We start from the raw sequence: 140956 nt of genomic DNA on the forward strand, positions 1-140956 counted from the left end.
TTAGTATCGAACTGATTTTGATTCTGTTTCGATTCTTAAGATTCAGCATCAGATTGGATCAATTACAAACTGATTGAACCCATTGATTTGGTTGATGTAATCGATTTTCCAATTCTTTCTTTTACACCTTAGTTGGAGTGACAACAAAAACACTTGTGAGAAACTAATCTTTTGATTTGATAAAAGATAATATTAACAATGTTGTTTCATTAATTTTAATTAGGAAATGTTAGGAATATTTATGTCTCATGAAGCTACGGGCATTGATGCTTTTTCATGCATTTTTATAAGCAGCGTGTTTGGAATCCTTCGAAGGATCAATACCCTTTCCCTACTGTCATTATCATGTCTGTCTATTCATGTGTAGTACTCATGATGTCTTAAAAACATCTTTAATTATTTCAAAATCCCTATAGGATCTATAATAGAATAATATTATCAACACTTATTTTTGTATATTTTACTAATATGATTTATTAAATCAGTTATTTTATATTAAAAAAATAGTGTAATCCATCATATTAACGGTGTGTATACAAAATACGTAAAAATGACTACACATAAAATTTTTATAAAAATTAATAGCGTTTTGGATTTGTTTGGACGGCAGTGGATGTTGAGATGAGACCACAGCAGCTGACTCATTGCTACATGTATTACTCACTCAACCAACTCGAGTTCGTAAATTAATCGCAAGTAACTTGTCTTTGTCCATCTAAAAAACAACCCAAAATAGTACAATTAATTCATGAATGTCTTTGCCACTTGCCAGGCCAGGCCGAGAATGGGAAGACTGAAAGAGTATATATATAAATAACTGTATTTAAGAAAAATTTGTTTGTCCACGTGTCAATTATTGAAATATAAAAAAATATATATTTTAAATTTTAAAATGAATTTGATAAAATAGATTTTTATAAATAAAATTATTATATATATATTTGGAATCAGCCAAAGCCGAGTCATGGGTTTTGGCTTTGGCAATTATATTTTTATATTATTATATATATTTCGATAAAAACTAATTTTGAAATGGACTGGTGAAAATATTTATTTATTTTGGGCACAAGAATAAATTAACACGTGATCATGAACGCACGCTGGATATATAAAAGGTGGAATCTTCACAGCCGGCTGTTTGTTTCTACTACTCTATTCATCTCTGCACGTGAAAATTAAACTTTTATATTTTATAAAAAATAAATTCATAAATTAATATTATTTTATGTGATATATTAAATATATTTATGTTTAGAATAAAAAATATTTTTTAAATAAAAATAATTTTATAATTTAATGTATTACATCAAAACGCATCCGTTTCTAAAATTTACTTTTCGTAAAATTAATTTGTGCCTAATGATTATCTTTGAAAATTGGACTATGTAATAGAATTGATTATCTTCGATATGTTCGTTATTAATTGCATTAATTATCCAAAAAAATAGGTGTACGAAGCCGACAGGAATATGTGAGTTATCGACTGCGACACAGCGATCAAGCGTCAACATTATACAAATAAAACAAAAGTATGATATCCGAAGAGGATAGAATGGGACATAAAAATGCAAATCTTTTTAATTTTTCGTTTGACCAAATTATTTAGTTTAAGAGAACTTACTAATTTATCCAAATTATAAACCATAATATCAACTCATAAACGGAAGAAAATCATTTTTTATTCTTTTTAAAGTAAAATTTAAATCCATAAATTTCGTTCGAAAATTTGACTATTTTCTCATATCTCTATATAAAAAAGAGTAATGATTTGTATAAATGTTAAATATATAAATATCACACATTCTATTTATAAAATAGTAGACTCCATCATGAGAAATATAGAAAAATTACTTTTTTTTAATGGTGGAATCTATTGTTTTACAAAAGATATATATTGCACACCTTGAAGTCATACCTAGCATTAATTTTATAACAAATAAAGGTAAAGCTAGAGGTTTTATTTATTAAAAAATTTAATGTTTTTTTCTAGATAGTGGTTTGAGAGAGAAAAAAGATCACTAGAAATTTTCGAACTTTTTTTTTTTCAAATTATTGTTTGAGATGTCTAAAGTTGTCTAAAAATAAAATAAAATAAAAATTTTGTCGGGAAAGAATGTCATGTTTTACCATACTTTTTTTTTTTTTTGAAGCAATTCGTGCGTGCTAATTATTAGCTTAAAAAATTGAAGATATTTTATATTTTATAAAAATAATTTTACTATATATCAGTAATTATTCATTCACATTTTATATCTGACTTTTTTTTTTTTATAGAATGTAGAGGATGGGATAATGAATAGTAAATAATAAAAAGAATTATTTTTTGAGAAAAGTTTTTCTATCCCACAATCGTATATCACATATTTACTGATATGATTTTTTTTTTAAATTTTTTTGTCTGTGATATAGGGGGAATATAGTTTTTTTTAATTTTTATAAAATAAGAAAAAATGATTTAAATTGGATATATGTGCTGAGAAATGGGAAGCGTTTAAGTGCAATCGTGTCAGCAATCCAGACAATTGGACCACAGAAAAGATGTGTAGTGCCGCACTATTCAATTCGCGTCCTCATGCCAGCAACACTTCCTTTTCAGGGGCGAGAAGCTGAAACTCTCTCTCTCTCTCTCTCTTCCAGTGGAATAAAGAGAACCCAGAACCACCGAACCCTAGTCAGCGTCTTTCATATCTGATAATTTCCAGAATTCCAGGGTAATCCTCCTTGTCTGATATACAAACTTAGCTCGTATTAGATTCATTTCAATTTCCTGGAGTAACTGGAAAGTGGTTCCATTTTTTTTATTCGTATGCTTTTGACATTTCATGTTAATCGTGTTTGTTTGATTCCCATAAATATTCATGTTAGCTTGCTTCTGTGTTGTATATAACTATTTTTGTTCAATGAAATGTTGTTATTTTGAGTTTGAATATGCTTTGACACTGCAAATCTTCTCGTGATTTTGGTTTTGTTTTTTTGGTTGATGATTAGTTCATACGATGAATGTAAGCTGATCTGAGTTGGGTATTTTGTTGTTGTTATTACTGGGTTCTAAAATGATAAAGTTGGGGCAACTGTATCATGCAAGTTTGTCACCTTTCTTGTTAGAGAAATATGGCTTTCTTTATTTCTATGGAAGAGCTAATATGCTAATAGGGAGAAAACATAGGTAAAATATTAAAATTTCTAAATTGACCGCTTTTAAAGTGCTGAATAATTTGAATTGATACGAGACAAGTTTGTTTTCATGTAATGGCCGTATTAGCTCTGTGAAATATGTGCTGACGAATAATGAATACATGAACAGAGTGAGGGCTGTTTTGGATGTACTACGAATACTTCAATTGTTCCATTGTGTATAGACATTGGGAATAGGGACCCGATTGCAATACTTGGGAACCATGGTTACGTAAGAATAATTAGAACTTTCAAAACCAATAATCAGTTGTTGATGCTTCATGATAGCAGCAGCATTGGCTGGTGGTGCAGCTCAGTACTTGTAAACACACTGGGACAAGCCAACTTAGTGCATGTTTGGATAATGAGACGAGATGAGATGAGAAATTCTCAAAACTTCTAAAAACTTTTTATAATTTCCTTCTCAACATCACTTGAACACAAAACACTTTTCAATCAAATCTTCAACCTTTTCATCTAATCATTACCTAAACATTATCCAAACACAAAACTCAGTATAACTTTTCCAAACTTCCAAACAAAACACAAAAATCAATACAATTTTTTTAAATTTCAAAACAAAAAACAATATTAAAAAATTGTATTCAAACAATTTATTAACTTTATAATATTTTTAGTCAATTTTTTCACTCATTTTCCAAAACCTAATAAAACATTTTTACTCAAACCATTTCACTACTATTCACAAACCATTTCTACTATTCACAAAATTATAAGATACTCTAAGTATCCAAACGAGCCCTAAAGAATCTTCTTGATTGAGATGGATGATAGAATCTTCTACTATATCACTGTGGTAATTTATCAATGCCAGAATTGCTATACTTAGTTCTTGGTTAACTTTTGCCAACTATATATGTTTTATATTGGTGGTGGCTAGTTTTGGCATTATACCTTGTAATTAAGAAACTATGAATATGTTGTGTGAAGGGCAGAAGATGGCACTCGCTTCCCAGACAGGCTCGTCGTATTGTGTTCGCACTGAAATAATAAGATCTAAACCTAGGAACAATTTAGTATTTAGTACGACAAAAAATGTCAAGGCATCAAAAATGAAGGAACTTTGTGCTGGTTTCTTGTCCTCATCATCTAATTCTGGCAAGAAGGAACATATTTTGCGGATAGATGGTCCTGGAGTAGGATGCAAACGAGGTCATCGAGTGATTGTCACTGCAAGCCCTCCTACCGAGGATGCTGTAATTGGTACTGGGCCATTGACGAAAGAGGATCTTGTACAATACCTTGCCTCTGGATGCAAGCCTAAGGAAAAATGGAGGTACAGTTACAATTTTACTATATATTTTAACTGGAATTGTATACTCGTATTCTTGTGCCATGTACCCTGCTCAAACATGTTGCATGATTGACTATGAATCCAATTCCCTATATCTTGCACCACTATGCTGCCTTTTCTGTTTGGAATGTTTCATAAATTTCCCTTTGGCCTAATACATGTGGTCGTGTAGGTTCTTCATGTGAGTTGCATAATTAGTAATTTTGGACGAACTTAATCAGTTGGAAATTCTTATTATGATAAAATTCAGTGATATTTTGGTGATCTGTGGTATCAACTATGTTCTTACATGAGTTTCTTAACGAATTTACCACTTGTTCTGTTCCTAATGTTTTCATTCATAGCTTTTCTTCATGCAATATTTAGGAAAAGTAATTTAACTCAAAATTTCCCAGTACTAGGTTCTATTTAGGTTTTCTGTTTAGTAAACCTTGCTTTGAATTCATTGCGCTTAAGGTTGTTGTTATTATATATGGTTCGTGATATCTTTGATTGCCATGTCTTATTATTTTCTTCTTTCACATCTGATTAATTATTTCAATACTTGTAACTTATTAAATTGTCATATGGTCATTGCAGAATAGGAACAGAACATGAGAAGTTTGGTTTTGAGTTTGGTACTCTACGTCCGATCAAGTATGAACAAATAGCGGAGTTGCTGAATGGGATTGCTGAGAGATTTGATTGGGAGAAGATAATGGAAGGTGAAAACATTATAGGACTCAAACAGGTAAACTGCTTATCCTCTGTACGTTTATCATGTCTGAACTTCATTCATGTTGTTGGCTATTTTATCTTATGAATGGTAAAGCTTGAGATTTATTTTGGAGAAATCCATATAAAGATGAAAAAATGAGAATTTTCTTATCAAAAAAAATTTTGGAGAAGCAACAGTTTTTAATGTTGATTTCTCAGATGAATCCCTGTCAAGAAACTTTTTTGACTTATAAAAAAAAAAAAAAAAACTTTTCATTTGTTGATAGTGAATTTCTAACTAAAAAAAATAATAATTACAAGTTACATTAATTGTGGGCCAGGGAAAGCAAAGCATATCACTGGAGCCTGGGGGTCAGTTTGAGCTTAGTGGTGCACCTGTTGAAACTTTGCACCAAACGTGTGCTGAGGTTAATTCACACCTTTATCAGGTTGGTTGACATAATAATACTTGGTTATATGCAAGAAAACGCTTGTGGCTAATTGTTGTGGCTAATTGTTAAGTCATGTTATGTGGTGCATTTGGAGAGGGAAATGCTCAGATTTTTTAGGGCCATAAGACATCCTACCGAATCTAAAATTCCACTTTTTGAGAGTATGTTTCTCTTAAACGACTTGCGCAAACTCTTCGTCTTTCTCGAAGTTGTTGAATACACTGAATTCCGTAATCTTAGGAGAAATATGAACTATTTTTCTCTAATATTAGTACGACTTGCTGGAAAAGGTGACAGGAGGAAGTTACACAATTGATAAACTTCTATGCCTTTTTGGTTGTGCTTCTCTGGTATTTGCTCTAAACAGTCATACCTTTATGTAGGCAAAGATACATGCTAATTTAGGACTTTTGACAAGCTACAAATGCAACCTATTTGATTTGTAGTTGTATGCTGGAAGCAACATCTAACATCAAAAGAAGTAATTTTAAGAAGTAACAAAATCAACTTCGTTGCTTTTTGTTTGTGTTTGAAGTATATATGTCACATAAAGCACTTGTTTCTCACTTATCCAAAAGTAATTTACTTATCAAACACAAAAACCTTTGGTGTTTTAAGGATGAGGAGAATATTGATGCTTACAGTATTGACTATGATAATTGTTTTGATAAAGCGTTCTGGCAAGCATTTGTCACTTTTAATTTTTTGCAGTCTGTGTTCTAGGCTGTTCAAATTTTATTACTGTCATCAAGACACAATATGTATATTAGGTCCACAAATGCCTTTTATACTTTTTGTCAAAGAGAAGAAATGTGGTAGAGGACTGTAATTTAGTCTGCATTGAGTTTGTGATACATTGTTAGTAAATATACCATCATGTTAGAGTGGATTCTGGACAATCTGTTTATGTTCTAGGTTTCCTTTATGTCATATGTTATCAACTTATGATATATCTAAATTTTTTTTGATAAGTAAAAATATTGTATATATCAAAAGAAGAAACCAAGTACACTAAATGTATACAAGAAAACACCTTGTCCAAAATGACCCAACAAGTCCCTAATTCCCAAAAAGTCCATAAAAAAACCAACCCAAAGTACATCAGACCCGACCCCAATCCTTGTTTCCCGTATAACTAAAACTCTACCCAAACACCAACCCCAACACCTTGATTCCCGTATTCACAATACCCTCCCTTTAGACTTCCCTCTAGTTGAACTACCATCCTTAGCGTCGTAGTTGATTGTCGAAAAGAGACGCTGTAACTCCTTGCTTTTCTTGAAGCTTGATTTGGTTTCAAATGTGCGGCTTGCCTTGATCGCAGTAATTAGTTCGTTAAATTGATCTTCACATCCTCCATGTGAATTCTCACGAACTGCTGAATCTCGTTAACTTTAGGCAGAATCCAATCCGCTATTGGAGGAAGAGAGACTAGGGGAGCCACAATATCCCCATCAACCTGCACTCCCGACTCTAGACATTCCTCTACACAAGGCACCAACGCCAAACCCATTGGTTGTCCAGTAACTCCTTTGGTTCTCTCTAATGGTATCAGAGTCCCCATTAGAGATTCTGGGGGTGACATCAAGTCCCTTTACCTTTGGGGTGATAGCGGATCCTACATCTCATTCAGACCTCGGCAGTACACATTTTTCCTTCAACTCTGACGAGGGAGCCATAGTTTCTTCAGGGACTAAGGGTGTAATACCGACTATCGATCTATCCTGTGTTACACGAGATGAATGACATTTCATTACTAATGTCTCTACGCCAATACCCGATGTAGACCCCATTTCAATAACCCAGATTTCCATTTGACCTGCCATACTCTCCTGGATCTGGTTATAGGACAGGGCCGAATCCGATCTTCTGTTTTCCTTTTTCTAAGTTTAAAGGATTCAGGCCTATCATGTTTCTTACCACCATGTTGCCTCCAGCTGAAAGCCGATCTATTTTCGTAGACAAGAAAGTTATCGTTGTCTTCAACTTGACAAGTTGGGTTTCCATCTCCTTTAGAGAATTGTGCATCTCGACAAGCTGGTCTTGAGGCGTGATTGACAGACCCCCCACACTCTGAACCCCCGAAGCATGTCCCGTCTTTAGAGTTGCCGCATAGGATTGCCTTGCCATAGAGGATGTACTTGGGTCTTTCTCCATGTTCTCCCTCCCTGCCACACCACCTTGTCCTTCCAAGCTGTCACTCCCTCTCTTGCCGAAGGAAAAATGACGCAGCACCTCCCCCATCCTTCTCCAACCATTGCCCCCCTCTTCAGGAATGAAAATAAAATTCCTCCCCCCCCCCCCCCTCACCACCATACTCCTCCACCGCCATATACCGTCCGCGAGCATTCGAGTAGCGATGCGCTGTGAAACTGCGTCGACCTTCCCGGACAGTGGAGAAAAAATCTTGTTTCTTATCCTTAGTACATGCTTCTATGGCCTTGGCCAGCCACTGCACTGTTGTCGAACCCAGAACCAACTTAGATATCACCCTTCGACTCCTTTCAGTAATGGCCAACATGCTCCCCTCCTTTACCAATGTAAAGGATTTAGATTCTATGGCCAACTCCATAGAAGAACCCATACTGGCCCACTCCCTTCTTCAACAACCATTCATCATCTCAGAGAAGCACTGCGAAGTTGTGGACTCTAGGTCGTGCTCACTGCAAGCATTGCAGAGTTGTTTCCAGCTGCAAATCGTGCTCATAGAAGACGCCGGCACACTCGCCGGAGCCTTCAGGGTTGACGGCACGACCAAGTGGAGTCTTCGGGAGGATCGCCGGAGTACTCTGAGAGGCAAATCTAAGACGCCGGAGGTTGAACCAACGCCGGACGGCCCTCAGCGAAGTCGTCGAGGTCCGTCGGCTTTATCTGTGCCGAAGGTGAGGTGTGTCTCGCCGGCGAAGGGTGGGTGGCGGCAGATCTGGTTCCTTAGGGTTTTCGCGCTTCGTATTGTTCTCTCTCCTCTGGACCGACGCCGGACGGCCCTCAGGGAAGTTGCCGGGGCCCGTCGGCTTTGTCTGTGACGACGGTGAGAGGTCACTCGCCGGCAAGGGTGGCGGCGGCTTCCTTAGGGTTTTATGTATGAGAGAGTTTTCCTTACGTACGGAGGGAGTTTTCACGTTTGACACCTTCGGTAGACGCCCTCCATTTACACCTCACATCACCCTAAATATATCTAAATTGATATATCTAAATTGATCGAAGTTTGTTGTGTAATGTTTCTAAATTAGATGATGCTCATGCACACTCCAATATATTATAATGCAAAGTTATATAATCACCTTCACGAATTAATCATTATTGCCCATTGTCGTTGGTATCATAGCCCTCTATATTGTGCTAAATTAACGCCAGGGCATTTTTGCCATTTTTGGGATGTCTCATGAAAGTATCTATTATGTGCTTTTGAACTTATTGGTTGTCTTCAAACGCTGCATTTTAATAGGTCAAAGCTGTTACAGAGGAAATGGGAATCGGATTTCTTGGAATTGGTTTCCAGCCCAAATGGGGACTGAGGGACATACCTATAATGCCCAAGGTATTTTGAGTCATCTTTCCAATCTTTTTGTTTTGAGGGAAAATTATAATTCCTCAATTGGTTAAAAACAACAAACCATAGCACTTGTTGAAAGTTAGCTCCCGAGCTGAATTAGAAGAAACAGAAAAGATGTAAGACTTGGTCCATTTAATTTATTTATGCTGTTCTATACATTTTTTCCCATGTTTTACCACCTAGGACTCATATCATGCAGAATCAAGCTTTTTGAGTAACAATCAATTTCACTCTTCTAAGCTTATTTCTTGAACTAGCTACTCTCCACCATTTCAGTTGAAGCTTCCATATTTAAAGTTGCATTTAGTGACTGACATTGTAATGTTACATATAAGGCGTAAGGAAATTCCAAAAACCATTTAGTGACTGACATTGTAATGTTACATATAAGGCGTAAGGAAATTCCAAAAACCATGTTGTCTACTTCTACTGGTACTCAGCAAAGCTTGTGACCCTGTCAACTAGCCTTTTAATAATATTGAGTTTCTCCATCTACAATTCATATTTACCTGTTGGACACTTCAATTACTTGCATACTAACAGAATATTTTGACTCAGGGAAGATACGAGATTATGAGGAATTACATGCCCAAAGTTGGCTCACTTGGACTAGATATGATGTTTAGGACATGCACTGTACAGGTGAGATTCATGTTATAATGTCATGATCAGATCATTTTAAAGTACCTAATTAAATTTTGGAAAGGTTTCATAATTTGAGAATAGAAGGAATATCTTCTCATTTGAACTCATTGCTAGTGTTGCGGCTTGAAAGTGATATACATTAATTTCCACTTTTAATAGGTCAATCTGGACTTCATTTCTGAAGCTGACATGATCAGGAAATTCCGTGCTGGTCTTGCTTTGCAGCCCGTGAGAAACTTTTGTCCTTTCTGTTATTAGTGGAAATTTGTCTAATCTTGTGGTAACTAACTATTATTATGAATAAAACAGATAGCAACAGCTCTATTTGCAAACTCACCTTTCACTGAGGGAAAGCCAAATGGTTATCTCAGCATGAGGAGGTTTCCAAAAGTTCTCTTCGTGTTTCCTTCTGTATTTACTGTTTGCATTCTCTGGGCGTCTATGCTAATTCATTTCCTTTCTTCTTTTTCTTATTTGAACAGCCACATTTGGACTGATACTGATAATAATCGCAGTGGCATGCTTCCATTTGTTTTTGATGATTCCTTTGGGTGAGTTTCCCTTATATCTCTTTCTCTCTAATGATTTTTCAACTTATGAATGTAATGGCAGATGTTGCTGCTGCTCTGTTGACTTAAATATATTCACTAGTATTCTGTTTTCAGCATTTTTGGAAAGACATATCTTGGCCTATACTGATATATTCTTGCTCATTTGGGGTGAAGGGTTGTCATAACGAACTCCTGTCCAGCGGATTTCTAATTTTATCCATCTTTTGAATTCTTTTTTTGGGATTCATGAATCTGTGTAAAGTAGTGGTCTAGTCTAGGAGACATGTTTACCTACACATGCATGAAACCTTAATTTTTTTTGTCATTTCTGAGCCATGCATGAAACCTTCTGCTTGTATCTTGGTATACAATCATTTGCATTTGTTCCCTGAGTTTTAGGGTGTGTTTGGCAAGTGAGGTACTCTCACTACTATTTTTGACTTTATTATTACTTTTTACCTACTTTTCTACTATTCATTACTTTTTACCTACTTTTTAATATTTTATTATTACTTTTTCATTACTTTTTTACTACTATTCACAAATATTCTCAACACTTCTCAAGTATTCTCACTATCCAAACACAGCCTTAGAGGTTTAATGGGTTCATGAATCATCCATTTTATGATTTGTATTTAGAACCATTATTATGATGATCAAATCTAAAATAAGGGGAAATAAAACTTTGCACACTCAAACTATGAAAACAGTCACTTTTCATCCCAAACACAACTTTTGGCAATTTGTACTCTTGGACATGTCACACAATCTTTTTTTTTTTTAATAACTAAAATGAGATTTTATTAATCCACATAATTAGGCAATACCCGAGTACATAGAAAGTATACAAGAAAGAGCCAAATTACAAACTAGCGCTACAGAAAGTAGCATAAAAGTCATTAAAACTTGTTCCATTCAATACAATAGATGAAGCCCGAAGCAACAATGTATGAAAAAAAAAGGCCCTAAAACCATCCGGAGAGCGTTCCCTATTGTCAAAACAACGACCATTTCTATCGTTCCATGTGCACCACATTAAGCATCGAGGCACCATCTTCCAAACAGCTGCAAGTGACGATTGCCCCGAGTCCCTCTCCAACATGACAATAAATCTATCACCCTCTTAGGCATTACCCATGTGATACCAAGCCTAGTGAAGATTTCATCCCATAAAGCCTTGACTACTTCACAATGAAGAAGTAGGTGATCTGCTGATTCATTGCACATGAAGCACTAATCTATTATGTAGAGGCCACACTTTTTCAGCTTGTCGATAATTAATATTTTCCCATGGGATGCCAACCAGCCGAAGAAGGCAACCTTGAGGGGAGCATTGCTCCTCCAAATGCTCTTCCATGGGAAGGCATTAGAGGAGTGAGTCGTAAATGCCTTGTAATATGATCAGACTGAAAATTTCTTGTTCCCTGTAAGTGTCCAAAGTAATCTTTCCTCCCCTTCTGCCTGTAGTTTCAGCACATATAACACTGTAAAAATCAGCAATGTCTCCCAGCTTCCAATCATGTACAAGCTCTAGTAAATCTCATGGACCATTGAAGGGAATCAATGGAGATGCTCATATTATCAGCCACAAAGGCACCCTTATCTAACGCAATCCTATAAAGAGAGGGGAAAGTGTTTTTCAAAGCAACATCACTACACCAAATATCGTGCCAAAACCTGATTCGCATGCCCCTTCCCACCTTAAGTCTAAAATTACCGAGTAAATCTTCCCATCCATTCTGAATAAATTTCCAAACTTCCACGCCATAAGCCCCTCTTACCATATTAGAGCACCAACCTCCCCAAATGCTCCCATATTTAACATCGATGATGTTCCTCCAAAGAGTATCCCCGATGATATTGCCATAACCATTTTCCAAGAAGGGCCTTGTTGAAGGTTCTCAATTTTCTTACCCCCAACCCGCCACAAGACAAAGGGGTGCAAACTTTATCCCATTTAATCAAATGGAATTTTTTCTCATCCTTTAACCCTCCCCACAGAAAGTCACGGAATATCTTCTCCAGTCTATTTGCCACCCCTGCAGGCAAAGGAAATAAAGATAAAAAGTACATTGGGAGATTAGATAATGTACTCTTGATTAGTGTGATTCTAACGCCTTTAGACAAGTAAGTTATCTTCCAACCAGTTTGCGTTCGATTTTCTCAACAATCCCATCCCACATTGCCTTGGATTTATGAGGAGCCCCCAAAGGAAGTCCAAGGTACTTCATAGGCAAGGATGACACCTTGCAGCCCAAGATGGCAGCCACTTCGCTTAAATTATCAACCGAGCCAACTGGAACTATTTCAGATTTTGTTAAATTCACCTCAAGACCAGAGACAGCTTCAAAGCAAAGTAAGAGGGCTCTCAAGGAGCAAATCTGATCAGGATCCGGATCACAATCTTGAAGGTCAGATCATGTTTGAGGGTGTAAGTTGCCATGAAATGGCATCTTGGTGTGTAAATTGATGAATTTAATAGTTTCAGATGCAAATTAAAATAAAAAATCTACTTTCTCCTTACATTAATAAAGCTAAGTTATCACTAGGATTTCGTTTATGCCAGAAACAAAACATGCTTATGCGAGACTAGGTTACGTTTGGGTAGTGAGGTATTCTCAGGTATTTTATGAATAGTAGTGAAAAAGTAATGAAAAAGTAATGATAGAATATTGAATAGTAGTGAAAAATAATAATAAAATAATGAATAATAGTGAAGTATTCTGAGAATACCTGATCAAAAGAACTGTTGCACTAGACACATTACGTCTACATGGACTATCAAGCATTTGCTCACTATTTCTAATTCTCAATTTGTTTACAGATTAAAAAAAAATTCTACTTCTCAATAACAGTGGGGAGTTGAAGTTCAGGTCTTTTGTTCTAAACACCTTTTTCATTGGATAAGGGCCCAAGATGGTTTTGCTCTCTCTATTTCTACTTAGAATTTTTAGCAGTTTTTCCTTCTATTTGTTTGGTCAATCTCTTTTATACTTCTTGTGTACTGGGGTAACACCATTTTTCATCACTAATAAAATCTTACTTGTAAATATATATAGATATATCTTTTTTCCATGAATGATTGCTGCTTTCTAATTTTTTAAGTCCAGGGTTACCTGTCGATGCATTTAGTAAAACATTTGCTATGCTTTTTATGTTTACCTGCCAATGCATTTATTATGTTTCTCTTCCTGATTGCAGGTTTGAGCAGTATGTTGACTATGCTCTAGATGTTCCAATGTACTTTGTTTATCGAAAAAAGAAATATATCGACTGTACTGGAATGACTTTCCGGGTTTCCATCTATCCTTAAAATCTTGTAACTCAAGGCTGTTTTAGTCATTCTCTTTTTTTATTCAATTTCACTTCACCATTAAACTTGATTTGAACCCATCCATTTGTTGTAATAAATAATATTGTTTCTGTTACTTGTTTTGCAGGACTTTCTGGCTGGAAAACTTCCTTGCGCTCCAGGTGAATTGCCAACACTCAATGATTGGGAGAATCATTTGACAACAATATTTCCAGAGGTTCTACATGCATTTCTTATCTACTTTCTGAATTTGCTTCTTTTTCGAATGTTTTCACCGCATTTATACTGAAGTTTACTTCCTTTCTTCAGGTCAGGCTGAAGAGGTACTTGGAGATGAGGGGTGCTGATGGAGGCCCTTGGAGGAGGTTATGTGCTTTGCCTGCGTTTTGGGTAGTTGACCTCTTTGACTGTTTTACGTAACTAGCCTGTTTCTGATTGGCTGTATTATATAATTAGCCTGTTTCTAATCCTCTATTACATGTGTGTATCAGCTTTCTTAGTGTAATCTCATTGCTTCCTTTTGGGCACAAATCTTCTGATTATTATATTATTGTCTAAGAACAATAAATATTGCAATGTATCTTTGTTAGAGTATGAATTAAATGTTTAAATTCACCTTCTCATTAGCTTAAACTTTTGGGAAAATTATTGACTTACCATGCTTGTAGAGAAGAGATTTTGAGTTTGTACCCTAACTACACACTCTGCCCCAATCTCAATTAAATATTCCATGTGTTGGGTCTACTTATAAAGAGGAGGTCGACCCACACATGATGGTGAGTCTTAAAATATAAATTAAATGATTAAATTCACATTTTTCCTTTAGTTTAAGCTTTGCTTTTGTGATTTAATAAGCTTCATAAAAATCCCTTTTTGCCCATCCTCAAGTCCCTCACAATGTCAGCCCAAATATAGTTAATGGACCCTAGCAACACGTTAGCTTCCTCTGTCTCTGACATGTTTAGATTATGTTACAAACTTATTATACTTGGGCAATGCCTGTTTACTCGTTCAGTTAAAATTTTATTTTGCTTATAAAAAAACCAAACTTATTATTTCTAGGAACATCCGTTCATTGTGATTTCCTATCAAATGTCAGGTAGGTATATTATATGATGAGATTTCACTGCAAAAAGTTCTAGACATAACAGCCGATTGGACTGCAGAAGAAAGACAGATGCTGAGGGATAAGGTATTAAAAATAAACGTCCATATTTTTTCTCTCTCAAAAAAAAAAGTAATAGTCCGTGCTGGTGCTTGATGCTCTATTGTGAGCGGCATACTCTATTTCCTGTTCTCATTTACTCTGCATGCTTAAATTCTAATTTAATCAAACATGTCTTGTGTTGGAAATGATAAGAAGTTTGGTTGGCTGGAAGAGAAACACCCTATAGAGTGGTTGACGTTACTGGTGATTCAGGATTGGGCTTTTATATACTTCTTGTTGCATCTCTTGGTATCGGACTTTTAAGGGATGACAATTATAGATGCTAACATAGGAAGTGATGGAAGCACACTGTTCAGGGTTATGAGACTTTCCCTTGTTTTCATCCCAAAGTTGAATATTTATAGCCTAATAAAATTTTCATCCATAGTACGATATGATAAATTGTATCGTATTCTATGATTGTGTTCTATGAAATTCTATGCCAATATCATCTTTTTCTGGTGTTAAGATGGCATCCTAATTCCAAAATCTACTCAGTAGGTTCCAAAGACTGGGTTAAAGACACCTTTTCGGGATGGGTTGCTGAGGCATGTTGCTGAAGATGTTGTACAGTTGGCTAAGGTATGCAAGGGTTTCTTTCTTGCTTTTTTACTTGATTTTATTGTTGTTGTAAGGGCGTCATGTCTTATTCTGCAGGATGGCTTGGAAAGGAGAGGCTTCAAGGAATCGGGTTTCTTGAAGGAGGTGACTGAAGTGGTTAGTACAGGTACTGATTCAGGCCCTTCTTTTTATTAATCTTATTTATTCTTTTTCTCTGGCATTGGGAATCATTACTTCGAAAAGGTCTAAGGTTATACTTATCAAGAAAAGGTCTAAGGTTTCTGTTCGAAAATTTTATTGAGGACTTCATATTTTTTTGTTTTATCTTCTTATTTCCCTATGTATGTGAGATTGTATGTGTGCTGGTCACACAAAGTAATGTGCTGGAGTTCTAAATTCCACGCATTTTCTCAAAACTTCTAAATATTCAATCTTTCAAATATAAACATGATTTTGGAGATGTTCTTTGCCAAGACATGCTTATGGAACAGTCTTCTTCCATGGCAATCAGATCAGTCGTTCCCATTATCATCGATGTTGATCTGGTGTCAATTTTGGATGATATTCTTGGCAGGTGTAACGCCAGCTGAGAAGCTTTTGGAGCTGTTTCATGGGAAATGGGGACAGTCAGTAGATCCTGTTTTTGAGGAGCTACTCTACTGAGGTGAATCAAATTCTTGTGGGACTTTGGTAGGGCCCTTTTGTGTGTAAAACCCTTTCTTGAATTTTTGGGTGTAATCCTAGTAAATATTTCAAGGTGGTTTATCTTTGTGGTTTTAGATTTAAGATCTCAGCTGAATACACTGTGCTGTAAATCCTCTACAGCAGGCTTCTCCTGTTACTCATTGAATAAGACCAGATCAAACTCTGGTCATCTTGTCTCATAAACTTCCAAAATGGCAACTTAGTAATGTTGCATGGTTGGTAAGAAGTATCGAAAGGTTGGAATTATATTCCACCAATTTGCAGGAATATCAACTTTTGCAATGATGCAGTTACTGCTAGCCTTTAAATATATATGGTTACATTGGGCTCTTTAACAGACATTAGAATCCAAGTGCATATACCATATCAAGCCATTTGTCTACAACCCTCCTCCCCATTCTCTTGCTCTCCCCTTTTTTTCTCAGCAACAACCACATGGAAGTGCAGCCGGTGCTACAGCACCCGGAACCCTTGAGTCCGATCCCCGGCAGCAAATTACTATTGTTCGAATTCTGATCACTAATCCTAGTACATAATTTCTTACATTTGAGTCTATGACTGCATCATTAAATCAGGGCTGGTTTGGATAATGAGATGAGATGAGATGAGATAAGATAGTTTTAGATGAGTTGAATAAAATATTATTAGAATATTATTTTTAATATTATTAATTTTTTGGGATTTGAAAAGTTGAATTGTTTATTATATTTTGTGTGAGAATTTAAAAAAATTGTAATGATGAGACAAGATGAAACTATTTTTGAATCCAAACAGGGCGTTACTCTCCCATCCAATCTTGGCTGTCCATAAGCCATGTGGCTACCAACTTGTGCCATGTGCTCCCCTTCCTGCCACTGATTCTCTGCCATTCTTTCACAATCGTATTTTCCGGGGTTTTGTTTCGTGTGAATCGTTCGTTCTTTGTTTCTTTTCTCCTAGAATATTGAAAGGAAAAGATGTAAGGAAAAAAAAATGAAAGGTATATCTCAGTTATACATGGTCCTTTTTTTATAGATTACTACTATTCTAAAGCATCTGTTACTACATATTGTTTACATAATATAATTTGATTCAGAAAAATTTTAAAATTTGAATCTTACAGAATAAATATTAATATTTAAGTGATGTAAAATGTGTGGTCAACAACTTGAGAATATAATAAGAAGGATCAAGTTAGGTGGTAATAAACCAGCATCCTTTTCGTGAATTCCTATAATCCCTATGGTGATAATGTAGATGTGGACAGCCTAACTTAAATTTATTTTACAAACATATCTTTGACGTTATGACTCCCATCACGTTCCACCTTTTTGTAGTTTTCCCTGTCACGTATTCCACAGCGAAAAAACAGAAAAGAAAGAAAAGGAAAGGGTAGTCAGATGTCACGGAATTCTTTTCATAATAAATGCTTTATCTCCATTTATTTTTTCAAAAAAAGAATAGATTACATGCATGTAATCTCGATGTGTCAAGGCTAGTTTTCTGGAATTCAACATTGGATTCCACCAGCGCAGCCAAGCCAGTTTTTGTGGGGGTGCTGGAAAGAGATGGCCAGAAGAAATCAGTCATTTGAAGACTGACAGGGGATTCCCATGACCCCCATAATTGAGGCTTTCTACCTATCTGTCTCATCTTTTACTAACCCTATTTTATATTTACCAAGATGTATCTATTGGATCCCAGATTACTGAAACAGTCTTAGCCTAATAGTCATCCGCTATATTTTATCACCTTTTCTGCATCATCTTGATTGCCAAAGTCTATTGTTTTTAATGTTTCTTTATGGTTTGTGAATCATTTTAAAACATCAACTTGCGTTCATCATTTCTACATCTGCATTTAACTTACATGGTATGGATGTGAGAGAGAGAGAGAGAGAGTACCTAGTTTAGATACGGTATTCTTAAAATACCTCATTACTATTTATTATTTTATTATTACTTTTTCATTACTATTTACAGAATATCTAATAAAACTTTACTAGCCAAAAGTTACATGTTAAATTTTTGGCATTATCAACGCCTTGTAATTAATGATAGACTCAACTCCTGATGATAATTTGCCTTCAAGTTAACGCTAGAAAGAGACAAGAAAATCATTACTGTATTGAGATTTCTCTCAACTATGGTAACCAGCATCCCAATCATTTCTCTATTACATATGACCAAATCTTTTTTGTGGGTTGTTCACCATAACTAAGATAATACAGAAGTAACAAATAACAATTAAAATCATTTCAACCGCTTAAAGATACGCTATTCTGTAATGAATTCTGTAAACTGTTGTTAAAGAAAACCCCACCATTCTGTGCAACATGGATCAAGTAGATGCCAAAAAAATAAAAATCTATACTCAATGAACAGGTAAAAAAACTAGAGCTCTGAATATAGTTAAATACATTTGATTACAGATAGCATGATATCTAGTCGTCGAGGAAAATGAGATTCGTAAAGAGGTTGAGAACCAAGCTATGGAATCTTAATGACAGATGGGAAATCAAATGAGAGGATGGCTTGGTGATTTTCAGCTGGAATGAGGCCAGAGGGACTAGTAAGCATCCTGTAGTTACCTTCCAATATCCAGCTCAGAACTCCTGTTGGAGTTTGACGTGGCATCCTCCAAACAAACCCACATGAAATGATTAATTGAACCTTATTCTTTTTCATTTTCATTCTGAGGGAGAGACAGAAATATCATAGTCCAGCTTCAAAGTCCTATATCTCTCATCGAGTCATTTATTTCCTCATAACTCCCCCTCTCTTAAGCTCTATAAATTTCTCTCCCCTTTCTTAGCGTTTTATCCAAAAATCTTCATAAAAAAAAACCCTCATTTACCCATTTCATATAAACTCACGATCCCATCAAGAAAAATGAGAGAAATTCTCCACGTTCAAGCAGGTCAATGTGGCAACCAAATTGGTGCCAAATTCTGGGAGGTTGTGTGTGATGAACATGGCATTGATGCCACAGGAAGTTATGTTGGTAATTCTCACCTTCAGCTGGAGAGGGTGAACGTTTACTACAATGAAGCAAGTGGTGGTCGCTATGTTCCTAGAGCCGTGTTAATGGACCTTGAGCCGGGTACCATGGACAGCTTGCGGACAGGTCCTTATGGGAAACTATTTAGACCTGATAACTTTGTTTTCGGTCAAAGTGGCGCTGGAAACAATTGGGCTAAAGGGCATTACACTGAGGGAGCTGAATTGATTGATTCTGTTCTTGATGTTGTTCGCAGAGAGGCTGAGAACTGTGATTGCTTACAAGGTATTCCAGCTTCCATTTCTTCATTTCCGAGCCTGGTAAAATGATAAATTCTAACATTCCAAAAACTGAATTTTAAAAATTAATGCAATCACTAAAACTCAATTGTTACATGTAAGCAGGTTCTGTTGATACATAAATGTTACATGCAGAAGCAAAAAATGTACATTTACTTTAACAGAGTGACATTGGAATGTGTCGTACAAACATAAGCTCCAAAGTTTTTGTACCAAATTTTGGATGTGGGAAGTGAGGTAGAGTATATAGCAATGCTAATCTTCCTGGATTGTATCTGTGCTTGACAGGGTTCCAGATTTGCCATTCACTGGGAGGAGGGACAGGGTCGGGGATGGGAACACTTCTGATATCAAAGATCAGGGAAGAATATCCTGATAGGATGATGTTGACTTTCTCAGTGTTCCCGTCGCCCAAGGTCTCTGATACTGTGGTTGAGCCCTACAATGCAACCCTCTCTGTGCACCAGCTTGTTGAAAATGCTGATGAGTGTATGGTCCTTGACAATGAAGCTCTCTATGATATTTGTTTCCGAACCCTCAAGCTCACAAATCCAAGCTGTAAGTACAAACTTACTGTTCTTTCTATACACGTATTTGTTAATTACCCTAAGCAATACCATGATGTTAACTATCTATTGTGCACATATTTGTATCCCAGTTGGTGATCTCAACCATCTGATCTCAACAACCATGAGTGGAGTAACATGTTGCCTCCGTTTCCCTGGTCAACTCAATTCTGATCTTCGCAAACTAGCCGTCAACTTGATCCCCTTCCCACGCCTCCACTTCTTCATGGTTGGTTTTGCACCCTTAACTTCCCATGGCTCCCAACAATACCGTGCACTCACCATCCCTGAACTCACTCAGCAAATGTGGAATGCCAAAAACATGATGTGCGCCGCTGATCCACGCCACGGCAGGTACCTAACAGCCTCAGCTATGTTCCGTGGCAAAATGAGCACCAAGGAAGTTGATGAGCAAATGATGAATGTACAAAACAAGAACTCCACCTACTTTGTTGAGTGGATACCTAATAACGTTAAATCAAGTGTTTGTGACATTCCGCCAACTGGATTAACCATGTCTTCTACATTCATGGGAAATTCCACGTCGATTCAAGAAATGTTTAGGCGTGTTTCAGAGCAATTCACGGTCATGTTTAGGCGAAAGGCATTCTTGCATTGGTATACTGGGGAGGGGATGGATGAGATGGAGTTTACAGAGGCTGAAAGTAACATGAATGATTTGGTTTCGGAGTATCAACAATATCAAGAGGCTGCTGCAGATGAGGAGTATGATGAGGAAGCGACGGTGGAGAATTAAGGGGCATGTACAATTTTGGGCATGGTCATGACTTGTGTTTTAGAATGCTATGTTTGTGCTGTGGTTGTGAAGAAAGGGTTCATTATTGATGAGATCGGCTTTTACCTGTTCATGTTTTTGAATTTATGATTGGCATAATTTATGTAACCTTGAATTGTGAAGAGACCAAAAAGAGAAAATAATCATGTAATGAGAGAGTATGAGGTTTGGAAGAATGTGAATATTTTTCATCGTATTTTCATTTATACGCTCGCATATGCTTCTTCAAATTATGGAATTTTACGAGGAAAAGGAAAAGATAAAGAGAGATCAATGTGACCAAGCCCTCTCGATCATAATGCAGAGAAGTAAGTTCAGACAATGTAAAAACTTCACATCCCTGAATGATTTTTGTCCTCTTTTTTATGTTTTTATTCTAGAATTGTTGATTAAATTTTGTAGCAATTACAAAAATCTCGTTAAAATAAGAGAGGAATTGGAATATAGAGCTCAAGTATAACTTATTGCATTGGCACTGTTCCCATAAATTCATAGATTTCAACACCGCATATCACTCAAACAAGAGCAACTCAAAAAGAGTTGAAGAGACCTAAAATGTAAATAAAATATTAATCTAGACATCAACTCCACAGTAGGGCAATAAATTTTATTGAAAGGGAAAAAATTATAGAATACAAAAACAGGTGTTTAGCCAACGTGAACAGCCATGCCAATTGGGCTGTACATAAATTACAAGCATTACGCATCTCCTATTCTCCCTTTCCTTTGAATCCAAATCAACAGTTGAATCCTTTACAAGCATATGATTTGTTTCATATCATCTTAATTATTTCCCAAGTTCTTTGTATTTTAAAAGTCAGAAACGTAAATGAGCCAAGTTGTGATTACAAAAACATGGATGGCCAATAACTCCTAGCAAACTCACTAAACCAACTGATCTAATAATGTGGCAAACGAAGGTTCCAAGATGCTGGTGACGAACCAGACATGCAAACAATTGATAGGAACCATTTCTCTCCTTCCAAACCTTAATGTTTGCTTCAGGTTGTTAAAATCTTGTGTCATTGTCCAGAAAGTGAAATGTTCGTGTCTGCTCTCTGGTGCTCGTCTTCAAGAAAAGTGATTCAACAGACAGAAAAGAGACTTTCATTAACGTCAAGCAGTTGCATTCTTTTTAGTTTCAAGGACAGAACCCTCTTTGAGCGCTACTCGTGCTTCATTCTCCTTTTCCAGTGCAAAAAGAGCAGTAGCTTGTAAATAAGAGGCAAAATGCCAGACGGGAGATATTATTTGGACTTGCAATGCATCATTAAGAGCTTCCTGTGGCATATCACTCATGAGATAGCATAGACTACGGCGTGCAAAAACCGTCGGGGAAAGCATGGTTCCAACTTCAATGAACTGCAATTAAATGAAACAAATTGTCAAGCAAATGCTGCAAATTCTCCAATCAATATGATGCACAATTGCAGAGACCTTGTTCGTTGTACATCACAAAAATCTGCCAAAACATTTTAGGACACAACTTTCTGGTGGACTGCCCAGTAATACATTTGCATAGACAAGCCCCAGATAAATGATGCTGGGTTTTTTTTTTTTTTTTTTTTTTTCAAATTCAAACAGAACAAAAGAACTTGATGTTTTACTTTGTCCATCCATGTTTGTACGCCATGAAAATAGATACAAGTTTGGTCTGCAAGCAATAAGACTGCCATTTGTAGACATTCACTCAGAAAAGTAAGCAATTCAAAGCAGCAGTTAATCATTTGACCTGGGTGTAGCATTCAATTGCAGCTCTGAGATCTTTATGCCGAAAAGCAACATCGCCCTTCTTTTTTGAGTTCAATGTTTCCTGCATATCGTTGGTCCACATCTGGAATGAGAGCTGCATCAGAAAGATGGTATGAAAGCAATCAGCAGACCATATACCACACACAACTTTCATTTATGTCCATAAGTGGTTGAGGAGAAAGCGTGGGTGTATTTAAATTCAACAGACCACAGATAGACATGGACTAATGCTCAATTTCTATGTTTTAACTAAGCAAGAAAGTACTTGCCATTGAAAACAATCATGAGGAGAATTATCACTGCTGATTCAGTGCAGCTCAGCAATGTGACAATTAAGTACCGAGTTTACCACCAACTCTTGACACCAAAATCACAGCTAAATGGTCAAGACTATGTACAGTCAAAAGTAATAAAGATATAACTTAAAACCAGAGTGGTGTATTAATATCTTAAATTGTGAAAATATTAGACAGCAGAGATGAAAATCAGACTCAACACCTAAAAGAAATTGCATTTTTTTTATAAGTAGAATTTCCAAAATATTGCCATGCTTCAAGAACAAAAGTTTTTTCCTGATTATGTACACAAGTATTAAAAGCCCAAATGATTCGTACAGATCATTCGGTAATCCCTGCCGGTGTTATAAAAACACAAACCTCAGTTGCAGCACCTTCATCATCCTTATACCCAATCTTTTCCAAGATCTCATGTATGGCGGTCAAATCCATTCTTTGGCAAGCTTCACCAAGTGGCGATAGAGGGAAAGATTCAGCACCATGGGGTACGCCCATCAATACATGAGATGGGACCTGCAGACCAATTTCCAAAAGTTCATTAGAGCTAATGAAATAGCGCCCATCAACATTCAACAAATAATAAAAAGAAAGAATTATAATCAGAGACAGATGGCAGGAAACGTTCTGATATCCTTGGCACAGTCTTTATCAGAATACTTTCATCCAAATGGTCGCGCTGTCTTAAGTTTTTGAAGTTCAAAAGGGTTTATCCAGAAGAAAAAAAAATCTAAAAGAATTTAAGTAAAAGATGGGTTGTCAAAGGTACCATATTTGATAGAATAAGATTTACAAGTGTTCACAGTTGCAGAAAGAATAATATGTGCAACTTCCTAAAAACAAAAGACAGCCAACCTCAGAGTCCTTCTGAAGAGGAATCAAAGCAGCAACTAAGGACTTTGGATTTGGACGCTCGCGGGGCTCATACTGTAAACATCTTGAAGCTAAACGTACCAATTCAGTACCCTCATCATTTGAAAATTGTCCTTCCAAACAAGAATCAGTAAGTGTTTGAAGATTCCTATCCCGTATTAGGTCAAGTGCCTGGGAAGTATTCCAGGGACAAAATTTACAACGTTAGTTATTCACATTTTCATACAGGAAAAAGCTATCAGAAGGCACAGAGTTTGTTGTATCAAAACATACTTAACTGGGATAAGACTTACCTGACTCGGAGGTATATGCTTTCCACTGAGAAGATCAAGCAAAAGAGTGCCAAAGCTATACGTTACACTTTCAGGTGTAACTCTTCCTAGAGAAAAAGATGTGTATGAATTACTACTGGTAAACATAAAGTTTAGAGCAAACAATGATCATGAAATCTATAAGAATGTGAATGGAAGTACATGAAGATGGAGAACCAATTATTAATGTAGCTAAAAAGAAAAAAAAAAGTAGCTGCAATATTACAAACTTCCATATAAATAACAACAATATAGTAAGAAGTCACCAAGTGCCTTCATCTTTGACCATATGATGGTTGTGTATGCATATAGGGATAAATGTCTCTCTCCCCCCCTAAGTTTATACGCTTGTCCGTGTACTTTAGCTAATAACTCAAGTAGCAAGTTCAAAACACCATAGAGTTCATAACCAAGCCATACTGATCCTATAACCCAAATGATGAATAAAAAGGATCATCATGTTTACATTTGTCTTGTTTGAGATGGTAAGTACCTGTCCGCAAATACTCAGGAGGAGTAAATGCGAGGTTTGTACTGTAACTTTTCCCATCTCTACTGTTTTTCATCAAACCAAAGCATGAAAGTCTTGGGTTACCGTCCTGAGAAATAATACCAATTATGAGAATGATTATTTTAAACCCCAACTTAAAAAACAAAAATAAGTGGATTGGTTATAAGATAAAACAGATACTGACATCATCAAACACGATTCTATAAGCATTCAGATCATGATAAAGAGCACGTCCTTTGCTGGTACAATATTCTAGAGCTTGCGCAAGATGCAAAGCAACCCTTAATCGCATTGCCCATTTCATAGGTTGTGTTTCCCCTGAATCATGTAGTTAAGTTTCAATATTAATTTCCAAAGAATTCACCTTCCAACTGAAAATGCAAGCAAATGGCAAAAAAAAAAAAAAAAAATAGCATGCTTACAAAGAAGCATACTCAGATTTTACCACACAGCTCCAAAAGAAATAAAGAACGAGACAGCATTATAATTTCTTTAATTAGAGTTCCATTCCTAATCTTACCGATAAAAAAAAAAAGAGTTCCATTCCTAATCAGGCGTTTCTCTTGTAGACATCATATGTACTTGGGCTATGCCTTTTGCATTTTGAATAAGATTTTTTATTACTACAAAAAAAAAAAATCTTGAATATCTTGAATTAAAACTGGACTTCTGGGGGACAAATCCAGGAAAAGTCCTTCTACGTTTCTCTTGAGCTCCTTCATACAAAACATTATTATATAAGCATGCTCCTTTATACAAAAGATAGTGATGATTATTTCTGTAGCATGTAGTTTCTGTTATGTATCACAACAGGGAAACGTTAAAAGGTGAAGGAACAAAATGGCATTGGGGGGCAAATGTATCTGTTGAAGGAAAACATCACCATCTCCCCTCTCACATTTTCCATGCTCTCACTCCCACCCCCACCCGGCACGCACACACGCACATAAGGGGAAAAAAATAGGAAAGGACCCACTCAATATCATCCACCCACCATCAAGCTGAGGTTTTTTACCAAATCACTAGAACCAACAATTACACAAGAGTTATCCATCTTCATATTCATAAGTAGTTGCAAGATAGAATTAAATATTTTTATATTTTTATAAGTAATAAAATTAGGAAATCAAGATGTCTAGCCTGGGTATGAATTAAATATTTATTTTTAAATGTTTCAACTCATGAGTAGTGGGTTTGGCTATTACTGGATCATATAGGATTTCATATAGTGTAGACTCATGCAACAACATCAAAGAAAAGTTAGTTCAACAAACTTACAATGAAATAAGTGCTTTGCTAATGTATCATTGGGCATGTATTCTGCAACAAGTAACCTCTCATCACCTTCAAAGCAACAACCAAGTAGATTTGCCAGCCTATGGTTCCGGAGTTGACCGACAGTCCTGGCTTCTTCCTGAATTAGTAAAAGTTTAAAGTTTATGAGCTCAATATGGGAACAAAAGTAGAATAATGCATTGGTCACAAATTATATATTGGACTGAACACAAGTATTTCTCAAGATAATGAGCAGAATGGTTACAACAAAAAATATTCCATACACACAAATGAATTGGAGTTTAAACTGGATTAGTAAGTCACTGGGCCATGAGTTTAACTCTTCATAGGTATTTCACTCCGATAAAATAATGGACATAAGGGTGTTGCACACTTGTGATAACCTTGAAATCCCAAATGATGTGATTCATATAATCACGATGTAACAAGAGCAGCACCGTAAATGCAAGAATCACAGGCAATAGCAGGCACGATTACAATTAATTGATGGAAAAGGTGGCAGCTCTTGAATTGCCAAAGACTAATTTAACCATCAGAAGAGAGGCTTATATTTTTTCGTGATGCTATTCAGGATATGAGTTGCGCTTGATATGCATACAGAATTCCATTAAAATCTAAGGGGTGACCAAGCATGCCCCAACTGAAATAGTAAAGGTAGAGCATTGCCGTTTCTTCTTAAATTTAAAAAGTCAAAAAAAAAAAAAAAAAGTACAAACTTATGAAGGAGAAAAATAGACAGTCCCATGATAAATAAGCCCCCCCCCCCCCCCCCCCCCCCCGGGCGGAAGGGGTTAGCCCAAATGGTGAAGGCTTTGGTCTTAGGGCATCACTCCCTTAACCTTGTGGATGCAAACAATCATTTAGGGCCACACCCTCCGGTGGAAAGTCAGCGATTTAACCAGTTCCGTGTAAGGAAACTTCCAAGGGTGCGGTGCACGAGACTGGGGTTTACTCTGTAGGGGTGGATCTGAAGGGCCCTGCCTTAGAGAGGTTTTTCGAGATAAATAATAATAATAATAATAATAATTTGTATTGTCGAGAACCAAGTCAAGATCACTGATTTAAAAAAAAAAAAAAAAAAAAAAAAAAAAAAAAAAAGGTCAATATTCAATCTCTTCTTAACTGTGAGTAAACACAATTCCAACAAAAACAAGGAGAAAAATGTGAGCGTGTAAAAGGATTAGGACAAGAATTTTGCCGGCATCAAACTTGGGATCAGAATTATAGGCTGTTTAAACATATTTTACTTACCAAAAATTGCCGGGCATCAGGCCAAGCTGATCTATTGAACCTTTTAACGGCAATCCGCATTTGATTTTCAAGCTTCCCTTTGTAGACCACATTTGGAGCCTTTTCTCCATGTTCAGAAACTATATTCTCCACCGAAAACCCAGACGTAGCGTCTCTAAGTTGATCAATAGTGTATTCAATAAATGCGGGCAAATCACCAACTTCACTCTTCCCCTCATTTTCTGCAAGCAAACACGCACTGGTATTTCTCTCTTACAACAAATGTAATTTGACAACAAAAATAAAAAACAAAAACACATTTCCACTTACCAATGCCGTGGGTCTCAGCTACTGGCCCGTCATGTTCTGAACCCAAACAACACACCGCGAGCTTGGAACACCCACAACCCATCCCAATTCCAGAATTTAGCTGCAAACACAATTAAGTCCTGAAGCTTCAATTTTTAACCAAATTCGTACACCTCGATGCTTCAAGGACTCCATCCAGCTTGACATGTAAACCCAACTTCGAGATTTCAAAAGTCCCGTGTCAAAATCTGACTCAAAGTTAACTTCAAAGCTTTCAAAAGCTTAAAATAGAAACCCAATACCAATACTAACACTGAACTCAAAAATAATTTCAAAACAAGAGATTTTAAAGCGCCCAAATCATAAACAAGCAGTACAAGACCGAATATCTAACATTAGAGCTAAAGAAAAAGTATCCCTACTGCGATTGAAGTCAACTTAGTTTGACCTTAGCTTCACAGAATTCCCAATCCCCAGATGTAGACTGAGCTGAAACCCTGCTCTGCGAAGCTCCAAAAGCTCCTTGTTCACGTCAAGCGCACCAACCCAGTAGTTAAAAAAACACTGAACTGAAACGTGCGTCTTAGAGTCGATCAAAGCGCACCTTTTAATCAAATCAAAGATCGCAACAATTTAAAAAAGAAAACGCGAAAAAAAGTACAATACGGAATTGTATTTGAATCCCCACCGAAAAAGAAATCAAGATTGGAGCTCCGAAGAAGCTAGAGTGAACCACCAAGCGATTCGCCGTTCTCGATTCGGTCAAATACTCAAAAGGCATGCAGAGCGAGCCCAGATTTTCCCTTTTTTTATTTATTTTGTGGCTTTTCCCGTGTCGTAGAAAATACACAAAACAATTGGTTTTGGAAAGCGAGCGATCTTGGATTTACTTTGGTGCTTCTTTTTTCCCGTGAATGATAAATAGAGAGCTTTTAAGATTCGAATTGGAAATGTTTTAAATATCAGATTAATAACAAGAATACTGATTTCTATGTATGAATTCGCTCTGTGGGCGTCTCTCTGTATATAATAGTTCCTTCTCCAATTGGATGTCGGAACTCAATTTTCTTCTTCCCCTTTTTTGTGGGCTTGTCTGTGACACCGTGTCCCCGTGTCCCAGTGTTTTTTGGTTCTGTTTTGTTTTACTGCCCTATTTATTTTTTCCGTTTCCACCGACATTGTTCTCTTTTAGTTTTTAATTACAAATAATAATATTATGAAGAATTATTAAATATTCATAAATATCTTTAAGCATTAAATATCAAAATAATTGATGTTGTTTAACTTTTGAATAGATTGATTATTATGCTTTTTTTTTAATTTTTCATACTCGTTTTAATCATTTTATTGATAAATTATTCATAATTATTAACTATGTTATTTCATACGTGTTTCCCTCTCTTACATGCACTCGCTCACTAACCTTCAACACGTGGACCAAAAAAGGGGCTTAAAGAATATAAATATACCTTCGATGCCAAGTCAGATGACTTCTGAGCTATTAGTTATATAAGAATGGAAGTTCGATTCACTCAAGAATAGAATGTCTTTCTCCTCTCATATATATAAAAGTTGGAGTGGGTCTGTCCTTTCTCTAGTAACAACCTTATATCTTGTTTGAATTATGTTTGAGTTAACGATTTGTATTCTCCTCCTTATCTGATCTTTTTTTATAGTTGGGGGAGTTTTTTAATCTATTTTTATCTGTATAGAATCTACAGATTTCCCCCTCGTGAGCACAGGATGAGTCATAGAGGGGAGGCTCAAATGCTATTAGAGATTTATCATGGGATCTTCCTTTTATCCCTTCCATATTTATCAAATTGATACTATAATCATACTTAAAAAGATTTTTCATATTTTACCCTTTTTATGTCAGGAGGATAGTCGATCGTCTTCATCACTTTTCCTCTCCTTTTTCGTAGCCTTAACCGCCATTATAGATAAGCGTTCTCTTCCCCCTTTTCAAATCTTCTTCTTATGCTCTTTTATTTTGCTCTTTATTTGTAGTTTGAGTGCTTTCTCTTCTCCTATCGAGACCATAAACTCCCTAAACCCAAATCTAAATGAGTCCCAAAAAACAAAAGAGAAGGACATGCCTCCTTCTTATGCTACAATTGTTGGGAACATGAACAGGGTTGAACTCTCCTCCATCCCAATATTTGACATTAAACTATTTCTGAAACAAGCCCAAACCAAACATGGCAAGCCAGCGATGCTCCACTCCTCTGAAAGTCCAACATTCAAAGGCACCCTTACAGTATGCACTGGTTGTAAAATTCTCCAAAGGGAGGCCCCAAATAGACTCAATACGAAATCACATCATCAACAAATGGGGCCTCTCGCATCCACCGATTGTTGGCGTGATTGACTCTCGGCACATTTTGATTAAGATGCAAACTACCAGTGATCTAGCAAATGGTCTAGGGACACACACTCAATGGAAATGGGCAATGTTCAGACTATTCAAATGGTCTAGGGACTTCACTCCCACAGTAGAATCTCCTATAGCGCATGTTTGGATAAGATTACATTTACTTCCTTTAAATTTTTGTGTCTCCTATGGCACATGTTTGGATAAGATTACCTTTGTTTCCTTTGAATTTTTGTATCAAATCTTACTTGAAAGCCATTGTCAATCCACTAGGCAAATTCATAACTGCCGAACTCCAAATCGACTTTATATAGCTTTAAACAGGTTGCTCCTATTGTTGAGAATAAATGGTTGCTAATTTGGACCATAATACTCTACTTACCAAAAACCATACTTTAGAACCTATCAATTCAGATAAGGAGGATGGCCCTACATTGGGGGTTATACAACCCCCTTTTTCCCCAAGCAATGGTAAGAATACTAAAGCAATTTTTAACGATTGAGCATCAATGCCCTCAATTTGAAACTGAGACTGAACCTTTTGAGGCTATCTTAGATGTTCACAAATCTGATGAGACTAATAAGGATCAAAGTTTTAGACTTTACCTCATTAATAATGATCATTTACCGGACGAGGTTCCTTTTTTAATTATTTCTCTATGCTTGCAAATGATTTGAATTTGGACTCATCCATGACTATACCAGAGGAAGAAAAACATTCAACAAAAACAACTCACTTTAATTCTAAAATTGAGGAAAGCACTGTCAAGAATAAAGGTAAAAGGATTACCCATGTAACTGATGCAATCCTCTTTCTCTATGCTTGCAAATGATTTGAATTTGGACTCATCCATAACTATACAAGAGGAAGAAAAACATTCAACAAAAACAACTCAAATCATATTTTTGTTATTTTATCTTCCGAACAACATATCACTCTAAATGTTGATTGGAATGATACTTCTACCATGGTGTCTATTGTTTATGCTAAATCCAATCCCATACTTAGAAAATTGTTATGGGATTCTTTATCTAATTTGAGACCTTTGAGCATGCCTTTGAACACTATAGGTGATTTCAATATCATAAAATCAGATAAGGAAAAAATAGGGGGCCCAACTCCTATTTCCTATGCTAAAATCGATTTTGTTGATTTCATCGACAGTAATTCTCTCTATGACCTCCCCTTTTTGGCTCTAAATTCACTTGGTAATGTTGTCGGGATGATATTTACACTGGGGAAAAACTTGGTCGTGCTCTTGTTAACCAATGTTGGCTTTCTCATTTCCCTCATGTTACTCTCACTAACTCTGAAATAAACCATTATAATCATTGTCCTATTCTGATAGAAAACAAAAAAAATCTAAAACTGGGTCCATCTTCTTTTAAATTCCAAAGAAAGTGGATTAAACACCCAGATTTTCTAGTTGGAACCAACCTTATCATTTGTTTGGTATGCACAAAATGACTTTTAAATTGAAACACCTTAAAAAAGTTTTGAAAAATTGGGATTTTTCTATTTTTGGGAAAAAAATTTCAAACCCTTGCTTCATTGAGGGACAACATACAAACTGTTGAAATTACTTTACAACAATCTAATATTAATTCTGATATCACCGCTCTTCAAAAATTAGAAAGAGATTATGATGACAAGCTCATTCAATAAGAAATCTTTCTTGAACAAAAATATAAAATACACTGGTTGTTAGAGGGGGATAAAAACACTAAATTCTTCTATCAGATGGCTATTCACAAAAAGGAGAAAAGCTAGCATTGATTCTCTCACTCTCCCTGATGGAACATCTATTTCTGATCATAATATCATTCATGATACAGTTGTTGAATTTTTTCATACTCAACTAACTGTTGAACTTGTTCAGGAGGCCATCCATTTGCTTAATCATAACCATAATCTCGTGTCTAATGGCAACAATGTTTTTTTACTTAATTCTTGAAGATGTTAAAGAAGCAATTTGGTGCATTCCTATGGATTATGCTCCTGGTCGTTATGGTTTATCATATTATTTCTATATAGCACGTTGGTAAATTTTTTACAAGGATCTTCTAGAGGTTGTGGTTGATTTTCTCCAATGGGGTTTTTCCCATTCTTACAAGTACACTTTCATCACTTTAATTCCTAAAACTAACAATCCTACCACTCTTTTTGAATTTAGGTCTATTAGTTTATGTCAAGTCTTCACTTTTTTCAAAGGATTTGTCCAAGACTTACACACCATAAAATTACAAATATCAATTTTCATAATTTAAATATTCTAAAAATTTAATCTCACTTCTAAATTTTAAAATCAATTAAGAGTGAATCTCACGACATTTATAAATACTTAGGTCACTATATGCGAAATTCATGCGGGCAGTAATATATTTGATACAAGATCTATTTTATATATTTATTTATTTGTTATTTTAGATTTTAGAAATATTTAAATTTGTTTGTGTAATAATAATGGTGATATCACATCCATAGATGCCAAGAGGTTTCCTCGTAACGAACATTAATTAATGTTGAGATTAGGAACGTCTGCATCACCCAAGCTTTTGTTTTTTTGGTTTTTTTTGGTTTTTTTTTTTTCTGATGGTCAATTAATTTAAATAAATATAATAATGGAAGAAGCTCAACAAATACAAATTAATATGATTATTATATAAACTATTAATAATATTATAGACTCGTATTTAAGGTTTAATTAAGATGATAGTGTCAATATCCACGACAAAACATTTGCGAGACCAAATAAACAAATCCTCCCCAAAGTTCAAAGTGGTTTATTTATTTACTTCGAGATAAATAAATTAAAAAATTAAAAATAAGACCAATGTATAGCAGATATCTGGTGTCTTTTTCCTTTCCAAGACCGTACCCCACTTTTATATTGTATATAACTTCTTTAAACTATCATACTTACACTGACTTAATTAAATGTTTAAATGACAACAGACATTTGTATATTGTCATTTGTCCGACCTAGGCAAAATCACTCAAAAAATAATACCATAATCATTATTTTTGTTATAGATAGAGGGAAAAAACAAATTCAAATAGACATGAGTCACATGAGTCACATGTTCAAATATAATTTATAATCAAAGGATAGATAAATATACTAGTAGAATTGGATATAACTTATGACGTGTAAGTTCTATACAGTTAATTTAAAAAACAGTGGATCCTATCATGAAAAAGTTATAAAAAAATAATTATTCTCATCAGCTACTATTCACTATCTCACATCTTATGAAAAAAACTATAAAGTATGGAATATGAAAATAAATAATGACTGATATATAATAAAATCTTATAAAAAAACCACTTTTATAATGGAGTCACGAAACTTGCATGTCCTAGACCTACACAAATTATCTTACTGCGTTGTCACTAGATATTATATTTTGATAAAAAAAAAATTGTAAGCACCAAACTATACATGAATAAATTGTCAAAGACACATTGATCTGCTTAAACACACAAGATCATTGCAGTTATAAAATAATAAAAATATAAATATTTTTATAATATTTAATATGATAATTTTATACATTCTTGATATAATTAATATAAATGGAATTAAAGAGTCAAACCCATTGCTTGTGCGACAAGATTTAAGCCAATCATCCATCCGTCGGTCCACAGTACTCTTTTTTCACGTACTGTATCATACTATCGCAAAAATTGGGCTCTTGACACGTGTAAACCAAATCCAGAACTGAGCAGGTGGTAGCCGTGGTACACAGTTTTATCGCACCGGGCGATGTGAACACACTCGCTGTCAATGAGCGTGCGTGAGACTAATCAATCGTGACCGTTCATGAAGATCATTGCAATGAGCTACACTATCAGACCAGCGCGCGTGGGATTTGGGACCAGTCGCCCCCAACGCACTGCGAAAGCGACCAAAAGGTGATGAACGCAGTATCGACGAAACTTATGGCCTATTAAAAAAGAGACATAAGAAGAGCTTGGAGGATTGCCACTTTCGTAAATTAGAGGAGCTTTAGGCCCTAATACCTAACCCTCAAATATCCACTACTAATCACGGCCGCCTTGTTCTCAACCGAATAAACTCACTCCCCCACAGTTTCCCAGAAAGCAAAGGTACGGTGCAAACCCTAGAAAAATCTCTGTTTTGCTTTTCAATACTGCAATACTGCTATTTATGGGGTATATTTCTATTGTTGTACTTAGTTGTATGAATAGATAAATGGTGTATGCATAGGTTTTTTATGTGTGTCCGGCGGAGTCAATGGGGAAAGGGAGACCTAGGGCTGTGGAGAAGGGGGTGCTAGGGCATAATTGTAGTGTTCCATCTTTTGGTTCATTGAATATACCATCTGGGCCCGTGTATTACCCAACTCAGGATGAATTTAGAGACCCTTTGGAGTATATATACAAGATCAGGCCAGAGGCTGAGCCTTATGGGATTTGTAAGATAGTTCCACCAGAGAGTTGGAAGCCCCCGTTTGCATTGAATTGTGATTCATTTACCTTTCCCACAAAAACCCAAGCCATTCACCAGTTGCAGGCGCGGCCGGCTGCAAGCGATTCCAAGACATTTGAATTGGAGTACAATAGGTTTTTAGAGGATCATAGCGGGAAAAAGTTGAGGAAGAAGGTGGTTTTCGAGGGGGAGGAGTTGGATTTGTGTAAATTGTTTAATGCAGTGAAGCGGTATGGTGGGTACAATAAGGTTGTGAAGGAGAAGAAATGGGGGGAGGTTTCACGATTTGTGAGGTCAACTAGGAAGATTTCAGAGTGTGCGAAGCACGTGTTGAGTCAGTTGTATCGAGAGCATTTATATGATTATGAGAAATATTACAATCGGTTGAATCAGAAGGCAGGTGGTGGTTATAAGAGAGCATTGCATGATGAGGGGATGAGTGAGCAGGAGGCTGAATCGTTGGGCTCGAAAAGAAGACGGAGGAATAATGGTGGTGATAAGGTAAAGGTTTGTAAGGTGAAGGAGGAGGAGCATGATCAGATTTGTGAACAATGCAGAAGTGGTTTGCATGGGGAAGTGATGCTTCTGTGTGATAGGTGTAATAAGGGGTGGCATATATACTGTCTTTCCCCGCCTTTAAAGCAGGTTCCACCAGGGAATTGGTATTGCTTGGAGTGCTTGAATTCTGACAAGGATTGCTTTGGTTTTGTGCCTGGAAAACAATACACATTGGAAGCTTTTAGGCGTGTGGCTGATCGTGCTAAGAGGAGATGGTTTGGGTCAGGACCTGCTTCACTGGTGCAAATTGAGAAAAAGTTCTGGGAAATTGTGGAGGGGATGGTGGGCGAGGTTGAAGTTATCTATGGCAGTGACTTAGATACTTCTATATATGGGAGTGGCTTTCCACGTGCAACTGACCAGAGACCACAAATAGTTGAAACTAAGCTTTGGGATGAATACTGTGATACTCCGTGGAATATTAATAACTTGCCCAAGTTGAGTGGATCAATGCTTCGAGCTGTTCATCAAAACATTACTGGTGTTATGGTGCCCTGGCTGTATATTGGGATGCTATTCTCAGCTTTTTGTTGGCATTTTGAAGATCATTGTTTTTACTCGATGAATTATCTACACTGGTATGTATCTAATTGTACCTTATGCATTGTTCCTTCATCTATTTCAATTTCTTTTCATAATTATTTAACTATGGTTCATATTCTATTTGACTCTTGTATACATCCAGTGTACTTGGCTACACCTATTGATATTAATAAATTTCAGAACTAGTATACCTGTTTTTGACCATTTTTTTTGAGTAATCGAAAATTATATGGATAAAAACAGAAGGCATAGCCCAAGTACGCAGGACTTATATAAGAGAAATGCTTAATTCGGAATAGAAAAAAGATGCTAGGAAATCATGAAAACTTAGTCCATTAAAGTCTATAGCAATTGCCCAAAGGATCTGAGTGTCGAAGAAGAAAGTTTAAGCTCATCCAATGTCTGCTCGCAGTCTTCAAAATTGCTATTGTTTCTTTCCCTCCAAATGCACCACAATATTTCTGTTTTTGACATGCATGATTGGATAACACTGGAAGTTGCTCGTTAAAATTACTTTTTACTGATAAAAAAAAAAAAAAAAAACAATGGAAGTTGCTCGTTAGTAGCATTAACTTTGGAAGGAAAAACTCACTACATAGAGGAAGATGATATGCGAACAAAATATTAGGGATTTAAAACTTAAACCAAAATAGATGTCTAAATTGGTTAAGATAGATTTGAAGTATTTACTGGACATTTTTTTAAAGGTATACTCAATTGAAAAAAAAGCTAATTAAACAATGGTGATTCTTTGATTAGTTGTCAAAAAAATTTTAAAGGATACTCTTGGGTTTAGTTTTTGATTTGTTGACTTATCAAAAGACACTTTTACACAAGTTAAACAAAACAAATGGGCCATTTCACATTGCCGGTCCCACTTAAATGGGGTATTGGGAGGTGTGTCATGGATTCAGGCTTGTCTTCCATCATTTTTACCTGAAGAATTTGCTTTCAAGACACGAATCCACACATGTGCTTGGCAGCCTGAGCCTTTTGCTTAATTTCTCCTGCAAATTAAGCAAAAGGATCAGATTAAATTTTTATTTTTATTTTATAAGTAGGAAGATATTTTATTGATATTGAAGTAGGCATAGCCCAAGTACACAGGAAGTATACATGAGATTACACCTAGTTGGGAACTAGACAGATTAAAAATTGTTGACTGATATTAGTTGGACCCTGGAATTTGTCTCTATTGGTTCAGCTTTCAGATATTTTATGTTTGTCTCAGTTTGCTTTGAACTTAATTTGGCTCCGTGGAATTCGAGTGTACCATATTCTTTTTCATTTTGAGGAGAAGTTGCGTGAGGAAAAGAAAATATTGGAGGCATTTCATCAAGTGTAATATGCAGTTCTAATCCACCTTCTTTGTGTCTGAAAAGATTGCTGCTGGTGTTGGTGTTCTTGGAGAAATCCAAGGCAGTTTAGAATTCTGCTCTAATCAAGTTGGGAAAAAGCATCTATGCATCAGAGTGGCTGACTTACCATGCCGTTTGCATTTTTAACCTCTAGGGGTTGGCTCAAGTGTAAAGGCCTTGGTCTTGGTAGTATGCTCCCTCCAGGTTTAAGGCTTGAAACCGCTTGAGTGCAAACAATTTTTAGGGGCCATCAGATTGGGAGAACTTTCCCTTGAACTACCTGAGGTGCACTTGCGGGAAACTCTTTGTCGAGGGCCTATGCACCCCCGGGATTAGTCGGGACTTTGTTCTTGGATATCCGGTGTTCAAAAAAAAAAAAAAAAATCTTTGATTTCTTATCAAAAAGAGGTTGAATTTTTTTCACACTTTTTTCTGCCAGGCGAGTCATTAAATAGACATTTGTGTTACTGAGTAGATTATTCTATTATCAGTGTATATACATTTATTGAACAAATACAGAACACAAAATCTTTTGTGGTTTGGTTTGATTTCTGCCTCTTTTATTTAGTTTTACATGAGAGATGCTCACTTCTATTGTTGTCTTAGGGGAGAGCCAAAATGTTGGTACAGCGTTCCTGGTAGTGAAGCCAATGCTTTTGAGAAGGTAGTTCTCGGATTCCTTTGGAATAATTGTGTATGTATGTATCTTTTTCGTTTCAAATTCATTTGCATCCCTCGGCTGGATATCCTTCCCGTCTCTTTTTTACAATATCTTTTTTGTCTAATCTTAATAAAAAAAATTTGTATTCAAGATAGTTTGTACTAATCATGTTTGAAAAGAAATTGTGATATATATATATATATATATATTAGTTCTTTTGGGATCCTATAAAAAAACATATTAGTTCTTTTGGGATATGTGATGCTGTGCTTGCAGAAGTAGGTTAATTCAATACCTTGATAATTATCTGGCATTGTCTCTATTATGCTGGTCAGCTCCAACTAGTGTTATGTAATGTGTTGTCCAATCCATTTCTTCTTATCAAGAACTTTTCAAGAAAACTTGCTTGTGACCAACAATCCCACTTTCGTATAGGTCATGCGGAAGAGTCTTCCTGATCTTTTTGATGCACAACCAGATCTACTCTTCCAGCTTGTCACCATGTTGAATCCATCTGTCTTGCAAGAAAATGGAGTTCCTGTCTACAGCATACAGCAGGTTTGACGTGAAATCTTATTGTCTTATGTTATTTTCTTCTGCCCTCTTCCTTTGTTCTTAACAAATTGGTAAATAAGTTATAAAAAAACTGGTAAATTAGTTTAATGATTTGATGAATGTCTCATAATTTTGCAAAAGATTATTTATGGGAAATATACAATAGAATATTTAAATGGTTTTTAAGTGTAGTTGAGTTTTAATTGGTGGGGGAAATGGTGAAGGGTCGCTTTTCAAACTTAGAAGAAATAAGAGACTGTAGGGTCCTTGTACCCTTTTTTTGCACTATAAAAGTTGTGGGTATGAGTACAATTGAGTATATGGGAATAGGTTTCATGTCCAAATTGCTGTATCGACATTTACTTTTGTAGAGCATCTCCTTGTGATATTTTTTTAATGGTACTTTGCTTTAGGTGGCTATTGATGAATTTGTCTGTATCCTTGAAATTGTTTGATATGATTTTCTTGCTGCATGTCAGGAGCCTGGTAATTTTGTCATCACCTTCCCTAGATCATACCATGGAGGTTTCAATCTTGGTATGCTTCCGTTTTAGATTTACTAGCTAGTGGTGATTATTTGAAGAAATTATTCATTCATAATGAATCATTTGTTCCATATAAAAATTTGGCCCATTGTTCGTTACAGGTTTAAATTGTGCGGAGGCCGTCAATTTTGCTCCTGCTGACTGGCTGCCTTATGGTCGTATTGGAGCAGATCTGTATAAGCAGTATCGCAAAGCTGCTGTTTTGTCTCATGAGGAACTTCTTTGTGTTGTAGCAGAGGTTACAAGTTTTAACCTGCAGCGTATTTTCTACTCAATTTTTGTCTCTAGAGTTGAATTTACCCCGCGCTGTTCTTTTTTCTTTTTCTTTTTTTTTCCTCACCTGTTATCATATGTAACCACTGGTGGTGTATTTTTTTTTTTTGCGCACTGCTTATTTATTTGGATCATGGAGTTACTCCAGTAACCTGCCTGTTTTTTCTACTTGACTATTTTTTTGCTTTTAGCAGAATGATTGCAATAGTAGAGTAGCACCTTATCTGAAGAGAGAATTGCTTAAAATACATGCTAATGAGAAAAGTTCGAGAGAGCGACTGTGGAAAAATGGAATTATAAGATCATCTCCTATGTCCCCTCGGAAATGCCTTGAATATGTGGGTACTGAAGAGGTATCAGCATATTGCATACATACACATATTGGTCTACATTTTTTGCAGTTGTTTCAAGATACACGTAGTGGTGCTCAATATCTCCTGGTTGACCTTGTAGGATCCGACATGCATTATATGCAAGCAGTATCTCTATCTTTCTGCTGTTGTTTGCCGCTGTAGGCCATCTGCCTTTGTGTGTCTCGAGGTATGTGAAATTCTTAATTTCTTTCCTTAAAACGTTCTACGCCAATTGTAGTTAGACCTTGTAGGTTTAACTTGCCAATCAGAGAGTGAGAGAGATGCATTTTAAGCTATAGCTTATTGGCAAGACACTAGGACTCGTCTTATAATTGCTTCACTTGTCTAAGGTTGAGTTGGAGTGCTCACCAATTGATTGGCACATTTTTAACCTTAATTTTTTGGAACATGTTCACTTTACCATTTTTTCAATTGTAGTCTTATATTTTAATAGGTTCTTGATTTTCAAGAACCTCTTATTTTTTTGGACCAGATAGTTTTGATCTTGTTCCTCATATATGCTTCTTGTAGCCATCTGTTTGGAGCCTTTTTTTAATCACTTTTTTTAATAGGGATTCTTATTATGTTGATTTTAATTGACTGATTGTCTCTGCCTTATGCAGCACTGGGAACGCCTTTGTGAATGCAAATCTAGTAAACTGCGTCTTCTTTATCGTCATACACTTGTAGAATTGTATGGCCTTGTGCTTACAGTTGATAAACATTGTTGTGAAGAGACTACACAAAGTAGGAATATGCGAAGGCAAATATCAAGTTCCAGTGAACAAAATGCTTTGACAAAAAAGGTTTAGTTTTTGACATTCGACTAGATTATCTTGAATTTCATTTGCTATCCTTCTGGTTAGTTTTCTTAATTACACTGTTTATAACGCATGCTACTCTAGTGCTTTTTCTCACTGTGCATTTGGTTCTGGATCATCGATAGAACGAGTCTTCTTTGTATTTTTCCTTTGATTATTTCCATTTATTTCCTCATATAAATAGTGTGATTTAATTAGACATAGGCCCCATTTGGATTGAGAAGTGATATCAACTCATCTCATCTCATCTCATCATTACAACTTTTCCAAATTTTCACACAAATATAAGAAACAATTTAACTTTTTTAAATCCCAAAATAATAATAATATTAAAAAATAATATTCTAACAATATTTTATTCAACTAATCTAAAACCATCTCATTTTATCTCATCTCTCAATCCAAACGGGGCCATAATATGGAAAATTTCCAATATACCTCTTTTCTTCTTGTATAAGTGGAATTTGTTTGTGATATGGATACTTGGTGTATGAGATGAGATGTGAAATCTGTGAATACTAGTGAAATGGTTTGAGTTAAGATGTTTTATTGGGTTTTGGAAAATGAGAGAAAAAGTTGAATAAAAATATTTTAAAGTTAAAAATATTATTAGAATATAGTTTTTTCACTTATAAAAAAAAGAATATAGTTTTTTAATATTATTTTTATTTTGGGATTTGAAAAAGTTGAATTGTTTTTTGTGCTTTGTTTGGAAGTTTGGAAAAGTTGTAATGATTAGGTAATGAGTAAATGAAAAAGTTGAATATTTGAAATTGAAAAGTGTTTGTGTTTGAGTGATGCTTGGGAAGGAAATGAGATGAGAAGTTTTGTGATGAGATGAAACTATCTCTATTCCTAAACTACCCCCTATACTTCCTAATGAATTTTGCAGCATTAAGAAGTATAAGATTGGTTGTTAGGTCTAAGGTTGAACCTTGGATGTAAACAATTTATTGGGATCACATCTTGTCAGTGTAAAGCCGATGATTTACGTGATCCATGTGATGTGAGCGTGTTACATGGGTTTGGGCTTTAACTGAGTAAAAGATATATTGTGTTTGCACCGTCTCCGGAGGTATCTCTTCATGTGATGTATACCATTAAGCATATCGGGATTCATGAGTAGGGATTATTATGTGACTATTGTTCTTTGGGATGATGTTGGATGCAGGTGAAAGGTGGCCATGTTACTCTGGATCAGCTTGCAGCCCAATGGCTTTTACGAGCATCGAAGATTTCTAAGAATCCATTTTCAAGTGAAGCCTATGTTGCTGTGTTGAAGGAAGCTGAACAGTTTCTTTGGGCTGGTTCTGAAATGGATTCTGTGAGCTTTTTTGTACTCATTTTGTTGCTAAAAAAATTGGACTTTACAACAATAAGTTCTTAAGCAAAAAAATCTTTCTTTGGACAGGTGCGGGACACTGCAAAAAATCTGGTTGAAGCACGGAAGTGGGCAGAAGGCATAAGAGATTGTCTATCTAAAGTTGAAAACTGGTCATGTCATTCTGGTGGTGATCTAGATAAAGTTCACTTTGAATATGTTCATGAGTTGCTGAGTTTCAATCCTGTTCCCTGTAATGAGCCTGGGCATCTCAAGTTGAAGGTTATTATGGTTTAATGAATGAATGTTGTTTCTGCTATGTGGTTGCCCCATGGCTGGGAACTGAACTCGTTGTTTGCTTTCAGGAATATGCAGAAGAGGCAAGGCTGTTGGTTCAGGAAATTGATCACGCTCTATCAACATGCCCAAAAGTATTTCCATATGCAATAAACTATATTTTCATTAAATTTATATTATTTTTAACATTATGCTGGAAGTAATTGTCTTCTTGCAGCTTGTGGCACTAATTTTACTTTTTTACTGTTGCTAATAGTACTAATCAGTTATACTGTAATGTTTTCCCTTTCTCCTTTCGTTTTGACTGATAGTTGTTACTGCAGATTTCCGAGTTGGAATTTTTGTACTCCAGAGCTTGTGGCCTACCAATATATGTGAAAGAGAGTGAGAAGTTATCCCTGAAAATTTCTTCAGTAAAGGTATATCCTGTTGACCCTACTTTGCGGTGAATTTTTTATGTTCTTAAATTTTCTGCTTTGATGAATTGGACTTTTCTGCAAGAAGATATAAGCTATAAACCATGTTCTGTTATACGGTAAAAGGCTTTTCTTCTCACTCTGTTTCTATTTTGCCACACAAAACTCATTGTAAGCGTTCTTTAGATTCCCATGTGGCTAAAGCCATAATATGCTAAATAAAGTTACTGTCTTTTGAATTTATTTTCTCCCATGGCTTATCTTTATGGCCATTTATTTGATTTCTAATCTGCTTTTCTTACTGAGACCCATTAGGTCTTGATAGAAAGCATAAGAAAATGCATTTCTGAGAAACATCCTGCAGCAATAGAGCTTGATATCCTTTACAAGTTAAAGTCAGAGGTGATTTGGATTTCTATATTTTTGCAATCATGATATCTTATTTTGGTCAATTTTAATGGCTATTTCTATATGCATCAAACTTTTAAGTAGTTGAATTCAATGTTCAACAGATTTTGGACCTTCAAGTTCAAGTCCTAGAGATAGGAATGCTTTTGGATCTATTAAGGCAAGCTGAATTATGTCGTGATCAGTGTGGCGAGATGTTGAAAGGTCCTATTAATCTAAAGGTTAGCTTTGTGAGTTTTCTGTTTTCACTCGTGGTGGTTTTAAGGCCTCATTTGAATAGCTCAACCCATCTCATCGCATCTCATTTCCTTCCCAAACATCATTCAAACACAAACATTTTTCAATTTCAAATATTCAACTTTTTCATCTAATCATTACCTAATTATTATAATTTTCTAAAACTTCCAAATAAAATACAAAAAACAATGCAACCTTTTCAAATCTCAAAACAAAAAAAATATTAAAAAAAAAAATTATAACAATAATTATAATTTATAATATTTTTATTCAATTTTTTTCTCCCATTTCCCAAAACCCAATAAAACATCTTAATTCAAACCATTTAATTACTATTCACAAACCATTTCACTACTATTCACATATTTCTCATCTCATCTATCTCTTGTATATCATCTTGTGTACTTGGGCTTTGCCTATCCTTATTAATAATATCGTTTACTTATAAAAAGAAAATTTCTCATCTCATCTCAACATCCAAACGATGCCATTTATCAAACTCAAGGCATACATCTTTAACAAATAATTTTTTGCAGAATCTCGAATTGCTTCTTCAAGAGTTGAATGGTTGTACTGTTAACATACCAGAGCTGAAGCTTTTGACACAATACCACATTGATGCTGTTTCGTGGATCTCCCGTTTTAATGATGTTCGCTTGAACATTAATGAACGGGAGGATCATCACAATGTAGTTGATGAGTTAAGTAGCATTCTCAAAGATGGGGCGTCTTTAAGAATCCAAGGTTTGCTTGTTGACATATGCAATTTTTCTTTTTATTATTTTTTGATATTGGATACTTTTGGACATCCTTATTATAGTCATCATTCCAGTTGTTGTACATTGTTCTAATGGTTGGTTTGTGTTGAACAGTTGATGAATTGCCTCTAGTCGAGGTCGAGTTAAAGAAGGCCTGTTGCAGGAAAAGGGCTCTTAAGGTAGTTTGATGTTGTTAAAGCTTTTGCCTGTTTGATCGTGTGTGTGTGTTTCAAGATTATGTTTGCTAATTGATTTTGGTACACTAGGTTGCTTTAGTGCTTGTTCTTCATGGATTTCTTTTAGAAATTCACTGGTGAACTTTAGTCATTTATTTGATATTGATAACAGGCACGCTGTACAAAAATGTCTCTGGACTTCATTCAGCAACTGATGGTGGAGGCTGCAGTGTATGTTTCTTGCCTCAATTCTGCTCAAAGACATATGCTAAAGGTTTTTCGATAAGCTTCTTCTTTGAACCTTCAATTTTATTTTCAGGATTCAGATTGAGAAAGAGAGATTATTTGTTGAAATGAATGGAGTACTTGCTGCTGCCATGCATTGGGAGGAAAGAGCGAAAGATATTCTTGCCCATGCAGCTCTAATGAGTGAATTTGAAGATGTCATGATGTATTGGGGATGCTTTGCTTGTTCCTTTTTTGATTTTTTAACTTTTATGGCTTGTTTTGCTTTCCAGTAACAACAGTATACTTTGAACTTCTTTAGGGCTTCGGAAGAAATATATGCAATTCTACCTTCTCTTAATGATGTCAAAGATGCAGTATTAATAGCGAAGTCCTGGTTAAAGAAGTCAGAGCCCTTTTTAATGTTTGCTACGTCTGCTGCTCCTGCCTCAAGTTCTTTGTTTGAAGTTGAGGCCTTGAAGGTTCTTGCTCTCTCCTATACATGGCTGCCTTGCTTGAAATTGGACCATTTGTATGATAATATGTTTCATATTTCTCAGGAGTTGGTTTCTCAGTCAAAGCTTTTGAAGATTTCTTTGGAAGAAAGCAGGGTGCTAGAAACGGTTTTGAAGAATTGCTTGGAGTGGGGGCACGGTGCACGTTCTCTTCTGCAAGATGCTATGTGCATATTCGATTTGAGTGATATAGGCGATGGAATGGGCAAATGCCTTATTTTGAAAATAGAATCTGTAGTTTCTAAAATTGAATCTGTCATAAAAAGTGGATCATCTCTTCATTTTGAATTTTGTGAGATTCCTGAACTTCAAGGTGCACATTCTACCCTGCAATGGTGCAAGAAGGTGCTTTCTTTCTGCTCTGGTGCTCCTGCTTTTGAGGTGATATTTCTTAAACTATTTTTTTTTTGATAAGTAATAAATTTTATTCAAAGAAATAGGCATAAGCCCAAGTACACAGGACGTATACAAAGGAAATACCCACAATTTCCAGAAACAAAAAAGAAAACTACCACCATAAAAGCTAAAACAGATGCAGAAAATTATCCGCCATTACAAAAGCTTTAGCCCAAGAACTCAAAGTACTCAAGAAAAAACCCCTAAGATATCCCAAAGAACGTTCTCTATCTTCGAAGCATCTCCCATTTCTTTCGAGCCAAATGCACCACATAAGACAAGGAGGAATCATTTTCCAAACACACATCGCGTTCTTACAGCCTTCACACCCTTCCACCCTACCAATAAATCCACCACTTCCCTAGGCATAACCCAATGTAATCCTGTCCAACTCAAAACCTCGTTCCACAAGAATCTTGTCACTTTGCAGTGAAGGAAAAGGTGATTTACAGATTCTCCATCCCTTTTGCACAAAACACACCAATCCGCAATAAACAAACCTCTCCTTCTAAGGTTTTCAGTAGTCAATACTTTGCCCAAAGAAGCCACCCAATAGAAACAAGCAACCTTAGAAGGAACTTTCACTTTCCAACTACTTTTCCAAGGGAATACGCAACTACTATGGCTTGACAAAATTCTGTAATAAGATGAAACTGAAAACTTAGCATTTCCAGCAGGAATCCACACCATACAATCCTCTCTATCTTGGACCAGTTTTGAGCTGTAAAGTTTAATCAGCAGAGCCTTAACTTCATCCACTTCCCAGTCATTAACATCCCTTTTAAAAATAACATTCCATTCAACCTTCATGTTGCTACTGCAATGCAAATCACAGACAGCTGCATTTTGATCCTTTGCAATTCTGAAAAGGGCAGGAAATTCCAGCTTAAGAGCAGTATCCCCACACCACAGAGCATGCCAAAAGAGTATACTCTTTCCATCTCCCATCTTCAATCTGAAATTATTGTAGAAGTAATCCCAACCTTTTCTAATAAATTTCCACAAGCTAACTCTGTAAGCTCCACTAGATGCTTTAGAACACCATCCTCCCCACAAACTTCCATATTTCACATCTATCACATTTTTCCATAGAGCTTTGCTCTCCAATTGATATCTCCAAAGTCATTTCCAAGTAAAGCTCTATTAAAAACCCTTAAATCTTTAATCCCTGAACCACCGTGATCCAACGGTTGACAAACCTTCTTCCAACTAACCAAATGATACTTCTTTTCCTCACCTATGCCTCCCCATAAGAAGTTTCGAAATAAACTCCCAATTCTTCTTTCAACCCTTTCCGGAAGAGGAAAAAGAGAGGAAATAGGTGGGCAGGTTAGACAGAGTACTTTTTATAAGAGTGAGTCTACCCCCCTTAGACAAAAAAATCCTCTTCCATCCAGCTAACCTCCTTTCAATTTTTTCAATTACCCCGTCCCATATGTTTACAGCTTTAAAAGAAGCCCCCAAAGGAAGTCCAAGATACCTCATAGGCAATGAAGAGAGTCTGCACCCCAGTAAGTTTGCCAAATCTGATAAATTCTGAACATCACCCACAGGAACAATTTCAGACTTTGATAAATTAACTCTTAACCCCGAAGCAGCTTCAAAACACAGCAAAAGTGCTCATAAAGCACGTATATTATCCAAATCAGGCTCACTAAAAAGTAAGGTATCATCAGCAAATAACAAATGAGAAATCTTTAAATTATTCCTTATCTCATTACCCACCACAAAACTGGACAGAAAATTACCCTCCACAGCCTTTTCAATCATTCTACTCATGGCATCCATGATCATAACAAAAAGAAAAGGGGACAAGGGATCGCCTTGCCTCAAGCCACGAGAACTACAGAAGAAACCAGCTGGTTATCCATTCACCAATATAGAAAATTTTGAAGTCGAAACACAATGCTTTATCCACGATCGCCATTTAACACCAAAGCCATATCTCCTCAATAGATAATCAAGAAAATCCCAACTTACATGGTCGTAGGCTTTTTCCATATCCAATTTAATAAGAATTCCAGCTTTTGCCAACTTCAATCTACTATCCAAACATTCATTAATAATTAAAACAGAATCTAAAATCTGCCTACCTTTCACAAAAGCATTTTGAGATAGTGAAATTATCCTCTCCATCACCCTACTCAAACGATTAGCCAGCACCTTAGAGATGATTTTATAAATGCCATTTACTAAACTAATAGGCCTAAAGTCTCTTATCTCCACAGCCCCTGCCTTTTTAGGAATAAGAGCAATGAAAGTCGCATTCAAGCTCTTCTCAAACTTTATATATGAGTGAAACTCGGCAAACACCTTCATGATATCATCTCTAACAACATCCCAACAATCTTGAAAAAATGCCAAAGAGAATCCATCCGGTTCCGGAGCCTTATCCTTGTCCATACCCTTTACCACGTCTAGAACTTCTTCTTCTTCAAACTCTCTTTCCAACCACACAACTTCAACCTGCTCTATTGAGTTAAAAACAAGGCTGTCCAGTTTCTTAAACTAATTAACATGGCCATATAGCACGCTGATGATTTTTAATCATGCATGTGCTTGTTGTTATCTTTTCTCTGAACCTCGATGGGTACAACGAAGCATGTGCTTATTTTCATATGTACGTTATTTTTGTTGTAGCTGAGTGATCGGGAAAGTTTAGCAAGTTTATCAAAACTAATGTCATTTATTTGTTACTTCAAGCAGTAATAATGAAGTAAGTCTTACTTATAAAAAAAAATAATGAAGAAATTCTAAATACTTGTTTGCACTGTGAGGCTAATAGGTTTGCTTTAGAATCGCCACCTTCCTGGTTTTCTTAATCAAGCATTGGCTTTTAATGCATAAATGTACTTGATTTGCCATTTCTTTTGCACATTGATAAAGTTTTCTTGAGATAGAATAGTTGTGACTTGATCATCTTTTTTTTTTTGGTTTGTTATAAGCTGTTCTTGTTTGTCTGCAATAACTAAAGCATGCATTTTTATTTTTAAAATCCCAATTGTATTGGGAGTTAGGTTTAGTCGAATTGTACAAAATATCTCTTCTTTACTTTTTTACTTAGTGGTGCATTTTGATGAAGGGTTTTCTTCACATTTTATGCTTTAGGATGTCGAGAGCTTGATGAAGGTTGCAGAGCAACTTCCCCATAAATGTGCCTCTGGTCCGTTGTGTAGTTCATTGATCGATGGGGTTAAATGGCTAAAGAAAGCCTTAAAGGCCATTGCTGCGCCACAAAATTTCAAAAGATGGAAGCTGAGTGATGCTGAAGAAGTTCTTGCTGACTCTCAGGTATATTTTTTTGTTCATTGTGTTACCTCTTTATATCATTTGAAGTCAATTTTTTATGTAGATCTTACTTGTAAGATTTCTCTTCTCAGTATATTAAAGTCTCCTTTCCGGTGATGGTTGGTCAACTTCAAAATTCTATTCAGAAACACAAGTGAGTGAATTGATTGTCTCATCCAATTGTCTTTTTTTGTTGTTTCTACCTTTTTCTACCTGAAATTTATCACTCGGGTTTGCAGCAGAAATATTCACACGTATAGATTTGTATACCGTCACACGCAGTGTAAATTTCAAGATTTTTTCCATATATATAATGTGTGGGTGTGTGTGTGTGTATAAAGCCTTTTCATCCATTTGATAAGTGTATATAAAGCCTTTTCATATATGTTAATATATTCTTTCATAATTTTTTTATGCTGTAAAAGGTTCAAGTGTTAGCGAAACCACTACTGTAATACCCCGAATCGTGTATAGGAAGATGGTGAATGGTATCCCACATTGTTTGGGAGGGAGAAGTTTGAGCCCTTTATAATGATTATAAGGGACTCTAATTATAACTTTTGACTAGTCTTTTCTGAGTATAGACCTAGATGTGGTTTGGGCTTTCCTCCGACATTTGTGTTTTTAATAAAATCTTTAATTACTTGTAAAAAAATTCTTTAATATTGATGAACAATTTAGGTTCATACAACTCCCATCCCCTCAGTACACATGTAGCATGTAGCTTTCTCAATTTATAAAATTAATTGAGCTTGGGGAATATATCTAATATGTTTCTTTTAATTATTTGTTACTTTTGTGGTACGTGATATGCTTATCACATTTTAACTGTGAATGTAGGCTGTGGCAAGAACAGGTGCTTCAGTTTTTCAATCGTAAGTCTGAGGATCAATCTTGGTGTTTAATATTAGAGCTCAAGGTATGCTGGGTTTATGCATGTATTTGGAAAATATTATGAATCTGTATTAAAGACCAACTTGTGTACTTGGCAAATATTATGTGATCATCTGCAGGAGCTTGGAAATTCTGTTGCTTTCAGTTGCACCGAACTTGATTTGGTCTTATCTAAAGTTGAAAAGATTGAGAAGTGGATGAAACGCTGCATGTATGCTGTAGGGACTTCAATTGGAGATGAGAAATCTCTGCTTGATGCTTTATGGAAGGTTTTAATCTTTATATGTTATTCTTTTTCTTATTCAATTATGAGGGTTTGGTGAAAATTTTGATTGTTTGGTTACATGCCTGTTCGATATATTTCCAATTTTTTTTATTGCTCAGATTAAAAAGGATCTAGATAGATCTTTGTACATATATGAAACATCACGTGCCTGCAAAGCAAGAAATTTATGTATCTGCTGCTCCAGTGATGCTGAGGATCTGGTGCTTCTTACTTGTTCAATATGCAAGGACTGGTAAGGTATTTGCTGCTTGGTCAATGTTTCTCTTCTTTAGCATGTTTATCATGGTCAAGACACCCTGATCAATAACCTATTTGCTGCAAAGTAGGTGATTTCAATTTTCATTCTCAAATTTGTCCACTAATAACTTGAGCTATTTTTTGGCAATTTTGTGTTACAAGACCCGACATTTTCCAGTACTCTTTTTATCTTGGTCAAGATTCATTCCTTTCTTTTTTCGCTTGGCAACTGAATAATGTGATTAGGATCGGTGTTTAATTGTTGTTCCCCTTATCTTAACCTTTTTCCCCCTGCTTTAGTTTTTATGTTCTCTTATCATGATGTTTTGTGTATATTTTATATGAACAGCTATCATCTGCGGTGCCTAGGACCAATGGCAACAGATTCAAATCTTGCAGAAGTGTATAGATGCCCCTATTGCCAATTTTTGCAGGGTGGATCAATTTGTCAAAATAAAGGCGGCCCTCTGGTATGCATTTATTTCTTTGAAGTGTCTTTGTTAAGAAGCTCTTATAGTCCATCTCATATCTTGTGTGGTACAGAAATTTGGAGGGAAGCGTCCTGAATTACAAATGCTCATTGAACTTCTACATGATGCTGAAGATTTCTTTGTATGGTAATAAGCTGCAACATTGAAGTACCTCTGATGAGAACTCCTTGTTTATATGTTCTTTTTCTTTGTTTGTTTTATTTCCTTGAGTAAACAATTGGCAAAAACCCCTAGGGGTTGGCTCAAGTGGTAAAGGCCAGTCTAAAGTTTAAATCCCCTTGGGTGCAAACAATTTCTAGGGGCCATTGGACTGGGGGATTTTCCCCTTGAATTTCCTGAGGTGCACTTGTGGGAAACTCCTTGTTGAGGGCCTGTGTATCCCCGGGATTAGTCGGGACATTGTTCCCAGACACCCGCTGCCAATAAAAAAAACAAATGGCAAAACTATGGCTTATATTTTATTGTTTTATTTTCTTGATTAGATGCTGAGCATGCATGGTAGAAATTTTATCTACTCCCTCAATGTGAAATTAAACATATCACTATTTCTATTTTCCTGCCCCAAATTGATTATCAGTGTTGGAGCTTAAGATTCCTGGCAGTGGTAGTAAAATAGCAAAAAATTTTCAGGAGGTTTCAGATGCAAGATGCTTTCTGTTTAAACTGACTCAGCTCTAGCTCTTTGATTAAAGACTTCAGAGAAGTACAGAGGGCTTGAAAGCTTGGGTTGTGTAAATTTAGGACGGTGAGTCTGTGAATGATGTTCTTGTAGTTGATCAAACTGCCAGCATGGTAGTTTCTCCTGCCATACAGGTCATGAATTTTATAACTTTCAAGGTACTGCAAAACTGAGAAGGTTTATTAGCAATCAAGAACTAGCTTGAGAATATACCCTGTAAAGTTGGGTGTCTTCATCTCCAACTGATAAATATATCAATCAAGGTTGGCTTGGCTGGTTCGTCTTATATTGCGCTTTTTATTTGTTTTTTGGGTCTCTGTTTCTTGTTTGACTCATGGATTGGCTGGATATGTTGTATTTTCTTCAGTTTGGAGAGAGAGAGAAAAAAAAAAAAGGTAGTTGAAGTCATTTTACCTCAAGCTGATTGGGTTGCACTTGTGTAATTGTGATGGGATTTTTTTTTTTTTTTTTATGAGTTCAAATTTTGACTGGTAATGTTTACAGGATTGAGGAAAGGGATGCATTGAAGCAACTTGTGGATCAAGCCCTGGCATGCAGATCTTGCTTGACAGAATTAGTTGATTTTGCTTTGGCTTCTTGTGATAAAGATCTCAGCATTGTCTCTGAAAAACTAACTATTGCCATGAAGGTACTTGTTGAGACTGGACCACTTACTGTTACAGTGTGCTGTGGAAGCATGTGGTTGTAGTGTTGGACTACATTATTGACTCTCTCTCTCTCTCTCTCTCTGAATTTGGTATATTTCCTTAGTGGGTATTGATTTTAACTTTTTCTTGCTAGATATATTGATGGTTAGCATAAAATGCATATAGCTGCTGTTCTGACAATATGATCATTTTCTGAGAAACTGGTATTACTGCCACAAATTTGTGTATTCTTCCTGATTGGAAGTAGCTTTGTACAGGCCATTGAAGTTGCGGGTCTCTATGATCAGCTGGGTAATCGCAACCTTGATCTAGCATTAGCAAGATTCTCATGGAGCTTTAAAGTCAACATACTATTACAGAGTTTACATAAGCCCACAATCCAACAGATTCAGCAGCATTTGAAAGAGGCATGTTTTATGGATCATTGATGATTATCTTTTTTTTTTTTTTTTGATAATTAATAAAGTTTATTGATCTTCAAAACTAGGCGTAGCCCGAGAACACAGGTGGTATATAAGTGAGAAATGCCTAATTACAGCCTACAAACGAAAAAAGACGCATACAAGTCACTAAAATTACCCCCATCTAATACAATAGTCTTAGCCCAAAGTAACACAGCTTGGAAAAATGAGTCTCTAATCCCCTCCAATGAATGTTCACTATTTTCAAAACATCTTCCATTCCTCTCATTCCATATACACCGCATAAGACATAAGGGCACCATCTTCCAAACATTCGCTACTTGACGGTTTCCCCGTGTTTCGCTCCAACAAGCCAATAGGTCCACCACCTTTTTGGGCATCACCCAAGCAATGTCCAGAATTAAGAAGACTTCATCCCATGGAGCTTTTGCCACATCGCAATGGAGAAGAAGATGGTCTGTTGATTCGCTATTCCTTTTGCACATGAAGTACCAATCCATTATGAAGAAACCATGCTTCCTTAGCTTGTCTATGGTCAAAATTTTACCATGAGAGGCCAGCCAATTGAATAAAGCAACTTTCAGGGGCACTTTGCTCTTCCAAATGCGCTTCCAAGGGAAATTTTGAGAAGAGTGGGTAGACATAGCCTTATATAAAGAATGAACTGAAAATTTCTTGTTCACGGGATGTGTCCACAACAGTGTCCTCCATGCCATGTTCCAAATTCAGTGTGTACAAGGTGCTGTAGAAATCATAATGTCTCCCACTTCCTAATCTTGAACTGCTCTGGTAAATATGACATTCCACTGCAGCAGGCCATTCGAAGAGTCCATGTAATCATCAATAGAGGCTTCCTTATGCAAAGCAATTCTGAAAAGAGAAGGAAAAGTCTCCTTTAAGGCAGCATCACCACACCAAACATCAACCTAGAATCTAACTCATCACCACACCAAACATCAACCTAGAATCTAACTCACGTCCTGCCACAAATCTAAAATTACGAATGAAATCCTCCCAACTCTTCCTAATAAATTTCCATACACCCGCACCATACAATCCTCACCCTTCATTAGAAATCCAGCCTCCCCAAGTACTTTCGAATTTGGCATCAACCACGGTCCTCAATAAAGCCTCGCTTTAATGATGGTACCGCCACAACCATTTCCCAAGTAAGGCCTTATTGAAAATACTTAGTTTTCTAATCCCCAGGCCTCCACAAGGTAGGGGAGTGCAAATCTTGTCCCATTTAATCAAATGAAATTTTTTCTCGTCCCCAATCCGCCCTACAAGAAAGCATGGAAAATTCTTTCCATCCTATTAGCCACACCAGCCTGGATAGGGAATAATGAAAGGAAGTACGTAGGTAAGTTAGATAACGTGCTCTTAATAAGAGTGATTCTTCCCCCTTTAGATAGATACATTCTTTTCCAATCCGCTAATCTATTCTCAATTTTTTCATTCATGCCATCCCATATTACTTTGGATTTATGAGGAGCCCCCAAAGGAAGACCGAGGTACTTCATAGGCAAAGAAGATACCTTACAACCCAAAATTTGAGCCAAATCTGCAATAGGATTTACCAAGCCAACCGGAACTAGTTCTGATTTGGACAAATTCACCTTAAGGCCGGAAGTAGCTTCAAAACAAAGCAAGAGAGCTCTCAATGAACGGTTTGATTAGGATCCAACTTTCAAAAAATTAAAGTGTCGTCAGCTAAAAGAAGATGAGATACATTGACGCTCCCAGAAGAAGTACCACCCACTGAAAATCCAGATAAAAAAGACCCATCCCTGGCTGCCTTTATCATTCTACTCAGTACATCCATGACTACGACAGAGAAGAGGAGATAAAGGATCTCATTGTCTCAATCCACGAGAGCTGTTGAAAAAACCCTCAGGAGAGCCATTAACCAACACTGAGAATCTAGCAGTTGTGATGCAATACCAATTGCGCCACCTCTCCCCAAAGCCAAATTTGCCAATAACATAAACCAAGAAGTCTCAATTAACATGATCAAAGGCTTTTTCCATATCTAGTTTGCAATGGATACCTGGCGTGTCAAATCTAATTCTACTGTCCAAACATTTGTTTGCTATTACTATTAGTACCGAATCCAAAATCTGCCTCCCCTTAACAAAAGCATTTTGAGGTTTTGAAATGATCGTCCATGACTGTGCTCATAAGGTTGGCGAGAACCTGGGATATGATCTTATACACTCCACTCACAAGACTTATGGGGCGAAAGTCTTTCACCTCGACCGACTTCGCCTTCTTCGGAATAAGGGCTATGAAGGTTGCATTAAGGCTTTTCTCGAATTTCATGTGTGAGTGAAATTTGGCAAAAACCTTCATAACATCATCCTTGAGAATATCCCAACATACCTAAAAAAATGCCATGGAAAATCCATCTGGTCTCGGTGCTTTGTTGCTGTCCATTCCTTTTAGCACTTTAAGCACCTCTACCTCTTCAAACATCCTTTCTAACCAACCAGCACATGATTGATCGATCGTATTGAATGTCAACCCATCAACTTTAGACCTCCACTGAAATTGTTCCGTTAGTAGGTTGTCCATCCTTTCTAACCAACCAGCACATGATTGATCGATCGTATTGAATGTCAACCCATCAACTTTAGACCTCCACTGAAATTGTTCCGTTAGTAGGTTGTCAAAAAACTGCACTATGTAGTTCTTAATATCGGATCTGTCTAAAAGGACATTACAATCTGAATGCAGTACCTCAATAGCATTAAACCTTCTATGAGAGTTGGCTACTCTATGAAAAAAGCTGGTGCACTTATCTCCTTCCTTCAGATCAGCCACAACAACAATCTTCCTTGCCTTATCCTCATTCGTGAGAACCCCGACACTCTCCTTTTCATCCAAACATGCAAGTTCTTCAAAAAGAATCTTCCTTTGATCGTTGATCCTCCCAAATTCTTCATCATTCCACGTTTTCAAGTCTTTCTTCAAGGCTTTAAGTTTTCCAGCCAACACAAAGCTGGGTGTACCAGAAAAATCATAAGAGGACCACCATACTCTCACCTTCTCCACAAAGCCGTCAGCTTTCAACCACATGTTTTCAAATTTAAAATATCTAAGTCCCTCATGAAGGCCCCCGCAATCAAGCAAAATAGGGAAGTGGTCCGAACAAAGTCTCGGGAGTCTCTTTTGGCGTAAATCTGGAAAAAGGGCCTCCCAAGACGAGGATACGATGAATCTGTTCACTCTTGACCAGACCCTCCCATTGGACCATGTAAATTCCCCCTTGCCAAAGGTGAATCGACGAAGTCAAGTTCGAAAATAAGATTAGAAAATTCCGCCATTGCCTGACTAGTACAGGAATCCCTCGACCTCTCACTCAAGAAATGGGTGACATTAAAATCCACCCCCCCCCCCCCCCCCCCCCCCCCCCCCCCCCCCCCCCCCCCCCCCCCCAATACACTATGACCCATCCCACCAGCTACATAACCCAGCAATCTCCTCCCAAAGGAACCTTCTATTGCTGTCCAGATTAGGACTGTATACACCAGCAAGGACCACTTGTAATCATCATCCACATTTTTAAAAGAGCAGGCCACCAAATGTTTCCCCGATATACTCCTTAACTGGATTAACAATTTTTCGATTCTCATATCCCACAACAGAAGAATACCTCTTGATGTCCCTTTAGAAGCGAGATAAACCCAGCTGAAGGCATCCCCACAAACTTCTAACTATACTTCTATCTATGAACTTCAACTTGGTCTCTTGAAGACATATGATATCTACCTTTCAGTTTCTTAGTAAGTTTTTAACACGGAGGTGCTTACCCGGATTATTCAGCCCCCTTACATTCCAAGATAAAAATTTTGATTTCATAAACCACAGGTATTCACCCTACCCTTACTCCTTCCTCTACTTGCACTACCTTCCCGATAATTAATAGAGCAAGCTAGTCTCTTTAATTCCTCTTTTTTTTTGGCGTAGGATCTAGCCAAGTGAGGCAATAGCGATGATGAGGGCTTTGAATTGATCGTCAAATCCCTCACACGAAATCTTTGCATTCCCTCATTTCATCCTCTTTTTGGAGGACCCAATCTGACTGAAGATTGGCCCAATGTGAACCTGGTAGCATAGAACATAAGGGGCTTGGGTCATCCCCTATTCCTTTCTCTGAGTAGGCAACACCTTCCTCTAGCTCCCTACAAGCCAACTGCATTTCATACTCCTACACAAGCCCCTCAGTCGCAACTTCCATGATATTCTCGAAAGGGGTAGGAGCACCTTCCTCAGGTAGTCTCCAAGATATTCTCATAGACCCTTCGTTGGATACATTCTGGTTAGGAATACCAAAGGGCTACACCAACTGGGTGTGAATAATGCCAAGGTGCCAACATCAGTTTGGGGTTCCATTTGAGGTTCCCGTATAGAGATATTAACAATAGGACTTCCCTCTATGTCAAACAATGTCGCTAGCTCATTCTGGCCTTCTTCCTCAGCCCGAGACCCCCTCTCACAGCCACAATGAGCATCCTCAGCTTCTTCCTCCGTCGGCGACGGCGTCTCCAACAAACCGGCCACCATAGGCCCACCCACTAGGTCGTCTGCTCTCGGCGATGAATTCTGTGTGTTCGTCGGCTCCTTCTGGCTTGCCTAGTGTTCATTCTCGGCTCTTTCCTCTGTTGGTGGCATCCACCTTGGCAAGCCGTCGACCAAGAGCGCACCCAATAGGTCACCTGTTCCCAGCGGTAGAGTCTGTGTGAGCATCGGTTCCTTCTGCCCCTCCTCCACTGCCCGAGAACCATTCTTGATTACTAACTCCATGGGCGGCCTCAATATCGGCATCCTGTCGCCCTGGGTTCAACCCATGAGGTCCCTTGCCACCGATGATGGGTTCTGTGTGGTCGCCGGCTGGTGGTTGGAAGAGGACGGCGCATCCTTGTCGATGGGGTCCCTTGTGTGAATCGTGGGTTGTTTAGCCCGCTAGTGCTTAGGCTGTGCTTGGGCTTTACCTTTCTTAGCCCGCATATAGCGCCTCTGGCGCGACCCATTTATGTCCAAACCCAGGCCCAAGCCCATAGTTTTATCCACCTGTTGAATCATAAGATTGACTAAATTTCTCAACTTCACTAGTTCTTGCTTTAAAGAAGAAAGCTCGTCAGACCTCTCCAAGGGTCCTCTCTCGGTCAGGGAGTCTTCCCATTTTGATGTTTGTTCTGCAGGCTCTAGCAAACGACACACATCTTGGTCCTTTCTCAACGGCTATCTTTTTTTTCTTCGAAAGCCCATAATTGCCCCTCACCCTTGTTACCAAAGTTGCTACATTTCCCTGAGCATATACCTCTTTACCATCCCTGTCGGCAGCAAGCCCTGATGACCGACCACCTCTGCATAGGACTTAGGAAGAATATTCATCGGCACTTTTTGGGTTAGATTTTTGGACTTTAACAAACCAACCTTGCTCCCATTTTCCAAACTGTATGCCTCCCTCAGTGCCTTCACCATTTTTCTCCACCCATTCCTTTCATTTCTTTAGGTATGAAAACAAAGTTTCTTTTGCCACTACTGCCATATTCCACCAATGCCATATAGCGACCTTGAGCATTGGAGCATCTCTGCGCGATGTAACTTTTGTTACCATCCCGTGAGGTTGCAAAAAACTCCGCCTTGTCCCCAGTCAAGCATTCCTCAAGGGCTCTAATGAACCAGTTCAACGTAGACCTCTCCAAGATCAATAATTTGTAACCTTCCAACTTCTCCATGTTAAGCGAATCCATCGACTACCTTCCTCTAACAATTCGAATACCTTTGATTCTATAAGAAATTGTCTTGTGAAGACCATGATAATCACATTATTACACACCGAGACTCATCATCAGTAAGAAAGTGTACGGAGAGAAAAAAAAAAGTGTTTGAAGTACCCTTAACTTGATGATTATCTACTAGGCTTCTACGTATATGTTTTATGGACTTGGAGTATTTGTTTCATTATCCAACACTTTTTTTTACCCATTCTTTTTTTTTTTTTTTTGATAGGTAAACAATTATATTGTATTTATAAGAATAGGCTTAGCCCAGGTACACATGGGGTATACAAGAGTTAACACCTATTTAAGAGGAAGAGAGAGAAATAAGAAAATCATGAAAGTCTAGGCCGTTAAAATCTACAGCTTTGGCCCAAAGAAACAAAGTTCTTTGGTAACTCTGAAATGAAAAGAACTGAAAAAGACATGGTAAAGCCATTCCATCAGTACCCAGTATGTATTAATGCCCATGTTCTTCCTACAAGTTTCTTGTTGTGTTGTGTCTCTGGTTCTATGGAGGAACAAGAAACTCTTGTTAGAAAGGAAAGGAAAAGCAAATGAAACTTATAGAGCATGGAGTAGGAGACCTGGCTAGCGCTGTAGTCATATAATTGATTTAGGTTTGTGAGTACTGGTTTTAAGCTTCATGAGGTGGTGCAGATTCAGTTTGAGCCTACAGGCAGTTTAGTATAGGCAGTCAATAGTAGCAAATCTTTAGTCACTCTTAGTTCGTACATAGCTCTCAGTAATCCTTCAGCATTCCATCATGCTGATGCTCTAGCTATTTCTACTAGATGTTATTGGTTTGATGTGGTCTTACTTGGGGTTTTGGGCATTCTGTTTGTAAAACGGAATTGGTTAGATGACGATATGAGAGAATGAAATTTGGTAAACATTTTTTTGCTAAGTAATAATTCATCCTCTATTAAAAGGCGGAAAAAAGGTGCAACTCAGTACATAAGCAACTTGGTAGAAGAAGATAAAGATAAAAATCCTCTATACAAAAGAGACACCTAGCTAGAAGAAGATACAGATACAAGACGAAATTTGGTAAACACTCTTTGTATGTACTTCTTTGTTGAGAGGACTGCTCTTTATTATTGGCTTTGAGAAAAATAGTTGCCGTGTATCTGTCAGTTCTTTCCTTCCCTTCCATAAGGGGTGCTTACTATCCAATTTCATCTGTTCTATATTGGCCCTACTCATATTTTAAGAGTTTACTTCAATTGATTACTCCTACCTTACTCAAAAGAACAAAAATGAACCTGAAGAGCAAGTTTATCTTCCTAAAAAATGTGCCTTGTCAGATAAGGTTTATAATGCATCATAGATGATAAACTCAATTAATAACGTGTGGCAGGGTCTGGCTATGAACATTCCACCTGAAGATCAGTATAGGCAAAGACTGACAGAAGTGAAGTGCATCGGCTTACAGTGGGCAGAACATGCCAAGAAGGTCTAGAAATTGCTGATTCATCTCTCCCTCCCTCTCTCTCTCTCTCTCTCTCTCATACACACATTCACTGGCTCTCTTATTTTATGCACAGGTTGCGGCAGATTCTGGGGATCTCAGCTTAGATAAAGTTTTTGAACTTATTGCGGAAGGTGAAAGTTTGCCTGTTTGTGTGGAGAAGGAGATTAAGGTAACAATTTCTTTTCTTTTTCTTTTTTTTTACATAAAAAAAAATAGTTGTCCTGGATTTTCGTTGACGACCTACTGTTGGGTGGAGTGCAGTTACTAAGAGCTCGAAGTATGCTATATTGCATTTGTCGAAAGCCTTATGATCAGAGAGCAATGATTGCTTGTGATGTCTGTGATGAGTGGTACCATTTTGATTGCATTAAATTACATTCCGCACCAAAGGTCTACATTTGTCCTGCATGTAAGCCTCAGAGAGGAGACTTGTCTGCATTACAATCGGTGGACCATGATAGGTAAGGTTTAAGTCACAATTCCTTCATGAAAATCGCAACCACATCGCCATGTCTTGTATTTTTGCTGTTTGCTTGAGAATATTTTGGTCTTTGGGTGTGAGTCAATACACAAAATACAGAGATTATAACGCTGTTTGGCTTGGCTTCCAAAGACGCATTTCTTATCACATGTTATAAATTCTCTTCAAATGATTAGAGCTGAGGAAAACGATGGGGGTGATTAAATCTTGCCAGACGGTGTTTAATTATGTTCGTGGAGTAATCAGTTCCTTCTTAATGCCTTGACAGATCAATCCGTGCCAAATTGGCTGTTCCTAAGACACCTTTTCCGGAAAAAAACAGGTTCGATAAAGAAGTCGAGAAAAGCTGATTCTAGCCTAAGGCAAAAGATCCTTCCAATTACAGATCACAACAACAGTTTGAGCATTGGGAATGAACATTTATGGTGGAGAACTCGGAAGCCTTTCAGAAGAGTATCTAAAAAACGTGCTGAGCTTAGTAGTCTTTGTCCATTTTTCCATATTCAAAAATAGAAAGGGACATTGATAGCTATCCATCATTCAATTCATTCAATTGATTCTTATGGTTTCAGCTGAATTATCTGTTTTCAGCCCCTTGAGAAATAATGAGGAAACTCTCTTATTTGTACGTGCAGATGAGCATATGCGAAAATTTTGAGCAGGCCCTACAATTTGATATTAAATCTCTCCCTCTCTCTCTCTCTCTCTCTCACACACACACACACACACACACACACACACATACATGGGTCATCAGACTTCAGCTTTTTCAATGGACAAAGACCCAGTAAACATTGCTTGCTCGATACCTTTTGAGACATGCAAATCTCTTGGAAACTATTGCTTTAAAGAGTTTTCTGACAGCCCAACGCATAATCCAAACAATAGAACTTCCAAACATCTCTGACCAAAATCTAAGACTAGAGGGTTTTGCTATGAACACCTCCAAACTTCCTTGCTGGATACCCGCACCCCACCCCTGTTCGCACAAATTCAAAGTTATTCCATGAACATAACCCCAATCTTAAATGGTGTGGTCATCTCAAATTTTCTCCCACAATTATTATATTCTTCGTTCCCCTTTGCTATCATTAAATTGTCCATCACAATTCACGTAAGTGAATTACTCCGACGTAGTAAACTCACTGTAACAAGATTGTTGGAAACGGGTGACGAGGAGCAGCAGCAGCTACGAGAAATTCCACTCTGTGGGGGATGGATGTCTTTGAAAATGGAGCCTCTTTCGTTGGATCAGGCGCTGCATGGTGGGGCACAGCCACACCCACTCAAACCGAGAAATAAGTTCTCGGAGTTCCAGCTAGATGCCGGGTCTCTCTGTGTGTCTTACGAGGTCATTGCCAAAATCATCGGGTGGTTTACGATGCACTCACTCTACGATCGTACGTTTGAGAATATATGACACGTCAACTTTATGGAATGCTCATCTCAAAGTACATGATTCTATATACAGGTCCTTCAAAATTAAATTTTTCTCATATTACTTTCATATTTTTAATATATCAATAATAACTGACATCGTTTTGATATATTACATGTAATTTGTTTTTTGTATAAAACTTTCGTATAGACTTAAAACTTAAAAAGAAGGAAAATAATCTTTATACTTTGTGCTGCTAACTAGGTTTCTAGTACACCTTTTTTCCCCCCTAATCAAGCAAGCATTTATCAACGTATGAATTAATTGGCAAAGGACACATTCTCTGGTCATTTACATTATAAAATATAATTTATATAAAAAATTAAAATTAAATTACCAACCAATCAAATTATACTAGCCTACTAGGGTTGAAAATAGAAATGTTCTGTTTTTAGTACAAGCTAGCATTTAAAGCACAAATACGAATGGTTTGAATTAAGAATGCTAGGATTCTATAAAGAGGTAAGAAAGATAGACTAATCCGAGATGTAAGCATCGTAGAGCAGGCTGTAGTTCTTGACAGTGCCCATTACTAGCGTATATTAAACGTGGTGTATGCATGACAGCTTACTTCTTGTTGGAGACCTATCATTGCATTAAGTGGAAATTCAGGACTTTTGGTAAAAGGTCCGTTAGGGTTGGATATGCCCTATAAATATTTGGCCTACCTGCCTTATATATTTTAATTCTAAAAAATAAAAAATAAAAAATTAAATAAATTAAAACTTAATTTTATGATGATAATTGATGTGACAGATTTTCGTATTAGATTTGTTTAGTGTGTCAATCAACATGCTTTAAAATAATTTTTTTTCCTGTTACTGTCTATATGGTATGTATTTTTTAGTCAATGTTGTATGAATTTCTTGGCCAAAACTATGCCAGATTAATCGGAACCTAAACTTTGGTCAGACTTCGGCTGTGTTTGGTAAGTGAGATTACTTCACTATTATTTATAAACTATTCATTATTTTTTTACTATTATTTACAAATTATCTGAGATCAACTCAGCATCGAAGCGTAACCCTCCGCTAGCCCCCCTTTTGACCCTACAGCTCTTCCGTAAGCGTGTGCACTTCCACTCCTTTTGGTCACCACAAAATTCAGATTCAACGAAAATTGAATCTCATTTATGGGACCAAACATACAAACAAAAGTATTGGATTTGGTCTCTACTGTTCCCCTGTAAATTTCATGACAATAAGAAACTATATTTAAAAAGTTTTAGGACTGACATGAACTCTATTTTTTTAATTATTATTTTTATCTGTCTTTTTTGGGCAAAAAGTTTGATGATATTTTAATTTATATTATTTAATCAATCACTCTGTCAAAGTTTTAATTTGTTTGAAAAATTGAAATATTAACAAAAAGGCATTTCCTATCCACCTAAGGATGGAAGGAAAGGGGAGAAAAATATACAGTGTTGCCATGCAAGGGATGCTCTCACACTTTGTGAGACATTGTGTCAAACAGTTTGTGTTTAATTGTCTTTAGGGCATGGCCATGCTGTAGAGCAAGGCACCCAATATCAATGTTGCAACCATCCAAAAGGAGCTCATAAAGCGGCCATGCCATATCCAATGGGCAGGGGTGGATGATCTCATACCCATCCACTCCTACATGATGAATTTGAACTAAAAAAAAAAAGGTTATAGGCATAAATAAATTATATAAAATAAATCTATAAAATAATGTAATTTTTTTTATTCGTTAGATTTATTTTATAATAAAAATAAATTTTTAATTTAATGTAACATATAAAATCACATTAATTTATAGATTTAATGTTATATAATTCATCTATAACAAAGTATTTCTCTTTAGAGATAAATAATAGGTTCTTTTTACGTACTTGGCATGATTTTCCAACAAGTTTCTTTGGAGTGTTTAGGGTGGCGGTGTCATGGTGCTGTAATTGCACACGGCACAACCTCCTATTATTTTTTAATATTTGAAAATCACTTTTGAAGTTTTAAATTGTGATTATTAATTCTATTAACGTACAAACTATACGTAAATTAAAAAAAATCTGATCTTGACGTGGACTAACTTGCTGTTTACTATTACAACACTGAAAAAAATGAGTGATTTGATATAAAAAATACTTAAACGTAATCTAATTGCCGTTACAATTGGAATGCCAGAAATCCTGCAAAGACCAGAATTCTATTCTTTATTTGACTTTTGATTTTGTTTATTTCCTTTCCTTTACTTTGAAGTTTGAACGCTCTATGTTCGACTTTGTTTACATCGTGGAGGTGACGGTAAACCCAAACCGGCCGAGGTGCCATCAAGACTCAAGGAGTCAAGAGAGCTTATTTGAGAGAGAGAGGAAGGGGCCACCTGTACTGAGTAATGGCAATCCGACAAGGACATCCAAGTTCGGTACTTTTTGGTAGGCCACCACTCTGTCTCTCCAATACCAAATCACTTTACCTTCTTATGGTCAGAGATACGGACCCCACCCCCCAAAGACTTGAATAGTTCCATACAATAGAGAGAGAAAAAAAAAAGCCGTTTACTCTTTCTACTATTTCACAGTCATACTTCCCACACTGACACAAACACACCCACAAAATCCCTTTAATTCAAAAGTTCATATTTAAAATCATTTTTTTCCTCCCCCAACCTCCGCCTCCTTGTCTTTTTCTCTTTTCTTTTCCTCCTCCTGCATTGTCCTGTCAAAACCCTATATTTCATTTCATACCTAGGGTTTTAATTTTCCTAGCGTGTTGAGTCATGATCCAGGACCCGCCAGCTTGTTGGGTATGAGTTCCTGTAGCTCTGTGAGCTTCTGATTTTCCTACATTTTTTCTTCCTAAGTTCTGCTTCTGGTTTCTGGGGTGTAACCGTTTCAGCTTATACCATCACTTTCTTTCTGTTTTCTGGGGGTAAAGATCGAAAATTTTGCTCGGTTCTTACACTTTCCCCATTTCAAGAAAAACCCTTGTAAAACTCATTTGGAAAAAATTTAGAATCTACAATTGGTTCTAATTTGAAGATTTAGGGTTGGTTGGGTTCTGTTTCCCTTTCTTATTTTTCGTTCCTTTTTAAGGTAAAGCTCTAAAATTTATGTTGTTTTTTATAACCTTTTCACCATTTGGAGAAAAACCATCGTAAAGCCCCCTGCTTTGAGATATCTATTTATGTTTTTATTCTGGGTTGTAATTTAGGAATCTCAAGTTTATTTAAGTGTTTCAGATTCAAAGGGGTTTAAAGCCACAATCTTTAGTCAGCAAAATATAAGCGTGTTTAACGCACCAATCAGTAAATGCATGGATGGGAGAGAAGCCATGGCCTTGTCTAGTGGGTCAGCTTCTTATTACATACATAGAGGTGGAGTTGGTGGTGTGTCTGAAACGCAGTCTGGAGTGTTACAAGCACCACCTGGGTTCAGAGCCGTGTTGAATCAGGGTATTCCCGCTCAGCCCAATATCCGGGGCAGCTCGGTTGGACAGGCATTTTCAGTGGAGCGGCCACATGCCAATTTCACTCATGGCATTAGCATAGGAGTCTCTCCTGGAGTTCATTCAGGTGAGCCTGTAAAGAAGAAGAGAGGGAGGCCCAGGAAATACGGTCCTGATGGCTCAGTCTCTCTGCGACTGTCTTCTATGTCCGCTTCTCCTACTACACCAGGTTCGAACGCGCTGACCCAGAAGCGGGCTAGGGGGCGGCCACCTGGGAGTGGGAGAAAGCAGCAACTAGCCACTCTTGGTATATCTATTTTTTCTGAATGTTAAATTAAATATGTTGTCACCATCCTGATTGTAGGTGAACCAAAATGATTCTACTATAATCATGTACCGGCGTGGTGGTGAAAAAAATTGATTTTCATTATTTGTATTGTGATAATGATTATTTATCATGCACCTTCTACACTGCCAAAGCATTGCCTGCACAATGATACTCTTTTATGTGCCAATTTGATTTTTCTGTGTCCCCTTTTAAAAAAAAAAAAAAGGAAGGGGAAAAAAAATGTTGGGTGTTAAGGGGTGATGGCTATTGCAGTTTTGCCTTGAATACCTTTGTATATGAAACAAGTGCGGTATTTATCATTGTTTTCAATAAATTCCATGGTATCTACGATAATTTGATTAAGAAATATTTTTGAAATTTTTTATTAGCACGTGCCAGTTCTTTTTTCCCTGAATTTCTCAATTTAAATTGTAAATAATATCAACCAAAAAAAAAAACAATGAAATTTTTTCTAAAACTTTGCCTAGAAGTTTTGGAAGTGAGGTAATTGACTTCAGGCTTCCTTTCTGGGGATTCCTTAATACAACTGAAAACATGACGTGTAATAGATAATTTTTAGATGTGCTTTTTGCATGTACTTTGAGGTCTGTGGATTATTTTTCAATTTGTTCTATTTTTTTGCTAGGTGAATGGATGAACAGTTCAGCTGGAGTGGCTTTTGCACCGCATGTTATCACCATTGGTGTTGGGGAGGTATGTTATGTCCACAATTTCTTAGACATCTAAAATATGCCACACATGTCGAGTTTACCAATTTTTTTCCTAACGACCTTAGGAGGCTGAGGTATTTACATCCATAAGACTGTTTTCTTTGTCTGGGTTCATTAGGTATATTCGATTTTAATACATATCCTCAACATACTTGCCTTGCCTTTGTCCCCATTACATTTGTCTTCTATGGATCCTCAACCACTGGCTGGGATTAAAAAAAATGAAATGGAATGATTCCATGGATGAGAATGGAAAGTTTTTACTAGCCCTGAAATAATTTCCTTCCATAACTTGGTAGAAGTTTGAGATTCATATTGTTTCTCTGTGGGTGGTAATAGATTCCAAGGTTCTTTTACATATGATAATCTGGAATGAAGGTGATATTATGATTAATAAAATGTGATTCTTAATTTGTTGTGACGTATAAGCTGTATTGATCTGTTCATAATAGATTCATTAGAGATGGGGTGATTACACAGGCGTATAGATGGCAATAGATCATATATATTTTTTAACATATCCTTTCTAAGGATACCTTAGAATGTATAGATGGGGAAGAAAGTTATGTATAAATGCAAATGCATTCGCATGCATACTGATCTGCCTCAAACAGAGAGGTCCTGTTTAATGTTTGTATAATGTCGAAGCTATGGTTTTGTGGCAAATAAGCATGCCATAGTTATTTCTCAGAGGCATGTTAAATCTGGTATTTAATTATTAGGGTAATTATCTCATCTTTTTCTTTGCAGGACAGTTTGTTTTCATAAGTATTTTTCTTTGCAGGACATTGTCGCAAAAATATTATCATTTTCACAACAGAGGCCAAGGGCTGTGTGCATCTTGTCAGGCAGTGGTACAGTTTCTTCAGTAACGCTACGTCAACCTGCATCCACTGATGTCAGTGTCAGATATGAGGTTGAAGCATTTGACTAATTGACTCTCTCTCTCTCTCTCTCTCTCTCTCTCTGTGTCTCTCTCTCCCCACACACATGCACTGACAGAACTAAGTATTCCATCATTATGATATCTTGAGGATTTTAGTTCTGAGACTGGGATAAGATGGTCAGAAATGCTGTTTCTTTGTTCAAAGCATTTTGTGCAGAGCCATATAGGAGCTCACATATACTGTATATTTTATTTGTATTATATTTCCAATTGCACACTGTTCCATGCCCTCATAATTTGTCTTTCTTGATATTTGGAAATACTTCTTTTCAAAATGGGAATATCTTGAGTGTAAATGCTGTAGGTCACAGCAGTCATGTCTATTTGTTACTGAAGAAAGATAAAAGTAGCAGTGTATTCATTATATACCTACTATAGCAGCTATAGGGTTCGGTCCGAACTAGTCATTTTGAGCTAAGAATTGAGAATTACGTTCAGGTGTTAGTGTGCGCATATGATATGAGCAGTTTTGTATGGATGTTTGGTTAAAGGATGTGAACTTGTTATGTGATACCCCATACGATAAGGATAAGAGTAGGTGGTGTATGAGATCCCACATTGCTTAGGAAGGAGAAGTTCTCGCTCTTTATAAAGTTCCAATGGGGCTCCAATTGTATCATTGTCTAGTCCTTTTGGAGTATAGGTCATGTGATTTGGGCCTTCAATTGGGGCGTTACACGTTACTTGCAGCTTGGTTTTGTAAAGTGTGCTTCTATGCTCCAAGGGCGAGGAGATGCAGTAGCTGGGAGAATGAGGAAATGGGTTAAGGGGGCCAAGGGGGTTAATCAGAAAAAATGGGGTCCCTTGTATTTGGGCTATGACTATTGTTTTTAATTAATAAAACTTATCAATTACTTATAAAAAAGGGGGTCTTGACTATGGTAGTTTTCAAATAACTGTGGTTTTTGCTCTGAATGCATGAACTTCCTGATATGAAAAAAATAGTGTTTAATGCTTAGAGTAGATACATTGAGTATTTGGTCTGCATTTTTTAGTAGTGTTGACCGGGATACAGTGAAATAGAGGATGCCTTATGCAAGGGCCAGGGTGGTAATAGAAGCATGATGGTTGTTCTCTATTATTAGGTGTTTCTCTTGTATACTTGGTGTGTATTTGGGCTACGCCTTTTGTGTTTTAAAAAGAAAATTTCAAGTGTTCGCATACACCCACATATTTCTATATCAGAATGGTGGTTCTGAAATATGGAGCTCATGCTAAAGTGGTGCTGCTGTTAATAGGAAAAAAGGTGGTGGGTTCAAGTTCAAAAATGTTTTTCTCTACTGGTATTTGTTACAGTTCTGATGAAATTAGGCATTTGGACATCATGACTTCTTATCAAGTCACAGAGATGGTTACAAGAGATCTTGATTCTTGGTAATGAATAGGATCAATGGTTTTGATTGCTGCTTTTGATGAGCATAGTGAACCTCAGAAATAGAGGAGGGGTAGTAACATGTTTTCAATGGCAGTGGTCATGGTGAGCAGTACAAGTTGTGTTGGAGTTGGGTTAATTTAGTGAGTAAAAAGTTAAGGCGTGAATGGGTGCTCTTTTGATACTCGAAGGGGTTGACACTGGTCAGTGCTGTTGAAACTCAGAACGTGTCAGCTTCAATACACGAACTGAAGCAAATATGCATAATGGTGAACTGACTGGTGCTATTTATGAAAAAGAGAGGAAGATAGCATGCATATTAAGGTTGGATTAGACTGTGCCAACCCAATGATGTCCTTCAGCTTTTAAATGTGAGCATTAAGCAAGGCCATTTTCAAAGAAAGGTTAAGGCAATGTAATATGTGCCGAGCATTTTAGTCGAGTTCAGTTGTTTTGTGCAGCATTGCCTATAGAGTTCAGTATAAAGGAGCTATAATGTGATAGTTATCAATACTGATATGGTGAATAATTTGACCGTTCTACTGTGCAGATACTCCTCATAGGTTAAGCAGGTTTTTGTCCGTTCTCACTCTTCTTTCATCTACTTTTTTAACACAAAAATTGTTTTGTTTTCACTTTTGTAGGGCCATTTCCAGATACTATGCTTGTCTGGTTCTTTCTTGGTTGCTGAAGATGGTGGCCCACGCAATCGGACAGGTGGTATAAGTGTTTCCATTTCCAGTCATGATGGTCTTGTTATTGGTGGTTCTGTTGCAATGCTTATTGCAGCAACCCCAGTTCAGGTATTTTCTGGATTTCCCTGACTTGTATTATATGTTTCAAGTCCTGATGATGATGTCATTTTTCATGCATGTTCGTGTGTTGTGTGGGAACAGATGTGTACAAGTGGCCTGAAATTTGAGAGCTTGTACAAATAATGCCTGGTGGCTTGGTGGGTGGGTGGGAGTCCATTTGTTTATTAGGATGCCTAATGTGCATGCTAAAATGTTGCAGGTGGTAGTGTGCAGTTTTGTGTATGGCGATTCTAAGACCAAGACCAAACAAGTGGCTGATCCCAATCAGGGTTCGGAGGCTCAGCGCCGCGATAAGTTAGCCACACCAACTAGTGCCATGCCTACTCAAAATTATGCACCCCCTGTGACAGGCATGTGGCCCAGTTCTCGCCCAGTTGAAATGCGAAACCAGCATACTGGTATTGACTTGACGCGTGGATGAACATTTGTTGCAGCAGACACATGGAAAATTTTGTATATATGTGTTGTTGTACATGAATTGAATCTGAGAGAATATGTAACTTGTTTGCCGGACTGTAGGGTGGACGGGTTTGTGCTAACATGTTCTGTAACAAAGGCATCATTTCAAGATTCTCGGGAAGCAATCTTACTGATAAGTTGATTATATCTGCAGGGGTGTTACAATTTTTGCGAGGACTCCTAGGAAAGCCTACGGTCCTACGAGGAAATTCGGTTCAAACAAAATGTCATGTATGACTGGGCAAATGATGGCAGAATGGATCCTTTTTTTATTTTTTATTTGCCTGAAAAGGAAAGCAATAAAGAAACCATTTGGACAAGTTATTTTCTTAGTCAAGGTTTTCTCGAGTTTAGTTATTTTTTTTTATTGGCAAGAGTGTTCAGGAACAGGGTCCTCATTAATCTTGAGAGTGCACAGGCTTTTGATAAGGAGTTTTCCACAAATGCATATTGGATAATTTAAGGAAAAATCCTCTATCTGATGGATTGGGATGCATATACTACTGATGGTAGTCCTATGGTTAATGGCCACAAGACAAAATTGACTAATTTTACTAAACTAATCCATGATTATATAAAATACTCGGGCAATTCTTTGGTTAAAATAAACGAAGTAAATTTAGGTCGGATACTTTGCTTTGTGGTTTTTTGGAAGAGAAGCGTTACAACGACAAATAAATTTTACTTATTCATAAATTGATATGATTTCGTGTGATACGTTAAATTTACTTTACGATAAAAGTAATTTTACAATCTGAATCGTATCAAGTCATATCAGTTTGAAAATTTATTTTTGTAAAATCTCTTTCTATCCAAAATATTTCTCATTCAAGAAATCAAACGGTTATGCTGTTTGATTGATCAAATTGTGTTGATTCTAAAATTCAACAACTGCTGTCTTTGGGTGCAAATAACTTCTTCACTTTCGAAATAATTGCTTATTCAGCACCTAACAAACTTTGGAGATGTGACTGCAATGCGTAGAAAGAGAATGATAGCATTAAGAAGTATAGCCCTGTAAAGGATCGAGTAGGACTCTGATTCAAAACTTAAAGAGGATTGTTTGATAATTTAACTGAATTTGGATCCTCTACAAACGGTTCAAACTTGGGTTTGTTAATAACTAAATGATCTATTTTTCTGTTTTTTGAGGGGCATGCAACTTCTTCACAGCATGAGTCATACAATGACATTATTGAAATATACACAGGTGCGCATACACCACCTCATCTCTCAGATCCAACAATGCCGGATGACGAGGTATGAAAGAAAAGCTAAAAAGTTCCAATGCCCATATGCTCAAGCCACATCACTATTCATCCACTCCCAACATTTTCTTGATGTCAAGCTGCAGTAATGTTCAAAGTCAGAAGAATTACATAAACTTCTAACTAATTAAACGATGATATGTTGTTATAAAGGAGCAAAATAAGCGAACTGTACTCTGAGAATCGCGGGATCATTAATGGTGAAACTGGATTTTTACCTCAAGGCTAAGAGGAGAAGTTGTGGGATAATAACGATGAACAGCTTGCCCATCCTTGTCAACCAGAAACTTGGCAAAGTTCCATTGGATATCATCCCCAAATATTCCCCATTTGCCTGCCTTCAAGAACTTGTACACTGGAGCAGCATTCGTACCATTCACTTCAATCTAAAACAAGAGCGAGCATCATATCATCTTACAGGAATAGACAGAGACGAGAAGGATTCATGTAAATTGCTTCAAATGTGTTAAGAGTTCAAAGAATTGTAGTTGCTAATTATGGTAAGATTTAGATTTAAACTGTGGTATATACATATTATGAAACTTCCGGCTAAGACAAGTGCCTGTGTGCAAATCGCTCTGTGAGCGATTATAAGTAGGAAAACATGGAATTGAAGGTCCTACCTTATCAAATATAGGATACTCAGCCTTAAAGCGAGTGCAAGCAAACTCTAAGATTTGCTCATTGTTCCCTGGCTCCTGAGCTCCAAACTGATTGCAGGGGAATGCCAAAATCTCCAATCCTTAACCAAGGTAGAAGCAAGTACATGAATTTCTATTTCTACCTTTCATGAGTTTCTAGCATTTTTCCTCTTTCTAGTTAGGTGGATCTCTTGTATACTTCCCGTGTAACGGTAATAAAATCTTATACACAAAAAAAAGCATGGGTGTAATATGATTCCACTAAAAGAAAACTTCAAATAAATAATCAAACCAATAAATAGAACAAATCAAAACATATGAGAATATAGATGAAAAATGGGCAAACCTTGATCTTTGTATTTCCCATACAACTGACTCAGCTCATTGTAGTTAGAATTAGTCAAGCCACTGCATAAAAAATGAACATTAAAACTATAGATCAAGTGTTGTGGCTAAACAGTAAGAGGCCGCAGTGGATAGAGCCACAATCGTTCTTTATCAATGTCCCTAGCTCAAGCATAATTCAAATATTGGCTGACTTTCTTTTTCAAATCGGAATATTATCATCCAATGCAAATCAAGAGAAACTTTACGCACTGAAAATGACAGAGACAGAAGCAATTTAAAAAGAAAAAGAAGATATGAGAAGCTGTGGCATACCATTTGGATGCAACATTGACGATCAAGAGGACCTTCCCCTTATACTGGCTGAGATCAACGTCGTTTCCCTTAACATCCTGCAAGCACGAAAGCTAACTGAGATGTAGAACTGGTTCAAATTTATGAAGATGGATAATATGCACATAAAAGACACAAACTGATCTCAAAGACGATAATTCACCCAAAGAAAAGCTTGAGTGCTCCTTAGGACGACTAGGGTCCTGACTTAAAGATACAGCGATAAGATATCTATCTTTCTTTCCTTCTTTGTTTTTTGGCCAAGCTTTTTTAGGGACATAATCCCGGTAGTTGGGGAGGTTTGAACCCCCAACATGGATCCAATGGTCCTAAGGACCAGGGGTGGTTCCATTCAGTCAGGTATAGATTTTGGTAGTTTAATTACTGCTGACCAAAGAATATCCTAAATAAAATCACAACTTTATAGTTCTGTTCAGGTGAATTTTCCACTCCTACGATTATTCTCTTCCTTCGTTTTCTCAGCATCCAAACACATGATCACTTTGGCAGGAAGGCACGAACCGAATTTCACTATGAAAGTATGAATCCCATTAATTTCTCATTACTCAATTAGCTTATTTTACTCGATGCACAGATAGAACCGAACCCATTTCCTACCGAACAAAATATCACAGGCCCATATTAAAATCCACCGAAAGGAAAACCCACAGAAACAATAAAAGCATACCCGAAGTTGACTAAGGAAAACATATCCCGACAAACTAACCTTGACGGTGAAGTCGTGGAGCGAGTTGCTCTGGGATTGGCTAGCCATTGCTCGAATCTCGCAAATTACAGAACACAATCTGGAGAACCCTTTATGGACTTGCGGGGGACCAAAGAAATAGGCGAAACAAGTGAAACAAACGGGTTTGCTTGAAATTAGGTGAGATTCCCTCTACCGAGACGAAGGACAAGAAAACGGGGAAGAAGGAGAAGAAAACGGGTCCCTAGATTTTATTTTTAAGGAAGAGAAAGCGACTCGTGGATTTGCTGAGTCAACTTCGGCTATATGGTAGGGAGTAGAAGTAGATAACGATGCAATTCACAAAGGGTACAGAACTACAGATACAGAGTATATTCGCTACGAATTCTGTCCATCAGTTATTATTTATTTTTATGTTTTATGGTTGGTTTGAATTTAAACTAATCTCAATTCATCATTATAATTTTTTTAAATTTTAATGTAAAATATAATAAATAATTTAATTTTTTTAAATCTTAAAAAAATAATAATATTAAAAAATAATATTCTAATAATATTTTATCATCTCAATTCAACTCAACTCAACTCAACTCAACATCCAAACGTAATTATTTTTTCATGGAGTGTAGGAACATTTTTTATAGGATGTTGAAGTATTTTTTATACAGTATAAGGTGTAGATTGGTGAATAGTGACTGATGTATAGAATTTTTCTATTCACAATCAAGAATTTCCACAATATTAGGCCAAGAAATTTGGGCTTGTTTGGAAAAATTTTTCATTCCAAAATTCTGATCTCATCTCTTTCTTAAACATCATTTAAATACAAATGTTTTTAAATTAATCATTAATATTTTTACAAACTTTCTAAAAAATAAAAAACAATTCAACTTTTTCAAATCTCTAAACAAAAATAATATTAAAAAATTATATTATAACAATATTTTAATTTTATAATATTTTTTATTCAACTTTTTCTCTCATTTTTCAAAACCTTATAAAATATTTCAAACTATCTCACTACTATTCACAAACTTGTCTTATTACTATTCATAAAATTTTCATTTCATTTCATTCCTCAAATATGCATGGTTTTATGCGTATGTGAAATAATAAAGATGCGGTGGTTTTATATATTGAAAAAAAACAGGGCTATCCCTTATTTTTCTCAATTACCTATAAAAAAATATATTAAAAATAAATAGAAAGAACCGAATCAAGACCTTTTTTTAAATGCTTTTATTCCAATTTAAAAGAGTAGTGAAAAATAGATATGAAATGGGTTAAACAAATTTAATGTTGTTTGAAAATTTACAAGCATAGTAATAAATGTTATAAGGATGATTTTATATGTTCATATTTCTTCAGATTCTTAAATTCAAATAAGAACTTAAAATGATTATCATCTGTATTTTATTATTCTTATGAGAATACATTAGAAACTACTTGGAATAGGGAGGAAAAGCCTAATTTGTATCCTTTTTGAGTCTCATTCAAGCTGTTAAAAAAGTTAATTGGTCTCCATCACTTCACACCATATCTGAAGGATAATACCATGATATTTCCCATGAAACTAAACTCTCACTTTGCGAAGGGTTGCATGGATGCGCTGCTCATAAAACAATAATGCATGGATCATGTGCTGCTCATAAAACAATGTTCGGTTTTTGGATTTGTCATAACCGCTTAAGCTTTCTTACTCTATAAACAGTAGTGCTCTCCTTATAGATAAATTTGGATATCGTCTTTTTGTTAAAAAGAAAAAAAAAGTGTAATATGGGGTGAAACATTGTTGGAATCTGTAATTATAACATCTCAATGGAAGCCACAAACCACATAGTCTATAGTTCAAAAGAACTAGTTAATGATGCAATTGGAACTCCGTTAGAATCTTATAAAGAACAAAAACTTCTTATTTTTAAATAATGCGGGATCTCATATGTCATCTACCTTTATCTTTATCACAGTAATGAAACTAGCCCCACTATGCTTTGCATATAAAATTTGGAAGAAATCAGTAACAAAAATAAAGAATCATTGCAGCCCCTATTGTGCAATTTATTCCATTCTGTTTACCCTCTCCAGCAGATTATTCGTAGCTATGGAAAACGCATCTTGAAACTTCTCAAGCTTTGAATGTGGATCCCCGTACAACAACCCGGGTAGCAATTCGTATACTATAAAGCTCCTGATATCCTCCCTCTCCCTCGGAGAAATCTTCATCAGCCTCTCCGCCACATTCAACTTCCTTTGCCTCACCTCTTCTTGGTCTATGAACACGGAATATTTACCATGATCCGGGGACAAATGCCATGGATACTGGTAGTAAGCTGTGAAAGGACAGAAGAATACAGGAATGCAACCAGACAATAAAGAATCAAACACTGATTTTCGTGTTGGGCTATCCCCAGGAGGCTGCAGGCAGAATTCAGACTCCATGAAAAGCTCAATGACTGGCTCAGGCTGATCACATGCCCCTGAACTGCAATTCAAAAACCGGCACACTTGATCGCCGGCAGAGTTGCATTGGCTGATTAATATTGACCTGATGTTGTCTGGTTGATCAGGGCGTGCTGCTCCAGCAAAGCTCAGAAGGCTTCTACGAGGTGAAGTGAGCATTTTCAATTGCCAGGAGATAATGTCATCATCTGAACGAGGATGGAAGTAGGTTGGGTGTGGAATTCCAATATCGTTTATATGCCATGGTTGGCGTTCGATCAAGAGCTTTATGGGATTTTGCATTTGATCAAGCTCTAAGAATCTAGTCCCCCATGGGGAATTATCATTTCTCCTGAAATCCCATGAAATCTTCCCCAACACAAAAACATGATCCTTACCAGAATTCCGAGCCCAAGGTCGCTGCTTTTCCATCCATGTTATGAGTTCTAATGACAAGGAATCCTTGACATCATTGGAGGCATTTTTGAAATGCCATCTTAGAATATCTAAACCGCCATAGAAAGGGACATAAAAGAGCTTGGCTTCATTCTCGTTGTAAACCCTGCATGGATGTTTCAAAACCCTCGAATGAAATATTGGCTCCAACATGTACTGATGAGTCTGATACCATCCTTCCCCAAGTTTTGGTATTGGCGGGCCCAATGCATCATTTTCAAAATACTTGCAGAAATCCACCCATGGAAACATGTCACCGCACTGACCCACCAAGTCCTTGTTGAACTTTGATGGCAAATCATAAACATATATTCCCCGCCCATCACACGCCGGGTGATTCTTCTGTGACCTCCAGGATCGATGCAGCTGCAACTGTTCCTCAACGACCTTCTTAGCGTTCGCAATCTCCAGATCTCTGGATTGATCTACTCCTCTAATAACTGGAGAGTGTTCGTTCTGAGTAATGTCCAGAACCTTCACAGCATTTACAACCTTGTCTTTATCTTTATCGACTCTATTTTTAGAAGTTGGATTTGGATCGTCCAAAGCAACATTGTCCACCTCCACAGCATGTACAGCCTCCACTTTCCCATCTTTATCAACTTTGTTTTCAGAAACAGGTTTTGGGTCGTCCTGAACAACGTTGACAATCTCTTTTATGCCGCCATCAATGCTAGGGCCAATGGCGGTATTGTTGATTACCGGAATTGGGATATCAAAGTTTGGCTGTGTACCTGCAGAGAGGCAATAGAGGTTGTTGAGCTTCCGGGATGAGACGCAAACATGAACAACATTCCCTGACATAATAGTGGTGGAGGAAGACCATAGGTAGATTAGAATCAGAAGGAAGATAGCAGCAGGAATTCGATAGAGAAAGTTGATAAAAATGGAGTAACAGAAGCAGATTTCTTTTGCTGTTACTTTTTTGGATGGTTTTGATTTCTTCTTCGACATGTTAACTGCCATTTCTTTTCTGGGTAGGATCAATGTTTGTTCTTGATTTTGTATTCTTCTCTGGCTTTGTAGTTGGGGAGGAGGTTGCATTGTCTAAGACAATAATTTTGAACATGGAAGCACGTATTATGACGGTACAACTGATATCCCGTGCACGTTGGATAGTTTAGAATACGTACATCGCCATCGACCTTATGCACGTCCGAGACATTTGTTTTTTTTTGAATTGTCAACGTTAAAGTATGTTTATTGGTTGCATTGTCCGAGACAATAAATTAAGAGATCTGTTAGTTACAAGTGGTTTGAACGCACCAACTCAGCATATCCCATGATTTTTTTTAATTAAAAATAAAATAAAATAAAAAAGAAAAATTTTGATAGAAGAAAATATCTTCTATCTCATAAAAATCATTTTTGAATTTTTTTTAATTGAAAATAAAATAAAGTAAAAAGGAAAAATTTTGAGAAAAGAAAATATCTTCTATCTCATAAAAATCATTTTCGTCTTTAATTCGTATAGTTTCATTAAATTCTTGTTGGAACTTTGAAAAATTCTTTTTATCTTCTTTGCCTAGTAGCTTTCCATTAGAACATAGGGGGAAAAACTATTTTTTATTTTTTATTTTTAAGTGGAAAGGGACTTGTAAACTAATGGGGCTCCAGATTATTTTTCTTGCAGTTGGATTATTGAGAAAAAAAAAAATGAAGGATACGACCAAAACAACAAAGTATTCTTTATTTATTCTACATTGTAGCTAGAACGGCAAGATACAAATCATCCATTGTCCAGAGCATTGGCATTGGATTATCTAAATACCAGTGAAATGTAAACTTTAACTTATTTTATATAAGATTACCTACATGGAATTATTCAAATAGAAAAATATATAACTTTTAGCTACAGTGTTAGTGTTGTGGGTCATATATGACTGTCTACTGTACAATGACCAAAGCTTATTTTTATTCGATAAACGTCAGACGCCGATTCTTTTTTGTACACTTCCTGCATCCATATCTTAAATAATTGGCGAGGTTTAGATAATTGCTGCACTTGATTGCTGATTTTTGTGGTGGGCAGATCTCTACACTCTAGTTTGATTTGTAACTAAAAAAAATTGTGAGTAATTTTGTGGGCAGATAAATGTATTTGTGAGCAGTTTGGTTTCAATTAATAGAACAAAAAAAATTGAAAAACAATATTATTGAATTTATAATATTTTATTATTATTTTCACTAATAGATGAATAATCTAATATGAAAATAAGTTTTAAATAGAATAGTTAAATATAAAATCATATCATATTATGTAAATTTTATATTTATATTTACATAATCCAATACTAATACTCTAAGTACCTCGACAATCACAACGTGCAAGGCCAAGACGTAGAAGGTATTAAGGATATTCTTCTTTATCCTCCTGATTCACAGGGATAAAGCACATGTTAGCCGAAGTCTTCTTCTTATTCATAGGGTCAATATATTAGTCAAATGTATTAACATGGATAGAGCACATGTATATAATATGAATAGAGCACATGTTAGCAATAAACTTGTTAACCTTCACTTTTATACAGCAAATGATATTTTCTTTTATTGTGCATACAAACAATTTTATATAAAAGTGAAGGACATTTATTATATAAAAGTGAATTTCATTTGCTAAATCAAGTTCTATTGTTTTATGTTAATATTTATTTTATTCGAGATTATTTATAAGCATAGTAAGATTTTATATGTATTGTTCTTTTCTACTAGAAAATATGTCTAATAGAAAATATATATCTAGATATGAGAAACTTGAAAAAAGAAGAAGAGAAGAATAGAAAAATTGATTGAATCCCAAAAATAATCTTTAAATAAATTTGTTACTACCAATAAACAAAATATAGTAGAAAATTTAGGTGAAACATTTATAGATGATCAAGAAATACACCAAATAGGATCACAAGATAACAAAATAAATGAAGAAATACATCAAAAGGGATATGGAGATAATGAAACAACACAACAAACCCAACAAAAAGGATCTAAGGATAGTGCTCAAGCATGTATTACTACAATTATTGCTGGAGAATTTAAGAAAAATATAGAAGAAAATAAAAATACCGAGGACATGTCTAATTCTATTCCTTCAAATATTTATGACCCTGCTCAATGGAAATATGTTGATATAAAATTAAAAGATTTATTAGTAGAAAATGGTTCAATTAAATATAGCGATATAAACTTTCCTAAGGATGAGAACTCTATACATTTTTCCACTACATATTGTATACGAAACTTATCAAATGGGAAGAAACATGATAGAAAATGACTAGTGTATTCAAAAGACTTGAATAGAGTATTATGCTTTTGTTGCAAGTTGTTTAATTCAAAACTTAGTATGAGCCAACTAGCTAATGAAGGAACCGATGATTGGAAAAATCTTAGTGCTAAGCTTAAAAGCCATGAAACAACCAATGAGCATATTACTAACATTACTGTTTGGCTTGATTTAGAAATGGGATTGTTAAGAAATAAAACAATTGATAAAAAAGTCCAAGAACAGATTAACAAAGAAAAAGATCATTGGAAAAAATGTTATTGAGAATTGTTGCTGTAGTAAAAACCTAGTAAAAACCCTTGGTAAAAATAATTTACCATTTCGAGGACAAAATGAAAAGATTTACCAAGAAAATAATGAAAATTTTTTAAGTTTGATTGACATGATTTCTGAGCTTGATTCAGTAATGCAAAAACACATTCGACGTATTCAAGATGGTGAAATTCATAATCATTATCTTGGGCATAATATACAAAATGAATTAATACACTTGCTAGCAATTGAAATTAAAAACCATATTATTAAAAAAATCGAGGAAGCAAAATATTTTACAATTATACTTGATTGTACCCCAGATGCAAGTCATCAAGAACAAATGTCTCTTATACTAAGATGTGTTAATATGTCAACAAATCCAATAAAAATATAAGAACATTTTCTAGAATTTATTAAAGTAGATGATACAAGTGGAAAATGTATTCTTAGTGAATTATTATATGCAATAAAAAGTTTTTAACTTGATATTAATAATGCTCAAGGACAAGGTTATGATAATGGGTCTAATATGAAAGGAAACAACAAGGGATGTAAAGAAGATTGCTTGATATAAACCCCAAAACATTTTACATACCATGTGGTTGTCATAATCTTAATCTTGTTATATGTGACATGCCTAATTCTTATCCTATAGCTATATCATTTTTTGGAATAGGCCAACGTATTTATTCTTTGTTTCCTTCATTAACAAAGCGATGACAAGTTTTGCAAGATAATGTGTCGATTTTAACTCTTAAGCCACTCTCACAAACACATTAGGAAAGTCAAATTGAAAGTATCAAAGCAATAAAATTCCAAACTCCACAAATAAGAGAAACTTTATTGCAACTAGCAAAAATAATTAAAGATCCTAAAACAAAAAGTGAAGCTAATTGTTTAGTAGCATATGAAATTGAGAACTTTAAATTCATATTAGGCATGACCATATGGTATGATATATTATTTACGGTCAATACTGTAAGTAAAAGTCTGCAATCCAAAGATATGCATATATAGATGTTGCCATTGATCAGTTAAAATGTCTTATTTCTTTTTTTCAAGATTATAGAGAAAATGGATTTAAATCTATTATTTATCGAAAGAGATTGCAATTAGTATGGAAATAGAAGCTGTATTTAGAGCAAAACGAATAATTCATAGAAAAAAAATATTTTGATGAAAATGTCAATGAAGAGACAACACAATCTGCTAAAGAATCTTTTAGAATTAATTATTTCTTATTTATAGTAGATCAAGCAGTTTCTTCAATTCAAAACAGGCATGAACAATTTCAAATATATGAAAATATATTTAGTTTTCTATTTAATATCAAGAAATTGAAATCACTTGACGATGGTAGTTTGCAAAAAAATTAGTCTTGAAAGCTTTTTGAAATATGAAATTAATGATTTAGATTTATTTTTTGAATTAAAAGTTTTAAAAGAAATTTTACCAATAGTAGAAAACACTCCTATTGATATATTAAGTTATATAAAAAGACTAGTTATAAAAAAAAAAGTCATATAAAAAGACTTGATTCTTTTACATATACATGTATCACTTACATAATTTTATTAACAATACCTATTATTGTTGCTTCTGTAGAAAGAAGTTTCTCAAAATTAAAATTGATAAAATCTTATCTAAAATTAACAATGTAGCATGAAAGATTAAGACTAGCCATATTATTAATTGAGAATATTAGAAGAACTTGAATATAAAAATTTAATTAATAATTTTATATATAAAAAAGAAAGAAGAATAATTTTTAAATAAAAAAATATATTTAAATGTAACCTAATTAATTTGATAAAAAAAAAAAAAAAAAAAAAAAAAAAAGGGGGCGGTTTTAACTCATCGCAGGTCTCAAAATCTATTGAGCTGGCTCTGCTTCCAATGATTTCATCTTTCCCTGGACCCACACGATCCTCAACGGATGGTACCAGATGATCGTCGAAGGGTTCAGCAGCAACCAAAAAAAGGTCCTCATTCCAAACAGAATTTAAAGTCCGAGCTGGAATAGTTTCTATTTTCAAAACCTGGCCTGTTACCTATTGAGCTTTAACATACACATCCGGGAAACGATTCTTCTCTGTTGCAACCAAGCCTTGCGCCTCAATAATATTAACACGCACATACCACAAGCGTGGTGCATGATATACTTTTGAACGTAACAAGGTAGAGGTAGCCGGTGTGCTATCGATAGGTGTAGCTGCATCAGAATGCCATGCATCAGAAAAGGCCTCATCTGCTTGGGTGCCTATCCAGACTGCAAGCATCACCTCACTCTTAATCTTCTCTCCTTTCTTATCCTCGAGCCGGTACCACTCAGGAGCAAGAGGGCTATCGGGTGGCACTCGCAATGGAACCTCATTTATGTCAAACCTTACAATGCACGAGATCCTTGTCCTTAACCACAACTTCCAGAAATGATGCTTGCATCCGATCCTTTGAAAAGGCCAACACCTGATTCCACAATGGATTTTGCTGCTTCTCAAAGTGTTTGTGTAATCCCCTTATAATTTCCAATTTTCACTTCAACAAATGGATCAAGACTCCCCGTAACATCCATAGCAGGAAGATCACGAGCCTTAACAACTAGGAGCACTTTCAATGATTTATGTATCTTATCTTTTAAAATACATCATCAAAATTTATTTTTTTTATTTTATTTACTGATTTTTACAATATACTATATATCAATTTATCTATTTTTTTTATATTATATTATTTAATAATTTGCTGAAAAAAAGTACAAGGAGAGAAAAACTATTATGAGAGCTAAAGTACATGAAAAGAAGATAAATAAATAAAATAGTTTTACATTTATGTATATTTCACGCTACATTTAGCTAAATACCGTAACAAAATGGAAAATAAATTTGAAAATACATGATCCGTGAGGCAATTTTGAGCAACTTTTCTTCAAATTTTATATAAAAATGGATTTGACAAAATCCACAGTGCTCCATATAGAAAATGCATCTGTTCAACAAGATCATAAATGCTAGAAGTCTTGTCTCCATGAATGACTTGACCCCCAACAACTCTTCCACCACCAAGGAAGGGGCTTGTTTCTTTCAGTGCATGCTCAACAGGCTATGATGATGATTCAGAGTACATGCGCACTAGCTTTGGAGGCTGTGGTTCTGTTTTCATTTCCTCAGCCCCATACTTGGTTGAATGATGGGTAACTGCTGGCCGGAGCAGAAGATTGATGATGCTGTTGGTGATTTGGGTTAGGGAGATGATAGAAGGTGTGTCTCGACTCGACTTTGTTGTTAGAGTGAGTGATTGTGACTGCATGTGGAACTGTTTGGGCATGTGCATTACTTAAGTTTGGATCCTTACTTGGCAATGATTCGACAGCAGGGATTGGACTAGAGGACTTTATGGATACGGCATCAGTAATATAAACTTTTAAGCCGAGCTCCCCTCTAACATGTGACAAGATGCTGCGCTTTTCAGAGTAGGGTACAAAATGACGAGCAAATATAAAATTAAATCACGTCAAATACATGGTTAAACATCATTTGCAGCAGTCAGATAGACACTTAAAAAGCAATCTAAAAGGAACTGTACAAAACTCACTCAACTACACCTAATTTCAACTAATTAGGATTGATTACATGAATCCTTTTATGATACTGGCCCTATCTACAGCATGCCTTCGTTTACCTCCCTTGAAGATGTTTCATAAGCAAAGTCCTCACGAGAAGTTCAATCAAAACCATTCTTAATCTAATAGGAGAGAGCCTGAACCATTTGTGCATGGGGCAAATTATGGGAAGCCAAGGTATGCAGGCGTGCAAAGTGCAAACTCAGACATACACCTTAGGTATCAAAACACACTTTTCACATTACCCTAAGAAAGAAAAACAAGCTTCTAATATTAACAAACTGAAAGATTATCAACTTCTTCTCGACAGCAAATCACGAAACATAGTCATCTCTAGTTCACAGATCTCGTCTTAAACACAAAAAAAAAAAAAAAAAAAAAAAAAAAAAAAAAAATACAATAAACTTGTAAGGGATGAAAGCATACAAATCAGTGACATGCCGAAAGTTAGAAAATACTAAGAGAAGTAGAGCACCAAAAATATATACGTATATAGGTGTATTTGTGTTTTGAACATTCATACGATGCACAGATTGATTTATCAGTATTTTTGCTAAAGGCTACTAGAGAGAGAGAGAGAGAGAGAGAGAGAGAGGGACCCAAAGGAAAAAAAACATTAATAACCACCAGCAGCCTACTTTGGCATCTATTATAGACAAAACAGAAGCAACATTTTTCAAAGACCAAACCACATAAATCCGAATTTCACCTTCCTCAAGAGGAACCTGAGGAAAAAGACAAACATTAGAATGACAAGTTTTGATCTTGTTGTAATTTTTTGTTGGATCTATTTAATTTTCAAACTTAAAAAATAACACGTGAAATCGATAGCTAATCCATTAACTTTTTGGAGACTATGTCCGGTTTAGATTTAGAGATGAGCTGAAATGAATTGAGATGATTTATAAATAGTAATGAGATTTGTGAGTTGAAATTTGTAAATATTAGTGAGATTCAACCCATCTCTCAATTCAAACCAGCTCTAAGAAAAAGCAAACAGGCCAATACTTTTTTAACCTCTTTATCTCTCACACAATAAACATGTGCAACGCTCCATTGTAGAAGGATCTTGTGAATGTTTGAGCAAAGTCACCATAATAATCGTGGTGAGTATTTCTTCTATATATATTATCAATTGGAGTAATTACAAATCAAGGTATAAAGACGTATTACAATAGAAATGGAAATAATTGATCTGTACAATTAAATCTCCTAAGATTAAGGACAATTGATCAAGCCGAGGATTACGTTGGTAACGTATCCTTGACACCCCCCCCCCCCGCGCGCAAGCTGAGCGTCGGATTTGAACGGACATGAAGCTTGGTACGAAAGAATTCGAAGAGAGGGCGAGAAACACTTTTGGTGAAGAGGTCGGCAACCTGTAGATGAGAGGGCACATATTGAGTGCAAAGTTTGCCAACAACAAGAAGTTCCCGAAGAAAATGATAATCTAATTCAACATGTTTGGCCCGTTTGGGAAATAGGATTGGAGTTTAAGAAGATCGCACTTTTGTTGTCACATAAGAGAATAGGCGTCGGTGAAATAGGAACCTTGAGATCATGAAGTAGATGGGCGAGCCAAAGAAGTTCAGCGACAGTGGTTGCAAGAGCGCGATACTTAGATTCACAGCTGGAACGGGAAACAGTGGGTTGCTTCTTAGCACTCCAAGAAACCAGATTATCACCAAGATAAATAGAGTAGCCAGAGGTGGAACGACGAGTGTCGAGACAGCCAGCCCAGTCAGCATCAGAGTAAGCAACGAGGGCACCAAAGGCAGCAGAAAGGGCGAAAAATAAGACCAAAGTGAAGTGTGCCCTTGACATAACGTAAGATGCGCTTGACAACAAGAAAGTGATCTGTAGTAGGGGCATGCAGAAACTGACTGACAGAGTTAACAGCATGAGCAATGTTAGGGTGAGTGATGGTTAAGTACTTAAGGGCACCGACTAGAGATCTGTAGAGAGTAGGGTCCGAGAAAGCTGGACCATCACCAGTCAGATGCTGAGAGACGACCATAGGAGTGGGAACAGGCTTGCTGTCAAGTAATTGTGCTCGAGTCAGAATATCCCGGGCATATTTCAGCTGATTGATGAAGAGACCACCAGTAGTGTAAGTAGCTTCCAGACCAAGGAAGTAGCTGAGAGACCCCAAATCCTTCGTGGCAAACTCAGAATTAAGCTTGCGAGCGAAGCTATCAAGAAGAGAAGAGTTGCTCCCAGTAATGATAATATCATCAACATACAGGAGCATATAGATAGTGTCAGACCACTGATGAAAAATAAAGAGAGAAGTATCTGCACGGCTGCAAGAAAACCCAAGAGTAAGAAGAAAGGAACCGAAACGCTGAAACTAGGCACGAGGTGCTTGTTTGAGGCCATTGAGAGCTTTCTTCAACTGACAGACATGATACGGGTACCGAGGATCAATGTACCCAGGGGCTGTTCCATATAGACATGTTCAGTGAGAGTGCTATTGAGAAATGTATTTTTCACATCAAGTTGGCGGAGGGGCCACCTGTTGGTGACAGCAAGAGAGTGCACAACATGAACAGTAGTAGCCTTAATAACAGGATTGAAAGTGTCAATGTAATCAAGGCTAGGTACCTGAGTATAGCCTTTGGCCACAAGACGAGTCTTGAGGCGCTCAATGGATCCGTTAGGCAGGTATTTGGTCCGAAACACCCATTTGGAACCAACAATATTGGTGTTGGCAGGTCGAGGAACCAGGACCCAGGTGCGATTATGTTGCAAAGCTTAAACTTCTTCATCCATGGCCGTAAGCCATGCAGGATTCTTAGCAGCAGACTTGAATCCTTTAGGCTCAGTAGAGGCAAAAAGAGCAGAGAGAAGTCTAGAGGATCCCAAAACACTGAGGTTCGCTGGATGACAAGTCTTGAAAATGCCAACTTTAGCTCATGTGAGCATAGGATAGGAACCCAACGGAGGAGCCGGAGCAGGAGTAACATCAGAATCAATATGAGATGGGCGAGGCTCCTGAGGCGGTGAAGAGGGGCCTGCAAGAGAGTCAGTAACCTGCAAGGACTCGTCCACTAGGTCAGCACAAATAACACACGGGTTAGATCTGGATGGAGTAATATGCGTAGAATGGTGCAAATGAGACAATGGAGGTGGGTCGGTATTTGGCATGCTTGGTTCAAGGAAATTCGAAAAATGAAGAGAGGAAGGGGGCTGAGCCTGAGAGCTAGGAAGGGGGATGAGCCTGAGAGCTATCTCTGGAGGGAAAGTGGTTTTCATCCAATTGGGCATGGCGGGTGATATAAAGCTTAGAGATAGTGGGATCAAGGCAGCGAAATCTTTTATGGGAAAGGCTGTATCCTAGAAAAATGCAATGGATGTTGCGAGGAGAAAATTTGTGAGACATATAATCACGCAAATAAGAATAAACACGACAACCAAAAGGATGAAAATTCTCATAATTTGGTGAGGAACCATAGAGAAGCTCAAAGGGAGACATACCTCCAAGAAGTGGTGTGGGCAAACGGTTGATGATGTAAGCTGCAGTGCTGAAGGCGTCAACCCAAAAACGAGGAGAAAGATGGGAATGGAAAAGGAGTGTCAGTCCTGTTTCGGTCACATGTCGGTGTTTTTGTTCAGGGCGGCCATTTTGGGCGGGAAAGTATAAATAACTTTATTTTGACTATAAAAAAGTCACTTTGTATTATTAATAAAAATTCACATATTTTTGGGGACTTATCTTACTTGTCACAAGCATATGTATTCTACAAATTCTCACAAATCCAAGTCAGTAACTTATATAAGTTAAGATCTGTCTTTAACTATTACGGAACATCTTTTTTTCTTAAGAATGAAATAAAAGAGTATTTTGTTGGAACGCAAGGAATATTTGATTCCGAATTAAGACAACATAAAAACCTTCGAAATTCTTTAATTAATGAATGGAAAAACTGGTTGATGGTGAATACCCGAGGTGCTAAGGTGTGCTTTAAAGCGATTGCTTGTAAACTCAACACCACCATCACTTTGAAAAATTTTGATGCGGGTGGAATATTGATTTTCCACAAATTGTTGAAAATGAATAAAAACGTCAGAAAATTTAGATTTTAATTTCAAAGGATAAAGCCAAGTGAAACGGAAATAATCATCAATGAATAATACATAATAAATAAATCCCAAATTTGACTTGACTCCCAAATATCGCAATGAATAAGATCCAACACATGAGAAGAACGGCGTTCATTACGAGAGTAAGGCAAGCGATGATTTTTTACAATTTGACATGTGTCACATAATGATGGAAAAGGCAATAATGAGGTAAGATAGAGATGACCATTTTTATTTAAAAAAGAAATAACCGAATGGCTCAGACGAGCATGCCATAAGTCATATGAGGAATGAAGAGCCTTATTTTTAAGAACAGAAATAAAAGCAGAATTTCTGCGCTCTAGCATATATAAGCCACCATCTCTTTTACCGGTTGCCACCACCCTTCCCGTTTGAAGATTCTGGATAGAGAAAAGGTTATTAGTAAATGTAACAGAGAGAGGAAAATCAGATGTTAATTTACTAATTGACATGAGATTTTTGGTTAGATGAGGAACAACTAGGACATCCAATAAATTAAGTGTTGGGGTAGGAGAGAGTGAACAATATGGGTAATGGGTAGGGAAGCACCATTTTCAACAATTACACAATCCTTACCTGTATAATTACTTGCGTAATCCAAGTGGGAGAGGTCCGGTATCATATGGGTCGAAGCCCCTGTGTCCAGATACCAATCACTGGGCTCCTGCCCATGAAGAGAACAAGAGGCGTTAAAGGCCTCAGTGAGATGGGCTGTGTTGCCAACAGCATCTCCTCCCCGTACATACCTCTGGTTGCACTTGTTGGCATAGTGCCATTTCTGCCTACAAATTTGGCAGCGCGGTGGATGGTGTCCCGACCCATGGTGGGAATGGCCATTGCCACGGTTTGAAGAGGATCCTCGTCCTTGTTGATGGCGAGCAAGATGTCTAGAATTGGAGCGATGGTGACCGCGATTTGTGGCGATGAAAGCAGCGAGTGAAGAACCAGAAGATTCAAGGGACTTCTGGAAAAGATCGAAACTTTCAGCCTTGGAGACTAGATCAGTGAAGGAAGGCAGGGGAGTTTGAGCCATTTGGGCGGTGGAAAAGCTGGTGAACTCCGAACCCAGACATCGGAGGAACTAGTGAACTTAATTAGTGCTGTCGACAGGTCTTCCGATGGCATGGAGTTGATCACAAAGGGCCTTGAATGCCCGAGCCTATTCGGTTACCGAACGCGTCCCTCGTTTCATCAACTATAAATTGTCCTTGAGACGAATTTCTCGAGCTTTTGATCTGTGACTGAAGGTATTTTCGAGGGCTAGCCAGACTTCCTGTGAGGTGGAGAGACCCACAACCTCGGCCATGGCTTCCTCTGTGAGGGAGGAGAGCAAGAGGCTCAAGAGTCGCTGGTCAGTATTCTTCCACGCCAAGTGTTTGATATTTGGTGTCTGAGAGCCAACAGGGTCAAACCGTGGAGGAGGTGCAAGAGTTCCATCCACATGTCCGAGTAGTTCTTGGCTTTCAAGAAGAGGAAGGAGCTGACTTTTTTATAGGAGATAATTGGAGGAGGATAGTTTGATGGTTACCATGTGAATCATGGTGTTGAAGGGGAGAAGGGTGGGTGAGATGTTTTCGGCAGCCATGGAAGCAAGAGGAATCGATGGAGGTTAATCCGTGCGGGCTGCTGATACCATGTGAATGTTTGAGCAAAGTCACCACAATAATCGTGGTGAGTATTTCTTCTATATATTATCAATTGGAGTATTTACAAATCAAAGTATAAAGACGTATTACAATAGAAATGGAAAGAATTGATCTGTATAATTAAATCTCTTAAGATTAAGGACAATTGATCAAGCCGAGGATTACGATGGTAACGTATCCTTGACAGATCTTAAAAAGTATGAGCTTACTATATGGCACACTACGCTTCAAAACTAGAGATCCTTAAAATCCGATACTCACGCACGAAACTTACATAGGAGATTCCACTCAATATACATATAAGAAAAACAAGAAAATCCAAGACACAGGGAAACAAAATAAAAAGAAACAGAGAGATGAGAGGGAGAGAGAAATGCACAGTGCACTCACGCAGGTTGAACAAGGTTGGAAAGCAAAACTGTGTTACAGATCCTTCACGGATTTGAGATGTTATTAAGTTTAACACTCAAACAAAGTAAATAAATAATAAAAGTACTTAAAATGCAGAGAGATATTATAAACCCTTTCCGGGAAAAAAAAAAAAAAAAATCCTGCCTTATTTTTTTCATCGAACTTTAACAAAACAATAGAAACTTAAAGCTGAGGAAATGAAAAGTGTATAAAAAACACAAAAATAAGAATAAAGAAGGTACTACTTAGCATATGAGAACAAAAACAAGCAGAATCTAAAGCTTTTAGTAGGTCGGCAATAGCATTGAGTCATAATACTTTGCAGAGAACGCAGGAATTAACCAAGAACAAAAAAAGAGTTGCCTACTTTTAGCTACAAAAAGCCTTGGGAATTGAGGCCATTATCAAGACGTCCAAAGATCTGAGCTTTATAAAACTGAAGCATCAACTGAGAGAAAAAGAGTGCGAGAGTAATCGACGCGCAGAACGAGGAATCAAACAAAGAAGTGAAAACCAGAGATGCAGCAATGGCAACGAGAGAGGTTTTGTTCAACAAAATGTAAGGACTGATATTGCGACGAATACAGTGTTTCCGTTTGTAAGAGAAATGGTAGGGTCTGCACGGCTTCCGGTTGGTAAACGTTTGGATCATGAGATGTAAATGAGATCCTCTGATTGCTCAATCGAATGGGAGAGATAGAGATATAATAAAAGTTCGAAAAGTTTATGCTTTTGTTACTTCTCTTCGAAATTACATCATGCAATCTTACATATTGAACAAGCCATTCCTTTTGGTGGGTTGCTTGAAACGACTCTGGATGAATTTATTGAAAGTGGGGGCGGCATGTTCTTGATGGGAAAATACCAGTAAATGAACGGTCAAGAACTCTTGGGATCGACAGTAATAACATTCATTGTAGTTTGTACCTTCCTCAAAATCAAGGGATCACTCACGTGGATCCGAGTCAGAAGTTTCCTCTCAGATCGATCAGAGGATCATGCATGTAATTATTAACATGCATTGTAGTTTGTACCTCCCTCAAACTCAAAGATTCTCTTCGGTAATTATTAATATGTAATTATTTTCCGAGCGATGAGTTTTAAAATTATCCTAGAAAATTGGTTGAGTTTAAATAATCGCCTCTATAGATAAGTATTCGCTTCTATAAGTCTCGTCCCTAACCAGTTTCATCCACCTCGTTACAAAAATATCAGTCCAGACAATTTTACCGCTTTAACAGCTTAAATACTCGACTTCGCTTTCTTTTGGAACCAAACCAACAGGAGTTGGAAAGCTGACAAGCTGTACACAATCCGCGCCTCCTATTCACTTAACCTCAGTGAGAGAGAGAGAGAGAGAGAGAGAGAGAGAGAGAGAGAGAAGACTACGGGAAACCAAGAAAAAAAATGAAGCTGAAAGTGTACGCGGATCGGATGTCCCAGCCGTCTCGGGCCGTTATTATCTTCTGCAAGTAATTCTACATATTCCCTCATCATCCTTTTCATTTTTTTTTTCGAGTTTTTGTTATATTATCTTCATTTTTTGGTATAGTTCTATCGTTATCTACTGTAATTGGAATCTGCGTTTTCCTCTTTTTTCTTTCTGGGTGCTATCAGGGTTAATGGTATAGACTTCGAGGAAATCAAAGTGGATCTGTCCAAACGCCAGCACTTGTCTGCAGAGTTCAAAGGTACATATATATATATGTATGTATGTATGTATGTATGTATTTATTTATCTATACATACATACATTAATACCTGTGAGCGCGCATACGTATGTACATGAATTAATCTTCTGAGTTCGGCATGATCATATTGATCGAATTCATGGCCTTGCTAACGTAATACCTATGGGCTGTTTGAGAGAAAACACGTTGTTACCGTAGGTGAAGAAAGCAACGACTGCAAGTTCAGGAAAAAAAAAAAAAACCTTTTAGACAATTGAATTGTAAAGTGGATGTGATGAAGCAGATGCATCTGTGGGTTGGGGTGGAATGAGCTCTCGGGTTTGATTCTTACTTTTGAGCTCACTTCTTTGTTCCCCCTTTTATGTATTTTCAGAAATAAACCCTATGGAGAAAGTTCCAGCTATTGTTGATGGAAGATTTAAATTGTTTGAGAGGTAATCAAAGATTTCGATTCCATGCTTCGTCATAATTTGCTAGTTTTCGCCAATAAGATTTGATTTCTTGAAGAATTGGAAGGGAATTTTCTCAGCTTTTGTAATCAATACTGCAATTGAACTATCATGGGGAGAAATTTTAATTCCAAAAGCATGCACATATTTGGTCGTTGCAGAGACGATGGTTTGCATTTCTTTTGAAATATTGTCTGTGTAATCCACCAATTGATAGTTATTTTGCTGATAGCAGTGAGTAGGTTCTCTTGGGCTTCCCTGGTTCAAGTGCTTCTCTAGGAGATTATTATCATAGCTGTGGGTTCCTTTGGATTTCTCTCTCTTATATAATATGGATATTTATGATAATTTTGTTGGATTCTCTTAAAAACAATGGTGTAGATATCTATGATGAATCATGCCAGCCTCATTTCTTATATGTATTATTCAATTTTAAGGGTCTGGAACATGCACATTGTGGCTTCTTAATGGCCATCATCTAGACTAAAGCTCAATGCTGCATATGTTGTCATGCTTCTATATTTGAGTTGTTGTCTTAGTTGACTCATCGTTCTTGTTTTCCTTAAGTAAGATCCACCCTATGTATACATATATAGTTATTTATAAATACTTGTTATTGATGCTTTTGGCCTGTGATGCTTATAACTAGACTTTCTTGAAGTTTTACTTATAATTTATGCTGTTGAAGATCTGCTATGTTTTATTCTTTCTCAATTTACCCATTGATTTGAATAATGAAACTTTTCAATTTATCCATTGATTTATCTAATGAAGCTATTTTTTTAATTTTTTTTTTTTTTTTTTTTGCAGTCATGCGATTCTTATCTATCTTGCTTGTGCATTTCCTAGAGTCGCAGATCACTGGTAAATAGAGTGGCCCTTCTTGCAGTTAGTTTCCAGGTTATATTTTATTGACAATCAAAATATGTGATTTAGTCGAAGGATGGTGCAGGTTTTGGTGAGTACATGAATATGGGTAGTGCTTTGGTCTAATTCAAGTCTCACTTTTATCCAACAAAACCAAGGAGCAGACGTCTTGTTTGCCAGGAGTCCTTGACCACAGTGATACTCTGTTTTATTCCTTAAATCTAGATTCAGGTTTTAAATTGACACCTCACCTTAGTGTATAGAAGAAGAAAACTGAGTTTCAATTAGTAGGGCATGCCCTGTGTCTTAAATTTAAAGGATAGATGTATTTGACATAAAATCACTCCAACTTAGATACCAGTGTGTGCATAAATTAGGTTAAAATCTTGTTCATATCTACGAGCATCCGGCTGCAGAAATGTTACTATTTCCTGGTGGTTTGTTGTGATCCATATTTAGTCTCAATAATTTCATTCTGCGGCCAGGTTTTTAACTTCCTTTTCTGTTCATACTATCAGGTATCCGGCTGATGTTTCCAGGAGAGCGAAGATCCACTCAGTATTGGATTGGCATCACTCTAATCTACGGCAGGCCGCAGGTGTCAACTCCAAAAGATGCTCTTAGTTATTAAGTGTTATCAAATATAACTCTACATCTCCTGATTGTACATTTATTTGCAATCTAGTGGATATACATTAATCAGCATGGAATCATTAAATATCAGTTGTTTCTGGTTATTCCTTCAAAATGTGGCAATACTTATACACATTTGGCATTTCAATGCACTTGACCAAGTTTTCTCTTTTCTGACGAGCTAGAGTTTTTTTACTTGACTTTTATTATTTCAGCCTCGTTTGTTTTTAATACCGTTCTGGCACCAGCACTTGGGTTTCCCCTGAATCCACAAGCGGCTTCTCAAGCCGAGAAACTTCTATCCTCATCTCTGTCAAAAATAGAGTCCATTTGGCTCAAGGGGAATGGACGCTTCTTGCTGGGTGGCTTTCAACCATCCATAGCGGATCTTAGCCTCATTTGTGAGATTATGCAACTAGAGGTAAAGATATGATTCAATGCTTCTGTTGTTGCCCCTAGCTAAAAAGGGGAGTTTTGTTCTTTACTAGAGTTAATTTCTATATGGTGGCATGTTAATTGGCATTTGTTGAGATCATTGACCGAGAAAACGTAAACATTAAACAAAAAGTGGTCATTATAAGGAGATTGCACGCTTAAAATGCTCTAAAGATAGCTCAGACCAGGACAAGTGGTAATTGGTGTTTGTTGAGATTAGGGGTATAAATTCAAACCGGAAAACCGGTTCGGACTGGACCGATTGTACCGGTTTTGAACCGGTCCGGTCTGGGACCGGTTCTTAGAATGTGAAAACCGGCCGGTTTCGGTCCGATTTCAGTTTTAAGATTTTTCGGACCGGACCCGTTGATAAAAAATATATATAAAAAATAATATTTGTATTATTGTATATATAAGTTTTATACAAAATATTATATATATATATTAATATATATAAGTTTTATATATTATGTATAATTATAAATTTTTATGTGAAATTTTTATATATAATATATATAATTATATATATTCACATATGAAATAATTTGTTATTATAATTTATAAATTATTACATAAAATGTTAATACTAAATCACTAAAAGTTTATAACTAATACTAATAATAAATATATAGTTTATAACTAATACTAATATATAACTTATAACTATACCAATAGTCTAATATTAATACTATTATATAGTCTAATATATTAATAAAAGTATAAAACAGATTTTTTTAAATCACTTTTTTTATAAACAAATTTTTAATGACAAATTGTGAAACTTACATTTTAAAAAAAATCGAAAAACCGGACTGGACCGAACCGGAAACCGGTAAAACTGAAAGTACCGGTTTAGGAGGGAAATCAGTGCGTAATCGGTTTTGAAAAATACAAAACCGGTATATACCGGTTCGGTCCTAGATTTTGTCCAAAACCAGACCAAACTGGACCTGTTACACCCCTAGTTGAGATCAGTAAGCGAGATAAGTTTTTTTTTTTTTATCTTTTTGAAGAAAAAATTGCAGAAGTATACTTTATTAGTTGGAGTTCTAATCTATGGTTCTGCAGAGGGATTTGTTCTTGATCTATTCTTGTTATAACTACAAGTTTGTTACAAACAAAGACTAGTTATCTAGGTGACATTATGGGTCACATTGTATTACTTATTGCCATATATAGGTTTTGGATGAGAAGGATCACAGCCGTATACTAGGCCCACACAAGAAAGTTCAGCAGTGGATTGAGGATACAAGAAATGCAACAAGACCTCACTTTGATGAAGTACATACCATCCTCTATAAAGCCAAGTCAAAACTCGCAGTGCAGCGCTCAGTGCGTGCAAACAGTGAGACAGAGCCTAGCATAAGAAAGTTGCCTTCAAAGATGTGAAAACCATGTTGCTGTTTATTAAGCATTGTAAATGTCATAGTTTACAAGATTGAGCATTGTACAAAGATAATGTAATAAAACTCTTTAGGATTTTTAATGTGGATCAAGGCTATGATTGGCATTGAAAATGTGAACTAGAAACCAGCAGTTTCGCCTGGTGGGTCACAAATGCCTGACTTATCAAGTTATCCAGCAAATTACAAGGAGTTCATGTGAAATAATGTAAAATTTATTTTAGAATTCAATTGTGTTTGGCTTTATTTGTACTTTTCTTTTTTACGTGTATAACCCGTTTCATGTTTGAGTCCGGGTGCTTTTGAAAATTGTGCAATACGTTTTTAAAGGTCTCGAACAATCTATTTCCAAAAGCAGTCATATGAAAGCAATATCATTTATCAAACATGTTTGGTATACTATGGCGTAAATTTTTATGAGGGGAGCTAGGCTACCGCTCTGTCATTATTGGCGTGCTGCCTAAGCAAAATTTATCTTTTTTATTTTTTCTTTTCACATTTTTTTAACATCTTTAAATATTTTAAAATATATATATCAATATATTAATAGTTATTTTTTTAATTATCCAATAAAAAAAATTAAATAAATAAACAGTTAAAATGAGAGGACATACTACTAGTATTATTCAATTTTTATTCATTGAATTTAGAAACAGAAAATTATTCCAACTGACACATGCATTCACAAAAGAAATAAACTTTTCATAGCCAAGTATAAGAAGGTTGGTTTACAATTTGAAGTTAATGGGTGCACAATTTAAGAGGTGATCGGTTATGAAATCAATATGTATCTGATGATCTACAGCTGTTTACATATTTTCTTCAATGAAAACATCGCCTAAATTTATTTCTATGGAGAACCTTCACTCCTAGATGCATATAGTCAGACGAAAAAAATCATTATTGATTACTCGATCGTTATCCCATGTATCTCCAGGTTGTCCAGCTTCCGGGGTCTCCTGTAATACTTCAACAAGAGGGAACTGCAAACAACACTGACAGATGAGGCTGCCATTGCTGCTCCAGCAATCCATGGTGGCAAACGAAATCCAGTAAATGGAAAAAGAAAACCTGCAGCAATAGGGATGCCAAGAATGTTATATCCCAAAGCCCAGATGTAGTTTAGAAGTATACGCGTGAAGGTTTTCCTGGAAAGATCAATGGCAGTTATAACATCCTCCAAGTTGTTCCTCATTAGAACAATGTCCGCTGCCTCAATGGCAATGTCTGTGCCAGCGCCAATAGCCATTCCGACATTTGCTACTGCAAGTGCTGGTGAGTCGTTTATGCCATCTCCCACCATTGCCACAATGTAACCTTCAGCCTGTGAAAGAGGAAAAAAAGAGAGAGATGTGTACGTTTTATCAAGACGATAAAGTCGCATTGAACTTGGTCTAGGCCTATGACTATATCCAAGTGTTAGTCATGACGTTAAAAGTAATTATGGATGTATACAGCAAAAAGATGTTAATGGAGGCGGATGTATTGACTAGGTACGTAAAAATAATTGTTAGATAGTCCCAGCATACCTACAAGTACTTGTACTCCTATCCTATCTCAAGACGATATGCCATTATAAATTAATGCTTATTTAACCAAATTGAATGACACTACATCCTTTGATATAGGAGGAGCACCATGTCATCCACACCTGTCAACTGCTTGATAGATAGAAACTGTGGAATGTATCCATATTTTCACACAATCGTGACATCAAAAATTTTTACTGACCATGTACCTGAAAATCCCTCACTTTCTTTGCTTTGTCTTCTGGTTTGGCTTCTGCAATGACAGTTTCAATTCCGACTTCACCGGCAACGGAATTGGCAGTGCCCCAATTATCACCTGTCACCATTATGCTCCTAATCTTCATAGACTTGAGAATGGAAATGACTTCTCGAGCACCTGGTTTAAGAGGATCAGATATGGCTAGAACTCCAGCCACCTCCCTATCTATAGCTACTAGAATCCCAGTTTGAGCCATCCCTTCAGCTTTTGCAAGTATATCTTCAGCATCCAATGGAATTTCAACGTTCTGGTTGAACATCAAGCTTTTGTTTCCCACAATTATTTCCCTGTTTTGAACACTGGCTTTCACTCCATGGCCAGTAATTGAGATAAAGGCTCGTGCTTCTGGCCAGGCGGGATTCTCTTTATCTTCTACGAAGTTCTTGGCATACTCCACTATGGCCTTTGCTAATGGGTGTTCACTGTTCACCTAGTAGAGATATACCAGGCCAATATTATCAGTGCCAGAGATACATAACATCACTTTGGCTTCAAAGATAGATCTCTCATCTACTAAAGAGTGATATTCCACAGAAAAAGAACAAGAAAAGACCGAGTACCTCTGTTGCAGCAATTAGTACATAGAATTCTTGACGCTCCATTTTTTTCAAGAGTTGTGTGTTAACGACCACAGGTTTCCCTACTGTGAGAGTCCCCGTCTTGTCAAACATGATGCAGTTCGCCTACAAGAGCAAACATGCACACAGAAAGCAAGTCTGAAGAATGCTGTCGGGCAGACACCTAACAGTATCTATGGATATATAGAAAGAATATTGGTCCAGATTAGGGACAAAAATTCAAGAAAGATCTACTGAGTTTGAGTTTTAACTTCGTCGTGTTCCTATAAAGTTCTACCAACTAAAGTAGTTTTAATATAGAAACCACCAAAAGATAAGAAATTTGGGAAACCCACAAGCATTTGGGTGGCGATTGAACTTGTACTATTCCTAAATCACTTCCTACTTTTTCTCTCTTTTTGGCAACTAGAGAGTAAAATGGAAAAAATGTTGACTGGGAGGATGGAGAAGTGTACCACGAGAAGTGATTGCAAAAGGAGAAGCCTTAATTCTTATATATTGCTTTAACGTAATGTTGACAGCAGTATCCATGGGACAAGCTGCAACTTCAAAGAAATTCAATATAAATTGATTGGAGAAAATCGAAGAATCAAGATGAATTTCACATGCTACCTTATGAGCACTTTCCAAAGCTTGGCCGCCTTTAATGAGTACACCTTGAGATGCGCCAACTCCAGTGCCAACCATAACAGCAGTTGGAGTTGCTAGGCCTAGAGCACAAGGGCAAGCAATGACCATGACAGAAATACCAAACTGAAGTGCAAGTTCAAAGCTACTCATGGAAGATGGAATCCATGATTTTGGGTAGGCATGGAACTTCCCAGCCAAAAACCAGGCAAACCAAGTTGACAATGAAAGTATAATGACCTGCAGAAAAAGCCTATTTCTTTAACAATGGCCTCGACAAACAAAATAATTGAAGTCAAACCGCAGGGGAAAATGAATCAAGAGAGAGGATAAAGCATGTAGTCTGTACTCTCACCAGAGGCACAAAGTATTTGGAAATGCGGTCAGCATACTTCTGGATAGGAGCTTTAGCCATCTGTGCTGACTCGACAAGTCGAACAATCTGAGAAAGAGCAGTATCTGATCCTACTCGTGTTGCTTTAATTTGCAACACCCCATTCTCATTCACAGTTCCTCCAATCACTGTGTCTCCCTTCCGTTTTGCCACTGGCCGTGATTCTCCTGTTATCATGCTCTCATTTACGTGGCTTTCCCCCCGCAGAACATAACCATCTGAGGCTACTTTGGCACCAGGGATAATTTTAATTGCATCATTCTTTTGTATTAGCCGACCATCAATTTCTTGTTCGCTCACGTCATTTCCTTCACCGTCCAAAGTTAACAATATTGTTGTTTCAGGAGTCAATTCCAAAAGCTTGGCAATGGCCTCTGATGTCTTTCCCTTCGCCAAAACCTCTAAATATTTCCCAAGTAGAATAAAAGAGATAAGCATCGTGCTAGTCTCAAAGAAATCTGTACCCTTGAAATCTTTTGAATAAGCAGCCCTTAGCAATGAGTAGACAGAATAGAAGTAGGCTGCATTTGTTCCCAAAACGATCAAAACATCCATATTAGCAGAACCATGGCGCAAAGCTTTATAGGAACCAAAGTAGAATCTCCGCCCTATAATGAACTGTACTGGTGTAGAGAGCTCCCACCTCACAACCATGCCAACTGTCAACATGTTGATTACCTTAGTATCTAGTACCTGCCTAAATCCAGGGATATACATCAAAACCATGGATGTTAGAAACACAGGAATCGTAAAAACCAAACTCCATAAAAAGAATCGATAATACTGCTTAATCTCCTCCTGTCTACGAGCTTCTTTTCCTCCTCCTTTGGGGTATACGCTTGCTTTAAAACATCCACCACCAGTAGATTCAATGACACTGATGAAAGTTCTAGGTCCTGTCATATCGGGTTTGTAAGAAATTGAAACTTTGTTAAGTTCAGGGTATATGATTATCTCTTGAACCCCAGGGATTGCTTGAAGAGACTTTTCAATCAGTCTTGTTGTATGATGATCTGTGTCTAAACCATCAACTTTAAGCTCTATGTTACTTATTTCTTCCCCAGTACTAATGAGCATGGCTTCAAATCCAGTGTTTTCTATGGTTTCCAATAGTTTATTACAGCTCACAGTCTTAGGACTATAATGAATTTCTGCTTCTTCAGTTGCCAAGGCCACTTGGGCCTTTTGAACGCCTGGAATTGCTTGCAGAGCCGATTCAATAGTGGAGGAGCAGGAGGTGCAAGTCATTCCATTTACGTGTATTTTGCATACTTGAGTGGATCTCTTAATATTCTTGTCATTACTGATCAATGTTGCTTGAAATCCAACATTTTCAATAGTCTCACGAATTGTTTGCTCCTATAAAATCATTGGAAATAATGATAAAAGCTTAGAATATGGGCAAATTCAAAAACATCACTTAAATTACCTTAAGCAATTGTCAAATTTGCCAGCAAGTGTTTGCATAGAACGACTAACAGGGACACCACAAACACAATTTCTCTGCCTCGTTTGTTTTCACAACTTTTGTCAATTAATTTCATCTCATTTAATCAGTACAATTTTCCTCACCCGAATTATACTGCAATCTAGAGAGGAAATTGCAGTGAATCTCGATAAAATTAATTGGCCCAAGCAAAGATATATCTACTTATTACAAAGTGTTAAATAGATTCTATCTATATTTCTTTACAAAAGAGGACATGACAAGTCTGTCAAGCAATCAAGAAAGAAAGCCAAAGTTTCTGCACAGGGAAAAGGGAGAAGCAAGGGGCTATTTAAGAGAGAACATGACAAGTACTGCACAAAAAAAGAATAATTATTAAAAGAAAATTATAAGGAGACAGAAAATAAGTATAGTAAAATGTCATGCAGCGTAACATTCAAAATCCTCGAACCCTAATTGGTATTAACCCCCCAATAATTCTTATAAAACAAACTCTTCAGTACAGACACAGAGAGGCTCTATGAGAAGCGACAGAGATATCTTTCTTTACCATGGTGAGAAAAAGTACTGTCAGTTGCATTAATATCATAGTTCCAAAATTAAAATAGCAATCATGTAGCCCTAAATTTAATTTCTCCCTCAATATAATATTGAATTCTAAGTATAATAATATTCTTTATTATATGGAGACATTTTTAGGACTACATCTTTACAATTATGAAGTGTTTGAATACATAACATATGTTCCTATTTATAGAAAAATGTGACTAGAGAAATAATAGAAATACAATCAATCAATGATACTAATTGATATTGATTGATTTACATGATAAACTAAAAATGGTAGAGAATAAGTCATATTTTCATATAGATTAGAATATTATGAATATATTCTAAGTCTGGTAATATTCTATAATATTAATATTCTAACAGTTAGGAACCTAGAGATAAAAAAATGAGTAAAGCAAAAAATGAAAGATCAAAGGTATACCCGCGCGGGCGCTATCCAAGAGTTTAATGTAATTTATATTGGAGAATTTTATTCTGATTAATGATTAAAGAAACAGTGTGGCCATACAAAGGTTTAATATAATTTATAACAAATCCTAATTAGCGGATTGAGTCCGATTAATAAACCCTAGTCAGTGGGTCAGGCCGAACCAAGGGTCAAATAGGTCAAAAATTTCATCAAAACTCTTTAATAAATAATTGTCGAGTCGGATCATCAAATCAGATGGCACACAAATGAAATCCCGCTCCATACAAACATGAAGTCCAACAACATTTCATAAAGTAGATAATTTTTTCTAAACATGAAATGCTTTAACCATTAATTTAACCAGATTCCACAAAAACTTAACGTTATAGAAAGTTAATAAATAATGTTTTCATGTTTAAAAACTATTTTAGATCAGGAAGCTTGCCTTCTGAACTCCGTTAACATCCTTTAAAAAACAAGCAAACAGCACATCAATGGTAAACCCAGGAATGCTAGGAAATTAATTACTTACGTTGACAAAACTGGGGTGGTAAAGGACTTGGGCTCTATTATTCAGAACATCGACCGCGGCCTCGCGTATTCCCGGCAGCCGCATGATGGCCTTCTCGACTGAGCCGGCACATGCTGGTGAGCATGTCATGCCGATGACTGAGAACACGGCGGCCTTTGCCTCGGACGACCACCCCTCCACCTTGTTTTCTTTTGGCGACATGCTTATAATAAATATCCTCGGTTCTTTTGCTCCTGGCCTGCAGGCTAGCTCCCCGCGCGGCCACCTCAATTTACTGCAAATTAATATAACTCAACTTCGAGGTGCTATATAGCTACTGACTGATCATTTGGTGGCGCACGACCGGCGACAAGCATTTGTCTCCCCCTAAATGTAAGCTTCTTTTGTTTTGGACAAGAACGTACAGCGAAGATAAGAGGGTTTGTGCTTGATTATTTGGAAAGCTAACTGGATACACATGACTTTATATATACTTTATGATATAGCACGCCAGGATGATCTCCGCGCATTTACAGTTTTAAAAAAATAAAAAAATATAATGATATAATATGGTTGAGTACTACATATCTGGGTCCTACCATTACTTGAGATAAACGCCATGCATGATAATATGTTAGCAGCTAGCATATCAAGTGTACATTTCTGGCCACTAAACCCTAGCAAAAAAACAAAAGATTTTAAAAAGAAAGGGATCACCTTCACCATATGATGCCCGACCGACATATATTTTAGGCTTTCTGGGAAATCAAGTGGGAGTTTCATGTGAAGATGACATGATTCGCATGCAGAAGGATTTGCCTTCTTGTCTCTGATTACCTTTATCAGAAGACAGAGATGAAAAGGGTGATATCTAATGTCTATTCATGGAAACGGCAATCTTTCTTCTTGATCTACTTCTTCTTCTTTTTGTTATATATGCTTTTTATTAATTATTTGGCTTTTGCTTCTCTCTTTCGTACTCTTAAAGGCCGAATTAAGTTTCTGGTAGTGGTATCCGAGACGAAAGCTCTCAGCGATTGAGTGATTCGAGAAGCTGCCATAAAACTTAACAGTTCTCTAGCTAGCTTGTCAGTGATTTGAGGAAGCCATAAGAGTGCAGCCCGTTTCCATCAAGATCAAGTTAATTATTAGTATATATTTATATGCATAAAGACTTTCTCTGTCTGTTTGGTGTTAAAAATCTGTAAGTGATTGTAGGTATTAGGAAAATGCTACACCTGCAATTATTTTTATAATTTTTTATACAATTATATATATTTTAAATAAGGGATATTTTTGTAAAATAATTTATAAAAATAAATCAGTTTAATAAACAAACAATAACTGTCCGTGTATCATTACTCAGGTAGGTATTACCTTAAGGAAAATACTTTAACCACAAAAAGATTATACAAAAGTAAATCCACAAACTGACGTAATTTGATGCAATACGTTAGATTATAAAATTATTTTTAATATAAAGTAGATCTCATGAAACCACGTCAATTTGTTAATTTACTTTTATATAATTTGTTTGTAACAATTCTCTTACCGTAAATATCATATTGTGTATGGCATGGAATATATATACAGGATAATATGCAGGTTGGATTGGGGTACTAAAACTTTAGCTTCAAGTCTTAATTTAGCCAACCAAAAAAAAAAAAAGAATAAAACTTTTAATTTAGATGCAGGCGGGCCACTTGAATTTTCTTTTAGTTATATCATATATGTCATAATATATATACTAATTATTTAAATATTAAATTATAATACAAGATGTCAACTGTGCTTAGTTACATAATCTTATTCTTTATACGAAAAAAAAAACCAAAAATTATTTATATATATATATATATATATATATATATTAATTGGCATAATGGCAGTAGTACTACTCATGATGTCCTAAAGTTGGGTGGATAACATCATTTTGTGACTCTGAGCTATCTATTTGATGGGTGGATTTTAGAGGAGGAGATCTCAAGCTTACATGATGATGAGCTAATTATTCGGATTGATTAATATTAATAAAATTGGAGTATTTAATTTCTTCTTCTAAAAAAAAACAAAAATTTCTTACCTTTCTCTATTTGCCAATCCTTTTTTGACCTAACAAACACTGCAAAAAAGAGTTTAACAGAACCTACGTACAAAGAATTTAGACAAGCAAAAAGAATTGATCGAATGAAATTATGCATATATATATATATATATATATATTACCATATACACATGATCATATATATATATATATATAATGTATCGAAAATGGTTAGGAATATCATGATAAGATCAGCGTGCGTATAAGAAATATCTTAAGAAATTAAGCATGCATTTTCCCTAATCAAAGTCATCAGAGGCTAATTAATTAGCACTTATCCAACATATTTTATATATATATATATATATATATATATATATTAATGGATCCTTTGGCTTGTGATTGAACCATTCATGCATGCACGCGCAAAGATCAAATATTTGATATTCATGACTGCAAAAAAATAATATCGACTGCATATATATATATATAATATGATTAATCTATCATATGTGTATGATTTTGAAGCATTCAGCATGCTGCATGATGCAGTTCTTCGGATAAGAGCTAGCATAATATATTTAGAGCATGATTAAAAAAAACGACGACTTGTAATAAAATATAAGATCATAATTAAGTATTTACAATTGCATTGAAAGCAATCTAAATTTTGCTTGATGAAGACTGGTCAGTAGTATTTAATACGTGATTATAAAATTGCTAATTAGCCACTTATATATTTCTGATCATTAAGTTAATAATTATAAGCGTGCTCTTAATTTGTTCATCATGCATGCATGCATGCAGCATGCTACCTGGTTTTGAGTCTTTTTACATATGGACCTTTACCCATATTTTAAGTGAAAATGGGCCTTTAGCTTTCTTGGACCAAGCGAAATCAATCGCATTTTTTGCAACTTGACTGAGCAAATGGTCTGTGTCAACCGCACGTGATCAAAATCTACAAACTTCGTGCATTCTTTTCAAAGAATTTAGAATCTATCATTAAAAATATTATTTGTTACTGTGAATTTTAGATTTAACTACTTTTTTTTTTTAAATTAAGTGCGTGAGAGCATTCTAAGATAAAAACTTAAGACTCAAATAAAAATTTGATATTATTTAAAAAAAAAAAAAAAGATATTATCTCACTGTCTATTTTTTTTTTTTTTTTTTGGGAATACAGTACAGCAGGCTTCAGTTGAGAGGCCAGGCCCAAATCAAGTAGTGAATGAACTGATCCAGCTGACTCTATAGACCATCGAGTTGAAAGAGTACAACATCTCTACACTGACCAAGTCACCATTCTCCATACTCACCATCACATAATAATAAATATATCAGTCGATTGTAAAGGAAACAAAAAATTAAAAAAAAAAAAAAAAAAAAAAGAAGAAGAAGAAGAAGAAGAAGAAGAAGAAGAAGAAGAAGAAGAAGAAAGGAATTGAGGCAATTTACAGAATTTAGACCAGTACCACTTTGTGCCCATGCCACTTAAGACACCACGCAAGACACTAATTTCACACAACCACCACTCGGTCTATCTACACTCAAAACACTCATGTCTCGCAAGTTGAACAACTCTCGTATTCCCTCTCACAGAGATGACCCGTGGGTACTCTTCTTTTATAGCCTTCACAAGTTGGCTCAAGCAGCCACTATTGACCTGTCTTTTTAAAAGATAAATGATATATACGTATTCTATTTTAAAAAAAGTGAGGGTTGTTATTAATAAATAATTTTTTTTTTATGTAGATCTCAAATTTATTCATTTTTTTCAAAAAAAGTATATGGAGACTACACACTCCATGATGGTAAGTATCATTTATCCTTTTTAAAACATAACTCCACTTATGATTCGCGTTAAATTAAATATTTTATATTAAGTAATATTAGATATAATTTTAGAGTATGTAAGTCTCATATATTTATTTTGAAAAAAATGATAAGAGTATGTATTAAAAAAATAATTTTTTATGTGGGTCCAAAATTTATCCAGTTCTTTTAAAATGAGTGTACGAGCCTTATACATTTTAAAACTGTAAATATCGTTTATTTTGTATGTTTGACTGGTTTATTTAAAAAGAATTTCGATCACACATGAAATAAAATGTTAAAATATAATTAAATTAATTAAATCTCTCTTCTCGTCAATTTAAATGTATTGTCTCATATGCAAACTCATGGGAAAAGCACTTAAGAGAGATCAGTGGAGGAGATCCAAGCTGAGAATGGAAGTGTAATGACCCGTGGAAAAAAAAAGTCCATTGGCTAACGAAGAAGTTTTGTATACTTGATTGGGAGAAGGGGATAAGAGTCGTAATAGAATATATTGAAACAAGATAGAAGTTGTTCCTTTCTTTCTATTCTAGAAACAAGATAGAAGTTTCTTTCTTCATGCTAACGTGTATCCCAGGTACGCTGCCTCGGTATTTCAATATCTTTCTCAGTGACTTCTACCTGTTTGACAAATTGACCAAGCTAGATTGCTACACGTACATTTTATAAAACTCCATTTTGGACTTTACATAATCCCAAAGGGCACCTGCCTCCCACCTCCAATTTCACCGACACCTCCAATGTCTTTCAAGTTGAATTGTGGAGACATATAGAGCAATGTGATGCTTAAATATCATATGATCATCATCTAAGCAGACTAAGCTGGCATGCTTGGAAATCTTGGCCGATCTCCATCAATAATTCAATAGATTAGTCAGACATGCAGCGCGCGTAAACAAAAAGTCATTTGATTTTACTGGGGAAGGCTTCTTCTAGTGGGAAGTGGGGGCTTCGTAGGAGTGAAAGTGGAGGTAGTGGCCGAATTGAGTTCCGTCATTGGAAAGGGTTATTGGTCATCATGAGTGTGCATGGCAGCCGACGCATGGCTGAGGGCCCTAGCTACCTCCACCGGCTTCTTTTGTTTTTTTGCAGTACGTAAGCGCTTGCGTTAACGTCCAAGAGTTGCAAGAGAAGGCTCGACGAATCTTATCGTCGTGTGGTACTGTAGAGTCTGTGGACCTCAAAAATCCCATTTTTTCACGCACCTCCGCTGCGTATGGTTGACCAGTCTGCTTCCAAAGCCTGTCCTTTTTGTTTGCCACTTTTTATTTATTTATTTAAATTTATGGGATCCTACGAAAATCTTATCCCATTTTCTGTGATACCTAAGACTATATATGTGTGTCATGCACATTACTAAAGTCCTATTGAGTTATTTCTTGCTACTCGGCTTTGATTTTGTCAAAAATTAAGAGGTTAATTTTGATTATTATTATTCTCAGACTCTAATCGAAACATTTAGATTTAATTATTTGTATTATATTTTCAATACTCTCCTCTAATGATTAGGTCCGAAATATTTAATTCAATAAAGTTGAATATAGAGTCAAGAGTTGAATTCATTATATTTGTTTTGATACCATATGAAAAGAAAAAGATTTAATTATTTGTATTATATGTTTAACACTTATTATATAATAATAATACTATTTATTTTGTTGTTTTATCATTTACAGATAAATTATAAGCTTATAGATCAATTAATTAAATGAAGAATAATTACTTAAAATGCCTACATTTAGAATTTAGATCGATTTGATAAAAAAAAAAAAAAATCTTAATAAAATAATATATATGTTTTTTATTTTAAATAAAAAAATGCATACTCTCTAATCTGTGCCAAGCGGTATATGTAGAGTCGACCATTTTTGTTTGACAGAATCCTTTTACCTGTACCCTACAATAAATGATATATAGTGGAAGGCCGATAATACGTAGTTCTCAATTAATTAAGAGGAACTTCGGCACAATTAAAGCAAAACATTAATGCATTTGAACTTAATACCGCACAATCAAAGCCAAATATCTAAATTATTAGAAAAATATTACATCTACAAAGAAATTATATACATAAATTCACATACTTAGATAAATTTATAATATATTAAATTTATTTTATAATAAAAATAATTTTATAATTTTATATATTATATAAAATTACGTGAATTTATATTTTTATATAATCTCTTTATAATTAAAATATTTATATTACATAAATAAAAGTCAAGAGAGTTGGGTTTTCGAAAGTAAAATCTTCGGAACTCACGTGAAATGTCAAATTGAGTGCACTAGTGTCAAGTGTCATGCTTGTTAACTACTTTCAAATATCATATATATACATTCAACTTTTGCTCAAGCAATTATAACCACACAGCCTTTCTTGTCACATATAATATAATAGTTCCAATCCCATAGCTATGAACTTTAAAATTAGATTCTAAAATTTGGTCAAATAAAAGTTTCTCTGAGGATTTACCATATGAAAAGTTTTTCTGTTTTTATCAAAAAAAAAAAAAAAAAGATACTAGAAGGTTATAATAAAGAAATTTTATAAAAATAAAGTTATAAATTAATTTGATTTTATTTAATACGTTAAAAATAACTTTATTAGATTAAGTTTAATTTAATTTATGAATTTATTTTTATAATTTTTTTATTTTTATTTAATTTATTTTCATGGAATTTCCTTACGCGTGGCTTATACAGGATAGGACCCACTACAACCGGCTACCAAGCATATACCACAATCGCGTCAGCAAATCCACGTGTCACCCAATAAACCAACCAAGCAAGATCCTTGAAAGAGCGCCGAACGCCTCCACCAGCCTCCCTCCAGTGTATATAAATGGAGACCGTCCGAACTCTCTCTCTCACTCCACCTTTATTTCAAATAGTTTCTTTATTGATCTCACTACTACTGCTCAGGAGAAAAAACCAGCCAAAGACCCCATAATCAAAAACCAGGATCGTTGCTACCGAGAAAAATGGAGAATCATCCCACCTTAACTGGCTTGTTACAGAAAGCCGCATCGGAATTCCCCACCCGGCGAGCTCTTTCGGTCTCCGGAAAACTCGATATCACCCACCTCCGATTACAACAGCTTGTCGATAACGCCGCCACTCTTCTGCGTGCCTCTGGTATCAGCCCCGGTGACGTCGTCGCCCTCATCTTTCCTAACACCGTCGAGGTACATATTTTCAATCTTCTTTTTCTCGTGTTTATCGTCAACCAAACTTGCCAAAATACATTGTTTTTATAATATTTTAATTTACCTAGTTTTCTCCGTCAAAAGTCAGAATTCTTCGGTAGTCTGCCAATGCAGACAGCTGATATCATGCGTTGATTGGGTACTGATTTTGATTATAAAATTGGCAGTTTGTGGTGATGTTCTTGGCCGTACTTCGATGCCGAGCCACGGCTGCGCCATTGAACCCGGCTTACACGGCGGAAGAGCTCGAATTCTACCTCTCTGACTCAGAATCGAAGCTTCTCATCACAACGAAAGAAGGTATTCAATCGGCTCAAGCCGCGGCTTCCAAACTCAAAATCCCTCACGTGACCGCCACTCTGCCCGACCCCCAATCTGGAATCTCTATCTCCACTTCGGGTGCCGTTTCCATCTCCAACGACTCGGTCTCCGAACTCGTCAATGACCCTTCCGACGTGGCTCTATTCCTGCATACGTCCGGTACCACGAGCCGGCCAAAAGGAGTGCCTTTGACTCAGCTCAACCTGGCGTCCTCGGTTCGGAATATCAAATCGGTGTACAAACTCACTGAGTTGGACTCGACCGTGCTCGTCCTTCCGTTGTTCCATGTCCACGGGTTGATTGCCGGGTTATTGAGTTCGCTCGTTTCCGGAGCCGCCGTGACCCTCCCAGCAGCCGGCCGATTCTCTGCCTCGACGTTTTGGTCCGACATGCTCGCTTACGGAGCCACGTGGTATACCGCGGTCCCCACCATCCACCAAATCGTCCTAGACCGTCACCACAGCAAACCGGAGCCCTTTTACCCGAAGCTTCGCTTCATCCGCAGCTGCAGCGCGTCGCTGGCTCCAACCGTACTGGATCGGTTGGAGGAGGCATTCGGAGCACCGGTGCTGGAAGCCTACGCGATGACGGAGGCGGCTCATCTCATGGCGTCGAACCCGTTACCGGAGAACGGCGTTCACAAGTCCGGCTCGGTGGGCAAACCCGTGGGTCAGGAAATGGCGATTCTGAACGAGAACGGGCTCCGACAGCCGGAGGGTGTAAGCGGAGAGGTGTGTATACGGGGACCAAACGTGACCAAAGGTTATAAGAACAATCCGGAGGCCAACAAGGTAGCGTTTACATTCGGATGGTTTCATACCGGCGACGTCGGGTATTTGGACTCCGATGGATATCTGCATCTCGTGGGTAGGATCAAGGAGCTCATCAACCGCGGAGGGGAGAAGATATCCCCAATCGAAGTTGACGCAGTGCTTTTATCTCATCCGGAGATTGCTCAGGGTGTTGCGTTTGGAGTTCCTGATGATAAATATGGCGAAGAGGTGAGAGAGACAGGACTGTTTTCGATTATTAGTAATTTTTCTTTAATCGTTGGTCGAGAAGTGTGCTAACTCTGTTTGGGTGCGTTCCGAATTTGCAGATAAATTGTGCCGTAATTCCCATAGAAGATAGCAAAATAGACGAAGCGGAGGTGCTGCAATTTTGCAAGAAGAATCTGGCAGCTTTCAAGGCCCCCAAGAAGGTTTTCATCACCGATGATCTCCCAAAAACTGCCACCGGAAAAATTCAGCGCCGGTTAGTAGCTGAGCATTTCCTCGCTCAAATCTCCACAGCCAAAGTTCCAAAGTTTGGAGCTTGAGAGTCTATTTTCTGATTCGTTTGTGGGTTGTCCATGATTAGGACTTCAAAAATATTTGCATATTTGCTGCATGCGATACATACTAGTAGATTGGTTGGGTCTAAATTCTAATATTTTCGTGTTGGGGGCTCCATCACAAAATGTTTGGTGTATTGGAGCTATAATATAATATATATAGCTGAAGATTGATTGTTATCACTTCCTGTAAATTTCGACATAATTATTACAAAATTCTTTTACCAATAGTCGTTTTGTGTATGAATGATCTTATCAAGTTCTACATGATGGGTTGCTTTGGACTGAACCTGAACTTGCTTGGGTACCAAGTTTATACTTGCTTTGAACCCAATATCAGTATTACTTTATTTTGGAACTTGCTTGAAAATGAGTTCACATAACTTGGAAGGTCTCATTGCCGTGTAAAACTCTAAACTGATAAGGGTATTCAAATCCAGATTTTATGCTGATTGTCCTGAAATATCTTAACAAGGTAAATTTGTGCAAATATAACAAGAAAAGCTTAATCTTCCTTTGATTGGGAGCAATGTCAGCTGTGATTTAAGTAAAAAATAATTTTAGTTTCTCACACCACTTTCAAATCAAAATAATTAGATATTTTCACAACAGTATTTTTATTGTATCACAATACAATATATCATACAATTTAATTAACATGATATTCTATAATATAATAAGATGAGACTATCTTTATACTTTTTTAAAAAGAGTACCTAGCTAACAATGCTTTTCAACAAACTGACACGTGCCTAATAAATACACTTTTTGAACAAACTCGCAAATGACATGAACTTAATTTGACTGTTAAACAACTAGCATCAGTCATGACTGGATGTACCATGCATTACAAGAAACTGTATGTATGTATAGCAATGGATGACGAGTGGTACTATGATATACATGACACTTATCTTCACCATTTATTTCGTAATTCATTTCAAGTGTTGAAAGGACATTTTAGATTCGTAAATATGTGTATTTAAATAAAAGGATATAAATAATAAATTAAATATTAATATGTGGTGTGAAAATAATAAATAATATTAAAAAAAAAAAAGCAAAGATGATGAAGTAATTAAAATTCAATTTGACTTGAAATATCTTACGTGGCGTATTTGTAGGCAGACACTGACACCAACCAAAGTATTCCGTCCACGTGTACTCAAATCCAATATAAGCTCACGGCCAAACCCAAAAAACGTTAAATCAATCCTGACGTGCACTAGTTTGGCAGAGACAGAGACCATATAGCACTCTCGATGCCTCTCGAAAAATATGTATATTTTTTTAAAATATAAAAATGATGGTTGTAAGTCTTTTTTTATTGCATTATTTATTCTATTTTTATTTTATATTTAATTACAATAAAGAGTAGTTTGGATTTAGATATAAATTAAAATAATTAAATAAAAATTAAATTATTTATTATATTTTGTGTAAAAATTTAAAAAAATTATAATGATAAGATGAGATGAGTTGAGTTGAGTTGAAGTGAGTTTTGAATGTAAACGAGACTTAAATCTTTACATATATGTGAAAAGTTATTTTGCCTCTCCAAGTGTACCGCTCAAATTTATCACTTGGATAAATATATTTTTTTTTTTTACTTAGTGATTAAGAAAATTATTTTAAATGTATTGATGTATTTTTTTATTTTTTAAATATATTATAAAAATGTGAATAGAAAAATGAAAAAAAAAAACTTACCAAATCAGTTTGTTTGAGCAGTGTTACTCAGGCGGCAGAGTAGCATCTCTCTTAGAGCATTCACAATGAATTTTGTAAAATTTATTTTTATGTAAAATTTGAAGAAAAGTAGCTTAAAATTGCCTCTAACGGATCATTTATTTTCAAATGTATTTTACATTTTACTACATTGTTCAGCTACATGTAGTGTGAACTGTTCATAAATGTAAAAATATTTTATTTATTGATTCTCTTTTCATGTACTTTATCTCTCACAATAGTTTCTCTCTCTTTGTACTTTTTTTCCAACAAACTATTAAATAATATAATATAAAGAAAAAATAGATAAACTGATATATGGTATATTGTAAAAATTAATATGTAAAATAAAAAAATTAAGTTTTGGTAATATATTTTAAAAGATAAGATACATAAATCATTAGGAGTGCTCTTACATATAGAGGTAACTGTTCATTCATCAAAATAATTTTTTTATTATTTCTCTCTCATTTCATCATCTTCTCTTTTATCTTATTTTCTTTTAATCATTTTATCACTTTTGCACAGACCTCACTCTCTTATCTCTCATTTACTTTCTAATACTTCTTTTATAATTTCTTCCACTTTTATACATGCAGAAGTTTTTTATATTGTTAATAATAATAGCAAGTATTTTTTTTATCTTTTTACTTTTTTTTAAATAATTTAAAATATTATATTATACATAAAGAAATGTTGTAAATATTAAAATATATGATGTATAAAGAAATTTTTGAAATATATGATATGTAGAGAATATAATATTTGAAATAAATAAAAAGATTAAAAAATATAATATTTAAATAATTTAAAAATAAATAAATAAACTGATATATAACGTATTATAAAAGTCAGTATGTAAAATAGAACAAAATAAATTTTAGTGATTTATTTTAAAGAATAAAATAAATAAGTCTTTGAGAGTCTTCGTATCATAGTAAGAATCTCCAAGTCTTTAAATGATGTTAGCAATGCCATTTTTGAAACATATGCTGACCATAACAATTAGAAAAATTTTACTCATCATTTTTACACCATAAACTGCACATAATTTTGTTATTTTTTTATTTTTTCTCTTGTTAAATGTGTGATGTATGGATGATAAGTAAAATAACTCAATTAATTTAAAAAGAATAAAACTAAAAAAAATAAAAATAAGTATAGTGTATATAAATGATAAGTAGCAAAACTTCAATAATTAAGGGATTATGCTATTCATTATTTCACATCATATTATATATATATATATTTTATTTCTGTTAAATTAATTAAATCGTTCTACTTATCATTCATACATCACATACTTATAATAAAACAAATGAAAAGAAGTGTAGTGTGTGATATGCTGAATAGAATTATTCATAATTAAGTGCGTTCCTTGTGAAGATAATGAAACCCCTCAAAGACAAGAAAAGCGTAAACTAAATTAAAAATTTACCCTGATGAAAGGGAGATCTTTTATATGAGAAGTTCTTATGTTTGATGAAAAGAAAATGCTTGAAGAAGTTCCGAATCTTACTTTTTTAGAGGAAATTGCTTAATTTGTTTTCAAAAAATATCTCACTTTATCTCACCTCATCATTATAATTTTTTTAAATATCAACACAAAATAAAATAAATAATTTAATTTTTTTAAATCTTAAAATAAAAATAATATTTAAAAATATATTCTAATAATATTTTATTTAACTTTCATTTCATCTCATCTCATCTTATCTTATTTTTTAAAACAAATAATCCTTTTAAGATATCCACTGGGTTTTATGCTGTTTCCACCTAATTTCTTGCACCAGCAATTTCTTATTGGTGGCATAAGGATGGTGGACGAGGAAAGCGAGACGCGGAGGGAAAAATACGACACAGCTTTTCCCATTCTCAAGAGTTCACGTCTTGGGTGGGGGCTAGCTAAGCAAGTGATACCTTAATTGAGGCAGCAATTCAATTGGGTCATAAAATTAAAAGAAATATTTTAATTACAAAAAACTTATACAAAAATAAATATATAAAATGATATGATTTGATACGATATGTCATAATATAAAATTATTTAAAATGGACAAAATATCTCAGGCTTACAATAGGTATTTAAATCCAACTTTATCAATTTTTTTTAGATACAAGAAGTGTTTCATCTCATCTCAGCTAATCGTTATAATTTTTTCAAATTCTCACACAAAATATAATAAATAATTCAACTTTTTCAAATCTCAAAATAATAATAATATTAAAAAATAATATTCTAACAATATATTATTTAACTTTCATTTCAACTCACTATTCAAACGGCACTTAAGGGCCCCCACTAGACAACAACAGAATGAGAGAGGAAGAATGAAGACAATGGTGAGGAAGGACACGACGTAGGAGGAAAAGAAGAGAAGTGATATAAAAGAGAGAAGATGTGACATAAAAGAATGAGGGTTTTTTCCAATGACTTTTTGGTCATACTATGGCTTTTGAAGCTTCTTCAATCTTACTACAAAGACTCCAACGACAACATCTTCTCCACAAGATAGACCTCCGATCTTCACTATGTAGTGAGAATAAAAGACTATGAAAGATTGTAAAATAACTATATTATAGTGAATTCTCTCCTCCCCAAACCCTCGTGGACGTAGACATTATATCAAACCATATAAATGTGTTTCCGTCTCTTTTATTTTTCTTGCATTTATTTATTGTTCATTGCCATGGATGTACTCACGTCCACCATACAACTGATCAGAACCACCGTCGAGGGCTCCGAATCATAGTGATCAAAGCCCGAATAGTTTCAGCGGGTCGAGAATGACTCTTTCTCATCTTCTAGTTATTTTTAGACATTAACATTATTTTTATTATAAGATAGATTTAACGAATCACATGAAATCACTCGATATGTGTGAACAAAAACCTGAAGTGTCAAAGGACACGGGGAAGTCTTGTTAACAATTATGTGCATGCGTGATCCTCTTGCAAGCGTACCTGATGCGAAAATGCTCCATTCTCTGAAGCCTGAACCATGAATGAAGTAGAATATATGAAGTTCTCGAGCTCCGTTCGTAACTCTACAGGAAAAGAAAACAAACAGAGCAGCTCAACACCTAGAAGGCTAGAACTCTCTACAACAACTGAAGAAAATGAAGTCTGAGGAGAAATATGGTGTGTTACACCGTCCTGTCCAAGGAAACAATGTCAAGAATCTTGCAATTTGTGGGACTCATGGATTCTTAAATGCAAATAACTAATGAAAGCCATAATCCAAACAAAGCTCTGTAAGTTTGCAGAGAAAACACCAAAAACGAAAAGGACACACCCAGACACAAGCAATGCGGCATTGCATTACTAAACCCCACAAACTTTAGAGACACTCCACAGCATAACAAACAAAACTACAACCAGAGTAAATTCGTCATCTACAATCCTAAAAAGGAAACCAACAGGACTTAATTTAAGCCTCTTCCTCGTATCCTTCCTCCTCCTCGTATTCATCTTCCTGGTCTGCAGTTGCGTCCTGATACTGCTGGTACTCAGAAACCAGGTCATTCATGTTGCTCTCGGCCTCTGTGAACTCCATCTCGTCCATACCCTCCCCAGTGTACCAGTGCAAGAATGCCTTTCTGCGGAACATAGCTGTGAACTGTTCACTGACCCTCCTAAACATCTCCTGAATAGATGTGGAGTTACCAATAAATGTGGAAGCCATCTTCAGGCCAGTGGGAGGTATGTCGCAGACAGTGGACTTCACATTATTGGGAATCCATTCTACGAAGTAGGACGAGTTCTTGTTTTGCACATTTATCATCTGCTCATCAACTTCCTTTGTGCTCATCTTGCCACGGAACATGGCCGATGCTGTTAGGTACCGGCCATGTCGAGGGTCAGCAGCACACATCATATTCTTAGCATCCCACATTTGCTGAGTGAGTTCAGGAACAGTGAGAGCCCGGTATTGCTGGGAACCACGAGAAGTGAGAGGTGCAAAGCCAACCATGAAGAAGTGAAGCCGTGGGAAAGGAATTAGGTTCACGGCCAACTTCCGAAGGTCTGAGTTTAGCTGACCAGGGAAACGCAGGCAGCATGTGACACCACTCATGGTAGCGGAAATGAGATGGTTCAAATCGCCAACTAAGCACGGAAATGTAACTGGTTAGCTCCATTGAAAAACAAAGGCAACGAAATTAGCTACTTGCATTTTTTGCATCGGAATCGAAAACTCGACAGAGATAGATCCTATATTGATACCCTAGTAAATTGCAAAAGGAAATCATGAATAAGACAGACAAGATGTGCCTGTCTATTTCACCAAAAACATTAAATTAAATAGAAAACGATAAAACGAGATAAGCTCTATGCAGTAAATTCAAATGACAGTCCCAAGAATACTTGAATCATGACAAAACAATCGCAACATAAACTACGAAATATTCAGCAAAAAGGTCTAGCAAACGAGACCCATGTGATAACAACTGTTCATTTTTTGTGCACAGGTATAAAGAAAAGAATCTGAAACAGGTGACTAGTTGTCCAACCAAAACCAATTGAAAATTGAAAATATAATACCACAAAAAAGATTATCCTTATCTTGGCATCCAGAAATGTACCCTCGTCCAGAAATACAGAATTGTGTAATTATCAACTAGCAAATGATTTGGGTGATCCTACCAGTCATAAATCACGGCACAATGTTTGATTCTACAGAATCCTCCATTCAACCCAACATCAAAAGTTTTAGCAAGGAATTGCTATTGAAAAGTTTAATCATAAACCAGGAAAACGTTGAAATCATGTGTACCCTAAAGAATTAAATCTGCAAAACCAACTCTACCATAACATAGAGTAGCTGCAGTGTAGCAGCAGTAAGAGAGTCCGACTAGGACTTGACCTTGTGATAGTGTTCAGAAATTGAGTTGCTGCCTTTCTTGAGAGCTGCCAGTTGAAGTCGAGTGGTCATCACCCAAGCACGTGAGTTGGTAGAGAAAAACTTCTCGAGGGACGTCCAAACCACATGAGAGGTGGTGAGGCCAACCACCGTTGTCATAATGTCCTCGGACAGAGAGGAAAGTAAAGAGCTAAGAATGACTTGGTCTTAGTCCACCCATTGAGTATAGGCAGGATTGAGTGCGGGTTCAGAGGTAGTAGAAGGCAAGAACTGAGCTGGGCAGGGAATGCTGCCATCAACATAGCCAAAAACCTTTTGGCCTCAAAAATAGGGAACCATCTGAGATTTCCACAGGAGGTAGTTATTTTTGGTAAGGCAAATGGTGACAACATGATGAAGACCGACAAGAGGTAGAAGGGGTGATCGAGGAAGACATGAGTAGAGGAAATGCTCTGATACCATAAAGAATTAAATCTGGAAAACCAACTCTACCATATTGTAGAGTAGCTACCGTGTATTGTATATATATAATAGTTTGTTACAAGAGTTTACGTAAGATAAGTATGAAATGTAAAGTAGTTACACAAACCTAGGATAATGTTAAGATGATAACGCTGGTGGTGATGGACAGCCGATAGACTCTGAATGTTCAATATACCCATGTTGAAAATAAAAACAAAACAATAGTAATCCCAAACAAACACAATATTAGAGGGTGAATCGAAAATGATAATTTAGGTGTAATGGGGCGAGAGAAACTAACAGCTGGGGGTGGTGAGCTTGAGAGTGCGGAAGCAGATATCGTAGAGAGCCTCGTTGTCGAGGACCATGCACTCGTCGGCGTTCTCGACGAGCTGGTGAACAGAGAGGGTGGCGTTGTAGGGCTCCACCACGGTGTCAGAGACTTTGGGAGACGGGAACACGGAGAAGGTGAGCATCATTCGGTCCGGGTACTCCTCCCTTATCTTTGATATCAGTAGGGTCCCCATTCCGGACCCGGTCCCACCCCCAAGCGAATGGCATACCTGAAAGCCTGCATATCAAATCCCAACCGATTCTCAAAAAAGAAATATGGAGAGTGATTGTTTGGTTTTAAAAGGTGAAGAAAGTAGAAAGAAACGGATAGAGATTTCAAAATAAAGATGCTCGGTGAACGATAAGCGTTGCGCATTTTCCTTAACTTTCCCTTGTTTTCTTGAGGACCAAACAGATTCTAAACATAGTATATTAATATTTCACAGAAAAGTGTGTGTGAGAGAGAGACAGACAGACTGACTGAAAGAGTTCACATCGAAAATAAGAATACGAAAAACAAAAGGAACTTTCCATTAAAAAATAAAGAATACACTTCCCCCCTTTTCCTGAGAACCAACCAGGACTCACTCTAAAGAGAGAAAACGCTAAGAAATATACCTTGCAAACAGTCACAGTTCTCAGCCTCCTTCCTCACGACGTCGAGAACGGAGTCGATAAGCTCAGCTCCCTCGGTGTAATGCCCCTTGGCCCAATTATTACCCGCACCCGATTGCCCGAACACGAAGTTATCCGGGCGGAAAATCTGACCGTACGGCCCGGATCTGAGACTGTCCATGGTACCCGGCTCCAGATCCATGAGAACCGCCCGGGGCACGAACCTCCCACAGCTCGCTTCGTTGTAGTACACGTTGACCCGCTCCAGCTGGAGATCCGTGTCGCCATTGTACCGACCCGTGGGATCAATCCCGTGCTCGGTGCACACCACCTCCCAGAACTTTGCCCCAATCTGGTTCCCGCACTGGCCCCCTTGGATGTGAAGAATCTCACGCATTTTGTTTCTTTTTGCAGAGATTTTCTTGCGAAAGTGATTGAAAGCTGGGAGAGAATTGCAGAGGGAATTTGAGAGAGCAGAGCAGAGTGAGGTTGGGGGGTTTATACTGGGGATGGAAACGGTTTCCGTTAGCGGTTCAATGGATAGTGGGTGAGTTAACGGCACGGTGGTACGGGAGTTCCGTTTTAGTGGGAAACCGAAATGTTTGAAATTGGGTTTTGTTTACGTGGTGAACTAGTAATTCGAATCGGTGGGGTTGTGCACGTGGAGGCAAATAATTGGTAGAAAGATGAAAGGAACTCGACGATTGAGAGAGAGAGAGAGAGAGAGAGAGAGAGAGAGAGTAAAAAGCTATAACATAATTACTCATATTTCAAAATTCGGTATTTATAAAACGTAAGATACATTGGTCTCTATGAATTGACAAAATTAACTAGATGGGGAGCGAAACAATCAAAATATTAATGGTTTTTCTAAATATATAGAGAAGTGTTACAGTTGTAAATAGATTTTATAAAAATAAATTTATAAATTGATATAGACTTTATAAAATATGTTAGATTGTAAAATTATTACTATAACTTTATATAATACGTCAAATATTTTATAATAAAGATATCAAATTTTATCAATTTATGCATTTACCTATAGACAACGTGATACTCTAGGTGACAGGGAGACAAATGACTTGGCCTGATAACTTGCTCTGTACTCAGTATCGTGCACAACTTAGTAGTTTGCTCCCCATGCAAGCTGTCAAAAAATTGACACCCCACAGGGTGGTTGTAACTTGTATCATCATTTGAGCGCAGACATATCGATCATCAGGAGTAAAGAAAAATTAACAAAAAAGGGTGATGAGCCTTGGGAGCAAAGCAAACTACCCACCAATCCATGCTTATTCCTTGGTTGTTCATCCGTCCGACCTTTGGAATTGGAGGTTAAAATAAGGTATGGTAAGTGCGAATATAAGGTGGTCTTGACTCTTGAGGACCTTGTACAGTACTGGCTTCTGTTTTTTCCTTCATTTTGGCAAAGGGTGCAACGCAAGTCATGTAAACTTTATTTCATTCTTTCTGGGGCCCTTATCCATCATTCTTTCCTTTCATCATAATTCACTGCGGATGCCAAAATGGTACGTTCCATCTCTTCCCCCCATCTTTCATTTTTATGGAAAAGATGATACTGCTCCATGGAACTTTAGTGAAAAGATGAAGATGAGACCCACTCTGTTTCGTACGAAAACAGACAAAATATGAATGTCATAAAAATATGTGTAAAGAGATATGAATGAGTAAATAAGTGATTTTGTAAGGGCCTGTTGCATTGATAAAAGAAAAAAAATAATAGTATTCAAGTTTTGCAACACAATTGTAAACCCATGAACTGTAATTTTGCAACCCTTTCCTCAAGGGTGCATGGTTAGTCTTTGGAGAAACGAGATCGTTAAGAACTACCAAGTTGTGATTCAATTGATCTCACGACTTTACTACTCATGGAATTGTATACAAAGAGACTTTGTCAGGCATGAGGCTTTACTTTTGCTCTTGCATGCAAGCATTTACAAGGAACATAGAAATTGAGATGGGGGGGTGGGAAAAAAAAAATAGTATTACAGCTGTATAGTACTGATCTATGGCGTGTTTGCTTCAGCTCTTTACGATGAAAGTGCCAGCTCGGCCCAGGCCAGAGAAGAAGTCTTAAAGTCGACGGGTACTGATGAGTCAATTCTGCTCTCTAATATGGTACACACTTCCTTCATGGATAGCTGCTTGCTGGAGTCTGGGTGGATGCAAAGATTTACTACCTCGCATATAACTTTGAGGTCTTCATTTTTGAAATGCTTCAACTCTGGATCCACCACATGAGACATGACTTCCGGTAGTTCAAGGTAGTTCTTGGCCTGCAGCAGAGTGAAGCTTTAAGGTTTCGGTCCGTTACTTAAGTAAAGATCACCTTTTAATTTAAAGGGAAGTATTGCATGCATTCATATTTCATCAAGTTTCTTACCCATTCGACTAAGAAGCCTTTCTCCTTACAATATGGAGGTCTCCCGCTTATAATTTCCAGTAGAAGTACACCGAAAGCATACACATTGCCTTGGACATCCAGATGGCGTGCCTCCAGGGAATTTGGAAGAACACAGAGAGCACCTTGGTTGCCAATAGCAGCTGAGTTCTTTTCTGACCTTGCAAGAATAGTCTTCCAACATTCAAAATCAACCAGCTGCAATTAAAGAATAATGTTCTTAGAATTTCTCCGACGTTCTGAAGCTTTATCAAGGGAAACAGCCATAAAAGTAGTATTCTAGTAAATAGGAAACGGGATTGATGCAGTTTTTGAATGTGAATCTTTGCTGAAATCACTAATTTTCCAGCAGATGAAAAGAACAAGTAAATGAGGCTTTGGGTTCACCTTGGGGGAAAAATCCTCTGTAAGATAAATGGCACTAGAATTCAACTCTGATATGGTAAATGGTGGCTCAAGTTCTGTGTGAAGATACTTCAGTCCACGTGCAATTCCAATAGCAATCTTCATACGCCTAGTCCAAGAAAATTGGCATCCTTCTCCATCTGCAGTACAAGAGAAATGCTTAAATTTGATCCAATAAGGCATGTCATGGATGAGTTTTCCAGTGAAGCACATTGAAGTAAACAAATGTTATAATAAAGAAACTTGACTCACAATGTAGGTGCTCATACAGTGTTCCATTTGATGCATACTCAAAAACCAGCATCCTTGTAAATGGAGTGCTCTCTCTACAATAACCAAGAAGTTTTCCTGCATTCTCGTGATTTAATCTTGCCAAATCAGCCACCTGAATGACATCACAAGTGAGATTCTTGAACTTGGTTGTTTTAAATTTAATGCCTCTTGCATGCCGTGATAAGTGTGGTTCATTGAATTCTTTAGGCTGCTATTTAGCAAGTAATAATTAGTACCTCTCTCTCAAAGTAAAGCTCAAGATAGCCTGTCCAATGCTCTTCTTTGATGCAGAAGGATATCACTGCAATCTCAGGTCCACCTTTCATCGTACCTTTGTAGACCAAGCTGTCTGGTGAGGAGCCAATAATATTGCTGAAGTCTTCACAGGCTACTTCAAGGTCCTGCCTACTGTATCTCACCACATCTTTCAAAGTTTCTGAATCTGTAAGAAAACCGGTAATTAAACAAATTATTTACAGTCAATTAACTCCCAAAACTTTTAAATGCATCGAGGTGGACATAGCATAAGTTAACAAACCGAACCTATGCATACAGTCATATGGTCTTTTCCACTTGCTGATTTCTTCCAGGGGATTATGATGGAAGATTTACCATTGCACTTCTGAAGAGCAGTAAGGATAGCAACCAGAAACAGAGAACCCACCATAGTTCCTGTTGCTATTTCTAGAGCTAAAAGCCAGACAGGTTTTGATGCCCTCTGATGCTTTGATGCACCCTTAGCTGGTGGATGCTTCAAGTTTGCTCCAGGATGGCTTTTGGCAGGTGGAGCACCGCCTACAAAAAGAATTATTGTGACTCCCAACTGCAATCCCAACTGCAATAATTGTAAATGTTTTTTTCTTTTTATTTGCACTAGATGTCCGGAAATAGAGTCCCGACTAATCTCGGGAGTGCACAGACCCTCGGCAAGGAGTTTCCTGCAAGTGCATCTCGGGTAATTCAAGGGAAAAATCTCCCACTCTGATGGCCCATAGAGATTGTTTGCACTCAAGGGGATTTAAACCTTAGACCTAGGGGAAGCATACCCCCAAGCCCAAGGCCTTTACCACTTGAATCTTTAACAGCCACAGGCTATACATAGTATCAGAATGATCAATTGGCGCATATGCAGACAGATTGCACATGTAACTGCAACAATGATCTTAGTTGCAGTGCAGAAACTGAAATAAGCCCTTTGTATCCCCGGGTTGAGCTTTAGTGCGTGCTAGGATGTTCTGAAACTCAATAAATGAGAACTGAGCATGTACTTGTCAACAACTCTAAACCTGGAACAGCCTTTATTCATTTTGCATTTACTCTTTATGGAATATTTTGTGCATGTATGCTTGTACCCCTAGATAGTTTTCCATAAAGGAAAATCTTATCATACATACCACATTGAATGGTTGGACGCTGTTTTGAATCTTTTTGTTGGAGGCAGTTCCCTTGAAAACTTGACCTGCATGCAAGACATCAATGAAAAGATTTACCGAGAAAAAAGAAAGGAACAAGAGACAGGTGCAATAAAAGAAACCTTGGAAGATCCTCCAAGCACTTAGGTATGCTCCCAACAAAGAAGTTGTTTGAGAAATTTGCAACTTTTAAGCGACAAAAGCCTGTTAAGTTTCTGCTTGCACCATACCTGAACCAGACATTAAGTACAAGAAATAAACTAGAAAATTAAAACCTTCTACATGCTAAATAGATGTTTATTATCCCCACTCAAGATTCTGATTCATCCATCAAATTTACAATTAAATGCCAAATCTAAATGAAGCCCCATACCACAACAATAGTGCATACATCTCCAGTCAACCCATCTGACTGTCTCCATATCAGACCACAACAAATAGAACATACATCTCCAAATTCACTTTGATAAACCACAAAAGAGTTCGCTACATCCACTAACAAAGATGAACAAGAAATGTAAATGAAGTTAATCTTTTTTAATGGCTTGATTATATCTGTGCTGATAATGGCAACAACCTTGGTAACTCTAGTAACATTTTTGCCATCTACTTGAAGTTATATTTGGCTTTGCATCCAATATGAAGGTTCAATCACCACAAAACAAATGATCTAGAATCATAAGAACCAAAAGAGAATCTTTCTGAATACTGTTAACTATTTCCAGGCTGCTAGTGGCTATCTATTGAGATACTCTGCTATCATCCTCGACTTACCTGTTTTAACCCTGAATCCTGCCTAACAGGTAAAATTTTCCATATGCTTAAAAGATTACTGACATTTGATGGCACTATCCTTCCTGCCCATGAGCTATCTACACTAAACTTTTAAATCATCTTCAAGGAAGGCAGATTGTAGAAAGAGTACTTCTACTACTTTATATGATCATCCAATTCGTCTCATTGGGAAATTAAGCTTATTTGTTGCCATTGTAACCAACCTTTCAAAAGTTTGCACAGTACCCACAACCACATCCAAAACTGCATATTAAAAGGACAGAACTTAACCAAAGTCTTCACTGCAAGAATCTTTACTTACTTCCCATTTATGTAAGGTGAAACATCTGGATTTCCAGCAGCAGGAACAGTTCCTTGAAGCTTATTCTTGTCCAACCGAAGTTCCTGGAGATATCTCAGATTGCAAAGCTCAGGAGGTATCTTACCGGTCAACCCATTTGACTGAAGGTTTCTGCATTAAAAAAAGTTTAATAAAAAAGCCCAACTTCAAATACGTCACCCAAAAATAAAAATGAGAATATTAAATTCTTTTACATCTTTACAACGTTAGTCAATCTTCCAATCTCTGGAGGAATATGACCAGACAATTGATTCATCCCCAAATCTAAAACCTGGAGGGATTTCAACATGCCAAGTTCTTTAGGCAATATCCCAATCAGTTTGTTCCCGTGCAATATCCTACAACACAACAATTTATAAATTAGCTTTCAGCCATCAAATTCTCAAAAAAGAAAAAAAGAAAGAAAGAGAAATGTCAGTTCGATTGGGGGTGGGGGGTAGCAATGGCATACAATTCTTGCATGAAGGTGAGTTGCCCCAGTTCTTGTGCGAGAAACCCCTTCAAGGATGACCCAGAAATGTTACTGCAAACCAGATTTCAATCATGAAATGATTAGGAAAAATAAGCCCAATGATGCGTTGTTCATAGCTACCATCAGATGCATCTTACTGTGAAAAGTGAAAAGGATACGATGTGATTAAGTACTAAGATAGATGTATGAAATCTTACAGCTTTACAACGTGGTCTCGAGCGTCGGTACACGAAATGCCGTACCAACCACAAGGATTTGGATCTAGGGCATTCCAGTTGGACAAAACCAGAACTGGGTCTTCGTATATAGCTTCCTTAAAGGTTGTAAGGGCCCCAACTGTGCAAAGCAAAAGTTTTCACTAGGAGAGTTCAATCGAAGAAGTTACAAACGTGAATGCAGTATCTTTGTTTTCGTTAATTATTCTTTAAGCAAATCCAAGATTTACCCCAAAACTGTAATCCATGTTGGACATTGATTCGAATTCCAAAATTGAGATCACACTACTTGAAGAATACTAAAAACCCGAAGAAAAAACAGGAAAAAAAATTAGACAAGTCTGAAACTGAAAAACTTGGCCCAAGCGTCACAGGCTTATTAAACTAAGCTCTTGAGTAAATTTTGTTCAAAGTGACAACTCTCGCTTTCAAGATCTGGTAAAGTAGTTAAAACAATAAAGCACATACCTTCATGCGATGGAAAGGAATCACATTTCACAAAAATTATCCCAGATATCAGACACAGAAGCAGAAACGAGGTGTGTAAAGTCATTTCTTCCTCAAGTTTCCCTCAAGAAAACAAGAAGCCAGAAGAACTCATTGACCGTACACCAAAACAAGAAGCACGAAGAAGGAAAAAGAACCCACTTGTTCGGAAATGTGGGGTTTTATGAGTAACTACCCGAAAGTTCAATACTTCAACGCTGTAATCTACTAATAGAATCCGTAAGGTTTAGGTGGAGAGAGCGGAAGAGAGAAAATACTGAAAAACCAGGATTTGGCAACTACCATCGAAACCAAATCAGTGGGAGAGAAATAGGTAGGTAGATTGAATTTGGATGGGATTCAGCCAGCTCCAGTTGGATTGGGACGTGCGGATTTAAACGTGGATTCAAAGAGAGGTTTGCTATTCCTGTTTTTTTTAAAAGCAAAATACTGAGAGACGGAGATGTGAGACTGTGTTTTGGTCTTTTGGGTTTTTTTTTTTTTTTTTTTTGGTAGAAAACAAATTTCGGAGTTTCGTGGCGTCGGGAACATCTGGATATTTCCGCTAATGATTGCAGTAACAGGGATTTGTTTGACTTCTCCGTAGGTTGTTTATATATTTGACTCGTGAGATGAGAAATTATTATCTCGGGAATTTTACAAACATAAGCCGTGGGTTGGATCATTTTAGATTAAGTTTGTTAAATTATCCATTCTAGCATAATCTATTATTAAAAAAAATCCATTTTTTTGAGAATTTTATATTTATTTATTTTAAAAAATGAGTGTGATCTGCATATTCTAAAACTGTAAATATTATTTTTCTTAGATCACCATGTGCTCCAATTTTTTTAATAAAAATTTAATTCTTTATATTTGAAATAAATTAAAATGTGTTTATTATAATTCATTTGCTATCACCATCTCGTTATATAGTGGATGTAAACAAAACTTTTATTATTTTTAATTTTTAAATTAATTTGACTCAAATGATAAAATATAAATGATTAAATTATCAACTCTGTGAAGGAGAGTAAAGAATTTAATGGCATAGAATAAAATCTCCAAAATAGAAATCAAATGGTGGAATTGGATGGCAAAAACATTTTTCAAAACTATCTGTTGTTTAATTCATTTTATAATCCGGAAAATAAAAGAATGTCAAGAGGTAATTGTTTTGCTCTTGTTTTAAAGAGCACCTAACTTAATCGTTTTGAAGAGTCTATGATGATAAGAGGAAGATGGAACAAACATTTGGAATGCAAAAATTGTCAACAAATATTATTTAAATTTATAATTATTTATTTAATAGTTTTTAATGTTTTGACTTTTTTTCTTATCTCTTGAGTAGCCACGAAATTAGTTAGGAGGAGGTAAGGGCTAGTACTCTCATTCTAAAATAATAATAATAATAACAATAATTAATTTTAAATAATATTATCTCATTTTAGTATATGACGTCTCGTCTCTTTTCTAATTTAAGTCTTCAATTTAATCTTTTTTCTTTTTTTAAGAAGAGTTGGGACTATATGTCTAAGAGTGACTCCTCCTTAATTTTATTCATAAAATCTCACTTATAATAAAAAAAAAAAAACTGTAGATATAACAATACACATGAGAGGTTACAAGATAGGAATAAAAGCACACTCACAACTCAAAATGTCAAAAACAACCTTAGACTCTATAACCAAAAACCAACCAGAGCAACAATATTATAAGAAAACCAGAGTTAAACAAATCTAACATAAGGAAAACTCATTTTGTCAGTCTTCAACATTTTTTTTAGTAAATGAGGAAGTAAAGAGAAATCCTCCCATATAATATACTATTACCGTCTAACCCAAACTTGAAAAAATTTAACTTTGACTTTGACATGAAAAAATTCATAGAAAAATAAATATAAAATAATAGTAAAAAATAAATAAAATCCATGCAAGCAAAGCTGTATTGGATTTTGGGGGGTGGGGGAAGCCAACTGAACGTCGTCGTACAAAGTTCGTATTACTTTGCGGGTCCACGATCAGCTTTAGTTATTTTCCGACATCCACGCTACTAATCATGTGCCGCAATCTCAGCGCACGTTAGCAATCGCACCGCACGTTTCATTCATTCATTTTACAAATAATAAAAAAATAAAAAAAGATTATGAGATGATCCTTCCAACCCAATTCGGGCCTATTATTTTAATTAAATTTTAATTAAAACTTCGATTTGGTTTAATATTCCTCTTAATTATCTTACTCTTATAACGTGTAATTATTTTTTCTACATCTTGAATTAATGATTGAGCTTGTAGAGAACAATAACTGATGCAATCTATCTATTTAAAAACCTAAAGAGTATTGGAGTTTTTAGAATTTTTTTTTTATTAAATTTCTGAAAAAATAAATAGTGCGTGGATTAAATTAAAAGTGTTTCATTAAAATTTATAAGCAGTATTTCAAAAACTAATACATGGTAAAATTATTTTAGAATTAGAGATCGTTTGTGTTTGTGATTGACACTCTAAGAAAAAACGAATAACAATAATAAAATAGAAAAAAAATAAGAGATATATTTAGAATATTTAATTAAATGAAATTGAGTATAGAATCACATTTCAAACTTTAAATCAATCTAATTTCATGCAAAATACAATTTGTGTCAAAATTTTAAATTGATAAAAAAATGATTATTTATTTAATATCTTACTAATTTCGTTTAAATTTAGAGATGAGTTGATATGATTTTAGATGAGATGAATAAAATATTATTAGAATATTAATTCTTAATATTATTATTATTTTAAAATTTAAAAAAATTAAATTATTAATTATATTTTATATAAAAAAATTTTAATAAGATAAAATAGTTTCCAATATAAATCAGGACTAAGTATGACAACGCTTTGGATACTTGATTGAAAAAGCAAAAGGGAACTCATATCGTTAAAAAAAGACCATTCCTTTGAATACTTAGAAATGAAAACCAGGCAACAAAGCTTAGACTATCTTCTCAATACCATCTTCCATATTGCTTTACAGCTGTCCTGCTTTTTCTATTTTCTGGTTTGTGCTTTGGGTATCAAGAAAAGACTCGTACCTAAAACAAAAATATGGAAGGAATTCCTGTAAATTTTACTATAATGCAAATAATTAGAAAGGATAATGTTGAGTATATGTCTCAAAAATGTAAGTTTTGTGTAAATTTTTTGTAAAATTGTAGATTTTACTAAAAAAGAATAAATTTTTTATATTTTTTTAAAAATAGAGTTCATTTTTTTATAAAAGACTATGCGAAACTTATTTATTTAAAAATTGTATAAATCATTTCAGAATTGAAAACTGCCTTATGGATTAGGTATAATGGAAGAAGCAAGCAATTAAATATGGGTAAAGTTCTTAAAAAAATATTTATGGGTTTTCCTTTTTTCTGCCTTGTCGTGTGTGAATCTCTGTTGTTTATAATTTTTAGGGTCACAGAATGAATATATGGGAGATTGTTTAAGCATGAAGGCTCCTCAAGGTATAATGCTTCCAAGCAGTAGACTTTGTTGAGTGTATTTAAAGGAAGAGGAAGTCTCCGCAATGATCGAGTGGGGTCGAGTCTAGTTGAACTTTAGACACATGTCAAGACTGGATTGCCTCAAAGAATGGAGAAGTCAAAAAGAAGAGCAAATTGTGGGACCATGTTGAAGAGTTCAGCCAATAGAAGAGCAAAGTTGTGGGACCATTTTGAAGTAAGTAGCCAATCAGCTTATGACAAGCCCTTAAGTCTACAAGACATGACCGATATATATCTGATTTGCCGAGTGGATGGATCGAGCACAAGACAACGTTGGGTCCTTCATGAAAGGATTTTTCCGAGAATGCTTTTATCTGTTGCTTTTTCTAAAGGCTCATTCATGCATGAATCCATGTTGGAAAGGGTGAGGAGGGTCCCCTTTTTTCCACTCTCGCTTGCTGTGAACATGAACACCCCACTTTTGCTTTCTTTGATAAGGATCCTCACGCGTTTTTCCCGTTAATGAAATTGTTTTTGCCTCTAACACATTATAAAATAGAACTCAAACTATAGCTTACCAAGTAATGAAAACATACCCAAAAGGTCAAATTCAATACCTATATATATATATATATATATATAAGTTTTTGCTACTCATCTCATACACCATTTTTTTTTAATTTTATTCTTTCTAAATTAATTGAGTTATTCTACTCATCATTTATACACAATACATTTAGTAAGAGAAAAATTACTCATATCTATCACGAAAGTAATGTTATGGTTGATTTTCTTGCTAAGCAGAGTGATGAGGGTTTAAATACAGACTGGATTGATGATAGAGATACTTTACCTAGTCAATTAAGAAGCCTTATTCGCATGGACATAATTAATTTTTCTTATTTGAGGTTATCAAAGTGAGGTACTTGTAACAACCTGATCTTATATTTTTTAGGGATAAATTACGAATAATTTTATTACGCTCAATAAATGAGTTAAAGCCTATAAAAGAATTTGTCGGATAAATTATATTTTTATTGAACCTAGAGTTAAGGCTCCATTATTATTATTATTATTATTATTATTATTATTATTATTATTTTCTTTTCTCCAAGCTCATGAGTCCAAACACTATTACCATTATTATTTCATTTTAATGATAAAACTCATACCTACCGGATTTTCATAATAAAACTCCCATGCACGTTCGTCTCTTCCTTTTCTCCACTAGGGTTTCCCTTGGTCTATATATAGATCTCGTATATGATAGACGTAAATGTCTTCAACCTAAACTAGGGTTGCCGCAGTAGCTCTATGGTTTTGCACCAAGTAATTGTTGCCCTGTCATGAACTACCACATAAACCAGACCACCACCTTGCTGGAATCCACCGCAGAGTATGTCCAAACACTAGCCAATTGCACCTCAGCCTCTGTCTAGCACTACCAAGAGACCACGTACACCCAAACCACCCACCACCTCATCACATGCAAATCCACACCGCTGCAAACCACATTAAGACAACCTCCATTCTACGTAACCAGCCACCAGATAGCCGCCCAACAAACCACCTGCACGACGGAAACTCGTGCATTAGCACTGCCTAGCCCCACGTTTAGTCCCGTAGCATGGCTACCCCACTCCACCACCTTGCCGAAGCCAAGCAAACCACGTCTCAACTCCTCCCTCTATCCACCTCGTTGACCAACTAGCAGAATCACTACACGACCTGCCCTTGGAAAAGCCAACAAGCCATTGCCATCCTCCCCTGTTTTCAGCCCCTCAAAACAGAGTAATTTCGAAGCCCACTGTAGAGCCAAGTTCCCACCTTTTCAATCGTCGCTCCTCACCAGAAACGTCCTCAACACACGGCCGCAGCTCAGCTAACTACGCCCCGGACCACCATACGTAAGTCCTCTCCCTCACGCCTTGTTCTCTCCCTTTCGTTCATCCCATAAACTCTCTCTAAACTCTCACTCTCTAATGTGCCGCACCACTGCCCAGAGAAGCCATCACGACGCCAACCACTCCTAGCCACCGGGAACCTCGACTAGCCACTAGACCCACCGTCGCGGTTGCCTTCTTCCTCTCGGTGAGTATCGCACGTCTTTCTCTCCCGAGCCCTCAGTTTCCTTTACGCACGGCATTCCCTCGTTATTTTGTTCCGTGTTATTTTCATCTCTAGACCCTTTGATTTATAACAAGCCCTTGGGCCCTAAGCTATTAGGCCAGTGTATTATTAAGTCAGTAGAGGGCTGGACTTGAGGATTTGTTTTTTTTTTTTTTTTTTTTACATGTATCATGGTGATAGAGTTGTATTTTAAGTTAGGCTTTGAGTTGGGCATGTAGATTCTAGATACAGAACTGATATATTATGAAGTCGATATGATTTTAGAGTTATGAAGGACCAAAGTTTATGGAAATATAGATTAAGTTGGAATTTATAATGTAAATGTTTAAGTAGAAATTGACGTAAGCTACGTGTCTATCTTATAGGAAATTAGTCGCGCCCTAGAAATAGTGGATTAGCGTTACAAGGTAAGTAGCATGATCATACCCTTATACATATGTATGGTAAACTGCTTGTCTTTTATAGAAATATTATGCATGTATGCCCTTCATTGTAAGCCCTTTTTACATACCTAAATCATGATTTTATGTGAAAATTTATGCATTAAAGTATTTTATGAAAATCATGATTTTATGTGAAGGTTTATGAATATTGATGATCTTATGTGATAATTTATGCATTAAAATAATTATGGAAAGTCATGCATGATTTTATGTGAGAGTTATGCATAAAATTATTTATGAAAAGTCATGATTTTATGTGAGGGTTATGCATAAAATTATTTACGAAAATTCATGATTTCATGTGAGGAAACATGTATCACGATATTTATGAAAAATGCGACCTCATTTGAAATCTATGATATAATATGACAAGTATGCATGTGATTTCTTTTGAAATCTATGAAATGACAAGTATGCAAGTATGATTATGATAAGATATGTAACGGCCTATATTATGATATGAAAACAGTACCTAAGTTATGGGCATATTGCATTGTCAGGTCGTGCATACTGGTAGTGCACCCAATATGTCTTCCTTATATATGGATTCCACAACCCGCGGCCACGAGCAAAATCGGAATCATTTAGATTCGCTAACCCTAACTCACAAGGGTCAATAGTGAGTAACGGCCTATGATAAGTGAAAGATAAGTCCATGTGCATGTTCATGTTATTTACGCATGTATTTATGAGAATGCACGTTTTTCAAAAAATCTTATGTTTATTATGTTTACTCTATGATGTGTTGCTTATTGAGTATTTGACTCATTTTTGTATATTTTTATGTTTTTAAACCACCTAGGTGATGATATTTATGAGGATGAGAATGTAGGACAGGACTTAACCCCGGGAGGCGAGGCAGAGGCCTAGACAAATTATGCTATGATTAGCTTTATGGTTTAATGTTTAAATAAATTATTTTGATAAACACGTGAGACTTTCATATTTTTTTTAAGTAAGTGCTTCCGCAAACTTTATTTTGGATTTTCAGTATTTATTGAAATTTGTTTTATTTATGGAAATCTGCGCTTTGTTAAAAAGAAAAAACTTTTAAGTTTAAGTTTAATAGTAGTACACTAGCTTCTCGAAAATTCTAAAATGTCTTTTTAGAAAGCGGGGTGTTACAATATTGGATCTTTTATTCTCGCTACTTTGTTATTTTCTTATATGTGTGATATATTCCTCTTCTTGCAGGTTAGTTTTTAGGGTTGTTTTTTCTATTTGATTTGTAATTTTTTGGCATTCTTAGTTTGTGGTTGGGTCGTTTGGTTTTTTATACGTGGATATAGGTCTTTATGCTTATTTATAACCTCTAAGTGACTGGTTGTAACTACGATTTTTCTTTACAAAAAGTGAGCGTTATCAATAAAATTGAGGTACCGTCATCTTCTTAAAAAAAATTGGTAAAAATTAAAAAATATATGTGATATGTAGTGTGGAGATGATGCGTAGAATTTTTCTATATATATATAGAGAGAGTGTGAGAGAGAGAGAGAAGTTCTACATATAAACTTTACACCACACATTTCTACATAATCAACATGTGATTTATCTAATTTGTCATTTTATCTTAATGCTTACATATGCATGTGTTTAAATAGAATTACAAACATGACAAATCACATATTAATTAGTTAGAGTTATGTCTTGTAAGATTTCTTTATAGCATTTCTCATATATACACCATCGGACTGGTTCAAAATCACCATACCATGCATTAGTGTCAAAAGTACTTAGAAATTGAATAAATAAATAAAATGAGGTACTAGGGCTATGGGGCAATCAAGTCAACCGAGAAGAATGGCAGCATGCAAATTTTTGCAGAGCCACCTATCATAATCATTTGATGCTATGGCCATGCATACGTGAGGTGTGTATCATGTATTTATCTAGGTGGGGTGGGGACAAAGACATGCATTTGATTTTCTATAATGTTTGTCTCGCTTAACATGCAAAGGTTAGATAACCCGTCCCCTTCACCATCAACGCACACCTCCAAAAGATATCTCCAATGTTCTCAATTTCCGGTTGAGCATTATTATAAAAGCAAGTGTCCCTACATTATATGTATCGTATTGAAATCATTGTTTCCTCCAACACCAGTTCATGCAATCCAAGGTTTCTGTAATCGTAGCTCAAAAGGTTGTTTGTTGAGTAGAATTTTTATTGTTTTAAGTCTCAGATCAGTAGAGGCAAAACTTACCTTAAAAACAGTGACTTGTTTGTTGGCCTGAATTTCCACAATCAATTGCTCGTAAGTCTACTCACAGACCAGAAGTTGTTGATGCCGACCATCGAAAATGGCACTTTTTCAACCACCTTTGAGGAGTTTCAACAAAGGAATTATAACTTTAATTACCACGAACAGTAACTATTTTCTTCTCATGTGCATGCGCGCGCCCACGATCCGCAAATCAATCAATCAATATATATCGATCTCCTTGCAACTTTGGGAGTTTTGCAACAAAAGTACCTGCAACTCATATTGTTTACATGACGAGATGATTTGATTTAAAATTTGAATTTTATAAATCAAATCTTATTATTTAAGTTACGTGAATGATGTACACTAAATTAAGAATATAACAATTCATAATGTACTAATAAACTTTCGTACGAAAAATTTAGGAATATCAATTATCAATCCAATTGATCAGCGCACTCTATGTATGGACCACAAAATACATGCTCGAACCACCTCAAGCTGCATTAACTCTTATATTCATTGTCTTAAGAAAAAAACTCTTATATTTTATTAATTTTTTCTGACATCAAACTGCTAATAACGATTTCGGGGATATTAATGTCTGTCGTGTTGATGACATGCCGAATCACATGCATTCTCTCACCCTTGATGAGGTATAGAGTCGCCCCATTTGAACGACGAGGTGAGGCAAATCGTGCGACCAATGAGGTACTATAAGAAAACTGTTTATTTGTGATCAGTTAATTTTAGCGAAATGACTATTTACAGTTAAAATGAGTATGTTTTAATCATAAATAATCTTTTCATCACAATTAAATGATCACAAAAATTCATTTTTCTTGTAGTGAGATTATAAACCATCCACGTCATCATGGTCCCAAACACTGCATATATAAGTTGGAATCACCCTTATAATGACGATTCTTAATTAGAGTATTGAGTTACTAACAGACTTTGTAATAAATAAGGATTTTTATATAGATTTTTTAGTAATACTTTATACACGTCTCAAATATACAAACTTCACACGGATCTTTTATAAAAAATGTAGACTTTACTATAGAAATATATATATATATATATATATATATATAAATATTTTTTTCTTGATAGGATCCACTTTTCTACAAACGATATGCACAAGACTTGCATACCAAAAACAGATACGTAACATTACTAAAGATTTTTAGCTCCAGGAAACTCCATGTACACTTATTAGAATCTCAACAATTATATATATCTTAAATTATATGCAAGTATGGTCAGAATTTATCACTTCAACGTATAACTTTAGTACTATGCTGTGAGTTCTATGGATTTGAATGCTTAGTTCATCAACATATGAATGCTTGGTAGAATGGTATCTTGGATTTGAATACTTGATCTCAGGAATTTGGGGCGATCGCATCCGATGCTCTCCGAATACACAATGACCCAATTATAACTATTCATGATTTTCTTTAACTTCTAATGGAAAATCAGTTCAAGATGATCGGAAATGCCACGTTTGGTTACGCAGTTCAGATAAGATGAGATGAGATTTTTTTAAAGTTGAATAAAATATTGTTAGAATATAACTTTTTAATATTATTTTTATTTTGAAATTTGAAAAAATTGAATTGTTTTTTAAAAATTTGAATTTTTTATTATATTTTGTATAAGATTTTGAAAAGATTATAATAATAAGATAAGATGAGAAAGTTTTGTTTATCCAAACCGGGCCGACACCTTGGGTCACCATTACATGGGTTTTTCTAATTTCTGCCGATAATTTGATAAAGTTGGACACTTGAAGTGAAATTGGGCCATTTAGGTGGGAGAGGGATTGAAATTATTGGCTCATTCAAATTCCATGAACCCTAAAGCCCAGCAATCTATATATGCAAGCCTCATGACCATTTTTAGTACTTTTTGGATATGATCTCTCTCTCTCTCTCTCTCGCGTACAAATACACCATGGTCGCAGAATATCAGGGTCATCGGCAACGCTAACTACTTCCACATCTTCGGCGCCTGAGGAATGACTCCTCCTTCTTTGATTCCAATACCACCCTTCTCCCACAGCCAGCGTCCAAAATTCAAGCAATAAGCAGAAAAAGAAAACAAAACCTCAAAATCTAAAATTAGGAAAAAAAGAAAAGCTTAAGAAACATAGCATTCAAAGTGACAAATAATATTTTCAGCATTTTGTAGGTTCCATTACAAGGCTGATGTAGCAAGTGAAAGTACCTTTTTTTTTTTTTTTAACAAATTTTAAGTTGCTCAGGCGATTCCTTTTTGCAGAAAACGTTCGCTGACAGGATGAAGCCATGTTCTAGCAGATCTGGTAATGGAAGACACCGTGGTTCATGTCTACCCCTTTCTCTTTCTCTCTTTACAGACACGGTTTCCAGTAATATCACTGCAAAATCGTGATTCTTTAGGGACATGAACTGAGATTCCGATTTGGGAGATAAGAGAGTTGGAGAGAAAGATCCGGGGAAGAGGAGATAGAGATTGGGAGTTAGATCCATTGGATCCATTGCTGCTTTTGTTAGCTATTAACAAAGCCCATTAGCCCAACCATCATATATATATAGTGAGGAGCTAAGGCACGTAGCTCTTGCACATAGCACCTCGTTAAGAAATTAAAAAAAGTATATTTTATTATATTTTATTTGAAAGTTTGAAAAATTATAATGATTATATGAGATGAAATGAGATCAACTTATTATCCAAATAAGACTTAAGTTTCATCAATGATTGGTTTGAAATGAGTTGAGTTATCCTTAATCAAAGTGGATAAAGTGACTATCTGTCACTCCACAATGAACAACATAATGAGAATTGAAATTCATACAAAGTTGAAACACGTCATAGATTTATACAAATTAAAATAAACCTAATACAAAATTAAGAGAAGTAACATGTCCATACAAATTTGGTGGACAAGCAAATTACTTACATTGTAACTCTGCTTCTAAAATTTCATTTCACAATTTGTTATTTATACGAAACACTAAATTCATATAATGGAAATAAGAAAGTGTTTCTAAATTTATACGAAACACTAAACACAGTTTGTTACTTTCTAAGAAAACGCTTCATGGTATTCCAATTAATTAAAATCATACCATAGAAATAATCTAATAAATATTTGATTATACTAAGATTAATAGATAGTAATATTATTTAAAGTTCATAATATATTCATTTATTTTCTATTTAAAGTATAACATAATAATTTTATCAAAAATCTAAAAAAATAAACAATGGAATTAAACAAAATCCATAATACTATAGGCTAATCATAAATTTAATGTTTAGTACTACACTTTGAAATATACTTTAAATCCCTTGCGTATTTTTTTGTAAAAAATAGATCTATAGGCTTAATATTTATTCAATTAACAAAGCCCTAATAAACTATATCATAACAGTTTTATGAACATACATCCAAGCCCAACCTAATTTAAAAACACAAGTCCCATTTAAAATCTAAGCACAACCCATGTAAATGACTTAGGGTTAAAGCATACGACCTACCATGTACACCTAAGGGCACAAACGTAATTACTCAAAAGGATTCTTCAAGAGGCTTCTATGAAATTCAAAGGGCCATGGGTTGAAGGGTGGTTTTGTAATAGCAAAAACCATGCATGCACCTTTTAGGAAACCTGAAAATAAAAAAGGAAAATTTGAAACATAAGGCACAAAAAATTAAAAGAACCAAAACACCTTCACTGGAGAAGGGAAAGTTGTGCGACAGCGGAATTTAAAGCTCACCAAGGATAAATGGAGGTGTGATAGCAGATGTGGGTGTCTGGTTGAGAATGGGCAATGGACGACAGATTCCTAGTGGCTGAGCCAAGATCAATGGCGATAGTAGTTTCTAGTGGAAAAAAAAAGATGATTTTTTTTCATCATTTGGTTGAGGAAACAAAGTGAAGAAAAGAGAGGGAGGAATTGACGGGGTCTTACGAAGAAGAAAGGGACGCCGTGTGTGGTGGATCTGGTTGGCCAGAGTCAAAGTCGGTAGTTTCAGAGTTGATGAGTGGTGTTCCGACTTCTCCTTAGTGTCTTCGGTGATTGACTTCTCCTTATGGGAATTTGCTGTCTTGGAGAACATGGCACTTTTGATTATGTCTGCCAAATGGTCTACCATTGCTTTGACGACTTGAAATTTGAATAATCAAAGGCTCTCTTCTTTCTCATTCCCCTTATTCTTCTTCTTTTTTATTTGATTCTTTTCATGACAGAGTTTTAATTATTTATTGTTAATATTGCAAATGGGCTTTTTCATGGCAACCCATCGAAGGAATATTGGAGAAAAGAGAAAATGGGGATGATTTTCTTTCTGATTCTATTTATTTCTGTACAAATCCGAGTGGTATTTTTTGTAATGGTGTGAGAAAAATCTGAGTGGTATTTTTTTAATGGTTTTTTTTGTATAAATCCGAGTGGGTATGATTTATTTACTGAATTTATAGATATTTGAAGGCATTTTATTTGGATTTGCTTAACGAATTAATTTTTTTTTTTTAGATATGAACATATATTTTGAAAATGTTTTGAGTTTGGTTTAATTTAATGTATGTATATGATCTGAGATCTACCCTTTCTGTATCTCCAATCCTCTAAACATATATTTTGTTTTCTTTACATTTGAACAGGAAGGAAAAATGGTCGAGAAGCCATTGTTAATGGAACTGAGGGGCAAAAACGTAAAACAACGTATAAAAATACAAACTGAGGGACAAAAATGATAAATAAACAAAAAAGATGGATAAAACCATAAAAACATGAACATCATATAAAAAAAATAGGGATAAAATGGAAAAACACCAAAAAAAGAAGAGCACAATTGAAAAAAAAAAATGTGAGACGAAAAATATTGTTGCATTTTGCATTGCCGCTTTTATATATAAGAATATATCTTTTATATATTAAAAGCGGCTATAGCATATGAACATGATTGAATAGTACTTTTTGTTTGACACTTATTGTTCCATTTATGCCCCTATGTGCTGGTTGTTGTTACGGTTTTGTCCCTCACTCTTGTATTTTACTTTTCGGTTGTACCCTTCTGTGAGCAAATGTTGTTTGTTTGGTTCTATTGGTCATTCATGCTAATTCTTTTGGTCATTTATGTTGTTTTGATGGAGGTTCTATTTAATTGGTGATTTATATCATATCTATTTATTTATTCTAAAGCTTATAAAATTTAAAAAATATGGATGGAGGAGATTTTTTTTTTTATTGAATAGAATCAACTCCACTCATAGCCTTCTAAGAGTAAGTTGTTTTAGAATTAGACTAATTAGATCATGACACATCTCCTCCAATAGACGCAAAAGACGTATATTTGTTATTCATTGAGTATATTTCTTATTCAACGTACGATGAAATGAAGTCATTATCTATCTTTAAAAAAATTGCTTATTAAATTAATGGTTTTAAAATGCATTACTTTCCAATGATCCTGGATTTCTTGTTTTGAGTTATCTTAATCATTGAAGTTTAAATGATTCATTATTATGTGATCTCAAAATGCATATCATGGTGTACATATGTTTAGGGAAATAATGATCTATCATATTTATATTATATAAAATCATAGTATATAAGCGGCGATATATTTGAATTCCAAAACTGGTTGATAATTAAATATTTAGGTCATAACTATAATGCTACTAAAAGGGTCAGAAAATAATTTCTTATGCTTACTGGTGGTGTGTTCCTAATTTTCATTCTCAATTTTTCTATTTAATTAGTGATTTATATCATGCCTATTTATTTATTTTAAAGCCTATAGAATTTAAAAAAAAATTCAACTCCACTCATAGCCTTCTAAAAGTAACTTGCCTTAGAATTAGACCAACTAAATCATAACACATATTTTCCAATAGAGACAAAAAACATATATTTGTTACTCATTGAGTATGGTTCTGTTGAAACTTGGCCAAAATCAAATGGTTATGTATTTAAAAAAATCCTGCTTATTGAGTTAATTGTTGTAGAATACATTACTTTTCCATTTTTTGACTTTGAGTTTTGGATTATCTTAATAATTAAAATTTGAATGTTTGTTTATTAGGTCATCTAAAAAACCTTCATATCTTCACATATTCTGACTCTCTTCCCTTTAATATAACAAAATATTTTCTTTAATTTCTGTTCATATTTCTGCAACTTCCATTTCGTAGCCCCTAAATCTTTCTCAACTGAACATACAGATTGTTTGGTGCATCTTTTCAATCTAGAAGGATTTTAAATGAACATTGTTAATTTTATTTTTAGAACCATGAGAAACTTCATAAAGGTTTTATTTGTTTGATACATGTTTTCGATCCAATCCATTTGTTTGATGCAGCCGATATTCATAATTCTTTATAAGCTTTGATGCATGTAACAACACTGCTTCATGATCATTAAGCCAAACACAGTGTAAAAAATTATCTGTGGTGTGCATCTTCTGTGTTTTTTGTACTGTGAGGAAGCTTATCTAAGTAGGAAGGAGAAATCATGGATAATCATAAGTCATTGACATTATGAAATTCACCCCATTCATGTTTCTGATTATAAATTACTCCTTTTTATGGATTGGGTGGTGAGATTTATAACACCCAACTGCAGCATTTATATTTGTTTACCATACTTTATATTTCCTATATTTATATGCTCTTAAATTTTTAATAACCATACTTAAACTCCAAATTCATTTGATATAGGAACATCTACCATATGTCCAAAACATTGCAACATTATGTTCAAAAAAAAAATAGATCATATAACTAGGCGCAGAGGTAGATCAACTCCAAAAGCAGTGCCACAAACATTTCAATGTTCTTTTGATAAATGCCTTGGATGAAGACACCACATGATCTCTATATGTATAATCCCCCAAAACTTTGTAACCATCATCTAAATGATGAAGAAAACAATTCCATCATATTTTGGCGTTTAAGCAAGAAATTGTAATTTGAAATCCCAACAAACATGTTTTATTTCCCAAATTTGCTTCAATCTATAGTTTGTTTAAGCTTATTACTATTTGGCTTAATAGTTTCCAATTGAAATTACATTATTATCATTTTTTAGCTTATTGTTGTATTTTCTTTTGATTATATAGAACACATTTATATTTTCAAGGAACTTATTTTTCCTCAACAGGGCAAACGTGCTTTGCATGTTGCCCCATTACTAGTGTGTGTGTGTATATATATATATATATGCGAAATGAATTCAAATAATGTCAAACTTATTTTTCATCCCATATATACGACTAGAAATATTCTCAGTATCAACTGATCTACCAATGCACACTCTCCACACCAAACGTGGCAGACTGGTAACACTAAGTAAACCGACATTCATGCAAACCGTTCCCTCTCGTTCCCTCCCACTCCGTTCCCGCTCGTTCCATATGTTAAGATATAAAATATTAAAATCTACCACTTCCCATCAACTTAAGTTTTTTGGACAAGTGATGATTTCACATGGTATCAGACCAGAGGTTCTGAGTTCGAACCCTGACTCTACACTCTACTCCATTTAATTAAATATTCCACGTATTGGGTCATCCATTGAGGGAGAGTCTGGCCCACACGTGAGGGGGAGTGTTAAGATATAAAATAAATAATAAAAATCCACCTTTTTCTATCAGTTTAAGCTTTTGGGACAAGTGATGATTTCAAATGGTATCAGAGTCACCCCACGTATGCAGTCCATGTTGGCATTGTTGCAATCGTGAGGCACGGGGGGTGATGCCAGCATGGCAGTGTTCATCTGGAGCTAGGAAAGACCTAGCGCATAGAGAGCCAGTGTGAGCGTTGGGACCTCTGTGGACGACGACTGCGGAGCGTGATGGTTGTTACGATCCTTAGCTCGACGAAGACTCCTCATCTGCGAAACAAAGTGCATCCCGAGTCGAAGCCCCTCAACTCCCATCTCCCTAGTGATTCCCTCCCGAAGCCCCCTCAGATGCACAGCTCGTTCCCTCCCGAAGCCCTCTAAGATGCACAGCTCGTTCCCTCCTGAAGCCCATGCCTTTTTACTGAAACCTCATCCATGAACTCCAAGAAGTGCACCAAATCTCTGCTAATCGACCTCTTCCCTTCCCTAATCATTGGGTCTCCACCTTGCAAACAAAACACATATATATATTTAAAAATTAGGTTTTGAGGGAGCTTTGTCCAATTATCCCTTAAATGAAGACGAACATAATGAAATTCTGAACAAAATAAAATGTACCCAAGTATGATTTACCTGAATAGTGTCAAGCTTGAGAAGCAAATCTGTTGCTTTGTGAGAAAGAACGTCGCAATTGAAGTGGGTCTCGGTGGAAAGTGAGGATTTGAGTGAGTTGAAAGTGGACTTGATGACAACGAGGTCTTTGAGATATCCAAAGTTCTTGATTTGCGAACAAGCAACACGTGAAAATGGGTTTGAATAACACGAGCGGATAAGTCTCTGAGAAAGTACGGGGTACAAGAACATGGAGATGGGGAAGAAGTAGAAACTTGGAGGAGAGAGGACTCCAGGGACTCGATGCGGCGAAGCAAAGCGGAAAGCATTGAGCCGGTCCCATGGTTTCTTGGAAGCGTTGGTTTTGGAATCGTCGTTGATGATTTTAGTAGGGGTTTGAGGGTGGAGATTGTGGGTGTTAAGTTTCGTAGATTGAGAATAAGGATCATGATGATGGTGTTGCTCATGGTTGAGAGGGGCAGAGTGAAGAATGTGAGCAGCAAGGGCATGGTGAAGTGGTAGGGAAACTTGCGGTGGGTTGCAGTTGCGGTGGCTACAACAGTAGCAAAAGTTGTAGAAACAGGTGGTGGTGTTGGCGGGGGAAGAGGAAGGCAACACGGGTTCCTAGCGAGGGAGGAGTTCTAGTTTCGCGAGATGTGGGCAAAATTCGAATGGGCACATAATCAGCCGTGAACAGTAATTGATCTGTAGCTTTTCTCTATACTACTTATAGAGAAGGAAAACGATCTTCTAGTG

At 36.0% G+C, this 140956-nt stretch overlaps 13 protein-coding genes, 1 long non-coding RNA gene and 1 pseudogene across 25 annotated transcripts in view; 8 read left to right on the top strand and 7 right to left on the bottom strand.

The window, feature by feature from the left end:
- Positions 1-2550: 2550 nt before the first annotated feature.
- LOC121237552 (glutamate--cysteine ligase, chloroplastic) lies at positions 2551-16442 on the top strand. Of its 2 annotated transcripts, none has more exons than XM_041134340.1 (16): positions 2551-2711; positions 4126-4471; positions 5069-5219; positions 5527-5634; positions 9086-9178; positions 9752-9835; positions 9998-10066; positions 10148-10218; positions 10321-10389; positions 13591-13684; positions 13830-13919; positions 14012-14092; positions 14802-14894; positions 15411-15491; positions 15567-15636; positions 16045-16442. In XM_041134340.1, exons 2-16 carry the CDS (start codon positions 4134-4136, stop codon positions 16131-16133), a joined length of 1581 nt encoding a protein of 526 aa, XP_040990274.1. In that variant the 5' UTR covers positions 2551-2711; positions 4126-4133; the 3' UTR covers positions 16134-16442. The 2 variants fall into 2 exon arrangements, with proteins under 2 accessions (XP_040990274.1, XP_040990275.1); XM_041134341.1 differs by having other exon boundaries at positions 4131-4471.
- Positions 16443-18624: 2182 nt separating this feature from the next.
- LOC121237575 (tubulin beta chain-like) lies at positions 18625-21139 on the top strand. The gene is made up of 3 exons (XM_041134380.1): positions 18625-19439; positions 19742-20011; positions 20112-21139. The coding sequence occupies exons 1-3, from the start codon at positions 19046-19048 to the stop codon at positions 20774-20776; spliced, it is 1329 nt and encodes a 442-aa protein (XP_040990314.1). The 5' UTR covers positions 18625-19045; the 3' UTR covers positions 20777-21139.
- A 269-nt stretch (positions 21140-21408) lies between these two features.
- Positions 21409-28215, bottom strand: LOC121237567 (serine/threonine-protein kinase BSK7-like). Of its 6 annotated transcripts, none has more exons than XM_041134365.1 (12): positions 28079-28215; positions 27839-27994; positions 27412-27511; positions 27103-27323; positions 25834-25969; positions 24740-24873; positions 24538-24643; positions 24027-24112; positions 23716-23904; positions 23224-23376; positions 22548-22661; positions 21409-22177 (listed from the first exon to the last, which is right to left on the bottom strand). In XM_041134365.1, the coding sequence occupies exons 3-12, from the start codon at positions 27491-27493 to the stop codon at positions 21932-21934; spliced, it is 1467 nt and encodes a 488-aa protein (XP_040990299.1). In that variant the 5' UTR covers positions 27494-27511; positions 27839-27994; positions 28079-28215; the 3' UTR covers positions 21409-21931. The 6 variants fall into 6 exon arrangements, with proteins under 6 accessions (XP_040990299.1, XP_040990295.1, XP_040990298.1 ...); XM_041134361.1 differs by having other exon boundaries at positions 27412-27607; XM_041134364.1 differs by having other exon boundaries at positions 27412-27638.
- On the top strand, positions 26144-26562 carry LOC121237653. The gene is made up of 2 exons (XR_005934947.1): positions 26144-26272; positions 26309-26562. It is a non-coding gene; the product is annotated as an uncharacterized LOC121237653 (long non-coding RNA).
- Positions 28216-33792: 5577 nt separating the features above from the next.
- LOC121237513 (lysine-specific demethylase 5D) lies at positions 33793-60023 on the top strand. Of its 3 annotated transcripts, none has more exons than XM_041134259.1 (33): positions 33802-35354; positions 37284-37341; positions 37774-37896; positions 38373-38430; positions 38540-38676; positions 38903-39064; positions 39165-39251; positions 39688-39870; positions 41057-41209; positions 41297-41488; positions 41572-41637; positions 41827-41922; positions 42235-42321; positions 42432-42548; positions 43101-43308; positions 43437-43501; positions 43671-43729; positions 43818-43949; positions 44046-44205; positions 44284-44619; positions 47743-47925; positions 48015-48076; positions 48763-48841; positions 48936-49085; positions 49201-49334; positions 49689-49809; positions 49883-49956; positions 51014-51158; positions 51435-51584; positions 58746-58841; positions 58933-59028; positions 59121-59320; positions 59609-60023. In XM_041134259.1, exons 1-33 carry the CDS (start codon positions 34024-34026, stop codon positions 59688-59690), a joined length of 5382 nt encoding a protein of 1793 aa, XP_040990193.1. In that variant the 5' UTR covers positions 33802-34023; the 3' UTR covers positions 59691-60023. The 3 variants fall into 3 exon arrangements, with proteins under 3 accessions (XP_040990195.1, XP_040990193.1, XP_040990194.1); XM_041134260.1 differs by having other exon boundaries at positions 33803-35354; positions 38906-39064; XM_041134261.1 differs by lacking the exons at positions 49883-49956; positions 51014-51158; positions 51435-51584; ... (2 more) ...; positions 59121-59320; positions 59609-60023 and having other exon boundaries at positions 33793-35354; positions 49201-49339; positions 49689-49788.
- A 3321-nt stretch (positions 60024-63344) lies between these two features.
- LOC121237588 (AT-hook motif nuclear-localized protein 5-like) lies at positions 63345-68986 on the top strand. 2 transcript variants are annotated; one of them, XM_041134405.1, is made up of 6 exons: positions 63346-63836; positions 63955-64495; positions 65163-65230; positions 66032-66163; positions 68210-68368; positions 68580-68986. In XM_041134405.1, exons 2-6 carry the CDS (start codon positions 64057-64059, stop codon positions 68799-68801), a joined length of 1020 nt encoding a protein of 339 aa, XP_040990339.1. In that variant the 5' UTR covers positions 63346-63836; positions 63955-64056; the 3' UTR covers positions 68802-68986. The 2 variants fall into 2 exon arrangements, with proteins under 2 accessions (XP_040990340.1, XP_040990339.1); XM_041134406.1 differs by having other exon boundaries at positions 63345-64315.
- Positions 68987-69877: 891 nt separating this feature from the next.
- On the bottom strand, positions 69878-72502 carry LOC121237636 (probable phospholipid hydroperoxide glutathione peroxidase). Its single transcript, XM_041134475.1, has 6 exons — positions 72154-72502; positions 71409-71485; positions 71095-71156; positions 70731-70849; positions 70326-70493; positions 69878-70187 (listed from the first exon to the last, which is right to left on the bottom strand). The coding sequence occupies exons 1-6, from the start codon at positions 72199-72201 to the stop codon at positions 70152-70154; spliced, it is 510 nt and encodes a 169-aa protein (XP_040990409.1). The 5' UTR covers positions 72202-72502; the 3' UTR covers positions 69878-70151.
- A 1688-nt stretch (positions 72503-74190) lies between these two features.
- On the bottom strand, positions 74191-75993 carry LOC121237540 (xyloglucan-specific galacturonosyltransferase 1). Its single transcript, XM_041134326.1, has one exon. The coding sequence runs from the start codon at positions 75991-75993 to the stop codon at positions 74191-74193; it is 1803 nt and encodes a 600-aa protein (XP_040990260.1).
- Positions 75994-80201: 4208 nt separating this feature from the next.
- On the bottom strand, positions 80202-84949 carry LOC121236676 (annotated as a pseudogene).
- Positions 84950-89575: 4626 nt separating this feature from the next.
- On the top strand, positions 89576-94044 carry LOC121237620 (glutathione S-transferase T1-like). Of its 2 annotated transcripts, XM_041134449.1 has the most exons (7): positions 89579-89814; positions 89960-90033; positions 90407-90467; positions 91293-91346; positions 91868-91947; positions 92198-92403; positions 93597-94044. In XM_041134449.1, exons 1-7 carry the CDS (start codon positions 89750-89752, stop codon positions 93804-93806), a joined length of 750 nt encoding a protein of 249 aa, XP_040990383.1. In that variant the 5' UTR covers positions 89579-89749; the 3' UTR covers positions 93807-94044. The 2 variants fall into 2 exon arrangements, with proteins under 2 accessions (XP_040990384.1, XP_040990383.1); XM_041134450.1 differs by lacking the exon at positions 91293-91346 and having other exon boundaries at positions 89576-89814.
- A 403-nt stretch (positions 94045-94447) lies between these two features.
- On the bottom strand, positions 94448-101030 carry LOC121237517 (probable copper-transporting ATPase HMA5). Its single transcript, XM_041134276.1, has 6 exons — positions 100166-101030; positions 97169-98566; positions 96799-97053; positions 96169-96291; positions 95559-96038; positions 94448-95144 (listed from the first exon to the last, which is right to left on the bottom strand). Exons 1-6 carry the CDS (start codon positions 100364-100366, stop codon positions 94728-94730), a joined length of 2874 nt encoding a protein of 957 aa, XP_040990210.1. The 5' UTR covers positions 100367-101030; the 3' UTR covers positions 94448-94727.
- A 5857-nt stretch (positions 101031-106887) lies between these two features.
- LOC121237553 (oxalate--CoA ligase-like) lies at positions 106888-109113 on the top strand. The gene is made up of 3 exons (XM_041134342.1): positions 106888-107215; positions 107404-108558; positions 108657-109113. Exons 1-3 carry the CDS (start codon positions 107012-107014, stop codon positions 108873-108875), a joined length of 1578 nt encoding a protein of 525 aa, XP_040990276.1. The 5' UTR covers positions 106888-107011; the 3' UTR covers positions 108876-109113.
- A 4709-nt stretch (positions 109114-113822) lies between these two features.
- On the bottom strand, positions 113823-117474 carry LOC121237574 (tubulin beta-5 chain-like). The gene is made up of 3 exons (XM_041134378.1): positions 116893-117474; positions 116243-116512; positions 113823-114725 (listed from the first exon to the last, which is right to left on the bottom strand). The coding sequence occupies exons 1-3, from the start codon at positions 117284-117286 to the stop codon at positions 114049-114051; spliced, it is 1341 nt and encodes a 446-aa protein (XP_040990312.1). The 5' UTR covers positions 117287-117474; the 3' UTR covers positions 113823-114048.
- Positions 117475-118729: 1255 nt separating this feature from the next.
- On the bottom strand, positions 118730-124194 carry LOC121237534 (probable LRR receptor-like serine/threonine-protein kinase At1g63430). Of its 2 annotated transcripts, none has more exons than XM_041134308.1 (13): positions 123695-124194; positions 123209-123347; positions 122991-123062; positions 122734-122877; positions 122501-122650; positions 121527-121634; positions 121387-121451; positions 120536-120787; positions 120229-120434; positions 119972-120104; positions 119702-119859; positions 119297-119512; positions 118730-119189 (listed from the first exon to the last, which is right to left on the bottom strand). In XM_041134308.1, the coding sequence occupies exons 1-13, from the start codon at positions 123777-123779 to the stop codon at positions 118944-118946; spliced, it is 1974 nt and encodes a 657-aa protein (XP_040990242.1). In that variant the 5' UTR covers positions 123780-124194; the 3' UTR covers positions 118730-118943. The 2 variants fall into 2 exon arrangements, with proteins under 2 accessions (XP_040990242.1, XP_040990243.1); XM_041134309.1 differs by lacking the exon at positions 123695-124194 and adding an exon at positions 123457-123661.
- A 16309-nt stretch (positions 124195-140503) lies between these two features.
- LOC121236677 (protein LURP-one-related 4-like) overlaps positions 140504-140956 on the top strand; it is a 3004-nt gene continuing 2551 nt past the window's right edge. The window contains exon 1 of the mRNA XM_041133112.1: positions 140504-140718. Within this exon, the coding sequence (XP_040989046.1) occupies positions 140504-140718 (215 nt within the window). The remainder of the gene's footprint in view (positions 140719-140956) is intronic.

Source organism: Juglans microcarpa x Juglans regia, chromosome 6S (genome assembly GCF_004785595.1).
Source record: "Juglans microcarpa x Juglans regia isolate MS1-56 chromosome 6S, Jm3101_v1.0, whole genome shotgun sequence".
Lineage (NCBI taxonomy): Eukaryota > Viridiplantae > Streptophyta > Magnoliopsida > Fagales > Juglandaceae > Juglans > Juglans microcarpa x Juglans regia.

Coding starts and splice junctions, on each gene's coding strand:
- LOC121237552 (XM_041134340.1), top strand. CDS start 4,134: ATGGCACTCGCTTCCCAGACAGGCTCGTCGTATTGTGTTCGCACTGAA. Junction 13,920..14,011: donor TGACAACAATATTTCCAGAG/GTTCTACATGCA, acceptor TCCTTTCTTCAG/GTCAGGCTGAAGAGGTACTT. Junction 15,492..15,566: donor ATGTTGTACAGTTGGCTAAG/GTATGCAAGGGT, acceptor CTTATTCTGCAG/GATGGCTTGGAAAGGAGAGG.
- LOC121237575 (XM_041134380.1), top strand. CDS start 19,046: ATGAGAGAAATTCTCCACGTTCAAGCAGGTCAATGTGGCAACCAAATT. Junction 19,440..19,741: donor GAACTGTGATTGCTTACAAG/GTATTCCAGCTT, acceptor TGTGCTTGACAG/GGTTCCAGATTTGCCATTCA. Junction 20,012..20,111: donor CAAGCTCACAAATCCAAGCT/GTAAGTACAAAC, acceptor TTTGTATCCCAG/TTGGTGATCTCAACCATCTG.
- LOC121237567 (XM_041134365.1), bottom strand. CDS start 27,493: ATGGGTTGTGGGTGTTCCAAGCTCGCGGTGTGTTGTTTGGGTTCAGAA. Junction 23,377..23,715: donor CTCTTCAGAAGGACTCTGAG/GTTGGCTGTCTT, acceptor ATTGGTCTGCAG/GTCCCATCTCATGTATTGAT. Junction 22,662..23,223: donor ATGAAGGTGCTGCAACTGAG/GTTTGTGTTTTT, acceptor TTTCTGATGCAG/CTCTCATTCCAGATGTGGAC.
- LOC121237513 (XM_041134259.1), top strand. CDS start 34,024: ATGGGGAAAGGGAGACCTAGGGCTGTGGAGAAGGGGGTGCTAGGGCAT. Junction 38,677..38,902: donor TTCTTTGTGTTGTAGCAGAG/GTTACAAGTTTT, acceptor TTTTGCTTTTAG/CAGAATGATTGCAATAGTAG. Junction 41,638..41,826: donor CTCTATCAACATGCCCAAAA/GTATTTCCATAT, acceptor TTGTTACTGCAG/ATTTCCGAGTTGGAATTTTT.
- LOC121237588 (XM_041134405.1), top strand. CDS start 64,057: ATGGATGGGAGAGAAGCCATGGCCTTGTCTAGTGGGTCAGCTTCTTAT. Junction 64,496..65,162: donor GCAGCAACTAGCCACTCTTG/GTATATCTATTT, acceptor TTTTTTTGCTAG/GTGAATGGATGAACAGTTCA. Junction 68,369..68,579: donor TTGCAGCAACCCCAGTTCAG/GTATTTTCTGGA, acceptor AAAATGTTGCAG/GTGGTAGTGTGCAGTTTTGT.
- LOC121237636 (XM_041134475.1), bottom strand. CDS start 72,201: ATGGCTAGCCAATCCCAGAGCAACTCGCTCCACGACTTCACCGTCAAG. Junction 70,850..71,094: donor TGGGAAATACAAAGATCAAG/GTTTGCCCATTT, acceptor ACCTTGGTTAAG/GATTGGAGATTTTGGCATTC. Junction 70,188..70,325: donor CTTCTCCTCTTAGCCTTGAG/GTAAAAATCCAG, acceptor ACATTACTGCAG/CTTGACATCAAGAAAATGTT.
- LOC121237540 (XM_041134326.1), bottom strand. CDS start 75,993: ATGGCAGTTAACATGTCGAAGAAGAAATCAAAACCATCCAAAAAAGTA.
- LOC121237620 (XM_041134449.1), top strand. CDS start 89,750: ATGAAGCTGAAAGTGTACGCGGATCGGATGTCCCAGCCGTCTCGGGCC. Junction 90,468..91,292: donor AGATTTAAATTGTTTGAGAG/GTAATCAAAGAT, acceptor TTTTTTTTGCAG/TCATGCGATTCTTATCTATC. Junction 91,948..92,197: donor TAATCTACGGCAGGCCGCAG/GTGTCAACTCCA, acceptor TTATTATTTCAG/CCTCGTTTGTTTTTAATACC.
- LOC121237517 (XM_041134276.1), bottom strand. CDS start 100,366: ATGTCGCCAAAAGAAAACAAGGTGGAGGGGTGGTCGTCCGAGGCAAAG. Junction 98,567..100,165: donor ACCACCCCAGTTTTGTCAAC/GTAAGTAATTAA, acceptor ATGATTTTATAG/GAGCAAACAATTCGTGAGAC. Junction 96,039..96,168: donor TACTAATTGCTGCAACAGAG/GTACTCGGTCTT, acceptor TATCTCTACTAG/GTGAACAGTGAACACCCATT.
- LOC121237553 (XM_041134342.1), top strand. CDS start 107,012: ATGGAGAATCATCCCACCTTAACTGGCTTGTTACAGAAAGCCGCATCG. Junction 107,216..107,403: donor TCTTTCCTAACACCGTCGAG/GTACATATTTTC, acceptor TAAAATTGGCAG/TTTGTGGTGATGTTCTTGGC. Junction 108,559..108,656: donor ATGATAAATATGGCGAAGAG/GTGAGAGAGACA, acceptor CCGAATTTGCAG/ATAAATTGTGCCGTAATTCC.
- LOC121237574 (XM_041134378.1), bottom strand. CDS start 117,286: ATGCGTGAGATTCTTCACATCCAAGGGGGCCAGTGCGGGAACCAGATT. Junction 116,513..116,892: donor GAACTGTGACTGTTTGCAAG/GTATATTTCTTA, acceptor TTTGATATGCAG/GCTTTCAGGTATGCCATTCG. Junction 114,726..116,242: donor CAAGCTCACCACCCCCAGCT/GTTAGTTTCTCT, acceptor TTCCGTGCTTAG/TTGGCGATTTGAACCATCTC.
- LOC121237534 (XM_041134308.1), bottom strand. CDS start 123,779: ATGACTTTACACACCTCGTTTCTGCTTCTGTGTCTGATATCTGGGATA. Junction 120,788..121,386: donor GCGTCCAACCATTCAATGTG/GTATGTATGATA, acceptor TTCTTTTTGTAG/GCGGTGCTCCACCTGCCAAA. Junction 119,513..119,701: donor CAGAGGATTTTTCCCCCAAG/GTGAACCCAAAG, acceptor CTTTAATTGCAG/CTGGTTGATTTTGAATGTTG.